The following is a 144,179-nucleotide window of genomic DNA, read 5'->3' as shown; positions in this document are numbered from 1 at the left end:
AGGCTACAACGTAAAGATCTCAGGGATTATTTCAAAGCGTGTACACAGAGTGAAAAATACACACGAAGAGGGATATTAACAAATTGGTGGATGTTTTTTTTATATGCGAAAATGGGGTGCACTTCCTCAAAAAAGGACCCTCAACACAAAGAGAAGACAGAGGAAGGGGTCACTGGCTCTAGGGAACATGACATTGAGGTTAAAGTTAAGAGGTAATAATAATACACTGCTCAAAAAAATAAAGGGAACACTTAAACAGCACAATGTAACTCCAAGTCAATCACACTTCTGTGAAATCAAACTGTCCACTTAGGAAGCAACACTGATTGACAATAAATATAACATGCTGTTGTGCAAATGGAATAGACAAAAGGTGGAAATTATAGGCAATAAGTAAGACACCCCCAAAAAAGGAATGGTTCTGCAGGTGGTGACCACAGACCACTTCTCAGTTCCTATGCTTCCTGGCTGATGTTTTGGTCACTTTTGAATGCTGGCGGTGCTCTCCCTCTAGTGGTAGCATGAGACGGAGTCTACAACCCACACAAGTGGCTCAGGTAGTGCAGCTCATCCAGGATGGCACATCAATGCGAGCTGTGGCAAGAAGGTTTGCTGTGTCTGTCAGCGTAGTGTCCAGAGCATGGAGGCGCTACCAGGAGACAGGCCAGTACATCAGGAGACGTGGAGGAGGCCGTAGGAGGGCAACAACCCAGCAGCAGGACCGCTACCTCCGCCTTTGTGCAAGGAGTAGCACTGCCAGAGCCCTGCAAAAAAAAAAAAGTGATAACAACACCCTACACAACTTTCCATTGGAGACCACAGTTCATTCCATGCGTCCACCCTTCCCACTCTTTCTTATACCTTTTAAATGGTTAAATCTGTAGATGTGACTTTATCACCTGTATAGTCTAAGTTCACGTGCACTCTCTCTCTCCAGTCACTCAATGGAGAGTGCAGGAGCAAACAAGAGCTTAAAACAAGTGAATGTTGACTGCTGTGAATTCTGTTATTAATGAGTCTTAATTCAAAGTCAAAAACCACATCAAACAGCTCCTATTCTACATAATTAGAAGTCAGGGGCAAAGTGTCTTGTGTGCTTTTTATTGAACCTTTATTTAACTAGGCAAGTCGATTAAGAACAAATTCTTATTTACAATGACGGCGTACCAAGACGCAAAAGGCCTCCTTTGGGGACGGGTGCTGTGAGGTACTCCCTTGGTGATATGCAGTGGCAGAGACAGCATTGCACTCTTTGAGAGAGGTAGTTAGCATACCAGGCCAAAGACCCCCAGAGACACCAATACTCCATAGCCGACCCACAAGAATGGAATGGTCTACCTTATCAAAAGCTTTGGCCAAGTCAATAAAAATAGCAACACAACATTGCTAAGAGTCAATGAAGGGCAGTGGTGACATCATTTAGGACATTTAAGGTTGCAGTGATTCATCCATAACCTGAGCGGAAACCAGATTGCGTACCAGAGAGAATACTATTGACAAGTTTTTCCAACACTTTGATAAACAGGGCAAGATAGAAATTGGCCTATAACAGTTAGGATCAGCTTGATCTCCCTTTTAAATAAAGGACGCTCCGTGGCTGCCTTTCAAGCACTGGGGACCTCCCCAGAGAGGTTTAAAAGGTGAGCAAAGATAGGGGCTGTAACCGTAAAGAAGAAAGGATCTAAATCATCTGACCCAGATGTTTTTAGGGTCAAATTTATGGAGTTCCTTTAGCACCTAAGACTCAGTGACCGCCTGCAGGGAGAAGCTGTGTAGCGGGGCATTGGAAAAAGTGTGAGGAGCATCAGGGTTAGTCGCATTAGAAGGGCTGGGAGACGAAGAACTGTTGGACGTGCAAGGAGGCGTGGCTGAGTCAAATAGGAATAATGACTTAAGGAAGTGGTGATTAAAGAGCTCAGCCATATGCTCCTTGTCAGTAACAACCACATCATCAACATTAAGGGACATGGGCAGCTGTGAGGAGGATGGTTTATTCTCCAGGTCTTTTACCGTTTTCCAGAATTTCTTGGGGTTAGACCCACAGAGAGAGAACCGCTCCTTAAAGTAACTAACTTTTGCCTTCTGAATAGCCTGAGTGCACTTATTTCTCATTTGCCTGAACGACATACAGTCAGCCTGAGCATTTGTGTGCTGAGCCTATGGTGTTCTTGAGGTGGAGTAACTCTGACAGATTACGGTTGAACCAGGGGCTAAACCTGTTTTTAATTATAATTTTCATTTTGTGAGCGTGCTTGTTAACAATACCACTGAAAACATAAAAAAAAATAAGGTCCAAGCATTTGACAGAGGCGATCAAGATGATTCTATACTAATTTACAGAGACCAGGTCATAAAGGAAGGCTTGCTCATTAAAGTTTTTCAGCAAGCGCCTATGACAAATCAGAACAGGTTGTTTAACTGAGCAGCCATTACGAATACAGACCATAAAACAGGTGGTTTAAGCATGTCCCAGTTTAGGTCAACTAGCAGGACAAATTCAGACTCAGTGTAAGGGGCCATGAGAGAGCTTAGGGCAGGTAGGGTACAGGCTGGTGCTGATGGTGGACGATGGTGGACGATACCACCAACAGTTAACAAAGAGCAATTTGAAAGCTTAGTGCTTAAAAACAGCAAATCAAATTGTTTGGGGACAGACTTGGTGGAGACAACCGAGTACCAAAGGTGTTCCTTGTTAAAGATTGCCACTCCACCACCTTTGGAAGATCTGTCATGCCATATGTCATCAGCTCTGTAGTGGGCTGCTTGATGAACCTCCTGTATCCAAAAAAGTGATATGCTACATTCATAAATTCAATAAATAAATAACCTTTATAAACGTGGAATAATGATAAGTTAGTTAATGTTCTATTTGTGCTGAATGAATAGAGTGAATCTCACAACCAATGTTATTTTTTATCTCTCATATTGCTGTCTGGAGAATGTTAATTTAAATGGTTGACACAGCACTCCTGCTACAAATGACATGATAACAGATTTTGCCAAACCTTAACATTCAATAAACATCATGTCAACATGAGCATATCTATTAGGTGTTCTGAAATGCCACAATATTAGGATACTTTGTTGTCAAGGCAAGTTTACAGGCACATTATTAAAATACTAAATACAATACTTATACACATTCCTTATTTACAATTATAGCTCATTCATCTTCATATAATGCAGTCGTCTTGGTTGGATGCAGTGGCGATTTTAGCATGTAAATCTTGGTGGGGCAAACTCCCCCCCAAAATTTGGGATGCGTGCTAGCAAAACCACCACACAACACAAAACACCAAACAATACGTTAATTGCACAAAAACGATGACAAACAGTGCCCACAAACTGTTAGGGCCTACATAAAGCTGTCCCAACAGCAGAGTCCCAACAGCAGTCCCAACGCCTTACCACTGCTACACCTGGCTATCAGCAGAGCCTTGTCTGGCAGCGAAACAGTTAATTCAGCCTCATTTACTGCCTTTAAAAAAAACATAGCTGACATGGCTGACTTACTTAAACAAATGTGGTTTCTACTGACAATTGAGATGTATAAACTATGGCATAAGGGGACGACTTGCGGATAAGATGCAATCCGTAATTTTGATTAAGACATTAATGAGCGAGCTAGGACAGACGTAGTAAATATAACTACTGTATTTGTTCAGCACTTTTGAAATGTACAGTGACAGAATTCAGAACATGGGCTGTTCTTACAATATTCTCCCTGTACACCAAGTTAGAACCGTTGGATAAATTAAGGGGGCATATAAGCAGACAAGGAAAGCGCTTACAAAAATCAATGATTACATTTCTCTAAAACAGGCTATAGACTACATGTGCACCATCAAGTCAGAACAGTAGGCTAAGGGATGAGGGAGGAACGGGACCAAATTATTAGGGTGAGGCACATGGGCTAACAGCTTACTAGACAACATACACTTAGCATTACTTTCTTGGCTACAGTATACATATCTCTCTGGCATATTACGTAATTTATGCAGCAGCATTCAATACATTTTTGGACTCACTTTGTTGTTCTGTGCTCACTTGAAGGAAGGTGGTGTGACAGTCCTTCTTGTGGGCTCTAGAAAGAGGCCCAAAATCCCGACTTGGAATTCCGAGTTGGATGACAGTTCAAAATTATTTTCTGTATTTTCACAGACGGAGCTTGTTCCCAGTTGTCTTGAACTCACTGTTGTCTGATATTTCCCATTTCCGAGTTTCCAGTTGTTTTGAACGCGGCAGAGGTCATGCTGGATTGACAGCATGGCCAATGATTCAAACTTGACCTGACGGCCAAGATCAGCTTGTAGGAGCCCGGCCCGCCTCAAGGAGTTGCGAGAACACGATGAGACAAGGACATCCCGGGCCGACCAAACCCTCCCTAACACGGAAGACACTGGACCATTTGTGCGCCGCCTCGTGGGTCTTCCGGTCACAGTCAGCTGTGACACAGCCTGGGATCAACCCCAAGGCTGCAGTGGAGCCTTAGCACTCATTGTTGAATTTGCTATTTCCAGCTTGCTGTGTAGTGTTTATGTCTAATGGCCGATGAGCACCGATACGTTTTATCTATAATTTCTCTTCATATGACAAAGATTGAAAAGGATTTGCCAGTAGATTGACAACTTGATTCATGATGATGACTGCTAGCTTGCTAGCTAAGATTTTGAATGCATGACGTTGACAGTCCAATCAAAGCTACTGTAGATATAACGTGATTTGACATCATTTTATCTGTGGCAAATGACATTGAGCCTTCTTGGATGGGCACTTCTAATGTAAGTCTATGGCAGAACCCAAGGGGCTTGAATTTGTAAGCATTTGTAAGAATTTGTAAGCATTTCACTGTGTATGTAAACTTCTGACCCACTGGGAATGTGATGAAATAAATAAAAGCTGAAATAAATCATTCTCTCTACTATTATTCTGACATTTCACATTCTTAAAATAAATTGGTAAACCTAACTGACAGGGAATTTTTACTATGATTAAATGGCCGGAATTGTGAAAAACTGAGTTTAAATGTATTTGGGTAAGGTGTATGTAAACTTTCGACTTCAACTATATGACCCACCTGCCCTGAATGACGCGTTGCCAATGGTTGGACGTTTTGATGTTTAGAAACGTATTATTTTATTTTACTTCTTTGCTTGTTTGTAAGAATTGCAAAGAAGGCTGCATTGGACATTGAGGGAGTTCTATTCAACCGAGCCGCAATTAAATATTTAAGCATTGAATCTCTAACTAAAGGCTTCAGCCATACAAAAGTTGTACTAAAATCCAAACTGGTTTTCCAGCAGATTAGTAAGAAAGGCTCACACGTGTTCAAAAATGGCCTTTTTCTCTTTATTCAACCTGTCACTTTCGGCTATTTAAAAATGAAATAATCTCCAGTATATCACTATTTAAAAAAAAATAAGCCATAGAAAGCTGGTTGCAACTTCAGTTTAACCCACCAGAAAAGACAGAACAAATATTGCAACAAATATTATGGTTAAACTCAAATATACTAATTAATTAAACAATAATTAAGAACGGAATAATATTTGTTAATGACATCATAAATAGGACTGGTGGAGTTATGTTACACTTGCAGCTAAGATAAATATATGGAACTGTCTGCTCTATCCTAAATTACAACCAACTGATAGCAGCATTACCACAAAAATGGTGGATGCTAGTGGAACCGGAGAAGGTAAGGAACTTGTCTGTCGGCCCTACATTAAAGACCTAAATTGGTTAAAGAAAATTGTGATGAATAAAAAAGTATACCAGTTTAATTTAAGGACCCAAAAATGGACAGCTGCGCCATAAGGTTGCAAAACATATAGTTGGGAAAACATTTTCGATGTGCCGATTCCATGGCACATGGTTTATGAACCCAAAACAACGGCAGATTAAAAATGTAGAGTTTTTCAATTAAAATTACTATACAAAATTCTTGCGATCAATAGAATGTTATGTATATGGGGGATACAACCATCCCAGCTCGACAGATTCTGCTGTGATGAGACAGAATCCTAAAATAGACTTGTTTTGGTACTGCCTTGGTTGCAGGTTCAGGAATGGCTGAATAATTGCATTATTTACCTGTAGCTAACTCTACGAATAGCACTGCTAAAGCCAGAGTCAATTGACCAATAATATAATAATACTCTTGGTAAAAATGAACATTTTCTGTAGGATTTTCTTCCTTCCCACCTCGTATCTTTAGTCAAAGTTCTAGGGCCACTTTTACATGCCCAGCTGCAGACTGGCAATGTTATTAAGGTCTAGTCTTCATAATCTACGCCTTGTGTGGAGATTCAAACTACTAACCATTTTCAGCCGTGTAGCCACAGCTCCACGTTTTCTGGTCTTAGAGTTTCAACCATTTGTAACGTTCAGCTCACGCTGCTGTCTGCTGCTGTCTGCTGGCCTGGTATGTTAATTCTTAGTGAGTCCTTTTAAGCACTCTGGTCGAAAAGGGCGATTCCATCACACTGACACGCTCTTCTGACCTCATTTGGGGCGTGGCTTAGTTAATGTGCAAATGACATGAAAACTAGGATCTCTTTAGAAAATTTAAATCACATTCATGTCTTAACAAAAATAGTTTCATCATTATTCATACTGTATTAACATCATATTGGAAGGAAACTTAACAGCCGAAGGGTATATTTGGTTCATACAGTATTTGGTTCATGCAGTTGTTAATAACTTCACAAAATGAAAAGCAATATGACATTATTATTCTTTAGATCCCCACTGACCATTTGTAACATTCCTATCTTATAAATATTCTTCCAAAGTTCACTCTTTGGATATTATAGTTTTTGGGTGGCAAAATGTCTGTAACAAAGACATTCCAATCTTGATACTAAAGAGCAAGAGAGGGTTCTCTGCTGCATAAGGTTTATGATTGGCGTGAGGTGTCATAAACCGGCCATGCCCCCCTCTCCTTTCATGTGGGAGAGAGGGGGGTCTGGCTATTTGTCAGCCATTTTCCAAGCTGATCTGAGGCCTTGGATCCTCTACCAGGAGAGTCATGACAGAAGTTTTTGAGGTATTGTTCGCCTGAGGCAGAATACCTCATGATAAGCTGTAGACCACACTATCCACCAAGAGAGTTTTCATCTATATTATTCGTAGTCGTCTATTTACCACCACAAACCAATGCTGACACAAAGACCGCACTCAACGAGCTGTGTAATGCCATAAGCAAACAAAAAAATGCTCATTCAGAAGTGGCGCTCCTCGTGGCAGTGGACTTTATTGCAGGCAAACTTAAACCTGTTTTACCTCATTTCTACCAGCTTGTCACATGTGCAACCAGAGGGAAAAAAACCTCTAGACCACAATTACTCCGCACACAGAGATGGAAACAAAGCTCTCCCTCGCCCTCCATTTGGCAAATGATCATAATTCCATCCTCCTGATTCCTGCTGACCCTTGGTTACCGGCTTCAGCAATAAGTGCATTGACGACGTCCTCCCCACAGTGACCATACGTACATTTCCCAACCAGAAGCCATGGATTACAGGCAACATCCGCACTGAGATAAAAGCTAGAGCTGGCAATTTCAAGGAGGGGGACACTAATCCGGACGCTTATGAGAAATCCCGCTATGCTTTCAGACGAACCACCAAACAGGAAAAGAGTTAACACAGGATAAAGATTTGAATTCTACTACTCTAACACTCGTCGGAGGTGGCAGGGCTTGAAAAATATTACTGATTACTAAGGAAAACCCAACCGCAAGCTGCCCAGTGACGTGAGCCTACCAGATGAGCTAAATGCCTTTTATGCTCTCTTCGACGCAAGCAACACTGAAGCATGCATGAGAGCACCAGCTGTTCCAGATGACTGTGTGATCATGCTCTCCATAGCCAATGTGAGCAAGACCTTTAAACAGATCAACATTACCAGGACGTGTACTCAAAGCATGCGCAGACCAACAGGCCAGTGTCTTCACTGACATTTTCAACCTGTCCCTGACCGAGTCTGTAATACCTAAATGTTTCAAACAGACAACGATAGTCCCTGTGCCCAAGAAAGTGAAGGTAACCTGCCTAAATGATTACCGCCCCGTAGCACTCACGTCGGTAGCCATGAAGTGCTTTGAAAACCCTAGACCCACTCCAATTCGCATACTGCCACGAGAGAGCCACAGATGACACAATCTCAATCGCACTCCATACTGCCCTGTCCCACCTGGAAAAAGGAACACCTATGTGAGAAGGCTGTTAATTGACAACAGCTCAGCATTCAACACCATAGTGCCTAAAAAGCTCATCACTAAGCTAAGGACCCTGGGACTAAACACCTCCCTCTGCAACTGGATCCTGGACCTCCTGACGGGCCAACCCCAGGTGGTAAGGGTTGGCAACAACACATCTGCCACGCTGATCCTCAACACTGGGTCCCCTCAGGGGTGCGTGCTTAGTCCCCTCCTGTACTCCCTGTTCACCAAGCACAACTCCAACACCATCATTAAGTTTGCTGACGACAAAACCGTGGTAGGCCTGATCACCGACAATGATGAGATAGCCTATATGGAGGAGGTCAGAGACCTGGCAGTGTGGTGTCAGGACAACAACCTCTCCCTCAATGTGAACAAGAGAAAGGAGCTGATCGTGGACTATAGGAAAAGGAGGGCCCAACTGGCCCCCATTAACATTGACGGCGCTGAAGTGGAGTGAGTCAAGAGTTTCAATTTCCTTGGTGTCCATATCTTCAACAAACTGTCATGTTCCAAACACACCAACACAGTTGTGAAGAGGGCACGACAGTACCTTTTCCCCCTCAGGAGACTGAAAAGATTTGTCATGGGTCCCCAGATCCTCAAAAAGTTATACAGCTGCACCATCAGCATCCTGACCGGTTGCATCGCAGCCTGGTATGGCAACTGCTCGACATCTGACCATATGGCGCTACAGAGGGTAGTGTGTACAGCCCAGTACATCACTGTGGCCAAGCTTCCTGACATCCAGGACCTATATACTAGGCGGTGTCAAAGGAAGGCCCAAAAAAGAGGCGACTCCGGGATGCTGGCCTTCTAGGCGGAGTTCTTTTGTCCAGTGTCTGTGTTCTTTTTGCCATCTTAATCATTTGTTTTTATTGGCCAGTCTGAGATAGGGCTTTTTCTTTGCAACTCTGCCTAGAACTCCAGCATCCCTATTAGACTATTCTTTAGTAAAGGTTGAATAGTCTATTGTTCAGCATGGTTGTCTAGCAATGATCAACAACCAAATTCACAGAGCTTGAAGAAATCTGGACAGAAAAATTGGCAAATGTTGCACAATCCAGGTATGGAAAGCTCTGAGAGACTCACAGCTGTAATCACTGCCAAAGGTGCTTCTACAAAATATTGACTCAGGGGTGAAAAGTTTTATAAATGAGAATTTGCTAAGATGCATAAAAGCATGTTTTCACTTTGTCATTGTGGGGTATTGTGTGTAGATGGGTGAGATAAAAAAATTGTAATCCATAACACAACACAGTATGTGGAATAAGTCAAGGGGTCTGAATACTTTCAGAAGGCACTGTAAGTGTTTGTTTCTTGGGCTTCAAGAATGTGACTGATCAAAGTGCCTCAGGCCTTGAAAAATACATAATTTAACTGATTGAAATTAAGGGGATATCAGTAAACAAATGCAGCGGTCAAGGCTACGATGGTGCTAGTGAAATGAGGTCTCCCGAGTGGAGCAGGGGTCTAAGGCACTGCATCGCAGTGCAAGAGACGTCACTTCAGACACCCTGGTTAGAATCCAGGCTGTATCACAACCGGCCGTGATTGGGAGTCCCATAGGGCGGCGCACAATTGGCCCAGCGCCGTCCGGGTTTGGCCGGTGTAGGCCGTCATTGTAAATAAGAATTTGTTCTTATCTGACTTGCCAAATTAAATATAGATTAAAAACATTTTTTAAATAAAATAATTTGTGGATCTTATTCAGGTGTTCAAAAGCGCATATCAGACCGAGAGTCTATGCTTCTTAGGTAGTTCTTTATTAGTTTTGGTTTAGAAAACAAACTCTCTGCAGAAGGGACAGTTACAGGGAAGCTTAAACAGCTTGATTGCCATAGCAACATCAGGGAAATTGGGCAGAAGGGAGTGGTGCTTCAAATAAGCAGTTCTACAGCTTTAACTGAGCTGCTCATTCTCCTTAATAGCTGGCCTCAACACGTTACGGGAAGAGATTAACTGCATAGGATGGTCTGGGGACAGGTCCTCTGGATACTGGACAGCCAATAAATTGGCAGATGCAAACAGATTATCATCTTTAGCGGACAACAGTTCTCAAGAGTAAAAAATAAATAAATGAAATTTCGTTCATACTGCTGAACCGGCGTTTGAGTTGTGTGATTGCAATATCAACAGTCCCTTATCTCTGGTAGGCTATATCTTGGCATGCATCATTCAATACTAAGTTAAATTGTGTGCAGTGCAATGGACATACACTACATGACCAAAATGATGTGGACACCTGCTTGTCGAACATCTCATTCCAAAATCATGGGCATTAATATGGAGCTGGTCCCCTCTTTGCTGCTATAACAGCCTCCACTCTTCTGGGAAGGCTTTCCACTAATGTTGGAACATTGCTGCGGGGACTTGCTTCCATTCAGCCACAAGAGCATTAGTGAGGTCGGGCACTGATGTTGGGTGATTAGGCCTGGCTCTCAGTCAGGCAGGTAACGTCCTCCTGGCATCCACCAAACTCATATTCCTCTGTCAGATTGCCAGATGGTGAATGCATGATTCATCACTCCAGAGAATGCGTTTCCACTGCTCCAGAGTCCAATGATGGTGATCTTTACACCACTCTAGCCGATGCTTGGCATTGCACATGGTGATCTTAGGCTTGTGTGCGGCTGCTCGGACATTGAAACCCATTTCATGAAGCTCCCAACGAACAGTTCTTGTGCTGATGTTGTTTGGAGAAGCAGTTTGGAACTCGGGAGTGAGTGTTGCAACCAAGGACAGACAATTTTTACGCACTATGTGCTTCAGCAATTGGAGTTCCTGTACTGTGAGCTTGTGTGGCCTACCGCTTCCCGCTGAGCTGTTGTTGCTCCTAGTCGTTTCCACTTAATAATAACAACACTTACAGTTTACCAGGGCAGCTCTAGCAGGGCAGAAATTTGTCAAACTGACTTGTTGGATAGGTGGTATCCTATGACGGAGCCATGTTGAAAGACACTAAACTCTTAAGCACAGACACATAAAGGTTTTTCTAAGAGAAAGAAAGAGAACAAGAGACAGACACAGAGAGATGCAGCAAGGAATACTTCAGGAGAATTGTTAGGTTATTTTATGTGTCATTTTTATTAAAAGTTTATAAATACCAGCTAAATAGCAGCTTAATACTGTATAGAGTGGTCCCTACTTTAAAAGTTCTGTCATACTGCGGCACACCTTGCATGCTGCCTCAGAATTCTGTGGCACATCATTTCATTCTCAGCCATTTTTTCTGTTAATGTTATTGCTAGTTTGACCACCAGAAACATCCTGGAATGAGTAGGTGTGTCCAAACATTTGACTGGTACTTGCTTAATTAATTAGATTAATATTATGGTGTTTCTATTCCATGGAAAACGCAAAACCCTCTGGGTAAATTCAGACCGTTTCACTCTCAGAGCATACACTGGACGTTCGGGCCGAGGCAGTCAAGAACCCAAGCTAACGTTGGCTAGCTTACTAGATACTTCCAGACACAAATGAGACCACTCTGACCATTTTACTAGCCCTAGCAGAGCTGGTTAGGCAGTTTTCGTGTTAACCAGAGCGTTGGTGACTGTAACTGTGCTGCGGGAAACAATTTAATGACGCTTTTTTTGCTGATGTTTACTGACACCGGCCATATTCAATGGGTGTTGAGCGCTCGTAAATTCATTATTCCGCGCTCTGGTTCACTCCGACGAGAGTGCTCTGAAATCGGAGTAGATAGCCAGAGCGAATTTACGAAAGCACCCTAATGTCCATTGAGAACTGTGGGGTTTTTATAAGGTTTTTTGACATGCTTAACTAACTTTAAGCTAGTAGGGCTTCTTATGCATTAAAGTTTGAATTGCTGACTCTTGTGAACCTGCATTTTCAATTGTTCTCACTTTTACCAGTGCTCAGGGCCTAACCATGAATATCAGCCTGAAAAGTGTGTGTGTTAAAAAGAGCGCTGTACTGTGTGAAATATGTGTGTGTATGCAACAAATGTATCAGTAGTGTGGGCGCTGTACTATGTGGCCGAGACTGTGCTAATCTTAGAGAGACACAGGAGGGGGGTGAATCAGGAGACTGCTGACCAGACAATAACAGATAAACTATACACACGAAAAACATATGTGAGGTTCTGAGTTATGTACTATAACCCAATACTATAACAAATGTGATTAGCAACTGTATTATATGTGATTGAATACTATAACAAACGTGATTGGATATTGACAACCTGTTGGCCTGGGCGCCTGGATGTCTGTGTGTGTGTGCTGGAAGTAACAGTTAGCTCAGATAAGAAGCTGGCAAGCTGTAGTTAGCCTTGAGCGAGAACAGTGGACAATGTATACAGGTGCAGATATCTCAGACAATGTTATAAAACTGTCTGACCCCAGTCTCTGGGGTGAAGGAGCGTAATCTACACAGCAACAGCGAAAGGACACCAGAAAGCGCAAAGAAGCTGCGACCAGCTTATGTGCCGACATCAACGATAGGCTGGGTGAGTCTAAACCACGCCCAGTCTCTACTCTGACAGGCCGGCTCAGAAGCGGGAACTATCTCTGTCACGAGTATAATATACTATCTTTTGTCAGAAACAAATCAGTTCCTTGTTCCACCCTGCGGGGTGGTGCAGTGAACCCGTATATACGAAAAATGTATTTGCCATTTATTAACTTTTGAATTAAACAATTATTTTAACCAAGTTCAGGTGTGGTATTGTTCCTATCTCAGTTGAACTTTCGCAACCCTAACAGAACGCACACCAACTATACCATTTAGCTAAGCTAAGAATTATGGGAATAATCAAGTCAATAAACGTTGGGTAGTTAGATAGCCTATAGTTAATATACTGTCAAGTTTGATGTTTAACCTCTGACGAGCACCTACCCCGGGTCCGGGAGCCCCCCCCCCCCCCCCCCCCCCCACACTGATTAGCATCGCTAGCATAGCGTCACAATTAAATAGTAGCATCTAAATATCATTAAATCACAAGTCCAAGACACCTAATGAAAGATACAGATCCTGTGAATAAAGCCACCATTTCAGATTTTTAAAAAGTTTTACAGGGAAGACAAAATATGTAAATCTATTAGCTAACCACGTTAGCAAAAGACACCACTTTTCTAACTCCATCAGTTTCTTACTCCATCAGGTGCTATCACCAATTCGGCTAAACTAAGATATTGATAGCCACTAACCAAGAAAAAACCTCACCAGATGACAGTCTGATAACATATTTATGGTATAGGATAGGTTTTGTTAGAAAAATGTGCATATTTCAGGTAGATATCAGAGTTTACAATTGCACCCACCGTCACAAATGGACTAGAATAAATACAATGAGCAACGTGTTTACCTAATTACTAATCATCAAACATTTCGTAAAAATACACAGCAAACACTAATCGAAAGACACAGATCCTGTGAATACAGACAATATTTCAGATTTTCTAAGTGTCTTACAGCGAAAACACAATAAATCGTTATATTAGCATACCACATATGCAAACGTTACCAGAGCATTGATTCTAGCCAAAGAGAGCGATAACGTAAACATCGCCAAAATATATTAATTTTTTCACTAACCTTCTCAGAATTCTTCAGATGACACTCCTGTAACATCACATTACAACATACATATACAGTTTGTTCGAAAATGTGCATATTTAGCCACCAAAATCATGGTTAGACAATGACAAAAGTTGCCCAGCTGGTCAGACAATGTCGTGCGCCATATTAGACAGTCATCTAGTCGTATACATAAATACTCATAAAGGTGACTAAAAAATATAGGGTGGACAGCGATTGATAGACAATTTAATTCTTAATACAATCGCTGATTTACATTTTTTAAATTATCCTTACTTTTCAATACAGTTTGCGCCAAGCAAAGCTACGTCTAATAAGATGGCGTCATAAGCATTAACATTTTTCGACAGAAACACGATTTATCATATTAAATTGTTCCTACTTTGAGCTGTTCTTCCATCAGAATCTTGGGCAAAGAATCCTTTCTTGGGTCTAATCGTCTTTTGGTCGAAAGCTGTCCTCTTGCCATGTGGAAATGCCAACTGCGTTCGGCATGAACTGGAAACCTTTCCGGCGCTTCAAAGTGTCTCAGAAATAAATGTCCCAAAATGCGCACTAAACGGATATAAATTGCTATAAAACGGTTTAAATTAACTACCTTATGATGTTTTTAACTCCTATAACGAGTAAAAACATGACCTGAGAAATATTACTGGCTACACTAATGCTTGGAAAAAGAACGGGTCGGTGTCCACCGTGCGTCCGACGCAGCTGGAAAGGAGTTCCTACCTACACGTTTTTTTGTTTTATAGTGGCTGTGATTGGGCAATCGATACCATTCAAAGCGTCATCACGTAAAGGCATCCAGGGGAAGACGTAAGCAGTGTCCGTATCCTTATAGCATTCACAGTGGCCTTTAAACTGACTCCAGATCAGGGGCCAAAATGTGTGAAATCTGACTCCATGTCAGGGAAATTGCTGTAGAATGAGTTCTGTTCCACTCAGAGACAAAATTCCAACGGCTATAGAAACTAGAGACAATAATAGTAATAATATGCATATTGTACGATAAAGAATTTAGTAGGAAGCCGTTTAATCTGTAATGCAATTATGCTAATGAGAAAACAGCACCCACTGTAGTCGCAAGAAGTTAACTATTAACGTTAGGTAGATAGCTAACATACTGGTACATACTGCTGTAATGATATGATATGTGGTTCGTAAGGACAGCGCAGCTAACAAATTGTCAGCCAACATAACGTGTAAGGTAACTTATTTGAAAAGTCATTACTTTATTACATTGAGTAGCAAGCTACCGCAAGGACGCGCTCTATCGACTCTTTTGAGGACGCTTTTGGTGCACTGTCGATAGCGCGCTGGACTTCGGGCAAGAAGATTGAGAATTCGAAACCTGCTACCTGCTTGTTTCATTTGAAGTCCTGCACAATTATCAGTTAATTGTTTGGTTTATATTGCCCATTCATTGTCAGTTAGAGACAGTAGTGGTCCAAGGTCAGTTTTGCTTTTCACCTCCTGATGATTATGATGACTGGCCGTGTTAGAATAAAAAAAACAAGGCTTAATCATGCTTTCTCTCTATCCATCTGTCTCTCGTCTGGAGGTATGTTTTCATGTAAGAAAGGAAGCCAGTCCCGTCATCGCCACCTCACCCGCTCTTAAGATAAGCTTCGAGCCAACTGGGGCCCAAGGGCTTGTTAGGAGACACTGCTAGAGACACTGTAATTGTGATGAACTGAGAGAATATTAGGGTAGCACTGTAATTCATTAATCATTTGCTGTCTGCCTCTGTTCTTACCTCTTTCCCTTTCTGTCTTCTACACCTCTCTCCCCACCTCGTCTTTCTTCCTCGTTTTATAATCCACACCATATGTGCATTGAAGTACAGCTTGAACTTGTATTTATAATATAGTATTACAATTATCATAATTATAATGCATGTATTATGTATTTATAACACCTGGATAATGAACTTCTTTCAATAAAGCTGTCACGTTCTGACCATAGTTCTTTTGTATTTTCTTTGTTTTAGTGTGGTCAGGGCGTGAGTTGGGTGGGTATGATCTATGTTTTCTGTTTTTATGTGGGGTTTCTCATTTGGCCTGATATGGTTCTCAATCAGAGGCAGGTGTTAGTCATTGTCTCTGATTGGGAACCATATTTAGGTAGCCTGTGTTCTATTGTGTTTTGTGGGTGGTTGTCTTCAGTCTTTGTGTGTCTGCACCAGATAGAACTGTTTCGGTTTTCACTTTTGTTGTTTTGTATTTTGAAGTGTTCTGTTTTTTGATTTTTATTAAATTAAGATGAACACTAACCACACTGCGCTTTGGTCCTCTCCTTCCACCGACGAAAGCCGTTACAAATGCATTTCACATTCTCCACTGGTTGAAATTAAGTATCTCATTGAAATACTATCCTGTGTCCTCAGATTAATGCAGATGAAGGGAGTTAGATTTGCATAGGTTTTTTTCTTTCTGTATACATGAATTACAAATCACCCTTTAAATAATGTTTCTAGTCTATTGCATAGTTACAATGTGTAATCATTGATGTCTCAGGAGCAGGAGTGGTAAACACTGTTGAATGTATGATTGTAATACATACATGCAGACACAGCATCATTCAAAGAATGGAGTTTGATACACCTGGTATTGGATATGACTGAAATAGAATGTCTCAGAGATTCATACCTGAACCACACCTTTATTTGCCAAGGAAGAGTACATGATCAGTGAATATATTCAATGTACAGGCTACAATGTGTGGATCTCATGCGTGGTAATAACTACAGTACATAGGACTTGCATCCCTGGCACAATAAAGTTATTGTATTCTACTCAATCCACAGGCTTCATTAATAATGCAATTCAGACTTGAAGTTGATACAACAAATATGATAGCTGAGGTTCATAGATTGGTCTGAAAATTAGATCAGAACCTAACGTTTTGGGGTCCATACACAGATCGGCTACATACTGTAGCTAGCTACACATCCATAGGCAAAGTTATTTTTATCCTCCACTCCACAAGAAGCAAGTAAATAGTTAGCTAACATTAGCTATGTTACTTCAGCTGCATTGCAGAGCAAAGCAAGCTTACACAATTGTACATTCAATTTGCAGTAAATGCTTTAGCTAGCTAGATTCTTCACATCCACTGTTTCCCAAGACGACAGCCTGGTTTGCTTTGTTTTCTCAGGAGTCCCTAAAACATTAAACAGCACGAATTACAATGTCATACTGTACTTATGTCATAACACCAGCTAGCTGGCTAATGTTAGATAGTCAGCTAACTTGCTAAATCGCGATTTTCGTAAATTAACTTTATGACAAAAAGATATGCACAATCGTTTGTCTCTACATTAACTAACATATTCCTCTCAATTGTAAATGTTTAGCTTGACTCGTTATGATGTTATAACTACTTACATCTGCTTCCCCCGTAATGTTTTGTCAGTCTTCTTCGTTGAAGAAAGTCACCAGGGACGGGTGGCTCACATCAAATTCGTCACTGGAACCGCTCAATATGATTGGTCATATAAAAACCTTGGGACCCAAATGCATAATGAGTGCTCTAACTCCCCCCTGTGGTGGTCTGGAGCAATGAAGCCGTGACGCTGGGTACCTCTAAGTCCCGCGGTGGAAGCAACTTTTAAAGGAGGAACCACTGTATATATACGGTAGCTATAGATAGTAACCTACAGTGCATAATGAAACAATCCCTAGTAAGCTAGTGTTGTGAGGAGGGACTGACTGTATTATTTGGCATTAACCTTTCACGAGTATCTACCCCGGGTCCGGGAGTACCCCCCACCCCCCCCCACACTGAGTAGCATCGCTAGCATAGCGTCACAATTAAATAGTAGCATCTAAATATCATTAAATCACAAGTCACCTAATGAAAGATACAGATCTTGTGAATAAAGCCACCATTTCAGATTTTTTAAATGTTTTACAGGGAAGACAAAATATGTAAATCTATTAGCTAACCACGTTAGCAAAAGACACCATTTTTCTTTGTCCACCATTTTCTCTCTCCACCAGTAGCTATCACCAATTCGGCCAAATAAAGATATTGATAGCCACTAACCAAGAAAAAACCTCATCAGATGACAGTCTGATAACATATTTATGGTATAGGGTAGGTTTTGTTAGAAAAATGTGCATATTTCAGGTATAAATCATAGTTTACAATTGCACCCACCATCACAACTCGACTAGAAAAAATACATAGAGCTACGTGTATTACCTAATTACTAATCATAAAACATTTCGTAAAAATACACAGCGTACACTAATTGAAAGGCACAGATCTTGTGAATACAGACAATATTTCAGATTTTCTAAGTGTCTTACAGCGAAAACACAATAAATCGTTATATTAGCATACCACATGTGCAAACATTACCAGAGCATTGATTCTAGCCAAAGAGAGGGATAACGTAAATATCGCCAAAATATATTAATTTTTTCACTAACCTTCTCAGAATTCTTCAGATGACACTCCTGTAACATCATATTACAACATACATATAGAGTTTGTTCGAAAATGTGCATATTTAGCCACCAAAATCATGGTTAGACAATGACAAAAGTAGCCCAGCTGGTCAGAAAATGTCGTGCGCCATATTAGACAGTGATCTAGTCTTATACATAAATACTCATAAACTTGACAAAAAAATATAGGGTGGACAGCGATTGATAGACAATTTAATTCTCAATACAAACGCCGAATTACATTTTTTTAAATTATCCTTACTTTTCAATACAGGTTGCGCCAAGCGAAGCTACACCTAACAAAATGGCGGAACGTGCGTTTAACATTTTTCTACAGAACAACGATTTATCATCTTAAATATTTCTTACTATGAGGTGATCTTCCATCAGAATCTTGGGCAATGTATCCTTTCTTGGGTCTAATCTTCTTTTGGTCGAAAGATGTCCTCTTGTCTGTCGAAATGCCCACTAACGTTCGTCCGGGACCCCGAAACGTGCCCGGCGCTTCAAAGTGCACAACAAAGCAATGCCTCAAAATCGCACTAAACGGATATAAATTGCTATAAAACGGTTCAAATTAACTACCTTATGATGCTGTTAACACCTATAACGAGTAAAAACATGACCGGAGAAATATTACTGGCTAAACTAAAGCTTGGAAGGAGGCGAGTCCAACGTCCTTCGTGCGCCAGGCGCAGGCAGCAAAGGGAAGCTACTTCCGGTATTTGCTGTTTTATACAGCCCCTGATAGCGCAATCGACTCCATTCAAAGCGTCATCACGTACTGACATCCAGGGGAAGACGTAAGAAGTGTCTGTTTCTCCATAGCATTTACACGGACCTTTAAACTGACTCCAGATCAGGGGCCAAGATGTCTGAAATCTGACTCCCTATCATGAAAAGTGCTGTAGATTGAGTTCTGTTTCACTCAGAGACAAAATTCCAACGGCTATAGAAACTAGAGAGTGTTTTCTATCCAATAACAATAATAATATGCATATTGTACGAGCAAGAATTGAGTACTAGGCAGTTTAATCTGTAGAGCAAATTATGCTAATGCGAAACAGCACCCCCTATAGTTGCAAGAAGTTAATAGACTGGTTTTACGCACCACAACTTTCTATCCAAGCTGGGACATGCAGATTCAGGAAGGCTATACAGGACAGTTGTATATACACTGCCCCAAAAAATAAAGGGAACACTAAAATACATCCTAGATCTGAATGAAAGAAATATTCTTATTAAATACTTTTTTCTTTACATAGTTGAATGTGCTGACAACAAAATCACACAAAAATTATCAATGGAAATCAAATTTATCAACCCATGGAGGTCTGGATTTGGAGTCACACTCAAAATGAAAGTGGAAAACAACACTACAGGCTGATCCAACTTTGATGTAATGTCCTTAAAACAAGTAAAAATGAGGCTCAGTAGTGTGTGTGGCCTCCACGTGCCTGTATGACCTCTCTACAACGCATGGGCATGCTCCTGATGAGGTGGCGGATGGTCTCCTGAGGGATCTCCTCCCAGACCTGGACTAAAGCATCCGCCAACTCCTGGACAGTCTGTGGTGCAACGTGGCGTTGGTGGATGGAGTGAGACATGATGTCCCATATGTGCTCAATTGGATTCAGGTCTGGGGAACGGACGGGCCAGTCCATAGCATCAATGCCTTCCTCTTGCAGGAACTGCTGACAAACTCCAGGCACATGAGGTCGAGCATTGTCTTGCATTAGGAGGAACCCAGGGCCAACGGCACCAGCATATGGACTCACAAGGGGTCTGAGGATCTCATCTCGGTACCTAATGGCAGTCAGGCTACCTCTGGCGAGCACATGGAGGGCTGTGCGGCCCCCCCCAAAGAAATGCCACCCCACACCATGACTGACCCACCGCCAAACCGGTCATGCTGGAGGATGTTGCAGGCAGCAGAACGTTCTCCACGGCGTCTCCAGACTCTGTCACGTCTGTCACATGTGCTCAGTGTGAACCTGCTTTCATCTGTGAAGAGCACAGGGCGCCAGTGGCGAATTTGCCAATCTTGGTATTCTCTGGCAAATGCCAAACGTCCTGCACGGTGTTGGGCTGTAAGCACAACCCCCACCTGTGGATGTCGGGCCCTCATACCACCTTCATGGAGTCTGTTTCTGACCGTTTGAGCAGACACATGCACATTTGTGGCCTGCCGGAGGTCATTTTGCAGGGCTCAGGCAGTGCTCCTCCTGCTCCTCCTTGCACAAAGGCGGAGGTACCGGTCCTGCTGCTGGGTTGTTGCCCTCCTACGGCCTCCTCCACGTCTCCTGATGTACTGGCCTGTCTCCTGGTAGCGCCTCCATGCTCTGGACACTACGCTGACAGACACAGCAAACCTTCTTGCCACAGCTTGCATTGATGTGCCATCCTGGATGAGCTGCACTACCTGAGCCACTTGTGTGGGTTGTAGACTCCGTCTCATGCTACCACTAGAGTGAAAGCACCGCCAGCATTCAAAAGTGCCCAAAACATCAGCCATGAAGCATAGGAACTGAGAAGTGATCTGTGGTCACCACCTGCAGAACCACTCCTTTATTGGGGGTGTCTTGCTAATTGCCTATAATTTCCACCTGTTGTCTATTCCATTTGCACAACAGCATGTGAAATATATTGTCAATCAGTGTTGCTTCCTAAGTGGACAGTTTGATTTCACAGAAGTGTGATTGACTTGGAGTTACATTGTGTTGTTTAAGTGTTCCCTTTATTTTTTTGAGCAGTGTATATAAAAAAAATGAATTGGTAGCTTATTAGTATGCTGTTGAATCGAACATTTATTTTACAATCTACATTGTTTGAATTCCTAACTTTAATTAGCCTACTGAACAATTAAAACTTCTTAGGGCTAGGGTCCTTTTTTCTCAATTTTCTCTTGACTGTAAACTGCCTGTTGCTCAGGCCCTGAAGCCAAGATATGCATATAATTGGTACCATTGGAAAGAAAACACTTTGACGTTTGTAGAAATGTTAAAATAATGTAGGAGACTATAACACAATAGATATGGTAGGAGAAAATCCAAAGAAAAACCAACCAGAATTTTCTTTTTGAGAGACCATGCTCTTACAATGGAAAGTATAAGGGCATTCTGAATTCTAGCTCCCAGGATGCAATTCCTATGGATTCCACAGGGTGTCAGCAGTCGATGTTCAAGGTTTCAGGCTTGTAACTTTCAAAACGAATAAGAATAAGGAGTTTTAGTACCGGGACACAGTCTTGGAAATTTGTGATTGGGCGAGCTAAAATCGGTTTCCTATTGAACATACTTTTTTCCGTAAGAAATATTATAGATTGATTACATTTTAGAGTATCTGAGGAGTCAATAGAAACGTATTTTGACTTTTAACTTCATTAGCATACTGGTTATTGTTCAGAATTTTGGATGACTGATGTGCCCAAAGTAAACTGCCTGTTGCTCAGGCCCAGAAGCTAGGATATGCATATACTTGGTAGCATTGGATAGAACACACTTCTAAAACTGTTAAAATAATGTCTGTGAGTATAACAGAACTGATATGGCAGGCAAAAACCTGAGGAAAATACATTCAGATGTTCTTTTTGAGGTCACAGGCCATTTCAACGCTAACCTATGGGAAATACAAATAGATAGGGCCCATATTGCAGTTCCTATGGCTTCCACTAGATTGTAGTTTTTCCAAGGTGTCTCTCATTAGAAATGTAATCTTGTTGGCGTGTAAATGAGGTGTGCACTCTTCGTTATTTATCTTCCCTATTGAACATACTATTCTCCATCTAAAATATTATTGTTTATTTAGATATTAGAATAACTGAGGATTCATTAGAAACATCATTTTACTTGTTTGGACAAACTTTACAGGTAACTTTTTGGATTTGTTCGTATGCATGTTGAACGAGTGGTTTACTGAATCAAGCGCCAACTAAACAGACATTTTTGGGATATAAAGAAGGACTTTATCGAACAAAACAACCATTCATTGTGTAGCTTGGAATTGCAAACAGAGGAAGATCTTCAAAGGTAAGTGATTTATTTAAATCGCTATTTGTGATTTTTTGATGCCTGTGCTGGTTGAAAAAGTATTTTGATGTAGGGCGCTGTCCTCAGATAATCGCATGGTATGCTTTTGCCGTGAAGCTTTTTTGAAATCTGACAACGCGGTTGGTTGGATTAATAAGAAGTTAAGCTTTTAAATGATGTATGACACTTGTATTTTCATGAATGTTTAATATTACGATTTTTATATTTTGAACAACTCTTTGCAATTTCACCGGATGTTGTCGTAGGTGTCCCGCTAGCGGTTCATGCGCTTTAACAAAGTTTAGCGGTAGATTTCGGATTCCTTTCTCTGCACGTTGAAAGAGTGGATCACTCAAATCGATGGCACCAACTTAACTAGCCTTTTGGGATATAAGAAAGGATTTTATCTAACAAAACGACACTACATGTTATAGCTGGGACCCTTTGGATGACAAATCAGAGGAAGATTTTCAAAAAGTAAGTGAATATTTAGTAGCTTATTGTGAATTTTTGAAACCTGTGCCAGTGGAAAAATATTTTGATATGGGGCGACGTCTTCAAACAATCGCATGGCTTTCGCTGTAATGGCTACTGTAAATCGGACAGTGCACTCAGATTAACAAGAATTTAAGCTTTCAACCGATATGAGACACTTGTATGTACCTAAATGTTTAATATCCATAATTTTAATGATTATTTATTTGAATTACGTGCCCTCCAGTTTCACCGGAAGTTGTCCCGCTAGCGGAACGCCTAGCCCTAATAATTACATTGCCGCCAACCAGCAGTCTACATGTCAGCATTGTGAGACCATGTATAGCTGCCTGAAATGTTAGGCTTAACATGAGAAAATGACAACCAAATAGGCCTACCAATGAACATGTATCCATTAGCTAAAGCAAAGCTATAGGCTACATGCCCTGACACCACAAAAAGTCTATCATCCATTCGATAGGCAGCCACATAGACATGGGTTAACAGCCTTGTTTAGGAGCAGAACGACAGATTTTTACCTCCTCAGCTCAACAGATTTTACCTCGTCAGCTCGGGGATTCGATCAGCAATCTTTCGGTTACTGGCCCAACGCTCTAACCACAAGGCTACCTACAAAAAGCCATTTACTTTCATATCACATCAAAACAATTTCACAAATGCAAAATATACACTTACTGTTTTAACTGGCTTTATCACAGTTTCAGCCGACAGTATTTTTCAGTTACAACACGTTTCTGTCAGCCTTCTTCCATTACACATAGACGTTCAGAGCATGCTAGATAGCTAATAAACACAGGTGGTCCCTCTGTATTCCGTTAACACGTGCAGTAACATGGAGATATGGCCATGTGGGAACACTAACCATAACCTTCAATTTAACCTTTTGGTTTTTGAAGATAATGTCCTTTTACTTCCAAAACCGTACCTCAAGCCATGCGTGTTAATGTTCAGACCGACCGCCAGGGCTTTTAACAAAACTCCCCCGTACAGAAGATGCCTTTCGTCCAATGCCACTTGTGTAATGTAATGGAACTGAGAGTAATCATCAAGAGCAACAATAAGTGTATATTTTTTATTTGAAAGATAAGGGGCATATGTTTCGGAAACCAGTTTGAAAGCGATGATTATAGATTTTTTTTCTTCCCTTTTTCTCCCCAATTTCGTGGTATCCAATTGGTAGTGTCTACTGTCTTGTCTCATCGCTGCAACTCCCGTACAGACTCGGGATAGGCGAAGGTCGAGAGCTATGCGCACTCCGAAACACAACCCAACCAAGCTGCACTGCTTCTTGACACAACGCACATCCAACCCGGAAGCTAGCGAATGTAACCGCTGAAAACCTTGCATATGGAGAAGGGTTTTGGAGAGCTACAAAACAAACCCCAGACATCCTTCTTGGGAAGAGCTCTCAAATTATGCAAATGACACTCTCCATTTCTAAAGACATTCTATCATAACTCAGGATAAGACCCAGATGCAGACAGCTAGAATCACAGATGTTTATTGACCCAAACATGGGGCACAAGACAGGTCAAGGGCAGGCAAAGGTCCGTAATCTAGGGCAGAGTCAATAAGGTACAGAACAGCAGGCAGGCTCGGGGTCAGGGCAGGCAGAAGTTCGTAATCGGGTCAGAGTCAGGCAAGTACAGAACGGCAGGCAGGCTCGCGACCAAGGCTGGCAGAATGGTCAGATCCAGGGAAACTAGGAAACAGAAACTTGAGAAAGCAGGAAGATGGGAAAGCACGCTGGTAAGACCTGACAAGACAAGATGAACTGGCAGACAAACAGAGAACACAGGTATAAAGACACAGGGGATAATGGGGAAGATAGGTGACACCTGGAGCGGGGTGGAGACAAGCACAAAGACAGGTGAAACCGATCAGGGTGTGACACATTCAGATGCATATTTATTGATTTAGTGGTATTCCATTTTGTTGTTTATTACTTATAACATTTTATTCGTCACATACTTCGTAAACTACAGGTCACTTACGGGCCCTTCTCAACAATGCAGAGAGAAAGAAAAGAGAAATAATAGAAAAGTGAAACACATAATAATAGATACACAATGAGTAATGATGACTTTACAAGGTGTACCGGTACCACGCCTATGTTTTACTTTTTTAAATTGAGCCTTTATTTAACTAGCTAAGTCAGTTAAGAACACATTCTTATTTACAATGACGGCCTAGGAACAGTGGGTTAACTGCCTTGTTCAGGGGCAGAATGACAGATTTTTACCTTGTCAGCTCAGAGATTTGATCTAGGAACCTTTTGGTTACTGGCCCAACGCTCTAACCACTAGGCTACCTGCCACACCAGGGGTACAAGTTAATTGAGGTAGATATGTACAGTGCATTTGGAAAGTATTCAGACCCCTTCCCTCTATCCACATTTTGTTACGTTACAGCCTTATTGTAAAATGGATTAAATTACTTTTTTTTCCCTCAACAATCTACACACAATACCCCATAATGACAAAGCAAAAACAGGTTTTTAGAAATTTTTGCAAAAAAAACTGAATAACCGTATTTATTCGGAACCTTTGCTATGAGACTCGAAATTGAGCTCAGGTGCATCCTGTTTCCATTGGTTATCCTTGATATGTTTCTACAGCTTGATTGGAGTTCACCTGTGTTAAATTCAATTGATTGGACATGATTTGGAAAGGCACACACCTGTGTATATAAGGTCCCACAGTTGACAATGTATGTCAGAGCAAAAACCAATCACGAGGTCGAAGTACAGAGCTCCAGAGTTCATCTGTGGAGATGGAAGAACCTTCCAGAAGGACAACCATCTCTGCAGGACTCCACCAATCAGGCCTTTATGGTACAGTGGCCAGACAGAAGCCACTCCTCATTAAAAGGCACATGACAGCCCCACTTGGAGTTTGCCAAAAGGCACCTAAAGGACTCTCAGAACATGAAAAACAAGATTATCTGGTCTGATGAAACTAAGATGAAACTCTTTGGCCTGAATGCCAAGTGTCACGTCTCGAGGAAACCTGGCACCATGCACGGTGGTGGCAGCATCATGTTGTGGGGATGTTTTTCAGTGGCAGGGACTGGGAGACTAGCCAGGATCGAGGGAAAGATGAACAGAGCGAAGGACAGAGAGACCCTTGAGGAAAACCTGCTCCAGAGTGCTCAGGACCCAAGAATGGGCCAAAGGTTCACCTTCCAACAGGGCAACAACCCTAATCATACCGTCAAGACAACACAGGAGTGGCTTCGGTACTCTGAAGTCTCTGAATGTCCTTGAGTGGCCCAGCCAGAGCCTGGACTTGAACCCGATTGAGCATCTCTGGAGAGACCTGAAAATAATATTAAAAAACAGTTTTTGCTTTTTAAAAAATTATTTAATCCATTTTAGAATAAGGCTGTAACGTAACAAAATTTGGAAAAAGTCAAGGGTCGGAATACTTTCCGAATGCACTGCACTTACAACTAGGAATAAAGTGACATATAGTAAACAGTAGTGGTAGCGAATGTGATGAGTCAAAAAAGTGAGTGCAAAGAGGGTCAATGCAGATTGTCTGGGTTGCTATGTGGTTGTCTAATTAACTAACTATTAATTAGTCTTATGGCTTGGGGTAGAAGCTGTTTAGGGTCCTGTTGGTCTCAGACTTGGTGCATTGGTACTGCTTACCGTGCGATATCGGAGAGAAGTCTATGACTTGGGTGGCTGGAGTCTGATAATTTCTAGGACCTTCCTCTGACGCCGCCTGGTATAGAGGCTCCAGTGATGTACTGGGAAGTCCGAACTACCCTCTGTAGTGCCTTGTGGTCAGATGCCAAGCAGTTGCCATAGCAAGCAGTGATGCAGCCAGTCAAGATGCTCTCAATAGTGCAGCTGTAGAACGTTTGGAGCATCTAAGGGCCCAAGCCAAATATTTTCAGCCTCCTGAGGGGGAAGATGCGTTGTTGTGCCCTTTTCACAACTCTGTTGGTGTGTTTTGACCGTGATAGATCTTTAGTGATATGGACACAAGTTTTCAAACCGCTCCACTACATCCCCGTCAATGTGAGTGGGGTCGTGCTTGGTAGGACCTCACCAGACATCACCGGCAACAACGTTGCCTATGGTCACAAACCCATCGTCGCTGGAGCAGACAGGACTGGCAAAAAGTGCTCTCACCGACAAGTCGCGGTTTTGTCTCACCAGGGGTGATGGTCGGATTCGCGTTTATGGTCGAAGGAATGAGCGTTACACCGAGGCCTGTACTCTGGAGCGGGATCGATTTGGAGGTGGAGGGTCCGTCATGGTCTGGGGCGGTGTGTCACAGCATCATCGGACTGAGCTTGTTGTCATTGCAGACAATCTCAACACTATGTGTTACAGGGAAGACATCCTCCTCCCTCATGTGGTACCCATCCTGCAGACTCACCCTGACATGACCCTCCAGCATGACAATGCCACCAGCCATACTGCTCGTTCTGTGCGTGATTTCCTTCACGACAGGAATATCAGTGTGCTGCTATGGCCATCGAAGAGCGAATATCTCAATCCCATTGAGTATGTCTGAGACCTGTTGGATTGGAGGGTGAGGGCTAGGGCCATTCCCCCCAGAAATGTCCGGGAACTTGTAGGTGCCTTTGTGGAAGAGTGGGGTAACATTTCACAGCAAGAACTGGCAAATCTGGTGCTGTCCATGAGGAGGAGATGCTCTGCAGTACTTAATGCAGCTGGTGGCCACACCAGATACTGACTGTTACTTTTGATTTTGACCCCCCCCCCGCCCACCCCCCTTTGTTCAGGGATACATTATTCCATTTCTGTTTGTCACATGTCTGTGGAACTTGTTCAGTTTATGTCTCAGTTGTTGAATGTTGTTATGTTCATACAATATTTACACATGTTAAATTTGCTGAAAATAAACGCAGTTGACAGTGAGAGGACTTTTTTTTTTTTTGCTGAGTTTATGACCTTTCCACCTCACACACTGCTCCTTTAGTTAATTTTTTATTTCCCTTTTTGGCACTGGAATAATAACACCATTTTAAAATAAAGATTGGGAGAAGAAAATAACATTAAATATCTTTTTAGTGAATGTTAATCACTTATTTTTGGGCATATGAAATTAATCTGCCCTCTGTTCTCACTTCCTCCATCCATCTCCTCTCTTTTCTCTCTTCTTCCTCTACGCTACGCCTTGGATGTCCTGGTGAGAGCAGAGCAGGGTGAAAAAAACAACACAGACACAGTATTACGCCACAGATAACCTTATCTGTGTTGACACCAAGCAGGTAATCATTGGATTAGAGGAAAATACACACACACTGCTGATGGCTCCCTCTAGTGTAATAAGTCTTAAACTGCAGCTACCCAAATGAGCCTTTGAAACTGTGGCCAAGTGTGGTGGCTTTTGGGGAAAAGGGTTTTGATTTAGATCCTAATTGTAATGTTCCTCCTGTGCCTCTCACTCCTCATTTACCCAGTCAATATTCTATATACAATTTAGCAGACACATTATACCAAGCGCTTTACATTAGTGCTTGTATACATTTTCGCATCTGTGGCGCCAGCGGAAATCTAATCCACTATCCTGACTGAAGAGTTGCAAGCGCTATGCTCTACCAATTTTAGCCACATCAGTGAGTAAGCCTCTCTGACTTAGACTAGATACAGGTCCCCTCAGTTCAAGTTCAATGCTGATGGGCTTTCTGGATTTTACTGTTTAGCAAGGGTTAAAGCCTTTAACACAGATATTTAATGGAAATATAACCAACCCCCTCTTGTCTTGTTCTTCCTGAGTCTCTCTATCTCTCTTTCTCGCTCCCCATGTCCTTCATCACTCACTCACTGTCTCCCTGTTCCTCTCTCATCCTTGTTTCCTTGTACTTTAAGTGTCATTAGGCTGTAAATCTGAAGGAATCTATGCTTAATCCAGTAAGACTGTAATGTAGTGTGTCAACTCTGTCTGAACAGGATTAAAGTGGGGGTGTTAATGTGTTTGTGTGTGCACCAAGGTGTGTGTCTGTGCGCAGCATGATTGGTGTGTCTACTTGAGTACCTGACTTTTTGTGTGTGGCTCTGTATCCCAAACACTGACTCAATGGCATACTTGTGAATTCTTGTAATCTAAATTCGGATTTCTTTGTTTGACATTACCGATATTTAAGGATTGTTCGGTCTTGGTCATTCCTCATTTGAGATAGAGATCTATTGTGGCTGGTGTGGATTATTGTGGACATCTCTTCTGGACTAACCACTTTTCTGAGACCAGGCAATGTCCAGGAAACAGAAGTAAGAAATCGGAATATTTAGATGTAGACATGGGAATATTGTAGGGTTAGAAAAGGGAATTGGACTCTATTTGTGTAGATATGAGTTAAATTAGTTTCCAAGCTTTAGAGGTCTTGTCATGATAATAGTCCAACATAATGCTTTTTATTTCTGAATGTTAAATGTGCATGGGACACTTTGTAACTGTAGGAGCGATACTTTCTTATTGTGATCAGCAGGACAGTCTGGATGTCATTGAAACTATGTCTATCTAAAGACTATTTGACGGCAGCGTCTGAAAGTCTGTGACTCAAACTTTAAGGTTAGCTTGTCTGGAGTATGTCTGGCATATCACTCTAAGTGACTATAATCTACTTAGAAAACAAACACATAAAAGGAATTCACAGTAAACAAAATTCTCACAATAACTTCTACATATGACTGAAAGTTGTTTGATGTGATCTGAACCTCTTTACCACTAATGAAATGTTCATTTAAAGCCTTAATCCTCTTTAGGGCTAATTTAGTTCTATACGTAATGCTATTCCAGTCTGGATGCCAGCCATTTTGTAAGGATAGCAATGCCTTCTTGACCTCAGTGGCCTTTTAATTCTTTATCATTACCACTGATTTACATCAGAACTGGCTGTTGCTGAAGGGTTTGTTCCAAACGTGATCCAAACCATTGGAATAGTCCCAGAATTGCAAACTCCACCCATCCTGCACACGATAAAGCTTAATATGAATCAAGTGCACCTCAAGTATACAATAATACATTTGAGAGCATTACACATGAAACAGTAATGTCTAACTGTTTCCTCTCCAGTCTACATCTGCATTTACACTGGCAGCCCAATTCTGATCTTTTTATTCACTAATTGTTTTTTTTTACCAATCAGATCAGCTTTTATGCCAATAATTTAAAAGATCAGAATTGTGCTGCCTGTGTAAACACAGCCTATGCGTTTATGTCAGCAATCTAGATCTCAAGAGTTTAATCCAAGGTAGTCAACACTACTCTCCTGCCAAAGGCTGCTGACTAATCCACTGGTTAGCTACTGAAGCTGACCTCTATAAACTTGACTACACATTGTTATACAATATATATAATTAACTGTTAGACTCTGAAAACGCACTAGCCTATACACAGAAACAAACAGTTGGAGATCAGCCATGCTCAACATTCCGGCTTGTTGTATGCAGCTGGTTGTGTGTGCTGTCTGTTTTGTGTGTGTTTTTTTGTGTGTATATATTTAAATTGACACCGTGTTGTTTGTGGGTGTAGGTTTCTAACTATGTGTTTTTCTCAAGCAGGTGGCAGGAGGCCCTCGTTGTATACCCCAAGACCCACAAACTGACACAGAAGAAGAAGAGGAAAGTGGACACACCCACATCCCAGGTAGACCCTGTCTTCCAACTCATCATAACACAACCACAGATACTGTAAACCCGCCTTCTTTTCCTCATTGTTCTGCCTCTATAGCTTTGTCAACAACATGGTGAGATGATGTCTAGTACACCATGTCCAATGCTGGGATGAATTCTATATACACAATACAACTTGTGTATATAGCTGAAACTACACACCGGATGTTGTGGGATGTAGACTCATCTTGACAGACTACTTGAGGTCTGAAAAGGTTGGAAAAACATTTGGAGTGAACTAAAGAGTTTGTTTATGACTGCATCAGTAGCAGAGTCAGGACTTTCCTGGCAGCAGGCTGGAGCCAATTGATTTCACCCTGCTTTATAAATGGTGCAGCCACAGATAGATGGGCTCTACTGATTGATTATTGTGTGTGTGTGTGTGTGTACTTGGTGAGGTTGCAGCTCTCAAGATTTGCACATCTCCCAATGGCATTCCGTCTTCCTAGAACGTCTGTCTGACGGCATCCTGTGCTCTAGTGTAATTAAGCTTTAGTCAGACTTGTGTGTGTGTATACAGTATGTGATTTACACTTGCTCGTGTGTGTGTGTGTGTGTGTGTGTGTGTGTGTGTGTGTGTGTGTGTGTGTGTGTGTGTGTGTGTGTGTGTGTGTGTGTGTGTGTGTGTGTGTGTCTGTCTATGTGGGGAGGGACTTTTAGCGTTGTTGGTCAGCCGGCTGTGTGTACAAGTGTGATTAAAGACCCAGTCAGATGGCCACATTAACAGAATTAGCTGCAGCGATCTGATCAGGATTAAAGGACACTCCCCTCCCAGGCTGATAGGATTGAGAGGGGGAGGAGCAGCCGTGTCCCAAACGGCACCCCATTCCCTATATAGTGAAATAATTTTGACCTGGGTCCATACGTTGCCATTTGGGACGCACACAGTCCATGGGACATTAAACTAGATGAGGGGGAGGAGCTAACTGGACTACATAGGGGATTAGGTGTGTGATTGGAAGAGACGAGGGATGTGGTCAAGGCAGATGGGAAACAGTTTACATTGGTGGTCCAGTGGTAGCAGTTGGAGTCTCCACAGATTTTATTGAAATGTACTTCTGCATCCTCATCATTCCTCGTCCTTTTCTCCCTCTTTTTTGTCTGTTTTTGAGTGGCTCACATTATCTCTCGCTCTGACTCAATCTCTGTCTGCCTTTCAATCTTTCTCTCTCCTTCTCTTACCTCTTTATTTCTTTCTCTCTCTCACTCTTCCTTCCAGGAACCCGGGCCAGCTAGGGTGGCTATGACCAGTGGAGTTGACCAGCCGGGCATCAGCAGGAGAAATACTGTTAGCATTAAAAGTAACAGCAGTGCTACTAGCGACAGTGCTGGAAGCGCTAATGGTAGCTACAGCAGTTGCCCTAGCTGTAGCATCAGCAAAAGCGCTAGCAGCAAAAGTAGCGACAGTGTCAGCGGTAGCACTAGCCGACGCGGCAGTGCTTGCAAAGCCATGGTGGAGAAGACTCCGACAGGCCGGTCCTGGCGGTGCCGGGAGGAACAACAGCAGAGGATAGGAAGCGGGAGAAGAACCCTCCCCAGCAGCCGCAGTTCTCCATCCATCAGCACCTCCTCCTCTCTCTGCTCTTTGTCTCCCTCCATGAGTGGCAGCGCTTCCCTCGACCAGCTCAGTCAAACCATCTCCAGAGACGGTAAGAGCAAACACATGGTCCATTGTTTGTTTTATTGGTGGCCCACTCTGATCATATAAATAATGACAAACTTTTATGGTTTTTGTGGCTTTAATGTGTGTTCATACTTTTTTATACGTTTTTCTATGCAATGGAGTGCTGTGAGTGTTTTTGTTTGTGCATCTGTTTTATGTGAGAGAGTTGTGTGTGAGGGGATTTTTGTTACTTTATGATATTGTGTTAACTTTATGTAAACTGTGCTATGTCACCTTTTTGTTAAGAGAGGATGTTCTTGGGACATGTTATACACAGGTATGTCAAAAAATCGACAGAGTTAACCAAAGTGGAAAGATTTATTACAGATAAGAGGCAATACATACAATTCATAAAACAGGTCACCACAATTTGAACAGACTAACTGTCTGGAACTACAGCTTAGAGGGCACACACAATGAATTAGCAGCAGGGCAAGAAATAACACCAAGTTTCCAAGACTCAAGCCTTGCATGTAAAACTCTTCTAGGAGAACATTATGTAGATTTCTATAAAGTATATTCACACTTGTTGTAAAATGGCACACTGGAGATTAAACACTCTGAAAGATAATAACACACTTTGTGATGATTGGAATACAAAAGCACACACGTGAATTCATAAGACTGCTACGCTATTGTCACGCCCTGGCCTTAGTATTCTTTGTTTTCTTTATTATTTTAGTTAGGTCAGGGTGTGACATGGGGAATGTTTGTGTTTTGTTGGTTTTGGGTGTTTTTTATGGTAAAGGGGTTGTTGTATAGTATATGGGTTTGTGTGGAGTACATGTGTCTAGTGTTGTCTATGTATGTTTAGTGGTCTAGGAGAGTCTATGGTTACCTGAATGAGTTCCCAATTAGAGACAGCTGATTTCGGTTGTCTCTGATTGGGAGCCTTATTTAGGGTAGCCATAGGCTCTCATTGGTTGTGGGTAATTGTCTATGTCAGAACGTTTGTAGCCTGTTGTATGTGCACGACGTTTATTAGCTTCACGTTCGTTTGTTGTTTTGTTAGTTTGTATTAAGTGTTTCGTGTTTATTTTTTGTCATCTTTAAAAAATAAAAGAAGATGGCTTATTTTCCTAAAGCTGCGTTTTGGTCCATCAATCCTCCACACGATCGTGACAGAATTACCCACCATCGGACCAAGCAGCGGAAAACAAAGCAACAGCAGCAATGTCAAGACTACTGGACGTGGGAGGAAATTCTAGACGGGAGAGGACCCTGGTCACAGCCAGGGGAATATCACTGCCCCAAGGCAGAGATGGAGGCAGCACGGCGACACGGGAGGAAGCCCAAGAGACAGCACAAATTTTTTTTTGGAGGGGGGCACTTGGAGCAGTCGGCGAAGTTGAGGGGTGAGTCTGAGTGGGTCGAGGAGTTATTGGACAGATTGGAGGAGAGTGAACGAAGGGGAGATTATGAGACATTCGAAGAGTTGTTGACGAAATTGGAGGAGAGTGAAGAGAGAGAGCTGTTGGTTTGGCAGAGTATGCAATGCATTCTCCCTGAGGAGCGTATTAGCCTGTCTAGGATCAGCGTGGCGCTAGCGGCACCCCCCCCCCCCCCCCCCCCCACTGAAAAACCAGTGCCGCGAAATTCAAAAAAAATATTTTTTTAAAATATTTAACTTTCACACATTAAAGTCCAATACAGCTAATGAAAGACACAGATCTTGTGAATCCAGTCAACATTTCCGATTTTTTAAATGTTTTACAGGGAAGACACAATATGTAAAGATGTACATCTATTACCTAAAAACACATTAGCATAATCCACCATCTTTTATTTGTCCACCAACACCAGTAGCCATCACCAATTCGGCTAAACTAAGATATTTATAGCCCCTAACCAACAAAAAACTCATTAGATGACAGTCTGATAACATATTTATGGTATGGGATAGGTTTTGTTAGAAAAAAGTGCATATTTCAGGTAGATGGCATAGTTTACAATTGCACCCACCATCACAAATGGACTAGAATAATTACAATGAGCAACGTGTTTACCTAACTACTAATCATCAAACATTTCGTAAAAATACACAGCATACACGAATCGAAAGACACAGATCCTGTGAATACAGACAATATTTCAGATTTTCTAAGTGTCTTACAGCGAAAACACAATAAATCGTTATATTAGCTTAGCACATAGCAATTAGCAGCCCAGCATTGATTCTAGCCAAAGTGAGCGATAAAAGTCAACATCGCCAAAAGATATTAATTTTTTCACTAACCTTCTCAGAATTCTTCCGATGACACTCCTGTAACATCACATTACAACATGCATATACAGTTTGATCGAAAATGTTTATATTTAGCCACCAAAATCATGGTTAGACAATGTGAAATGTAACTCAGCTGGTCAGAATTTGTCCTTGCGCCACTTAGACAGTGATCTACTCTTATACATAAATACTCATAAACGTGACTAAAAAATATAGGGTGGACAGGGATTGATAGACAATTTAATTCTTAATACAATTGCGTTATTACATTTTTTAATTTATCCTTACTTTTCAATACAGTTTGCGCCAAGCGAAGCTACGTCAAAAAACATGGCGTCCTAAGCCACTAAAATGTTTCGACAGAAACACGATTTATCATAATAAAAATGTCCTACCTTGAGCTGTTCTTCCATCAGTATCTTGGGCAAAGGATCCTTTCTTGGGAGAAATCGTCTTTTGGTGGAAAGCTGTCCTCTTGCCATGTGGAAATGTCAACTGCGTTCGGGATGAACTGAAAAGCGTGCCCAACTTTTCACATCGTTGCAAAAATAAATGTCCCAAAATCGCACTAAACGGATATAAATTGCTATAAAACGCTTTAAATTAACTACTTTATGATGTTTAACTCCTATAACGAGTGAAAAGATGACCGGAGAAATATAACAGGCTAAACTAACGCTTGGAACAGGAGAGGGTCGGTGTCTTCCACGCGCGTTACGCAGCAAGAAAAGACTTGCTAGCTAAAGGTTTTTTTCATTTGTAGGGCCTGTGAACGCGCAATCGACCCCGTTGGAATCGTCATCACGTAAAGGCATCCAGGGGAAGACGTAAGAAGTGTCCGTATAGTCATAGCAACGACAGTGCCCTTTTAACTGACTTCAGAAAAGTGGCCAACATTTCTCAAATCTGACTCCATGTCAGGGAAATTGCTGTAGAATGGGCTCTGTTCCACTTAGAGACAAAATTTCAACTCCTATAGAAACTATAGACTGTTTTCTATCCAATAATAATAATAATATGCATATTGTACGATCAAGGATTTTGTGGGAAGCCGTTTAAAAAATTAGCCAAATTAGCATAAATAGTCTAAACAGCGCCCCCATCCCCAACAGGTTAACTGTCCGATGCCACCTGTGTCAGTTCCTCGTACTCAGCCTGAAACTTGTGTTAAAGTTCCGGAACATTTGATGCCGGCTATACACACCAGGTCTCCAGTACACCTTCACAACCCGGTGTGTCCTGTTCCTACTTTTTGCACTCATCCTGAGATGCATGTCCCCAGCCCTGTACCACTAGTTCCGGCACCAAGCACTAGGTCTAAGGTGCGTCTCCAGAGCCCTTTACGCACTGTTCCTGCTCCCCGCACTAGCCCTGAGATGCGTGTCCCCAGCCCGGTACCACCAGTTCCGGCACCACGCACTAGGCCTAATGTGCGTCTCCAGGGTCCAGTATGCCCTGTTCCTTCTCCCCGCACTAGCCCTGAGATGCGTGTCCCCAGCCCGGTGCCACCAGTCCCGGCACCACGCACCAGGCCTACAGTGCGCCTCAGCCGGCAGGAGTCTGCCGTCTGCACAGCGATGACTGAACTGCCCGTCTCCCCAGCGCCATCTGAGCCATCCGTCTCCCCAGCGCCATCTGAGCCATCCGTCTCCCCAGCGCCATCTGAGCCATCCGTCTCCCCAGCGCCATCTGAGCCATCCGTCTGCAATGAGCCTGCAAAGCCGCCCGTCTGCCATGAGCCTGCAAAGCCGCCCGTCTGCCATGAGCCTACTGAGCCGTCCGCCAGACAGGAGCCGCTAGAGCCGCCAGCCAGACAGGAGCCGCTAGAGCCGTCCGTCAGACAGGAGCTGCCAGAGCCGCCAACCAGACAGGATCTGCCAGAGCCGCCAATCAGACAGGAGCAGCCAGATCCGTCAGCTAGCCATGAGCAGCCAGATCCGTCAGCTAGCCATGAGCAGCCAGATCCGTCAGCTAGCCATGAGCAGCCAGATCCGTCAGCTAGCCATGAGCAGCCAGATCCGTCAGCCAGCCATGAGCAGCCAGATCCGTCAGCCAGCCATGAGCAGCCAGATCCGTCAGCCAGCCATGAGCAGCCAGATCCGTCAGCCAGCCATGAGCAGCCAGATCCGTCAGCCAGCCATGAGCAGCCAGATCCGTCAGCCAGCCATGAGCAGCCAGATCCGTCAGCTAGCCATGAGCAGCCAGATCCGTCAGCTAGCCATGAGCAGCCAGATCCGTCAGCTAGCCTTGAGCAGCCAGATCCGTCAGCTAGCCATGAGCAGCCAGATCCGTCAGCTAGCCATGAGCAGCCAGATCCGTCAGCTAGCCATGAGCAGCCAGATCCGTCAGCTAGCCATGAGCAGCCAGATCCGTCAGCTAGCCATGAGCAGCCAGATCCGTCAGCCAGCCATCGGCCGTCCCTCAGTCCGGAGCTGCAGTCCCTCAGTCCGGAGCTGCCGTTCCTCAGTCCGGAGCTGCCGTTCCTCAGTCCGGAGCTGCCCCTTATCCTGGTGCTGCCCCTTATCCTGGGGCTGTCCCTTACCCTGGTACTGCCCCTTAGTTCGGAACTGCCCCTTACCCTGGTACTGCCCCTTACCCTGGTACTGCCCCTTACCCTGGTACTGCCCCTTAGTCCGGAGCTGCCCCTTAGTCCGGAACTGCCCCTTAATGCAATGGGGTTAATGTGGAGAGGGGTCATTTTGAGGAAGCTAAGGAGGTGGTTAGGGACTGTGGTGACGTGGGGACCACGACTAGAGCCGGAGCCGCCACCGTGGATGGAAGCCCACCCAGACCCTCCCCTAGACTGTGTAATGGTGCGCCCGGAGTTCGCACCTTAAGGGGGGGGTTATGTCACGCCCTGGCCTTAGTATTCTTTGTTTTCTTTATTATTTTAGTTAGGTCAGGGTGTGACATGGGGAATGTTTGTGTTTTGTTGGTTTTGGGTGTTTTTTATGGTAAAGGGGTTGTTGTATAGTATATGGGTTTGTGTGGAGTACATGTGTCTAGTGTTGTCTATGTATGTTTAGTGGTCTAGGAGAGTCTATGGTTACCTGAATGAGTTCCCAATTAGAGACAGCTGATTTCGGTTGTCTCTGATTGGGAGCCTTATTTAGGGTAGCCATAGGCTCTCATTGGTTGTGGGTAATTGTCTATGTCAGAACGTTTGTAGCCTGTTGTATGTGCACGACGTTTATTAGCTTCACGTTCGTTTGTTGTTTTGTTAGTTTGTATTAAGTGTTTCGTGTTTATTTTTTGTCATCTTTAAAAAATAAAAGAAGATGGCTTATTTTCCTAAAGCTGCGTTTTGGTCCATCAATCCTCCACACGATCGTGACAGCTATAACCAAAATAGGCCCTCAAAGGCAGCCAGCCCTGAAGGTCTCTGGAGAAGGGGTGACAAAATAAGACAAACATATAAACACATAACAAAGAACAATTTGACTAGTCCGCCTGCCAAGGCAGCCCCAACTCTTTTGCCTCAATACCAGCTCATTCGCTTCGACAAAGAAAAACTACATCTAACATATGTAAGGGACACGCCTTTATGCTGCCGACTCAAGAAAATGCTTCAAACTGTAATCAGTCAACCTACCAGGGTAGCTACAAACAGCACAGGAATGAACTCATCAATCAGTATTGATCACATCTTTACTAATGCTGCAGAAATGAGCTTGAAGGCAGTATCCAGATCCATCTGATGTAGTAATCACAATATAGTAGCCATATCTAGGAAAACCAAAGTTCCAAAGGCTGGGCCTAATATAGTGTATAATATAGTGTCATATAAAAAGTTTTGTAGTGATTCCTATGTTATTGATGTAAAGACTATATGTTGGTCAGTGGTGTGTAATGAGGAGAAAACAGACACTGCACTTGACACATTTATGAAATTGCTAATTTTAGTTGCTAACAAGCATGCACCCATTAAGAAAAATACTAAGCTTTGGAACACCTTAAATGAAATTCTGGTAAAAAAGGCAAACTCAGCTCCATCATTCATTGAATCAGATGGCTCATTAATCAGAAAACCAACTGATATTTCCAACTACTTTAATGATTTTTTTAAACGGCAAGATTAGCAAATTTAGGCATGCATGCCAGCAACAAATGCTGACATTACACATCCAAGTATATTTGACCAAATTATGAAAGACAAGCATTCTAATTTTAAATTCCATAAAGTTGTGGAAGAGGTGCATTTTGTTGTTGTTGTCTATCAACAATGACAAGCCACCAGGGTCTGACAACTTGGATGGAAAATTACTGAGGATAATAGCGAATGATATTGCGACTCCTATTTGTCATATTTTCAATTTAAGTCTCTAGAATGTGTGTGCCCCCGGGCTTGAAGGGATGCAAAAGTCATTCCGCTACCTAAGAATAGTAAAGCCCCCTTTTAGTGGCTCAAATAGACAACCAATCAGTCTGTTACTAACCCTTAGTAAACTTTTGGAAAAAATTGTGTTTGACCAGATACAATGCTATTTTACAGTACACAAATTGACAAACTTTCAGCATGCTTATAGAGAAGGACATTCTACAAGCACAGCACTTACACAAATTACTGATGTTTGGCTGAGAGAATTTGATGATAAAAAGATTGTGGGGGCTGTTTTGTTAGACTTCAGTGCGGCTTTTGTCATTATCGATCATAGTCTGCTGCTGGCAAAACTGATGTGTTATGACTTTATACACCCTGCTATATTCTGGATAAAGAGTTACCTGTCTAGCAGAACACAGAGGGGGTTCTTTAATGGGAGCCTCTCCAACATAATCCAGGTAGAATGAGGAATTCCCCAAGGCAGCTGTCTAGGCCCATTACTTTTTTCAGTCTTTACTAATGAATTTCCACTGGCTTTAAGGAAAACCAGAGTGTCTATGCAAGCAAATTTGGTGATACACAAAGCAACTCAAACAGTATTGAAATTGCATCAATGATGTCCATTTTTTTAATGCATGTCCTGTTTGGCATGTCTCTTGTTATGCGGGTCACAGCAACACTGACGGATGTGTTGACATGGTTTGAATGACCCTTCCTCCCATTTTGTTCCATGCTGGGTGAAGACCTGAACACCAGACAAAGATGACAGGGGAGACATAAATATCTGTGCCATAGATGATAGTGTAAACCTTGAATAATATTTGCTGACACCCTACATTAAAATTTTGGCACAAGTATAGTAACTTTTGAGCTATATAAACCACATCCCTCTGCAAACAAGCCTTCTCCGATGTTGGTTACAAGAGGGTACTTTTTAAACTAGGTTACTGTATCCCCTTAATAATCCCGCCTCCTAAATAAGTGTTTGACATGTGGGAGGGGACTAATAACTAAATGATCAAACTTTATCAATGTATAAGCAAGTCATTTTTCATACTTTGATCATCATACTTTGATCTGGTTTCATCCAAATATAATTTTTGATTTTGACTGTTCATGACCTATGTTAAAAATCTGCGTTGTGTTGGAATGGTGTGAGTGTGAATATAAAAATATTCATGCAAGTAGAGTGCTGATTGGCCATCTCTTCCTCCTCTAGACCGCCAATTGGCTCATCCTCCTGAGGAGTATTACATGATACTCTATGAGGAAATATCAAGCATTTTTGAAACGGTCGGGTTTTTTGTGTTTATACCCCTCTAATTTATGCTTTGGTCACATAGAAGTATAGAACGAGTCAACAACATTAATTGGGTATGAGTTAACCTGTTTGGCGTGCAAGCCCGACGTCGGTACACTTATGACAACAGCCAGATCAAAGTGCAGGGCGCGAAATTCAAAATATATATTTTTTAAATATTTAACCTGTCTAGGATGAGAGTGCCGCTAGCGGCACTCCCCCCCCCACCCCCACTGAAAAACCAGTGCCGCGAAATTCAAAAAAAATATTTTTTAAAAATATTTAACTTTCACACATTAAAGTCCAATACAGCTAATGAAAGACACAGATCTTGTGAATCCAGTCAACATGTCCGATTTTTAAAATGTTTTACAGGGAAGACACAATATGTAAAGATGTACATCTATTACCTAAAAACACATTAGCATAATCCACCATCTTTTATTTGTCCACCAACACCAGTAGCTATCACCAATTCGGCTAAACTAAGATATTTATAGCCCCTAACCAAGAAAAAAACTCATCAGATGACAGTCTGATAACATATTTATGGTATGGGATAGGTTTTGTTAGAAAAAAGTGCATATTTCAGGTAGATGGCATAGGTTACAATTGCACCCACCGTCACAAATGGAATAGAAAAACTACTTAGAGCAACGTGTTTACCTACTTACTAATCATCAAACATTTCGTAAAAATACACAGCATACACGAATCGAAAGACACAGATCCTGTGAATACAGACAATATTTCAGATTTTCTAAGTGTCTTACAGCGAAAACACAATAAATCGTTATATTAGCATAGCACATAGCACATAGCAGCCCAGCATTGATTCTAGCCAAAGTGAGCGATAAAAGTCAACATCGCCAAAATATATTAATTTTTTCACTAACCTTCTCAGAATTCTTCAGATGACACTCCTGTAACATCATATTACACAATCCATATAGAGTTTGATCGAAAATGTTTATATTTAGCCACCAAAATCATGGTTAGACAATGTGAAATGTAGCTCAGCTGGTCAGAAAATGTCCATGCGCCACTTAGACAGTGATCTACTCTTATACATAAATACTCATAAACGTGACTAAAAAATATAGGGTGGACAGGGATTGATAGACAATTTAATTCTTAATACAATCGCGGAATTACATTTTTTAAATTATCCTTACTTTTCAATACAGTTTGCGCCAAGCGAAGCTACGTCAAAAAGCATGGCGTCCTAAGCCACTAACATTTTTCGACAGAAACACGATTTATCATAATAAAAATGTCCTACTTTGAGCTGTTCTTCCATCAGTATCTTGGGCAAAGGATCCTTTCTTGGGTCCAATCGTCTTTTGGTGGAAAGCTGTCCTCTTGCCATGTGGAAATGCCAACTGCGTTCGGGATGAACTGGAAGCGTGCCCAGCAATTTACAGCGTTTCAGAAATAAATGTCCCAAAATCGCACTAAACGGATATAAATTGCTATAAAACGCTTTAAATTAACTACCTTATGATGTTTTTAACTCCCATAACGAGTAGAAACATGACCAGAGTAATATTACACCCTCCACTAATGCTTGGAACAAGTGCGGGTCGATGTCCTCCACGCGCATTACGCAGCAAGAAAAGACTTGCTAGCTACAGGTTTTTTTAATTTATAGTGCCTGTGAACGCGCAATCGACCCCATTCAAATCGTCATCACGTAAAGGCATCCAGGGGAAGACGTAAGCAGTGTCCGTATAGTCATAGCAATAACAGTGCCCTTTTAACTGACTCCAGAACAGTGGCCAAAATTTCTGAAATCTGACTCCATGTCAGGGAAATTGCTGTAGAATGGGCTCTGTTCCACTTAGAGACATAATTTCAACTCCTATAGAAACTATAGACTGTTTTCTATCCAATAATAATAATAATATGCATATTGTACGATCAAGAACTTTGTGGGAAGCCGTTTCAAAAATTACACGATTAGCATAAATAGTCACAACAGCGCCCCCATCCTCAACAGGTTAACTTTCACACATTAACAAGTCCAATACAGCATATGAAAGGTACACATCTTGTGAATCCAGCCAACATGTCCGATTTTTAAAATGTTTTACAGGGAAGACACAATATGTAAATCTATTAGCTAACCACGTTAGCAAAATACACCACTTTTTTTACTCCAACAGTTTTTTACTCCATCAGTAGCTATCCCAAATTCGACCAAATAAAGATATAAAAAGCCACTAACCAAGAAACAACTTCATCAGATGACAGTCTGATAACATATTTATTGTATAGCATATGTTTTGTTAGAAAAATTTGCATATTTCAGGTATAAATCATAGTTTACATTGCAGCTACATTCAGAAATTGCACCGAAAGCAGCCATAATATTTACAGACACCAACGTCAAATACCTAATTACTCATCATAAAACATTTCTGAAAAATACAGTGTACAGCAATTGAAAGACAGGCATCTTGTGATTCCAGACAATATTTCCGATTTATCAAGTGTTTTACAGCGAAAACACAATATAGCGTTATATTAGCTTAGCACAATAGCAAACATAACAACAGCATTGATTCAAGGCAAAAATAGCAATAACGTAGAAACCACCAAAATATATTAATTTTTCACTAACCTTCTCAGAATTCTTCAGATGACAGTCCTGTAACATCATATTACACAATGCATATAGAGTTTGTTCAAAAATGTGCATATTTAGCGGCACAAATTGTGCTTATACAATGAAAATAGTGTCCAAATACTCAAGCAATCTGTCCGGCGCCATCTTGGAAAGGCCCCTATTCTTATCGAAAACTATTCATAAACTTGACTAAAACAATACAGGTTGGACAGCAATTGAAAGACAAATTAGTTCTTAATGCAATCGCTGAATTACATTTTTAAAATTAACGTTACTGCGCAATGCAGGGTGCGATAAAGCAAGGCTACACTGCAAGTAATGGATTCTTATGCATTTTACTTTTTCCAACAGAACAATGAATTATCAGCATAAATAGTTCTTACTTTTTGATGAACTCCCATCAGAATCTTGGGAAAGGTGTCCTTTGTCCAAAATAATCGTTGCTAGGTTGGAGAACGTCGTCTTCAACGTTGCAATTAGCAGTAAACAATAGCCATGTGGGCCAGAGATACCCAACTTCCTATAACGTCACGAAAATAAATACCCGAAAATCGCAATATACTGACATAAACTGATATAATTCGGTTTAAAATAACAACATTACAATGTCTTTAACACCTATATCGAATAAAAACAGAGCCGGATATATCTAGGAGCTAAAACAGGACCTTCTAACATGACATGCCAAGACCCTCCCTGCGTCAGAGCGAAGAGTGGAAAGATGGGACACTTCGATTCCAAGCAATTTATAACCTTTGGGAACTACGTAGAAACTCCATTTCAAGTCTCCCTATTCGCTGACACCCAGGGGAAGGCGTATGCAGTGCATCTCAACCAATAGAGGACAGGCAAATTAATACACAGGTCTCAGAACAGCCAGCAAAATTCTGCATTCTGACATATACATAGGAAAATTGCTCTAAGTCCAGTTCTGTTTCACCCACAGATATAATTCAAACGGTTTTAGAAACTAGAGAGTGTTTTCTATCCAATAGTAATAATAATATGCATATTGTACGAGCAGGAATTGAGTACGAGGCCTTTTTGAAATGGGCACCTTTTATCTGGCTACTCAATACTGCCCCTGCAGCCCAAAGAGGTTAACAGAATATACACTTTAAAAAATAAGATTTTTACCAGGCAGTTATAGTGCCTTCCACATTTTGTTGTTGCAGCCTTAATTCCAAATGGATTAAATCAATTTTTTTTCTCACCCATCTACACACAATATCCCATAATGACACACATATTAATTTTCACAGTCTGCTGCCTCAGTTTGTATGATGGCAATTTGCATATACTCCAGAATGTTATGAAGAGTGATCAGATGAATTGCAAATAATTGCAAAGTCCCTCTTTGCCATGCAAATGAACTGAATCCCCCAAAAACATTTCCACTGCATTTCAGCCCTGCCACAAAAGGACCAGCTGACATCATGCCAGTGATTCTCTCGTTAACACAGGTGTGAGTGTTGACGAGGACACGGCTGGAGATCACTCTGTCATACTGATTGAGTTCGAATAACAGACTGGAAGCTTCAAAAGGAGGGTGGTGCTTGTAATCATTGTTCTTCCTCTGTCAAGCATGGTTACCTGCAAGGAAACATGTGCCGCCATCATTGCTTTACACAAAAAGGGGTTCACAGGCAAGGATATTGCTGCGAGTAAGATTGCACCTAAATCAACCATTTATCAGATCATCAAGAACTTCAAGGAGAGCAATTCAATTGTTGTGAAGAAGGCTTCAGGGCGCCCAAGAAAGTCCAGCAAGCGCCAGGACCATCTCCTAAAGTTGATTCAGCTGCGGAATCGGGCCACCACCAGTACAGAGCTTGCTCAGGAATGGCAGCAGGCAGGTGTGAGTGCATCTGCACGCACAGTGAGGCAAAGACTTTTGGAGGATGGACTGGTGTCAAGAATCGGAGGGTCTGTTGTCCGGACCTCTGGCAGTCTCTATGGGGGTGCCACGGGGTTCAATTCTTGGACCGACTCTCTTCTCTGTATACATCAATGATGTCGCTCTTGCTGCTGGTGAGTCTCTGATCCACCTCTACGCAGACGACACTATTCTGTATACTTCTGGCCCTTCTTTTGACACTGTGTTAACAACCTTCCAGGCGAGCTTCAATGCCATACAACTCTCCTTCCGTGGCCTCCAATTGCTCTTAAATACAAGTAAAACTAAATGCATGCTCTTCAACCGATCGCTGCCTGCACCTGCCCGCCTGTCCAACATTACTACTCTGGACGGCTCTGACTTAGAATATGTGGACAACTACAAATACCTAGGTGTCTGGTTAGACTGTAAACTCTCCTTCCAGACTCACATCAAGCATCTCCAATCCAAAGTTAAATCTAGAATCGGCTTCCTATTCCGCAACAAAGCATCCTTCACTCATGCTGCCAAACATACCCTTGTAAAACTGACCATCCTACCAATCCTCGACTTCGGTGATGTAATTTACAAAATAGCCTCCAAAACCCTACTCAATAAATTGGATGCAGTCTATCACAGTGCCATCCGTTTTGTCACCAAAGCCCCATATACTACCCACCACTGCGACCTGTACGCTCTCGTTGGCTGGCCCTCGCTTCACACCCGTCGCCAAACCCACTGGCTCCAGGTCATCTACGAGACCCTGCTAGGTAAAGTCCCCCCTTATCTCAGCTCGCTGGTCACCATAGCAACGCCCACCCGTAGCACGCGCTCCAGCAGGTATATCTCTCTGGTCACCCCCAAAACCAATTCTTCCTTTGGCCGCCTCTCCTTCCAGTTCTCTGCTGCCAATGACTGGAACGAACTACAGAAATCTCTGAAACTGGAAACACTTATCTCCCTCACTAGCTTTAAGCATCAGCTGTCAGAGCATCTCATAGATTACTGCACCTGTACATAGCCCATCTATAATTTAGCCCAAACAACTACCTCTTTATCTACTGTATTTATTTATTTTGCTCCTTTGCACCCCATTATTTCTATCTCTACTTTGCACCTTCTTCCACTGCAAACCAACCATTCCAGTGTTTATTTTTTACTTGCTATATTGTATTTACTTCGCCACCATGGCTTTTTAAAGTATTTTTATTTATATATATATTTTATTTGCCTTCACCTCCCTTATCTCACCTCACTTGCTCACATTGTATATAGACTTATTTTTCACTGTATTATTGACTGTATGTTTGTTTTACTCCATGTGTAACTATGTGTTGTTGTATGTGTCGAACTGCTTTGCTTTATCTTGGCCAGGTCGCAATTGTAAATGAGAACGTGTTCTCAATTTGCCTACCTGGTTAAATAAAGGTGAAATAAAACAATAAAAGAAAAAAGAAGGGCAGCAAAGAAGCCACTTCTCTCCAGGAAAAACATCAGGGACAGACTGATATTCTGCAAAAGGTACAGAGATTGGACTGCTGAGGACTGGGGTAAAGTCATTTTCTCTGATGAATCCCCTTTCCGATTGTTTGGGGCATCCGGAAAAAAGCTTGCCCGGAGAAGACAAGGTGAGCGCTACCATCAGTAGTTCTCTGTCATGCCAACAGTAAAGCATCCTGAGACCATTCATGTGTGAGGTTGCTTCTCAGCCAAGGGAGTGGGCTCACTCACAATTTTGCCTAAGAGCACAGCCATGAATAAAGAATGGTATCATCACATTCTCCGAGAGCAACTTCTCCCAACCACCCAGGAACAGTTTGGTGACGAACAATGCCTTTTCCAGCATGATGGAGCACCTTACCATAAGGCAAAAATAAGTGGCTCTGGGAACAAAACATCGATATTTTGGGTCCATGGCCAGGAAACTCCCCAGACCTTAATTCCATTGAGAATGTGTGATCAATCCTCAAGAGGTGGGTGGACAAACAAAAACCCACAAATTCTGACAAACTCCAAGCATTGATTATGCAAGGATGGGCTGCCATCAGTCAGGATGTGGCCCAGAAGTTAATTGACAGCATGCCAGGGCGGATTGCAGAGGTCTTGAAAAAGAAGGGTCAACACTTCAAATATTGACTCTTTGCATCAAGTTCATGTAATTGTCAATAAAAGCCTTTGACGCTTATGAAATGCTTGTAATTATACTTCAGTATTCCAAAGTAACATCTGACAAAAATATCTAAAGACACTGAAGCAGCAAACTTTGTGAAAATTAATATTTGTGTCATTCTCAAAACTTTTGGCCACTCTACTCTACTTATTGACTCAAAACATCTCAGCTTTTCATTTTTAATTAATTCATACAAATTTCTAAATAGATAATTCCACTTTAACATTATGGGGTATTGTGTGTAGGCCAGCAAAAAAAAAATTAGATATATATATACTGTGCCAGTCAAAAGTTGACACACCTACTCACTCAAGGGTTTTCTTTATTTTTACTATTTTCTACAGTGTAGAATATTTGTGAAGACATCAAAACTATGAAATAACACATGGAATCATGTAGTAACCAAAAAAGGGTTAAACAACTTTGTACACTCTTGGCATTCTCTCAACCAGCTTCATGAGGTATTCACCTGGAATGTATTTCAATTAACAGGTACAGTGGCTTGTAAAAGTTTTCACCCCCTTTGGATTTTTTTCTATTTTGTTGTCTTACAACCTGGAATTAAAATAGATTTTTTCTTCAATCATTTGATTTACACAATATGCCTACCACCTCAAATGCTAAATATTTTTTCCTGTGAAACAAACAAGAAATAAGACAAAAAAACGGAAAACTTGAGTGTGCATAAGTATTCACCCCCCCCCCCCCAAAGTCAATACTTTGTAGAGCCACCTTTTGCAGCAATTACAGCTATAAGTCTCTTGGGGTATGTCTCTATAAGTTTGGCACATCTAGCCACTTGGATTTTTGACTATTATTCAAGGCAAAACTGCTCCAGCTCCTTCAAGTTGGTTCTGCCGGTGTACAGCAATCTCTAAGTCATACCACAGATTCTCAATTGGATTGAGGTCTGGGCTTTGACTAGGCCATTCCAAGACATTTAAATGTTTCCCCTTAAACCACTCGAGTGTTGCTTTAGCAGTATGCTAGGGTCATTGTCCTGCTGGAAGGTGAACCTCCGTCCCAGTCTCAAATCTCTGGAAAACTGAAAGAGGTTTCCCTCAAGAATTTCCCTGTATTTAGCACCATCTATCATTCCTTCAGTTTTGGCCAGTTTCCCAGTCCCTGCCGATGGAAAAAAATCCCCACAGCATGATGCTGCCACCACCATGCTTCACTGTTGATGGTGTTTTCGGGGGGATGAGAGGTGTTTGGTTAGCGTTTTCCTTGATGGCCAGAAAGCCAGAGTACCTTCTTCCATATGTTTGGGGAGTCTCCCACATGCCTTTTGGCGAACGCCAAACGTGTTTTCTTATTTTTTTTTCTTTAAGCAATGGCAACTCTAAAGCCCAGCTCTGTGGAGTGTATGGCTTAGTGGTCCTACGGACAGATACTCCAATCTCCGCTGTAGAGCTTTGTAGCACCTTCAGGGTTATCTTTGGTCTCTTTGTTTCCTCTCTGATTAATGCCCTCCTTGCCTGGTCCTTGAGTTTTGCTGGGCGACCCTCTTTTGGCAGGTTTGTTGTGGTGCCATATTCTTTCAATTTTTTAATAATAATGGATCTAACGGTGGGATCCTTGGGACGTTTAAAGTTTCAGTTATTTTTCATAACCCAACCCTGATCTTTACTTCTCCACAACTTTGTCCCTGACTAGTTTGGGGAGCTTCTTGGTCTTCATGGTGCTGCTTGCTTGGTGGTGCCCATTGCTTAGTGATGTTGCAGACTGGGACCTTTCAGAACAGGTGTATATATACTGAGATCATGTGACAGATCATGTGACACTTAGATTGCACACAGTTGGACTTTATCTAATTATGTGACTTCTGAAGGTAATTGCTTGCACCAGATCTTATTTAGGAGCTTCATAGCAAAGAGGTGAATACATATGCACGCACCACTTTTCCGTTTTTTTTTTTTTTTTTAAATAAGTAATTATTTTCATTTCACTTCACCAATCTGGACGATTTTGTGTGTGTCCATTACATGAAATCCAAATAAAAATCCATGTAAATTACAGGTTGTAATGCAACAAAATAGGAAAAACTACAAAGGGGATGAATACTTTTGCAAGGCACTGTATGACTTGTTCATTTGTGGAATTTCTTTCCTTCTTAATGCGTTTGAGCCAATCAGTTGTGTTGTGACAAGGTAGGGGTGGTATACAGAAGATAGCCCTATTTGGTAAAATACCAAGTCCATATTATGACAAGAACAGCTCAAATAAGCAAAGCGAAACGACAGTCCATCATTACTTTAAGACATGAAGGTCAGTCAATACAGAACATTTCATGAATTTTGAATGTTTCTTCACGTGTAGTCACAAAAACAGGGCTATGATGAAACTGGTTCTCATGAGGACCGCCACAGGAAAGGAAGACGCAAAGTTACCTCTGCTGCAGAGGATAAGTTCATTAGAGTTAGCTGCACCTCAGATTGCAGCCCAAATAAATGCTTCACGGAGTTCAAGTAATACACACATCTCAAACATGAACTGTTCAGAGAAGACTGCATGAATCACGCCTTCATGGTCGAATTGCTGCAAAGAAAACACTACTAAAGGACACCAATAAGAAGAGGAGACTAGATTGGGCCAAGAGACATGAACAATGGACAGTAGAACGGTGGAAATCTGTCTTTTGGCAGATTTGGAGTCCAAATGAGTCCAAACCAGCATGACTACCACAGCATTCTAAAGCGATATGCCATCCCATCTGGTTTGCGCTTAGAGACTATCATTTGTGTAAGGGCTATTTGATGTGTAAATGCTATTTGACCAAGAAGGAGAGTGACGGAGTGCTGCATCAGATGACTGGCCTACACAATCACCCGACCTCAACCCAATTGCGATTGTTTGGGATGAGCTGTACCGCAGAGTAAAGGAAATGCTAACCAGTAAATTGTAGGTAGATTTGTGCATAAAGTGGGCCACCAACAGGAATGTGTGTGTGTGTGTGTGTGTGTGTGTGTGTGTGTGTGTGTGTGTGTGTGTGTATGTGTGTATGTGTGTGTGTGTATGTGTGTGTGTGTGTGTGTGTGTGTGTGTGTGTGTGTGTGTGTGTGTGTGAGTGTATAAAAGCTGGTTTCACTCAATCAGGAATAATCTGGCCCGAGCTGGGGCTTTGTGGCAACTCCAGTGCCTTCAGAAAGTATTCACACCCCTTGACTTTTTCCACATTTTGTTGTGTTACAGCCTTAATTTAAAATAGATTAAAATCATATTTTTTGTCATTGCTCCTTGTGGCAGGCCGGGCGCCTGCAAGCTAACTTTGGTTGTCAGTTGGATGGTGTTTCCTCCGACACATTGGTGCAGCTGGCTTTCGGGTTGAACAAGCAGTGTGTCAAGAAGCAGTGCGGCTTGGCGGGTCATGTTTCGGGGGATGCATGGCTCTTGACATTTGCCTCTCCCGAGTCTATTGTGGAGTTGCAGCGATGAGACAAGATCATAATTACCAATCGGATATCATGAAATTGGGAAGAAAAAGGAAGTAAAAATATAACAAACAATAATAAATAATATATATACAGTACCAGTCAAAAGTTTGGACAGATGGGTTTTTCTTTGTTTTTACAATGTTCTACATTGTAGAATAATAGTGAAGACATCAAACTATGAAATAACACATATGGAATCATGTAGTAACAAAAAAAATGTTATAAAATATATTTGAGATTCTTCAAAGTAGCCACCCTTTGCCTTGATGACAGCTTTGCACACTCTCTGCATTCTCTCAACCAGGTTCACTTGGAATGCTTTTCCAACAGTCTTGAAGGAGTTCCCACGTATGCTGAGCACTTTTTTGGCTATTCCCATTGACTTATCTGTAATGCAGATTAACCCTTTCCTTCCTCTTCTCCCGTTCCCTCTCCTTGGAAATCCCTCCCCAGATGCCCAACAATTCCTTCTATATTCTGGACCCAAGTCTCAGGCGGAGAGTGGTTGCTCCTCCCTAGAGAAGAACATACCAGCTACAGACTCCTGGCAGCCATCTTTGTCTCTGTCCAGTGTTTCTCCCAGGGACCCCCTGAGGTTTGTCTTCCTCCCCATCAACGGTCCCTTGGCCTCTCCCGTCTCTTCCTCCTCTTCTGGTTGCTCTTCCTCCTCCTCCCCTTGTCCTCAGGTCCTGATTGGCAGGTCCCCAATGGGCTCAAGATGCTCTGCCACCAGCACATCCTTCGGGTGGCTGAGGGGTGAGTCTACCAGGGGCATGGTGAAGGTGGACAAGGGCCGAGCAGAGGACCAGGGTGACGACCCCCGGGGTCCCAATGTGAGGAGACCAAAGTATGTGTGGTTGGCTGATGTGCACAGGACCAGACGGCTGGATGACAGGGAGATGATGGGGGCCTTCGGGACCCAGGCAGGGAGTCTGGTGCAGGGTAGAGCAGACAGCCCTGGCAGGGACCAGCTCAACAGGCTATTTGTCTTGGAACGCAGGTCAGACTTCTTCGTCACAGAGATGTTTGAGAGCATAAATTCTTCTCAAGTCAGAGCAGACTGACTGAGCAGAATTGATGCTCTCATGTCTCTTTTTGCCACATGAGCTGTGGTGTTCACCATCTCAAAACTTGTGCACTTCTGTTTTTATGTTCATACGTTCTAAACACAAATCATACTCCTTTGTTGTTTTCCCTGTACTTCTAGGTCTCTGGAGCCCCACCAACCATGTCACTCAGCACTGCTGGGACTGCCCGTTCCTGCCTGCTGGCCTCTTTCCAAACCATCCGCCAACCACAACATGGGGCTCCAGCCATCACCCCTACATTACCAAATCCATTCCTATCATCACAAGTCGTCTCTACCTATTATTTTGCCTCTGCATTCCTTATTATTACCATGCTGAAATTACATTACTAAACATGTAAACTGTACATTTTTTAAGTAGTCTGTTTGTGTACTTTTGCGTTATGTAAGTCGTTTAAGTTCAGCATTGATATGTGTTGTTCTCTTTGTGTATTTTAAGGGAATGTGTCTGGGTACTTTTGCATTTTGTAAGTCAATTGAGTTAAGCATTGATATGTGTACTCTGTGTGTGTTTGTTTGTTGGGATCAGGTCGCAGGTCATAGACCAGTTAGAGGGGGATCACGTTGACAACATGGACACCAGCTCTTCATCTGAGCTGACTTCCTCTTCCTCATCATTCTCCAACACCACAAGCCAGACCCGACACAGCAGACTGCAGATAAGCAAAAAACAGGTACAATGACCATTTTTGGAAAACGGATTATAGCGCAATAAACTACCAGTATATTGATCACATTCATTTAGCTTTCGACTACCAAGTACCTGAATTGTAAGATATGTGGAGATAGAAACTGCTGTTGAAACTGAAGAGACCAATCAAAACTGCATATTTTAGCCAATGGGTAAAATAATGTTAATTGTGTAGATACTCCTCTAAGAAAACCAATTTTGCAAACCTCTTGTCTCTATCATAATCTGTTCAAAAATTATTTGACTTTTTACACTTGTAGGATGGTCAAAACTAGGGTGAATAAATCAATGGCCAGAAAAGGTCAGAAAAAAAGTTGTTAAAAAATAGCATCGCGTCAGTTAGGCAGCCTTAATTCTCGCACAGCCTGACAGGTTTACCATTGAACTCGTCATCTTGCTTCTCAAATCCGGAGGACATAAAACAATATAGAGGTAAGATAGATATCTATTTTGAGATATGACAGGTAGCATTTTCATATTTTAGTATACACTTCTCATAATGCGAAGTTACTGCTCTTTTTCGAAGACGTCTCACAAAAAAAAGCGGATCTCTTTGAAACGTCAACGGAGCACTGAGCATTACCGCAAGCTTTTTATCTTCAAAGCCTTTTACATTTAATTCAGCTCGTGTCAAGCTAATTTGATATTTGCGGAAACAACTTGGATGGGGACGACCACAAAATGTTAAATCCTCAAAAGCATCAGCGAGAAAGCTGCACTGCTCTGTCAACAGAGCTCGGTGCTTATTATCAGATGTATTAGTTTACGAAATCTAACTTTTCGGATATTATGTTAATGATATGTTAGAGAAAGACCCCACTGAACGATTCAGAATATTTAGAATCATATTTAAGGAAGGGAAATCAAATAAAATCAAATTGTATTGGTCACATACACATATTCAGCAGATGTTATTGCTTGTGTTTCTAGCTCCAACAGTGCAGTAATATCTAACAATACACACAAATCTGAAAGTTAAATAATGGAATTAAGAACTATAATAATATTAGTATGTGCAATGTCAGAGTGGCATTGACTAAAATACAATAGAATAGAATACAGTGTATACATATGAAATTGGTAAAGCAGTATGTTCCACCTTCTCCACTGTGGTCCCATCAATGGGGATAGGGGCGTGCTCCCTCTGCTTTTTCCTGAAGTCCACGATCAGCTCCTTCGTTTTGTTGACGTTGAGAGAGAGGTTATTTACCTGGCACCACTCCGCCAGGGCCCTCACCTCCTCCCTGTAGGCTGTCTCGTCATTGTTGGTAATCAGGCCTACTATGGTTGTGTCGTCTGCAAACTTGATGATTGAGTTGGAGTTGTGTGTGGCCAGGCAGTCATGGGTGAACAGGGAGTACAGGAGGTGGCTGAGTATGCACCCTTGTGGGGCCCCTGTGTTTAGGATCAGTAAAGTGGAGGTGTTGTTTCCTACCTTCACCACATGGGGGCGGCCTGTCAGGAAGTCCAGGACCCAGTTGCACATAGCAGAGTTCAGACCAGGGCCCCGAGCTTGATGATGAGCTTGGAGGGTACCATGGTGTTGAAAGCTGAGCTGTAGTCAGTGAACAGCATTCTTACATACTGTAGATATATTCCTCTTGTCCAGGTGGGATAGGGCAGTGTACAGTGCAATGGTGATGGCATCGTCTGTGGATCTATTGGGGCGGTAAGAAAATTGAAGTGGGTCTAGGGTGTCAGGTAAGGTAGAGGTGATATGGTCCTTAACTACCCTCTCAAAGCACTTCTGATGACAGAAGTGAGTGCTACAAGCGATAGTCATTTAGTTCAGTTACCTTTGCTTTCTTGGGTACAGGAACAATGGTGGACACCTTGAAGCAAGTGGAGACAGCAGACTGGGATAGGGAGAGATTGAATGTCCGTAAATACTCCAGCCAGCTGGTCTGCGCATGCTCGGAGGCTAGGGATGCTGTCTGGGCCGACAGCCTTACGAGGGTTAACACGCTTAAATATCTTACTCGTGTCGGCCAGAGAAGGAGAGCCCATAGTCCTTGGGAGAGGGCCTCATCGATGGAACTGTGTTGTCCTCAAAGCGGGTGAAGAAGGTGTTTAACTTGTCTGAGAGAAAGACGTCGGTCTCGACGACGTGGCTGGTTTTCCCTTTGTAATCCTTGATTGTCTGTAGACCCTGCCACATACGTCTCGTGTCTGAGCCATTGAATTGCGACTACACTTTGTCTCTGTACTGATGTTTTGCCTGTTTAATTGCCTTACGGAGGGAAGAACCACACTGTTTGTGTTCAACCATATTCCCAGTCACCTTGCCATGGTTAAATGCAGTGGTTTGCGCTTTCAATTTAGCACGAATGCTGCCATCTATCCAAAGTTTCTGGTTTGGGTAGGTTTTAATAGTCACAGTAGGAACAACGTCCCCTATACACTTCCTAATGAACTCATCAATGTTATTATCCGAGGCTACCCGAAACACATCCCAGTCTGCGTGATCAAAACAATCTTGAAGCAAGGACTCTTATTGGTCAGACCAGCGTTGAATAGACCTTAGCACGGGTACTTCCTGTATGAGTTTCTGCCTATAGGAAGGGAGGAGATCTCATTTGCCGAAGGGAGGGTTTGGGTAGGGCCTTGTAGGCATCCTGGAAGAGAAAATTGCAGTGGTGGAGTGTTTTCCCAGCACGAGTACTATAGTCAATGTGTTGGTAGAACTTCGGTAGCGTGTTGGTAGAACTTTGTTACCGTCAAAGTTGCTTAGGAGCTAGAAGCAGAGCTGCCTGTCGGCGCCATCTTAAGACCAAATGTCATCACCAAAGTGAGTTTTCACACACCCTACATTAAGCAACTCCTGATTACACAATGGAAGATTGCTCGAAAAAAAGTATGTTTTTGATAAAATTAGACTTAAAATGTGCTCAACTGTAGTTCTCGCTTCTCTATCTGTGGTTGGAGCAGGCCCTGGAATCTGCTCTGAAGCGTTCGGCCCCGGATGTCTCCAGACCAACCATGCCCTGCTACCGCCGCTCCAAGTCCTTGGACCGGAGAGCAGCAGAGGCTACGGCCATCACAGCAACGGTAAATCTGTCCAGATGGGACCTCTACATTAAACTAGACCTGGGTGTGTCCAATACATAATGGGCCGGTTTCCCAGACAAAAAGATTATCAATTTAGCACGCCTTTTAGTCTAGGACTACATTTGATCTGTGTCTGGGAAACTGGCCTAATATTACAAATATAGGGTAAGCTTGATTTAACTAAACTGGTGTACATTATTCTAAACATTTTTAAATAAAAATGATAAATATTTCCCCTTCCCAGCCTGACCTCCTCAACTTCAAAAAGGGCTGGATGACCAGACTGACTGACAAAGGGCAGGTTAGTGTTTATAAACTTTGTATCTGTATGTGTTTGTGCATGTGAATTGCAATTCTTTAATTGTTGATTCGTTATCTATCTTGCAGTGGAAGAAGCACTGGTTCGTCCTGACTGACCAAACCCTGAGGTTCTACAGAGATGCTGTTGCTGAGGAGGTATGGATGGGCAGTTAGCTTTATTTTAATGGAGTGCCTACGGATCTGACTTTTTTGGGATCTTTAGTCCTCTGAATAAAAGATCTAGAGCTTCCTGAAGCTTCTGCCAGCACTTGTGTGGATCACGTTCTGCACATAAGTATACGCGTAGAGAACAGGCTACTCAGGCAAAGTTAGATCAACGTTAGACAAAGCTGAATCAATGTCTGCAAGATCACATAATGATCACAGTATTCTACATAACAGAACCAAATATAATAGCATAGTGTAACGTTACTGTAAGACAAAAACACCACAGCATGTTTCGCTCATGTGGCCAAAATACAACAGAGCGCTCCACTAGGCATAATGCACATGTAGGCTATGCTACAGTTTGTTAACAGCATCTGCTCAAACATTTACTCACTGTACATCATTCAAAACAACACTGTGTGACAACACTGTATAACTCAATGTCAAAATGCATATCCCCATGAAACTGATTGAGATCAAATGGTTGGTTACTATGGGTAAGACTTGAAGAATTAGGGACTGTATGTTATTTATAATGAGGGATACCTGGAGAAAATTGGACCTCTGAAATGAAAATGGATAGCCCTCCCTTACATTTTCATCTGGAAGAAAAGTGACCCTCCTCTATAAATAAATTACCCTCCACTATACACAAAATAATAGTTAAAACAAAGTGGATAGCAGAGAGCATGCCTAAGACAGACCAGAGCCTCAGACCTGAGCCTTACACCATGCGCAAACCGGACACGCGCGTGCACCATCGTGCACCAATAGATTTTGTTCCCCCGCACCAAACGCGATCACGAACACGCAGGATTAAATATCAAAACAAACTCTGATCAAATTATATTAATTTGGGGACAGGTCAAAAAGCATTAAACATTTATGGCAATTTAGCTAGCAGTTGCAGTTGCTAGCTAATTCGTCCTATTTAGCTAGCTTGCTGTTGCTAGCTAATTTGTGCTGGGATTTAAATGTTGAGTTGTTATTTTACTTGAAATGCACAAGATCCTCTACTCCGCCAATTAATCCACACATAAAACGGTCAACCGAACCGTCTCTAGTCCTCTCTCCTCCTTCCAGGCGTTTTCTTCTTTGGACTTTATATGACGATTGGCATCTAACTTTCATAATAAGGTGTATTACCATGACCGACCAACCTTAGTTCATCTATCAATCACCCACGTGGGTATAACCAATGAGTAGATGGCACGTGGGTATCTGCTTCCATAAACCAATGAGGAGATGGGAGAGGCAGGACTTACACCGCGTTCAGCGTCACAAATAGAACTGACTTCTATTTTAACGCTTGGCAACGCAGACACTCGCTGTAGTGGAGCGAGTCGAGAATTTCAAGTTCCTTGGTGTCCACATCACCAACAAACTGTCATGGTCCAAACACACGAAGACAGTTGTGAAGAGGGCACGACAACACCTTTTCCCCCTCAGGAGAATATTTGGCATGGGTCCCCAGATCCTCAGAAAGTTCTACAGCTGCACCATCGAGATTCTAAATCGACTAACAAACTATAGCTAACCACATGAGCATCAAACCAAAGACTGGCTGTTTAAATGAATTAGGCCTTCTCGAATTAGCCTACTTTTAGCACGTAGCCTAAGTTATTAAAGTTACTTGAATATGGCTTATTGTGAGGTCAATAACTCTGATAAAGCTTCATCATTGGCAACAAAACATATTGTTTTTATTCAAATCAATTATAGCGGTAGCAAGCTAATAAGATGTAGCTCCAGTCCTCCTTCGCATCTTCGTGCTCTCCCTTTCAAACTGAACAGGAAATCAGTAGCCTGCATGTACAAATAGGCCTAATGAATTTTTGGGACAAATCAAAAATAATTTTTTCACACAAAGGTTTACATCTGCAAGAGCAGGGCAGGCCAGGGCTCATGATTGGGATACCATTGCAGCCTAGTTTTACACCATCCCACCAGCCCCAAAAAATCGTGAAGGAAGTATATTTTCTTAGACCTATAACTGCCCTGTGCACTCCAAGCTCATTAATAAGCTAAGGACCCTGGGTTTAAACACTTCCCTCTGCAACTGGATCCTAGACTTCCTGATGGGCTGCCCCCAGGTGGTGAGAGTAGGCAAAAACACCTCTGCCACGCTGACCCTCAACACGGGAGCCCCTCAGGGGTGTGTGCTTGGTCCCCTCCTGTACTCCCTGTTCACCCACGACTGCATGGCCGAACACGACTCCAACACCATCATTACGTTTGCCGACGACACAACGGTGGTTGGCCTGATTTTCCGACGACTATGAGACAGCCTGCAGGGAGGAGGTCAGAGACCTGGCAGTGTGGTGCAGGGACAACAACCTCTCCCTCAATGTCAGCAAGACAAAGGAGCTGATCATGGACTACAGGAAACGGAGGACTGAGCACGCCCCCATTTGCATCCAAAGGGCTGTAGTGGGCGAGTCAAGAGCTTCAAGTTCCTCTGTGTCCACATCACTAAGGACCTATCATGGTCCAAACACACCAACACAGTCGTGAAGAGGGCATGTCTCCCCTCAGGAAGCTGAAAAAATTTGGCATTGGCCCTCAGATCCTCAAAAAGGTCTACAGCTGCACCATTGAGAGCATCTTTACTTGCTGCATCACCGCTTGGTATGACAGCTGCTTGGCCTCCCACCGCAAGATCCTACAGAGAGCAATGTGTATGGCCCACTGGGGCTTAGCTCCCTGTCATCCAGGACCTTTATAGCAGGCGGTGTCAGAGGAAGGCCCCAAAACTCGTCAGACTACAGCCCCCCAAGTTATAGACTGTTCTCCCTGCTGCCGCACGGCAAGCGGTACCGGAGTACCAAGACTGCGACCAAAAGGCTCCTGAACAGCTTCTACCCCCAAGCCATAAGACTGCTGAACAGTTAATCAAATATCTACCCGGACTATTTGCATTGACCCCCTTTGTTGTACTGGTTCAATGCACACTACCTGGACTCTACCCACACACTCACACATACTACACAGTAAAGTCTACACCTGTTGTATTCAGAGCATGTGACAAATACCATTCTAGTAGCCTAGGCCTACAGCCTACAGCACAGGTGTCAAACTCATTCCATGGAGGGCCGAGTGTCTGCGGGTTTTCGCTCCACCCTTGTACTTGATTGATGAATTAACATCACTAATTAGTTAGGAACTCCCCACACCTGGTTGTCTAGGGCTTTATTGAAAGGAAAGACCAAAAACCTGCAGACACAAGGCCCTCCGTGGAATGAGTTTGACACCCCTGGCCTACAGTATAGGCTATGTGTCACGCCCTGACCTTAGAGATTCTTATTTATTCTCTATGTTTGGTTAGGTCAGGGTGTGACTCGGGTGGGAGATTCTATGTTTTCTATTTCTTTGTTGTTTTTGCCATGTGTGGTTCCCAATCAGAGGCAGCTGTCTATCTGCTGTTTAGTTTTATTAAAAATCATGAACGCCTACCAAGCTGCACCTTGGTCTCCTTCTTCAACCCGCGAGAGTCGTTACACTATGGATCATTTGATTGAGACCACACTAAATAATGGCGCACTTAATATTGTGCGCCCAGCAAAGAATCAGGGATGAGGGGCAGCATCGGGCACACATCAATAAGCAACTAGTTCTTAAACACTAAGCAATATTGACATTTAATCTATTATAAAATACATGACCGTGTCTGAAATTGAAAAAGCATGACCCTCCCCCATTTTTCTCCGGGTCACAATTCCAGAATCTTCGGGAAGCTCCAGATCTTTAAGTCTGTGGTCTAACGATCCCGAAAACGTCAGATCCACTGCCACAGCCTTATTTTAAATGTTGTTTGAGAATACACTACACTTGTATTATTTTATGTGTGAGTGTGTGTGTGTGTCACAGCATCCTTTTAACTTCGACTGTCTTTCTCTATCATATTTAATTTCAGGCTGCTGATTTGGATGGCGAGATTAACCTGTCTACGTGTTATGACATCACAGACTACCCAGTTCAGAGGAACTACGGCTTCCAGATACACGTGAGTTGACATTTGTGACCGACCGCTTTGATTCGGTTTTATGTAGCAAAATTTGAAATTGTGTTTTTTTTGCATTGGATAAAAGTAGAGACAGAGCTACAAAATGGTATATCCAGACCATAAATTTTAGCACTATTATACAATAGATAGCAGTAATCACTGTCAGAGACACCTGGCTAACTTGATGGGTCATGTAATCATCTGGCGAAGTGGAGTCTTTTGTTTAGCTAGCTAGCTAAACAATGAGCCATAATCCCAATCCATAGAGTACTAGCAATACAAACTAATTGTCATAGCTAGCTAAAGTTAACCAAATAGGTTCAATGTTAGTGGTAGCTAGCTATCATTAGGCTATAACTAGCAATGCAAATGGATTGTTGAGATAATATTTTCTACACAGATCATACACGTAATGTTCGCTACCGAGCCAGTCATCTAACCTCAGCTAGAAAGCTAACAGTACGGTTTATCTTGGGGTCTTTTGTTTAGACATGTAGCTAGCTAAATAATGAACCATAATCCCAATCCATAGAGTACTAGCAATACAAACCGAGGGTCATAGCTAGCTAAAGTTAACCAAATAAGTTCAATGTTAGCTAGTTAGCGTGGTAACATTAGGCTATAACTAGCAATGTAAATGGCTTGCTGAGATAATATTACTACACAGCTCATACACGTAATGTTAGCTAGCGAGCCAACCATCTAACGTCAGATAGCTAGCTAACAGTACGCTTTAACTTGCAATGAAAACAACTTTCTGACAAAATTAAAAACGTACAATATCTGAAACTGTAGCTAGATTCTTACCCGTATGCATGGATGAACGCTTCATAGCAGACTGCAACCCCTTTCATTAAACACAACGTCCTGTGTAATTTCCGTTTTATTTGTACAGATTTCAAAACTCAGTAAACTTCTTCCGTGACAACAACACTGTTGATCGATGTTTCTTCCCCATCACTGTCATCAGAAGACTCTACAATGTCTTGTTCAATTAAAATGTTTTTACCTAAATCAGGGATATCCTGAGAGAGTCAGCATGGTACGATCGTCCTCCTGAAAGTAGTCCATCACAATTTTTTAACACTGACCGTTGTTGATAATGCCTTAGCATTAGCAACACATTTTCAGTTCTCCATAGCTAATGTTATATATTTTAAAAGAACTGCAGTAGGAAGGATTATCCACACATAAGAAGCAACTCATTTTATAGACAGAAGATGCTACATGGCAGAACAATCTGAAACTCATCTCAGCATGTCCAGCCCATTCATTATCTCAGCCAATCATGACTAACTCGAAGGTTCCTGTCCTTTTCTGTGGCTAAACCAACTAGGCTCGTAATTTAACAACTTTATTCATATTTACAGATGGCATACACATTTGCTATTAAGGCAAATGAAAGTTCAAATGTTCCAGAAGGCATTTCTGATGAAAAACGCATTTTGATAAAAATGTTTAAATAAACGTTCTGTGAAGTCGTGACTTACGCCATACGCCTAGTTACCTGAAACGAGTCACATTTGGAGTCTTTGATTGGTTATTCCTCAGTCAGTTGAGATGATTTGTTATAGCCCGACAGTTTACCTGTTCTATGTAGTAGGGCTGTCAAGGGGTGTGTGGGATGGTATTAAAAGTGAATAATAAAGGGTTCATTGGGGTGTGTCTTAGATCAGCACTTTTTTTGTCTTCTGTGAGTAGTGCATGTTCAGGGTCAAAATATTATATGAAATGAATTATTCAAGGGTAGGACAGGACAGGGTATGATAGTTAATGACAAAAAGCACACTGAAATCACAGTGATTGAGTCTTCCCCCCCTCCTCACCAAGACTGCAGAGGGAGCGTTCACCCTGTGTGCCATGACTTCTGGGATCCGGAGGAACTGGGTCCAGGCAGTGATGAAGAACGTGAGGCCCAAAGTGGCCCTGGTCGTCACAAGGTAAAGGAGTCTTCTCTGGTTGAGACAAATTATTTATGATTTATTTTCAATTACAAAACAAGACCGACAAGACAAAAAGACAACATCAACGCTCTAAACAGAACATTACACAATTTGCTTCAGTTTACAATAATGTGCAAACTGTAAGTTTATAAATCAAAGAGTAAAAATGAACAAATCTAAATGGCAACCAGCACTGAACACCTCAATCCCCTGATATGTGCTTATTATGATACACAAAGTCTGATGGCTCTTCTTTCCTGCTTTGTCTTATGTCTTCCATGCTACTCTTTAGGAAAAACCTGCGGCTGCTGAAACTGTCCACTCTCAGAGCCAGGTTGAATCCTTGGGCCTCGTGACCCTTGACCTTTAGCTGTATTTGGGTAACACTTTACTTGACACCCAGTGTCATAACACATTATAACACTGTCAAAACCATGTCATAATGTGATAACAGCTGATGAAACCTGTCATAATATGGTCATAACACTGTCATGACCCACATATTTACACATGTTGTGACATATATTGTGTTATTTTATGGGTGATTATGACACCTACATAAGAGTGTCAAAACCCAACATCTATTCCTCCCCAAACATTATTAAATCCTGGTTGTTGTTGTAGTTTTTATTGTTATTTTATTTATTTATGGCCAAGATAAAGCAAAGCAGTTTTACACATACAACAACACATGGAATAAACAAACATACAATCAATAATACAGTAGAAAAATCTATACACAGCATGTGCAAATGAGGTAGGATTAGAGAGGTAAGGCAATAAATAGGCCATGGTGGCAAAGTAATTACAATTAAACACTGGAATGGTAGGACGTGCAGAAGATGAATGTGCAAGTTGAGATACTGGGATGCAAAGGAGCAAGATAAATAAATACAGTATGGGGATGAGGTAGATTGGATGGGCTATTTACAGATGACTATGTACAGGTGCAGTGATCTGTGAGCTGCTCTGACAGCTGGTGCTTAAAGCTAGTGAGGGAGGTAAGAGTCTCCAGCTTCAGAGATTTTTGCAATTCGTTCCAGTCATTGGCAGCAGAGAACTGGAAGGAGAGGCGGCCAAAGGAAGAATTGGCTTTCTGGGTGACCAGTGAGATATACCTGCTGGACCGCGTGCTACAGGTGGGTGCTGCTATGGTGACCAGTGAGCTGAGATAAGGCGGGGAATTACCTAGCAGAGACTGGTAAATGACCTGGAGCCAGTGGGTTTGGCGACGAGTATGAAGCGAGGGCCAGCCAACGAGATCATACAGGTCACAGTTGTGGTTTGTATATGAGGCTTTGGTGACAAAACGGATGGCACTGTGATAGACTGCATCCAATTTGTTGAGTAGAGTGTTGGAGGCTAAGTCGAGGATCGGTAGAATGGTCAGTTTTACGAGGGTATGTTTGGCAGCATGAGTGAAGGATGCTTTGTTGCGAAATAGGAAGCCGATTCTAGATTTAATTTTGGATTGGAGATGTTTAATGTGAGTCTGGAAGGAGAGTTTACAGTCTAACCAGAGACCTAGGTATTTGTAGTTGTCCACATATTCTAAGTCAGAACCGTCCAGAGTAGTGATGCTGGACAGGCGGGTAGGTGCGGGCAGCGATCAATTGAAGAGCATGCATTTAGTTTTACTTGAATTTAAGAGCAGTTGGAACCCACTTAAGGAGAGTTGTATGGCATTGAAGCTCATCTGGAGGTTAGTTAACACAGTGTCCAACGAAGGGCCAGAGGTATACAGAATGGTGTCGTCTGCGTAGAGGTGGATCAAAGAATCACCAGCAGTGAGAGCGACATCATTAATGTATACAGAGACGAGAGTTGGCCCGAGAATTTAACCCTGTGGCACCCCCATAGAGACTGTCCGGACAACGGTCAGGACAGATGGTCCGGAAATCAGGCCCTCCGATTTGACATACTGAACTCTATTGGAGAAGTAGTTGGTGAACCAAGCAAGGCAATCATTTGAGAAACCAAGGCTATCGAGTCTGCCGATGAGGATGTGGTTATTGACAGAGTCGAAAGCCTTGGCCAGGTCGATGATATGGCTGCACAGTAATGTCTCTTATCGATGGCGGTTATGATATCGTTTAGGATCTTGAGCGTGGCTGAGGTGCACCCATGACCAGCTCTGAAACCAGATTGCATAGCGGAGAAGGTACGGTGAGATTCAAAATGGTCGGTAATCTGTTTGTTAACTTGGCTTTCAAAGACCTTAGAAAGGCAGGGAAGAATAGATATAGGTCTGTAGCGGTTTGGGTCTAGAGTGTCTCCCCCTTTGAAGAGGCAGCTTTTCCATCTATGGGAATCTCAGATGATACGAAAGACAGGTTGAACAGGCTAGTAATAGGGGTTGCAATAATTTCGACAGATAATTTTAGAAAGAGAGGGTCCAGATTGTCTTGCCCGGCTGATTTGTAGGGGTCCAGATTTTGCAGCTCTTTCAGAACATCAGCTATCTGGATTTGGGTGAAGGAGAAGTGGGGGAGGTTTGGGCGAGTTGCTGTGGGGAGCGCAGGGCTGTTGACCGGGGTTTGGGGTAGCCAGGTGGAAAGCATGGCCAGCCGTAGAAAAATGCTTATTGAAATTCTCAATTATTGTGGATGTATCGGTAGTGACAGTGTTTCCTAGCCTCAGTGCAGTGGGCAGCTGGGAGGAGATGCTCTTATTCTCCATGGACTTTACAGTGTCCCAGAACCTTTTTGAGTTTGTACTACAGGATGCAAATTTATGTTCGAAAAAGCTAGCCTTAGATTTCCTAACTGCCTGTGTATATTGGTTCCTAACTTCCCTGAAAAGTTGCATATCACGGGGGCTATTCGATGCTAATGCAGAATGCCACAGGATGTTTTTGTGCTGGTCAAGGGCAGACAGGTCTGGAGTGAACCATGGGCTATATCTATTCCCAGTTCTACATTTTTTAAATGGAGCATGCTTATTTAAAATGGTGAGAAAGGCACTTTCAAAGAATAACCAGCCATCTTCTACTGACGGGATGAGGCAAATGTCATTCCAGGATACCCCGGCCAGGTCAATTAGAAAGGCCTGTTCGCAGAAGTAGTGAATTCTTTACAGTCAATTCTTTCATCATATTTTAAATACAATTACACTGTCATGAAGCATTATGACCATCCTGTGTCAATTTACTTGGACTAAGAAAAGACACTTTATGACACTGTCAAGTATAATTATTACCAGTGAAATTACAATGATAATTTAATATGGTCTATTTAAAAAAATATACATACATCATAAATATACTGTTGACATGTAGGCTATGGTGTAATGTAAGGATTTGCCTTGTGTGGTGGTTTTGTGGGTTTTGACACTCTTATGTTGGTGTCATAACCAGCCATAAAATAACGCAATATATGTCACAACAGGTCTAAATATATGTGTCATGACAGTGTTATGACCATGTTATAACAGGTTATGTCAGCTGTTATGACATAGTTATGACTGTGTCATAACATGTTATGACGCTGGGTGTCAAGTAAAGTGTTACCTGTATTTCTGTATCTGTGTACAAACCCCAGACCTGGGTCAAATACATTATGTAAAATATGTAGAGTTTGATGTGCACTTGACTCAGTTTTTGAGTTTGCACTTTTGGACATTCCATTGTTTCCATTGTGCCTAGAAAACGAAATCAACCCAATGTTCAAGTATTTGAAAGTATTTTGGGTGGCAGATAGCTTAGCGGTTAAGAGCATTCGTTTGAATCCCCGAGCCGACTAGGTGAAAAATCTGTCTGTGCCGTTGAGCAAGGCAATTATCCAGACTAATTTACAGGAGAAATTGGAGTTAAGAGCATCTGCTAAATGACTAAAATGTAAATGTAAAGTAGTTCTGGCGTACCCTATGCAGATTGTAACAGTTGACTTGGTCCCTTTGTCGTGGCTATGTGATGAGAAAGCTTGCATAAACTGTTATGTTGTCATTTGACAACAGTTGACCATGCTTTTGCCTTCTCTTCTGTCCTCCAGTTCTCTTCCAGAGCAGAAGGAGCCACCAGCGCTAGCCCCTATGGAGACACGTTCTGCAGAGGAAGATGTGGATCCAGATCAGAGGAAGAACCATAGTGTCCGTGAGCGTCGACGGGAGGGACGCTACAAAACCTTTGACTGGGCTGATTTTAGCCGCCAACAGCACTACCAGGGAGTAGTGAAGGAGGCGGAGCCCAGTAGACAGCCGTGTCCTGTGGTAGGATCGGACACCGCTGACGGCGGCAGCCCATCACCAGTCTCCTCCTCCTCTGCCTCCTCTCTGGTTGCCTCTAACTCCTGCTCCTCCTCGTCCTCTTCTCAGTGCCTCAGGGACACTGTAGCTTCGCTAGAAAGGGGAGCAGGTCCAACCATGCTACCCCAGGCTCCATTCACGGCCACACCCCTAGAGGAAAGAAGTGTTGCTGGGACCAAAACACCCACAACATCCACAACACTAGTTCATGCTCAAAATAAGGTTTTTGAAAAAAGGACAATTTCTGAGATGGACAACAGCTCCACCTCTTCTACACCAGAGCTGCCCGTTGGTTGTGGCGATGATGATGTCACTGGCCACACCCCTAGTGATGTCCCTAGCGTTGCCCTTAGTGATGGCTTTGGCCACACTCCGAGCAACACCCCTTGTGATGGCACTGCCGGTGTACAGGTGAAGGTGGTGATAGAGCAGCAAGTGGCTTCCACACCGCTGAGAGGGGAGAGGTGGGTTCCCATCAATAACTCTGACGAAACCACAGAAGAGACGGAGCAGCAGTTCTATGAACAGCAGACTGAAGAGGTGAGCTAGAGTATGTGTGTGTAACGGTGTGTTAGGAGTATGATTTAAGTTACTGTGGCTTGTTTGTGAGTGTACGTATGTGTGTGTTTGAGGATGCATTTGTGTGTGTGTGCCCCCAGCTGGAGCAGACCCAGAGAGAGTTGTCCAGACTCCAGCAGGTGAACATCAGTCTGCAGCAACAGCTGCAGCAGGAGAGGGAATGCTCCAGGGAGAGCCGCCTAGTACAGGTCAGACTATACCTGTAGATGAATTGGGTCAAATACATAATTCAAATACTTTATAATACTTAAGGTACGCTTAGTTTAGCTTCCCCATAACAATGGAACCAAATCTCCCATCACTCTCTTTTAGAATGGCCTACCCACATCTTTCAACCCGTCCTCCTCCGCACAGGCGTGCGCGTGGCAGCGTCTTCAGAAGCTGAACCAGGACCTGCGGTTCGAGCTGGAGGCCCAGAGGAGGAGCCAGGAGGAGGCGCGTGAGGCTGAACTGCAGCGGAGGGCCGAGTTCATCGCCTTGCAGGCGCGGGCGTTAAGCGCAGGGGAGGCTGCATCCTTGGCACGCTCTGAGCTGCAGCAGGAGCGTCAGAGCGCTCAGAAGCAGCGGGAGGAGGTGGAGCACGACCACCGGCAAGAGTTGGAGTGTTTGCGCCAGCGACTACAAGAGGTGTCAGCCCAGATGAGAACAACAGAGGCGGCACAGGCTGAGAAGGAGGTGCGCCTGCAGAAGCACCTGGGCCTCCTGCAGGAGAGCCAGGACAGGGAACGCAGAAGCCTGGGGGCCAACCTGGCCCAGGCGGAACGCCGGACCCAGGACCTGCAGGAGCAGCTGCAAAAGGCTGAACAGCAAGCGGAGACATTGTGGAAGGGGCAGGGGCAGCCGTGGGCCAGAGAAGGAGAGGTGGAAGAGGCTCAGCAGCAGCTGCAGGAGGAGCTGGCCCGCACGCTGGCGGCTATAGGGAGGCTACAGGGGGAGGGGGAGCAGCTGGAGAGACGCTGCCAAGAGCTGCAGAACCAGCTGGCCGAGGCGGACGGGGAGGTGGTTCAGCTGCAGAGACGCCTACAGACGGAGGAAACTGACTTCTACAACCTGGAGCACTCCTACGAGAGTGTTTCAGAGGAGCTACAGCGGGCCCTGGGACAGGCGCAGGAGAGGGAGGCGGCAGCCAGCGATGCCAGGGAGGACTACAAGAGGCTGCTGGACAGGAAGGAGCGGGAGCTGAGTGAAGCCTTGGTTAAGATGGCCGCCCTTGGGAGCAGCCTGGAAGAGACGGAGCTGAAACTGAGTGAGGTGAAGGAAGCATGCACCTGTTGTTCCTCTCTTCCTCTCTTCAAAGTGACTGACAACAGACTGAATATCAAATCCAGCGGTCTGAATTCACGGGAAACCCAGACCATCCACCACTCCTACAATACAGACAGAGGACAGACAAACTGCAGCAGCGTCCCTGCCATAAGCCACTCCGGACCTGGCTCATGTTCTGTCGACCCGGCCTACCAGTACATCGTTACAGCTGGAGATGATCCAGACAGGTTCATGTCAGTGATCCAGGTACTGGAGACCAAGCTTTATGTGACCGAGGAGAAATTGAGAGACATCACCCAGAGGCTGGAGGAGCCACAAGGTCAGTGGTGCAGCAGTGCAGCCGCCAACCCCCACGTCCTCTCCCAGCTCACCCAGAGCCGGGCCGCTACCCAGCGGCTTAGCCTCTTTCTTCACAACCAGGCCAAGCAGAGCAGGCGCTTCGCCCTGGAAACGGAGGGCCGAACCAGGGTGCTGGGTGGGCAGTGTCAGGCGGCCCTGGCCAGTGTGCAGGCCTGCAGAGAGAGGATCCAAGCCTTGCTGAGGAGGAACCCTGGGGAAGGTAGCAACCCTGACCTAGAAGCCGAGCTCTGTGCCCTGGAGATGCAGCTGGTCACTGCTGCCGCCTGCCTCAGGCAAGGAGGAATAATTGCCGATGAGCAATGGCACGAGTGCCACCGAGCTCAGAGGGAGGAGGAAGACTTGATTGATGACAAGACACTATCAGAGGACAAGGTTGAGCAAATGGGCACAGACACGTATGCCACAATGTCATGCCCAGAAGGAGAGGAAGCTGGAATGGAAACATTGGGTAGAGCTTTAGCCCTGGAAGCGTCTACGCTAGAGAAGATGGCGTCGGCAATGCAGAGCCAAGATACCTTTTTTTGCCAGAATGAAGCCCTCCTTGGTGGAGACAAAGGTGACTCGGCACACATGTATGCCGACGTGCTTTTGAAAAGGATGGCCCTCGGAATGGATTGTGGGGGACCAGTAGGTGGCGACACTGAGTCGGAGGAGAGCGCCATTGGCAGGGTCTGTGCCAGAGCAGAGTTAGCTTACATCTCTCTAACCTTACAGCATCGCAACCAGGGAGAGCCGATACAAGAAGAACTGCACTCTGACAACCCGACCAGGGAGCAGCTGTGGCGGAGCTCTCAGCCAGAGGAACAGTGTGGCGGCGCTGGGGATAACAATCTGAGCTCTGGTCATGCCAGGGGTCTGGCTGATGTCAGTCCTCCAGAGCTGGCTCCTTATGAGGAACAGGTCCAGTTGAAATCCAGAGGCCTCACAGACAACCTGCTGGAGAGGATCCAATCAGTCTGGAGTGGGGACAAGGCAGAGAAACAACACGACTGGACCGAAAGTCTTGCAGTCCAGCTGAGGAAAAGGGCCAAGGTCTTGCACCAACTCTGTCAGGAGATCCCCAGCAGCAATGGCTCAAAGGGGGAGAGTAGTGCAGCGAAAGGTAGACGCTGGTTGGATGACCCGGACTCTGTTGGAACCCTGGACTTGACCCTGTACTGGCCGGAGGTGCTGGTCCAGTCCCAGGTGACCTACGTGGCATGCCGCCTGCAGCTGGATCACGAACAGGAACTGCAGCAGTGCAAGGGGGCATTCGACAGCCTAGTGGCGCTGTGTCAGGAGCAAGAGGCCATGCTCAGCAAGGACCGGCGCACTTTTAGCCACGCCCTGTTGCGACTGCAGGAGGACAGCCAGGCCCTCAAGGAGAAGCTGGAGCAGGTGGAGCAAGGGAGGGCTGCAGCAGAGAGCGAGACCCGGCGTAAGGTTGGTGTACTCCTAGCTGATATCGAGAGCATCGAGGATCGCCACGAGGAGCAGGTGCAGAAGCTGGAGGAGGAGTTCCAAGGGAAGATGCAGGAGCTCCAGAAGATCCACGAGGAGGAAATGATACGTCTGCACAGCCACCATGCTCAGTCTGCCTGTGTTGCAACAGATGCACAACACGAGTCCCGCTCATCACAGACCACCCCTAACACTCCTCCCGAAAAAGCCACCTTCTACCCAGACTTCACCTTGGATTCCACCCTGCCGGCAGAGAAATGTAATCTTGATGAAGCCTGCAAAATAGACATGGTGTCTATGGAAACAATGAAGAAGCGAATCCATGTGCTTGAGACGCAGGTAAACACCATGAAAGATGAGGCGGGGAGACGGAATCTGGAAGGGGATGAAGTTGCCATGAAGGAAGCTTATCAGAGAGACCTTGAAAACATCAAGGTACAACACAGCCCCACTCAAAAACCCAATACGTTTACACAAACACATTGACTTATGTACAGTGCCTTTGGAAAGTATTCAGACCCATGACTTTTTCCACATTGTGTTACATTACAGGATTATTCTAAAATGTATTAAATTGTTTTTCCCGCTCATCAATCTACACACAATACCCCATAACAACAAATCAAAATCTGTTTTTTAGAATTTTTGCTAATTGATTTAAAATTTTAACTGAAATATGACATTTACATAAGTATTCAGACCCTTTACTGAGTGCTTTGTTAAAGTACTTTGGCAGTGATTTCAGCATCGAGTCTTCTTGGGTATGACGCTACAAGCTTGGCACACCTGTATTTGGGGAGTTTCTTCCATTTTTCTTTGCAGATCCTCTCAAAATCTGTCAGGTTGGATGGGTAGCGTTACTGCACAGCTATTTTCATGTCTCTCCAGAGATGTTCAATCGGGTTCAAGTCCGGGCTCTTGTTGGGCCACTCAAGGACATTCAGAGATGTCATGTTCCTGACCTGTTGTCTGTTATTTTTGTATGTGTTTAGTTGGTCAGGGCGTGAGTTGGGGTGGGCATTCTATGTTTTGTGTTTCTATGTTTAGGCCATTGGTAATTAGCCTTATATGGTTCTCAATCAGAGACAGGTGTTTGTCGTTTCCTCTGATTGGGAACCATATAAAGGTAGGGTGTTCACACTGTTTGTTTGTGGGTGGTTGTCTTCCGTGTCTGTATTGTATGTTCGTACCACACGGGACTGTAGCGTTTTGTTTGTAGTCTATTCCTGTTCGTGAGTTCTTCGTGTTATACGTAAGTTCTCTATTTCAGGTCTGTCTTCGTTCGTTTTGTTATTTTGTAATTATTCCAAGTGTTGTTTCGTGTTCGTCTTCGTGGTTGAATAAATTCATTATGTTCTCAAAACCCGCTGCATTTTGGTCTGATCCCTACTCCTCCTCTTCGGACGAAGAGGAGGAGAACAAGCGTTACAAGAGACTTGTTCCGAAGCCACTTCTGCATTGTCTTTGCTGTGTGCTTAGGGTAGTTGTCCTGTTGGAAGGTGAACGTCAACCCCAGTCTGAGGTCCTGAGCACTATGGAGCAGGTTTTCATCAAGGATCTCTGTACTTTGCTCTGTTCAACTGTCCCTCAATCCTGACTAGTGTCCCAGTCCCTGCTGCTGAAAAACATCCCCACAGCATGATGCTGCCACCACAATGCTTCACCGTAGGGATGGTGCCAGCTTTCTTCCAGACGTGACACTTGGCATTCAGGCCAAAGGCTTCAATCTTGGTTTCATCAGACCAGAGAATCTTGTTTCTCATGGTCTGAGAGCCTTGATGTACCTTTGTCTTTTACTGAGAAGTGGCTTCCGTCTGGCCACTCTACCATAATGGCCTGATTGGTGGTATACTGCAGAGATGGTTGTCCTTCTGGAAGGTTCTCCCATCTCCACAGAGGAACTCTGACAGAGCTCCAGAGTGACAACCGGGTTCTTGGTCACCTCCTTGACCAAGGCCCTTCTCCCCCGATTGCTCAGCTCTAGAAAGAGTCTTGGTGGTTCCAACCCTCTTCTATTTAAGAATGATGGAGGCCACTGTGTTCTTGGGGACCTTCAATGCTGCAGACATTTTTTGATACCCTTCCCCAGATATGTCCTTCAACACAATCCTGTCTCAGAGCTCTATGGACAATTCCTTTGACCGCATGGCTTGGTTATTGCTCTGACATGCACTGTCAACTGTGGGACCTTATATAGACAGGTATGTGCCTTTCCAAATCATGTCCAATCAATTGAATTTACCACAGGTGGACTCTAATCAAGTTGTAGAAACATCTCAAGGATGATCTATAAAAACAGGATGCACCTGAGCTCAATTTCGATTCTCATAGCAAAGGGTCTGAAAACTTATGCAATCAAGGTATTTCGTTTTTTTATTTGTAATAAATTAGCAATAATTTCTACAAACCTGTTTTCCCTTTGTCATTTTGGGGTATTGTGTGTAGATGGCGGAGAAATGTTTTATACTTAATCACTTTTAGAATAAGGCTGTAATGTAACACAATCTGGAAAAAGTCAAGGGGTCTGAATACTTTCTGAAGGCACTGTAAATGCTAATGCTTTGATACACATCAGTACCAACATCATACCAAATACTCCATAAAAGTAGGCGTTAATATGGCTAGGGGTTCCGCTAGCGGAAGAGTGAGTGCGAAATTCATTTTTTTGTGCAATACACCAAATTAACTTCTTGAGGGCAGGGGGCAGCATTTTCACTTTCGGAAAAATAGCATGCCAAAATTCAACTGCTTACTACTCATCCCCAGAATATAAGATATGCATATTATTAGTATATTTGGATAGAAAACACTCTGAAGTTTCTAAAACTGTTTGAATAATGTCTGTGAGAATAACAGAACTTATGTAGCAGGCAAAACCCTGAGGACAAACCATTCAGAATTTGTATTTTTTTGATGTCACTGTCTTTTCATTTAGTTTTCTTAGAGACACCAGATTTCTAATGGACTTGCTTGCAGTTCCTACCGCTTCCACTGGATGTCACTGTCACGATCGTCTTCTTGAGAGAGAGAGGACCAAGGCGCAGCGCGTGAAAAATACATCTTCTTTAATGAAGGAAAAAACAAACACTTACAAAATGAACAAAACAAACGATCGTGAAGCTAAACAGAACTAAGTGCACACATGCAACATAGAACATAGACATAGACAATTACCCACAAACACCTAAAGCCTATGGCTGCCTTAAATATGGCTCCCAATCAGAGACAACAATAAACAGCTGTCTCTGATTGAGAACCAAATCAGGCAACCATAGACTTTCCTAAACACCTACACTGAACACAACCCCATACATACTAAAAACCCTTAAACAATACACACACCCTAAACTAGACAAAACACACAAAGACAACCCACCCCAACTCAATAAATAAAAGAAAAAAGGAAAAATAGGTCAGGAATGTGACAGTCACCAGTCCTTGGAAATCGGTTGAGGTTATTCCTTTGTGTAGTGAAGAAAGAAGTAGGGCTATCGTAAATGAGGGTCACATGAAGTACATTTTTTGAGATAGTCACGTTACGAAAAAAGTTGCCTCAGTTTGTTTTCTTTTTGTATTGAACACAGATCATCCCGTCTTCAAATTGATCGATTATTAACATTTAAAAATACATAACGTTGTATTACAAAAGTAGTTTGAAATGTTTTGGTAAGGTTTACATGTAACTTTTGATATATTTTGTAGTGACTTGGCGAAAGTTGGAAGCTGTGTTTTTCTGGATGAAACGGTCCAAATAAATTGACATTTTGGATATATATCGACGGAATTAATCGAACAAAAGGACCATTTGTGATGTTTATGGGACATATTGGAGTGCCAATGTAACAGTATAACTTTAAACCGTCCCCTCGCCCCGACACGGGCGCGAACCAGGGACCCTCTGCACACATCAACAACGGTCGCCCACGAAGCACAGTCGTTACCCATCGCTCCACAAAAGCCGCGGCCCTTGCAAAGCAAGGGGCAACCCTACTTAAAGTCTCAGAGCAAGTGACCTAACTGATTGAAATGCTACTAGCGCGTACCCGCTAACTAGCTAGCCATTTCACATCCGTTACACTCACCTCCCTTTCAACCTCCTCCTTTTCCGCAGCAACCAGTGATCCGGGTCAACAGCATCAATGTAACAGTATAACTTTAAACCGTCCCCTCGCCCCGACACGGGCGCGAACCAGGGACCCTCTGCACACATCAACAACGGTCGCCCACGAAGCACAGTCGTTACCCATCGCTCCACAAAAGCCGCGGCCCTTGCAAAGCAAGGGGCAACCCTACTTAAAGTCTCAGAGCAAGTGACCTAACTGATTGAAATGCTACTAGCGCGTACCCGCTAACTAGCTAGCCATTTCACATCCGTTACACCAACAAAAGAATTTCGTCAAAGGTAAGGCATGATTTATATTTTATTTCTGCGTTTTGTGTCGTGCTTGCAGTGTTGAATTATGCTACTCTCTTTGTTTACTGTTGTGCTATCATCAGATAATAGCATTTTGTGCTTTCGCCGAAAAGCCTTTTTGAAATCTGACATGTTAGCTGGAATCACAATGAGTGTAGCTTTAATTTGGTATCTTACATGTGTGAATTAATGAAAGTTTGATTTTTATATCATGTTATTTGAATATGACACGCTGTATTTCCCCTGGCTATTGGCCGGTGGGACGTTTGCATCCCACCTGCCCCAGAGAAGTTAAAGCTTAACTTCTTGTTATTCTAGCCACCGTGTTAGATTTCAAAAAGGCTTTACGTCGAAAGCAAACCATGCTATTATCAGAGGACAGCACCCCATCAAACAAACACATGACAATCATAATTCAACCCGCCAGGCGCGACACAAAACTCAGAAATAACGATATAATTCATGCCTTACCTTTGAAGATCTTCTTCTGTTGGCACTCCAATATGTCCCATAAACATCATAAATGGTATTTTTGTTTGATAAATTCCGTCGTTATATCTCCAAAATGTCCATTTATTTGGCGCGTTTGACTCAGAAAAAAGCCGGTTCCAACTCGCGCAACATGACTACAAAATATCTAATAAGTTACCTGTAATCTTGATCCAAACATTTCAAACAACATTCCTAATACAACTTTAGGTATTTTTTAACACAAATAATCGATCAAATTTATGACGGGATAAACTGTGTTCAATACAGAACGAAAACAATGTGGAGCAAGCGTTCAGGTCGCACGCCCCAACCACAACAGTACACTAAACTCGACCCTCGTTCTGAACAGCCATACATTACTCAAAGGAAAAACATCAACCAATTTCTAAAGACTGTTGACATCCAGTGGAAGTGATAGGAACTGCAAGCAAGTGCCTTAGAAATCTAGATCCACATAGAAAACCCATTTAAAACACTGTCACCTCAAAAACAAAAATCGTGGATGGTTTGCCCTCGGGGTTTCGCCTGCCAAATAAGTTGTGTTATACTCAGACATAATTTTAACAGTTTTAGAAACTTTAGAGTGTTGTCTATCCAAATATACCAATTATATGCATATCCTAGCTTCTGGGCCTGAGTAGCAGGCAGTTTACTTTGGGCACACTTTTCATCCGGACGTGAAAATACTGCCCCCTATCCCAAACAGGGTAAAAAGTATACACATATAAGTGTGAAATTCATACCCTGCAGGTTTCCTGTGAGCGTGGCTTCACTGCCATGGAGGAGGTGCACCAGAAGCTGGTGGGGGATCTGCAACGGCAGCACCAGAGGGAGGTGGCCTCCCTCCTGCAGGAGAGAGACTGCCTACTGGAGGAGGAGACAGCTGCCACTGTCGCAGGTAAAACATCTGGCCCATGTTCTGTAGCCAATCATGGTCAAAAGTTGCTGACTCAAATGAATAGAGCCAACATGATTCCTTAGAGTGGCATGTTTGTTCCACTTAGCATATTTCCATCTGAATGTTTCACAACGTTGTGTCCTGCTGAACATGCCCCTAGAAGTGGGATGGGGGGGAGGGGGGCATGTGGCAACATGTCTGTTCACTTCCTGTGTTTGTGGCCTGTGTGTAGCGATTGAGGCAATCAGGAATGCTCATCGGGAGGAGCTGGAGTGGGGTCAGAGTGGAGGGAGCTCTGACATCACGGACCTTCGCTCCCAGCATGAGTGAGTGACTATGTGAAAAAGAAATCTGGCTTGCCTACTACTTACTTAAACTGCATACTAGAACGTACTGTTTACTAAAAACAAATGCAGTAAGCAACAAATATCATCATACTAGGCTCATCCTACTGAGAATCCATCATCTAATGCACAATTGCGTTGATTCCCACCATTCATTAATTTTGGTACAGCGTGTCTCCTCAGCTGATTATCAGCTGTTGTCAAACACACGTTTCTAAAGACGATTCTCTTCCTTAATAGTGTACAGTGAAATCTACTAGATGAGAAGCTGAAATGAGTATGACATCCTGGCATTTAAAGCACTACATTTTCCAAATTTAATATACTATAAAACGTTCTTTTTTTGCATACCCAAAATGCCTACTATTTAGAACGCAATAATGGTTATTCGGACACTGCCACAGTGTATATGAGTGTGTGCAAAGCTGTCATCAAGGCAAAGGGTGAATAATTTGAAGAATCACAAATATAAATGTCACGCCCTGACCATAGAGAGCCTTGTTATTCTCTCTTTTGGTTAGGTTGAGGTGTGACTAGGGGGGTGTTCCTATCTAGGTTAATATTTTCTATGTTGGCCTGGTATGGTTGCCTAAATATGATCCCCAATCAGAGACAACGATAAACAGCTGCCTCTGATTGGGGATCATATTTAGGCAGCCATTTCCCCACTGGTTTTTGTGGGATCTTGTTTTTGTGTTGATTCCTGTGAGCTCTACAGAACGTCCCGTTTCGTGGCTCTTTATTGTTTTTGCGAGTTTCATTTAATAAACATGTGGAACTCTACGTACGCTGCGCCTTGGTCTGTTAATTCATTAGACGATCGTGACAATAAATTATATTTAGATTTGTTTAATATTTTTTTGGTTACTACATGATTCCATATGTGTTATTTAATAGTTTTGATGTCTTCACAATTATTCTACAATGTAGAAAATAGTAAAAAAAAGAAAAACCCTGGAATGAGTAGATGTGTCCAAACGTTTGACTGAGACTGTATATCTCTTTCTTATCTGGGTGTTTTTTGTATTCACGCACCTGGCTTTTTTAAAGTTTGTGTGTGCATGCATGCACTGTGTGTGTGTGAGTGTTACATGTATGTTTCAATGCAAAGTACATGCACCTTTGTATAACTGCCGACCTTCCCCTTTGCCCCATCGTCCAGAGTTGAGCGCCGGTCTCTGCACAGGGAGCTGGAGGTGTTGTCGGGCCAGTACTCCCAGAAGTGCCTGGAGTGCGCCCAGCAGAATCAGGCCCTGGAGGCCGAGAGACAGGCCCTGCTACAGTGCCAGAGGGAGAACCAGGTGCTCAGCATCCACAAGCAGGCAAGACACTACCAGACACCCATACAGTACACTGCATGTACTCACCCAGTGGGCCAGTTTAGATCAACGACCACCAGACCTGGGTTGCGTTTATTCGGCAGACCTGGTTTGAGTTCGAAAAAATCTGCCGTGAAGTGAGCTGGCAACAGGAGGCCCATTGGCCCCAGGGTTCCGGTCTCGAAGCACGCTTTCGACTGTACCTACAGGTCAGCTTTGGTGTTGCAGTTTAACTGAAGTCTGGCCCAAAAAGACAATTCTAATAGGGAAGTAAAATACAACAATTCCTAATCATCATCTTTGTGAACAGCTACAATTATTTGAGTAATTCAATGGACGTAGTAATTCAACTTGATAATTCGATTTTCATGCTTGTTTTACTGAGGACAGAGGGCGCTGTTTTCACTTTGGGGGAAAATCGTGCCTAATTTAAACGGCCTCGTACTCAATTCTTGCTCGTACAATATGCATATTATTATTACTATTGGATAGGAAACACTCTCTAGTTTCTAAAACCGTTTGAATTATATCTGTGAGTAAAACAGAACCCTTTTTGCAGCAAACTTCCTGACCAGGAAGTGGAAAATCTGAAATCGATGCTCTGTTCTAGGGCCTGCCTATAAATGTCCTTGATATTTATTAGTATACATGCACTTCATACGTCTTCCACTAGATGTCGACAGGCAGTGAGAGAAGAAATGGAGTGTTTAACTTGATCTGGGGTCGAATTAAAGCTCTCGGCATGACGTGTCACCAGTTTCCTGTTTTCTGGAGCGCGCGAGAAGGTACCTGGTATTGCCTTCTGAAAAGCTGTCGTTATAGACGACTAATAATTCCGGCTTTGATTTTATTTGATAAATGTGACAATATCATCGTAAAGTATGTTTTTTCAATTTAGTTTTATTAGATTATTGAAATTTATTCGGGACGTTAGGCGAGTTGCGTTGTGTGCCTTTGTTCAGGAAGGAGAGGTTCGCGCTACTTTGCTAGCTTTCCGTGCTAATTGACTGGAGAAGAGGACATTCTAAAACCAAACAACGATTGTTCTGGACAAAGGACCCCTTGTACAACATTCTGATGGAAGATCATCAAAAGTAGGACCCATTTTATGATGCTATTTCATATATCTGTCGAACATGTGAAATAGTAGTTTGCGCCCAGATTTTGGGCACTCTCTCGCTATAACTAAGCTGGATGTCGTAATGAAGTTATTTTTAGAATTCTAACACGGCGATTGCATTAACCTGTCTAGGATCAGCGTGGCGCTAGCGGCACACCCCCCCCCCCCCCACTGAAAAACCAGTGCCGCGAAATTCACAAAAAAATTTTTTTTTAAATATTTAACTTTCACACATTAAAGTCCAATACAGCTAATGAAAGACACAGATCTTGTGAATCCAGTCAACATTTCCGATTTTTAAAATGTTTTACAGGGAAGACACAATATGTAAAGATGTACATCTATTACCTAAAAACACATTAGCATAATCCACCATCTTTTATTTGTCCACCAACACCAGTAGCCATCACCAATTCAGCTAAACTAAGATATTTATAGCCCCTAACCAACAAAAAAACTCATTAGATGACAGTCTGATAACATATTTATGGTATGGGATAGGTTTTGTTAGAAAAAAGTGCATATTTCAGGTAGATGGCATAGTTTACAATTGCACCCACCATCACAAATGGACTAGAATAATTACAATGAGCAACGTGTTTACCTAACTACTAATCATCAAACATTTCGTAAAAATACACAGCATACACGAATCGAAAGACACAGATCCTGTGAATACAGACAATATTTCAGATTTTCTAAGTGTCTTACAGCGAAAACACAATAAATCGTTATATTAGCTTAGCACATAGCAATTAGCAGCCCAGCATTGATTCTAGCCAAAGTGAGCGATAAAAGTCAACATCGCCAAAATATATTAATTTTTTCACTAACCTTCTCAGAATTCTTCCGATGACACTCCTGTAACATCACATTACAACATGCATATACAGTTTGATCGAAAATGTTTATATTTAGCCACCAAAATCATGGTTAGACAATGTGAAATGTAGACAAGCTGGTAAAGAAAAAGTCCTTGCGCCACTTAGACAGTGATCTACTCTTATACATAAATACTCATAAACGTGACTAAAAAATATAGGGTGGACAGGGATTGATAGACAATTTAATTCTTAATACAATTGCGTTATTACATTTTTTAATTTATCCTTACTTTTCAATACAGTTTGCGCCAAGCGAAGCTACGTCAAAAAACATGGCGTCCTAAGCCACTAAAATGTTTCGACAGAAACACGATTTATCATAATAAAAATGTCCTACCTTGAGCTGTTCTTCCATCAGTATCTTGGGCAAAGGATCCTTTCTTGGGAGAAATCGTCTTTTGGTGGAAAGCTGTCCTCTTGCCATGTGGAAATGTCAACTGCGTTCGGGATGAACTGAAAAGCGTGCCCAACTTTTCACATCGTTGCAAAAATAAATGTCCCAAAATCGCACTAAACGGATATAAATTGCTATAAAACGCTTTAAATTAACTACCTTATGATGTTTTTAACTCCTATAACGAGTGAAAAGATGACCGGAGAAATATAACAGGCTAAACTAACGCTTGGAACAGGTGCGCGCCGGTGTCCTCTAGGCTCATGACGCAGCTCCCAAAGAATGACTAGCTTCAGGGTTTTTTCATTTGTAGGGCCTGTGAACGCGCAATCGACCCCGTTGGAATCGTCATCACGTAAAGGCATCCAGGGGAAGACGTAAGAAGTGTCCGTATAGTCATAGCAACGACAGTGCCCTTTTAACTGACTTCAGAAGAGTGGCCAACATTTCTCAAATCTGACTCCATGTCAGGGAAATTGCTGTAGAATGGGCTCTGTTCCACTTAGAGACAAAATTTCAACTCCTATAGAAACTATAGACTGTTTTCTATCCAATAATAATAATAATATGCATATTGTACGATCAAGGATTTTGTGGGAAGCCGTTTAAAAAATTAGCCAAATTAGCATAAATAGTCTAAACAGCGCCCCCATCCCCAACAGGTTAAGAACTAGTGTATCTATCATTTCCTATACAACATGTATTTTCTAGTAACGTTTATGAATAGTTATTTGGTCAGAATAGTTGTGTCATAAAAATATCCGCACATTCTGGGAAAAATATGCTACGTTAGCACAATGTATAACCACTGATTTCAGCTCTAAATATGCACATTTTCGAACAAAACATAAGTGTATGTATAACCTGATGTTATAGGACTGTCATCTGATGAAGGTTTATGAAGGTTAGTGAAAATTTATATCTTTTGCTGGTTTATTCGCTATCGCTAACGTGCCTATTGCTATCGCTAACGTGCCTTGATGAATGAATGCGGTAGTGTGGTAGGCTATTGTAGTAAGCTAATATAATGCTATATTGTGTTTTCGCTGTAAAACACTTAAAAAATCGGAAATATTGGCTGGATTCACAAGATGTTTGTCTTTAATTTGCTGTACACCATCGATTTTTCTGAAATGTTTTATGATGAGTATTTAGGTATTTGACGTTGGTGTCTGTAATTACTCTGGCTGCTTCGGTGCTATTTCTGACGGTAGCTGTGATGGTAGCTGCAATGTAAAACTGATTTATACCTCAAATATGCACATTTTTCGAACAAAACATAGATTTATTGTATAACATGTTATAAGACTGTCATCTGATGAAGTTGTTTCTTGGTTAGTTTGGTTGGTTCTTGGTTAGTTAGGTTGGCTTTGTGCATGCTACCTGTGCTGCGAAAAATGTCTGTCCTTTTTTGTATTTGGTGGTGAGCTAACATAAATATACGTGGTGTTTTCGCTGTAAAACATTTAAAAAATCGGACATGTTGACTGGATTCACAAGATGTGTATCTTTCATTTGCTGTATTGGACTTGTTAATGTGTGAAAGTTAAATATTTCTCAAAAATATTTTTTGAATTTCGCGCTCTGCCTTTTCAGTGGAATGTGGGAACATTCCACGTTCCACTAGCGGAACCCCGGTGCCAGACAGGTTAAAAGTGGAACATCCTGAAGTTGATGGGTTTATTGTTCCTCTCACCACCCTCTGGAAGTCACTCTTTGAGTTTGGTCAGCAACACGTGACAACGGAAGACCCTCTGAGTGAGTTGGTAGGGGCGATTGAGTGGTTTCGGGTTTTACTGATTCCCACTGGCCTCAAAGAGAAAAATAACTATCTGCCCTACCTTCCAGCTAGCCAACTAGCAAAGGACACAGTTAGCTAGCCATATATAGCTAGCTAATGGCTTCACCGAGAAGAAGAAAGACTACAACCTTCAAATCAATGGTCGATGTGTGTCGCACTTGCGGTGGAAACTATCCTAATAAGACTTACAAACACAATCTCTTTATTGCCAAAAAGTCAGACCGATACAACAGAGAGGCAAGTGGGGGAAGGTGCTGTGGGAGATGATTCATTGGTAGATTAAAGGGGAACAGCACATTTCTGAGATTTGTCAAAGTACCTAAACCTCTGACTCAGTGCTGGACTGGCTGTCACAGTGCACAGCTCTCTCGCTCTATTAGAGCTAAGTAGAGCTACATCCCAGCTGCGCCCCTCCGCCTCACTGCAGCACTACTATGCTCTAGATATAACTCTGTGGAATAACACAGATCTATGAAAAAATATACATACTATCACAGTGAACATGTTTTTTTTTCGGGTAACGCCAATCGATTGTGAGATATGGCATATACAGTGACTTCGGAAACTATTCAGACCCCTTGACTTATTCAACGTTTTGTTACAGCTTTATTCTTTTTTTTAAACTCAGCAATCTACACACAATACCCCATAATAACAAACCGAAAACAGGTTTTCAAATTTTTTGCAAATATATTAGAAATAAAAAACAGAAATACCTTATTTACATACATTTTCAGACCCTTTGCTATGAAACTCGAAATTGTGCTCAGGTGCATCCTGTTTTCGTTGATCATCCTTGAGCTGTTTCTACAACTAGATTGGAGTCCACCTGTTGTAAATTCAAGTGATTGGACATTATTTGGAAAGGCAATATGACCTGTCTATAGCTCTGGACTGGGTACTGTCGCCGGAAGCTCTGGACTGTGGAAGTGCACTGGAGGCCTGATGCGTGGTGCCGGAACTGGTAGTACCAGGCTGAGGACACGCACCTCAGGACGAGTGCGGGGAAGAGGCACAGGCCGTACTGGACTGTGGAAGCGCACTGGAGGCCTGATGCGTGGTGCCGGAACTGGTGGTACCGGGCTGATGACACGCATCTCAGGGCGAGTGCGGAGAGGAGGCACAGGACGCACTGGGCTGTGCAGACGCACCATAGACACAGTACGCAGAGCCGGCGCAGGATATCCTGGTCCAAGGAGGTATACTGGAGACCAGGAGCGCTGAGCCGGCACCATCCGTCCTGGCTGGATGCCCATTCTAGCCCGGCAAATGCGAGGAGAATTGAGCGCACCGGGCTATGAATGCGAACTGGAGACACCGTGCGCATCTCTGCATAACACAGTGCCTGACCAGTTACATGCTCCCCACGGTAAGCATAAGGAGTTGGCTCAGGTCTCCAACCTTTCTCAACCAATCTTCTCGTGTGCCCAAAAATGTTTCTTGGGGCTGCCTCTCGCTAACCGTGTCCCCTCGTATCGTCGCCGTTCCTCCTGCGCCATCTCCACCTGCTTCCATGGCAAGGTCTTGTCCCCTGCCATTACCTCCTCCCAGGTCCAGGATGTCCTCCACTCATCTTTCTCCCGAGCCCAGGATGTCCGCTCCTCATTAACACGCTGCTTGGTCCTTTTGTGGTGGGTGCTTCTGTCACGTTCGTCGTATGAATCGGACCAAGGCGCAGCGTGGTATGCGTACATTCTTTAATATAATTAGAATGAACACTGAACAAACTAACCAAAATAACAAAACGACACATGAAGCTATACAAAACAAGTGCTGACACATAGACAAGAACCCACGAACACAAAAGGGAAAATGGCTACCTAAATATTATCCCCAATCAGAGACAACGATAAACAGCTGCCTCTGATTGGGAACCATATCAGGCCACCATAGACATACAAATACCTAGACCTACAAAACCCCTAGACATACAAAAACTAGCATACCCACCCTCGTCACACCCTGACCTAACCAAAATATAAAGAACACAGAGATATCTAAGGTCAGAGCGTGACAACAATGCAGTTTAAAAAATAAGATTAGGAATTAAAAGTAACAAATCATTAAAGAGCTGCAGTAAAATAACAATTGCGAGGCTATATACAGAGGGTACCGGTACAGAGTCAATGTGTGGAAGCACCAGTTAGTCGAGGTAATTGAGGTAATATTTACATGTAGGTAGAGTTATTAAAGTGGCTATGCATAGATATTAACAGAGAGTACTGTAGCAGCAGTGTAAAAGAGGGGGGACAATGCAAATAGTCTGGGTAGCCATTTGATTAGATGTTCAGGAGTCGTATGGCTTGGGGTAGAATCTTTTTAGGAGCCTCTTGGTCCTAGACTTGGCGCTCCAGTACCACTTGTCATGCGGTAGCAGAGAGAACAGTCTATGACTAGGGTGGCTGGAGCCTTTGACAATTTTTAGGGCCTTCCTCTGACACCGCCTGGTATAGAGGTCTTGGATGGCAGGAAGCTTGGCCCCACTGATGTACTGGGCCGTACACACTACCCTCTGTAGTGTCTTATGGTCGGAGGCCGAGCAGTAGCCATACCAGACAGTGATGCAACAAGTCAGGATGCTGTCGATGGTGCAGCTGTAGAACCTTTTGAGGATCTGTTGACCCATGCCAAATATTTTCATTCTCTTGAGGGGGAATAGGTTCTGTCGTGCCCTCTTCACGACTGTCTTGGTGTGCTTGGACCATGTTAGTTTGTCGGACACCAAGGAACTTGAAGCTCTCAACGTGCTCCTCTACAGCCCCATCGATGAGAATGGGGGTGTGCTCGGTCCTCCTTTTCCTGTAGTCCACAATCATCTCCTTTGTCTTGATCATGTTGAGGGAGAGGTTGTTGTCCTGGCACCACACGGCCAGGTTTCAGCCTACAGGGAGAAGGTCAGTCTTGTTGTTGATCAGGCTTACCACTGTTGTGTCATCGGCAAACTTAATGATGGTGTTGGAGTCATGCCTGGCCGTAAAGTCATGAGTGAACAGGGAGTACAGGAGGGGACAGAGCACGCACCCCTGAGGGGCCCCCGTGTTGAGGATCAATGTTGCGGATGTGTTGTTACCTACCCTTACCACCTGGGGGGCGGCCTGTCAGGAAATCCAGGATCCAGTTAGAGAGGGAGGTGTTTAGTCCCAGCGTCCTTAGCTTAGTGATGAGCTTTGAGAGCACTATGGTGTTGAACGCTGAGCTGTCAATGAATAGCATTCTCACATAGGTGTTCCTTTTGTCCAGGTGGGAAAGGGCAGTGTGGAGTGCGATTGAGATTGCATCATCTGTGGATCTGTTGGGGCTGTATGCGAATTGGAGTGGGTCTAGGGTAACCGGGAGGATGCTGTTGATGTGAGCCATGACCAGCATTTCAAAGCACTTCATGGCTACCGACGTGAGTGCCATGTGGCTGTAATCATTTAGGCAGGTTACCTTCGCTTCCTTGGGCACAGGGTCTATGGTGGTCTGCATGAAACAAGTAGATATTACAGACTCAGTCAGGTAGAGGTTAAAAATGTCAGTGAAGACACTTGACTGTTGGTCAGAGCATGCTTTGAGTACACAACCTGGTAATCCATATTTTATGAAGTGCACCAGTCCCTCCTGCAGCAAAGCACCCCCACAATATGATGCTGTCACCCCCGTGTTTCAGTGTTTCTTTAGACCAGAGGACATTTCTCCAAAAAGTACGATCTTTGTCTCCATGTGCAGTTGCAAACCAGTCTGGCTTTTTTATGGCGGTTTTGGAGCAGGGACTTCTTCCTTGTTGATAGGCCATTCAGGTTATGTCGATATAGGACTCGTTTGACTGTGGATATAGATACTTTTGTACCTGTTTCTTCCAGCATCTTCACAAGGTCCTTTGCTGTTGTTTTGGAATTGATTTGCACTTTTCGCACAAAAGTACGTTCATCTCTAGGAGACAGAACTCGTCTCCTTCCTGAGCGGTATGACGGCTGCGTGGTCCCATGGTGTTTATACTTGCGTACTATTGTTTGTACAGATGAACGTAGTACCTTCAGGCGTTTAGAAATTGCTCCCAAAGATGAACCAGATTTGTGGAGGTCTACAATTTTTTTCTGAGGTCTTGGCTGATTTCTTTAGATTTTCCCATTAATGTTATGCAAAGAGGCACTGAGTTTGAAGGTAGGCCTTGAAAGACATCCACAGGTACACCTCCAACTGACTCAAATGATGTCAATTAGCCTATCAGAAGCTTCTAAAGCCATGACATAATTTTCTGGAATTTTCCAAGCTGTTTAAGGCACAGTCAACTTAGTGTATGTAAACTTCTGACCCACTGGAATTGTGATACAGTGAATTATAAGTGAAATAATCTGTCTGTAAACAATTGTTGGACAAATGACTTGTGTCATGCACAAAGTAGATTTATTACAGACTCAGTCAGGGAGAGGTTGAAAATGTCAGTGAAGACCCTTGACAGTTGGTCAGAGCATGCTTTAAGTACAAATCCTGGTAATCCATCTGGCCCAGCGGCTTTGTGAATGTTGACCTGTTTAAAGGTTTTTATCACATTGGCTACCGAGAGCGTTATCACAGTCATCCAGAACAGCTGGTGCTCTCATGCATGATTCAGTGTTGCTTGCCTCAAAGCGAGAATAATAGGCGTTTAGCACGTCTGGTAGGCTCGCGTTACTGGGCAGCTCACGTTTGAGTTTCCCTATGTTTTTTTTGGGCCGGGTATGGTTCTCAATCAGGGACAGCTGTCTATCGTTGTCTCTGATTGGTAATCATACTTAGGCAGCATGTTTTGCCACCTTAGGTTGTGGGATGTTGTTTTTTGTTAGCTCTGCGTAGCCTACTGAAGGTGACGTTTGTTGTTCTTTTGTTGTTTTGTTTGTGTTCAGATTTAATAAAGAATCATGAACACGTACCACGCTGCACCTTGGTCTCATCCTTCCGACAAGCATTACACTGAGTCTACAGATATCTCTTAGGGCAAGGTTATATGCATCTGCAGATAAAACAGAATACAAGCTTTTGTGAAGAGTAATTTTACCTAACACTAGTATTTGAAACCAACCAGTGCGAGGGTTGTCTATCATTTACAGTCTTGTATCATTTTCACATTTGTGATATCATATACAGTGCTTTCAGAAAATATTCACACCCCTTGACTTTTCCCACATTTTGTTGTTACAGCCTGAATTTAAAATTGATTAAATTGAGATTGTTGGTCACACAATACCCCATATTGTCAAAGATTAATTATGTTTTTCGAAATGTTTACAAATGAATTAAAAGTTAAAAGTTGAAATGTCTTTTGTCAATAAGTATCAACTCCTTTGTTATAGAAAGCCTAAATAAGTTCACGAGTAAAAATGTGCTTAACAAGTTACATAATAAGCCAAGGCAGAAAACTCAACAGCTTAACAACAGCAAGGAGAGAGCGGTGACTTACTCATGCGATTTAAATGCTGGGGCCCATCAAAACAGCAACGCAACATTGGTCATATTACCGGTATGATAGCCAGGAGAGAAGCACCTTGGAGGGAATGTAGTTTCCAGTACAGGCTGGTGGAAAGCTGGGAGGGTGGCAAGTGCTACACCATGCCTTGGGAGAGTAAAAAAAGAGTAAATACAAGTAGGCAATATTGCACTATTGTCCAATGTGTTCACAGTCAGTTGAAATAACATTAAATGGAGACAGGCTATAACACAGGTTGTGTTACAGCCTGATTTAAAATAGATTACATTGAGATTTTGTGTCACTGGCCTACACACAATGCCCCACAATGTCAGTGGAATTCGCTACACTCGCATTAACATCTGCTAACCATGTGTATGTGACCAATACATTTTGATTTGATTTTATGTATAAAAAAACATAGCTTGTATTAAAAATTAAAAGCTGAAATGAGTATTCAACCCAATTGTTATAGCAAGCCTGAATAAGTTCAGGAGAAAAATCTGCTTAACAAGTCACATAATACGTTGCATTGACTCACTATGTGTGCAATAATAGTGTTAACATGATTTTTGAATGACTACCTCATCTCTGTACTCCACACATACAATTATCTGTAAGGTCCCTCAGTCGAACAGTGCATTTCAAACACAGATTCAACCACAAAGACCAGGAAGGTTTTCCAATGCCTCGCAAAGAAGGTTGATGGGTATATAAAAAAAGCAGACATTGAATATCCCTTTGAGCATGGTAAAGATATGAATTACACTTTGGATGGTGTATCAATACACCCAGTCACTACAAAGATACATGCGTCCTTCCTAACTCAGTTGCTGGAGAGGAAGAAAACCGCTCAGGGATTTCACCATGAGGACCAATGTTGACTTTAAAACAGTTACAGAGTTTAATGGCTGTGATAGGAGAAAACTGAAGATGGATCAACAACATTTTAGTTACTCCACAATACTAACCTAATTGACAGAGTGAAAAGAAGGAAGCTTGTACAGAATAAACATTTTCCAAAACATGCATCCAGTTTGCAACAAGGCACTAAAGTATAACTGCTAAAAATGTGGCAAAGAAATTAACTTTGTCCTGAATACAAAGTGTTATGCTTGGGGCAAATCCAACAACACATCACTTAGTACCACTCTTCATATTTTCAAGCATGGTGGTAGCTGCATTATGTTATGGGTATGCTTGTCATTGGCAAGGACTTGGGAGGTTGTTTTAGGGGTAAAGATAAACAGAATGGAGCTAAGCACAGGCAAAATCTTAGAGGAAAACCTGGTTCAGTCTGCTTTCCAACAGACACTGGGAGACAAATTCACATTTCAGCACGACAATAACCTAAACACAAGGCCAAATATACACTGGAGTTGGTTAACAAGACAAAATTGAATGTTCCTGATTGGCCTAGTTGCAGTTTTGACTTAAATAAGCTTTATCATCTATGGCAAGAATTGAACATGTCTGTCTAGCGATGATCAACAACCACCAACTTGACAGAGCTAGAAGAATCTAAAAAAGAATAATGTGTAAATATTGTACAATGCAGGTGTGCAAAGCTATTAGAGACTTTCCCCGAAAAACTCACAGCTGTAATCACTGCCAAAGGTAATTCTAACATGTATTTACTCAGGGGGTTGAATACTTATCTAATCAAGAGTGTTTTATTTTTCATAATTCTTTTACAAATGTTATAATTCTTCTTCCACTTTGACAGAGTATTTTGTGTAGCTCGTTGACCAAAAAATGACAAATAAAATGTGGAAAAAGTCAAGGGCTGTGAATACTTTGTGAGAGCACTTAGCACAAAGTATTTAAAAACACACCAGGTCTGTCTCGCACTTGATTTTATGAACAGACATTAATCTACTGGTTTGGATTCCAAATGTGGGGAAGAGGAGGCATCCCAGCTCCCTCGCTGCCAACCCCCCTGACAGCCGAGGACCCTGAGAGGTCTCTGGAGATGAGTCCCCCGGACCCAGAGCACTGTCCGGAGCCCTCCAAAGTCCCCCTGCAAGTCTAGCGGCATGCCTCTTTCACGGAGGTTTACACACAGGGACGGTAATACATTGAAATATGATGACGAAGAAGTAGTGGAATAGGTGGTTTTACTTAACAGTGGCAGAAGAAGCCCATGTAGGTCTCCGTTACAATGCCTGCCCACTTGCTCTTCAGCCTAGCCATAATGGCCCCCAGCACAGTGTACATTAAAACCCCCACCTAATGTAGATATGTGGTAGGGGATCCATAATAAATACAAATACAAATGTGCCCTGTCCCCTCTGGCCAGAGGAAACAACCATTAAATCATGTATTTCACTATATAAGCCCATTTATTTGTGAGAGGACAAATTGTGAATGTGAACAAATTTGGTTTATAGCCAAGTGTCGGCTGGCTAGGTTACCTAGACCTTTCATCCCAAATTATTGACTGAAATGAATCTATCAACATAGTGATGACAGACTGAATAACTTGTTAATTACAAGTGCATACTAAACGATGCAACCCTGCATAAAGCAAGATCAGCCCTATTTTTTATATTGTCCAACTGCAGTTGTCTCTGTGTGTCACGACTTCCGCCGAGGTCGGCCCTTCTCCTTGTTCGGGTGGTGTTCGGCGGTCGACGTCGCCGGCCTTCTAGTCACCATCGATCTATTTTTCAGTTTCGTTTTGTTTTGTCTGTATTGTACACACCTGGTATCAATTCCTTCCATCATGTTCCCTATTTAACCACTCTGTCTTTCATTGATGTTTGTCCGTGATTGTTTGTACGTTAGGTGTTGATGTCGATACGTGTTCGTATTTGTTTCTTTCCATTGTATGGAATTGTGCACATATTTTGAGTAAAGACTCTGTGGTTTTCGCTCAGACCTGCTTCCTGCGTTTGACTCCAAACATTCTCCTCACACAACCCTGACACTGTGTCTCTATTCATCCCCCCGAAGGTCTAAAGATTTTTAAAACTATGTGACCTGATTAGAAAAACTCAGCCCACTGTGATTGTTTGATGTTTGGAAAACTGTCCCATAGACATGTTGTCAGGTTTTGGCCAGGACTGTTCTGGTTTTTGTCACGATGTCCCTATTGCACCTTTTTTGAACCTTTTGTTTTTTCCTTGCTCTTTTATTGTTTGCACCTGTGTGTCGTTCCCTTGTTAGTATTTAAACCCTGTGTGTTCCTCAGTTCTTTGCTCAGTGTTTGTATGTTAGCACCCAGCCCCAGCCCAAGCCTTTTTGTGTGAAACATATAGTTCTCTTATTGGATTTTCCAGAGGTTCTCTGGTTTAGTTCTTGTGTATTTTTTGAGTAGTCTTTTGAGGTTTGTTTTTCCCTGCTGTTTTTACCACTTTGTGGAGTTTCTTTGTATTTTGGAGGATATCCATTTTGTGCCTCTTGGCTTTATTTTGGACGTGGTGGATTTATATTCTTTGCCTGAAGATCTTGTCCTTTTATTAAATCATCATCTCTAGTACTGCTGAGTCTGCCTCATCTTCTGGGTTCTGCCAACTATTAGTGACTGTTTCTCTCACCGGGTCCTGACACATGTATGTCCTTTCACTATTATAACAGGAGTTCAGCTATCCAGAATTAATAATTGTTCCACTGCACCAGGGTACAGAGAGGGATGAAAACAGAGACACCTTCACTCTACATCGTCACTATACAGACCTTCATATTTCACAGTCATTCCATGTTTGCTTCCTGTAAAATATATATATATATATATATATATATATATATATATATATATATATATATATATATTTTTTTTTTTTTTTTAACATGCTCTCTGTTTTCTTTACATGAGTAATTGTTGCATTAGATAATACCAATTGTATAATGGACTCAATCACAATGATATTTTAGGTTGACTTGAAATATTATTTAGGTTGACTTGAAATATTATACTTGATGTCTGCATTTTGAAAACTGCTGGTTACAGACAGGTGTAGTGTTTGAGGAGTTCCCTTGTGTGTGTTGTTGCATGTGCTGTAAGCCCACAGGCAGTTTTTTTTCCCTGCTTGGCAGAGATTTTAGAAAAGGTACAATTGTGAACCCATGACCCGTGTTATTCCACAAAGTTATATCTAGCACATAGTAGCGCTGCAGTGAGGGGGGAGGGGGGCATAACACTGTGACCTAGCTCTACCTCGCTCTCCCTGTGTGAGAGAGCAATGCACTGTGACAGACAGTCCAACATTGAGTCAGAGAGGTTTAGGTACTTTTAGAAATTTCCCGAAAATTGGCATTGTTCCCCTTTAAGGACTTTATTCAATCAGATGAGCTCATACCGACATCCGCATAGCGGTCGTTTTGGCCTTGTCAGAGGTGGAACTGTGTTAGAGCTGTCAAATTCACAAGTGGCTACTCGCATTATACCCACAGTAAAGCAGACATTGCCATTCGCTGCGTGGAGTCGCATTAAGAGAAATCCCATGGAGCCTTGTTTACAAGTTTGAACACTGGAATGTCAGATGTAATCTACACCTCGATTAGGATGATGGAAATCCTAATAATTTAGTTTAACTTTCAGGCCATGTTTGATGTAATAGTCCACCAGAACTTCTGCAGATTTGTCAGAAAGTGTCTGGTAACGAGGTTAGCCATCTTCTAATGCTGTCTCCAGTTAATTATTTACCTCAGTGATTGACACACAGAAAACCCTGGGAGGAGATGTCGCTAAACTGAAAATCACATTTGTCTAAAGTATTAAATAAAAAAAGAAAATGTGCACAGAATCTGAAAGATACAGTATTCACTCTGAGTTAGGCAAAACGGCATTTGAATATCATGCTCCACACTCATTGAATGAATTGCAGAGAGAACTCCCATTAGATGTTTTGGTGCTTGTAATACAGTTTAAATGCGCATTACATGAACATTTTATTATAAATTGTGATTGCTTTTTGCAATGTGTGTTTTTCTTATAGAAGTTTATTTATTTTAATCTTTTTAATCTCCATCTTGTACTTTTTATATGTTATAATTTTGTTTGGTTTTAAATTCGTATTAATTGCTGTGTTGTTTTTATTGTTGTATCACAGGGCACAACTGTAAAATATACTCTGTCTCAGCTTGTTTCCTCTGTTTAAATAAAGGATAATACATTTTTTTAAATTATGATCTCGAGGGAAATTATTGAGATTTTTTTTTATTTTCATGTAGTAGAACACCAAAGTGTTCTTAGACTCAACATGGATGGTTGGCAAAAGGGAAGCTTCTTTGATGTTGGTGTCTGACACTCATCCCCCTCTCCTCAGGAGCTGACTCAGAGGCTGACCGAGGAGATCTCTTGCAAGCACTCCCTTCTCAGCGAGGAACCGGCCACTGCCTTACAGGGAAAAGACCTCTATGAACTGAAGGTACTCACATTATAGCAGAATTCATACTACCATAAATCCATAAAAAATTATATGGACGGCACTCCAAAGGGTACATTTCATTATTATTATTATTAAACCTCCATTGACAAATTATCTTAACACTCATGTCTATTTTTTAACCTCCATTTGTTGTGTTGTGCTGCAGGTGATCCTACGGGTCAGGGACACAGAGCTGCAGTGCCTCAAACAGGAGACCAACTCTCTGAAGGAGGAACTGAAAGCTGTTCACAGGGTACATGCATGCACCTCCTAGCATTTAGAAAACACTCAGAGAAAACAACCATTTACCACAGACACTTCATCACTTTCCTCATTGTATAACACTTGTGCTGCAGTGCATCAATATAGAAGTCTGTGCAGAACTGATTTATTCATTCCGCTCTTGCAGCTTTTCATACTGCACTGCCCACACACCCTGGCTTTCTGTCTGACTTCCACCCGCTACCAGAAAAACTGGTCCTGAATCCACCCGCAGTCCCACAATGTTACTTTAGCATATGTGCCAAGAGTGGGGCTACTAAAATGTTTTGCCATGAGGTGGGGGGCCCCTCAACTAAATCTCGCTTAGGGCCCCCTAAAGGCTAGAGCCAGCCCTGGATGCAAATATGGGTGTTCAATATATATCTCTAAGCGATATAGTAAATTATAGCCTAATCATATTTAAGAAGTACATGTCTTTGGAAAGATAACTGCCTCGTGCTTCTCTGCTCATGCAAAGGCTATAGCCAATTCTACTTAATTGAGACCTCACGCGCACCTGATCTCACTTGTATGGCTACTGAACTAGCACTTTCTCTTGAGCTACGTTTTGCATATAGGATATTACCTAACTTTTAGGAGGACGATTTGCAGGCGGACACAGATAAATGGGTAATCAATATTTATTGAAAATGAAAAGGCTATAAACCATGGTAGCATATGCGTGTGTTGCGCCTTTTCAATGATCCAATCTTTTGATTGTACCTCGACTCATGTTGGTTGAGCGCCCTCCACTTCTTTCCATTAACAACATTAATTGACAGACACTGTAGTAAACTACAGTCAAATCATATGTGGTTTCCTTTGAAAGATAACTTCCATAGGCAACCTACTCTATTTCATTGAGACCACACATATACTAGGCCTGGGCACTTGATCTCGCACGCCCAAATAGTAGAGGAGAGGTAAATGCCGACCACCCCCCAATGATCTGCCCTCTACATCAATGCCCTCTAGCATATGCTTTTACATTTTTTCAATGGAAAATAAACAATGCCCATGTCCGAATACCCATAAGAGCGTACTAAATAGTAGTTTTATAGTATGTGAAATTTCGAAAATAGTACTCCGAATGCATAATCTAATGCGTGATTGCGTTGACTCCCACCATTCGTTCATTTTGGTACAGCCCATCAATTTATCTGATTAGCAGGTGTTGTCAAACAGCTGAGTTGGAAAAGCTGAGTGAATTATTCTAGATCAAACGCTGAAATGAGTATGCAGTTTAAGTATGTAGTAGGCTAGCATGGGTATTCAGATACGGCCAATGTGTTTCAATGAGGGATGGGATTTGAAATATTTTCCATATTCATATAGTATCATACATCTTTGTCGGACATCCAGATATTTGAAATAGGAGCTACATGTAATTATTTTTGCATTGTAATTTCAGAAAATGTCTTCAATATATCTAAAGTAGTAGTGAAATGACAGTGTTTCACAATAGTTTCCCCCTGGAAATGTTCAATTGGGCCCACACAAAATTGCATTCTAATGGTTCAGCCTACTTATTGGTCAACAAAAAGAAGGCTCCTGTTGTCGCATTGACTGGGCCTCAGCCGCACACTAACGATTTGTCTGTGGCACAATCAGTTAGCTCACGGAGCCACTCAAATTGACTGGAGCCACTCTAGGTGGTGGACCATAGAAAGCTATCTGCGTTAGTTTTTGAGATGATCGATCTTGTCCAGAGAGGAGCTGGTTTTTATATATTATATATTTATATTCTTCTGAATACATTTCCGTTTGTTGGCAGTATCAAAAAAATTAAGTTTTCTTCTAAACACTTTTATGTTTGCTAGCTGGACAGGCAAACGCCGCTGGGTACTAATCTGTAAACCAATCAAAACTTGTGTCTTATCCATGGTACTATCTCTGCTGATCATGTCTGCCAATCACATTATCCGCATCTAAGGTAGTAGACAGCTGGTGAGTTCTGTCCGACGAGCTGCTATCAGGTAAAGTCATTTTTATTTATCTGTAATCTAACTAGTTATAGAAATGTGATATCATCAATGCAAGCTGTAAAAAGAGTCCCAACTTAGAATGCAGCAACCTTGGTAATGTAGCTAGCTTGCTAGTTAGCCAGTTACAACAAGTAGATATGTTGCTAGCTAGCAGGAGCAGATAGCTTTATCACTAGCTAGCATGGTATTCTGTGACAAGGAGCGTTTTAGCTATCAGTTTATTCTAGGGCTGTCCCCGACAAAAAAGTATCTTGGTCGACCGAGAGTAGTCTGTTCTTTCGACCAATCGATTGGTCAAAATGTTAAACTGTGTATTTTTTCATATACACAGTATATACCCCTTTGCCCTCAGAACAGCCTCAATTTGTCGGAGCAAGGTGTCGAAAGCATCCCACTGGGATGCTGGCCCACTCCAATACTTCCCACAATTGTAAAGTTGGCTGGATGTCCTTTGAGTGTTGGACCATTCTTGATACACACAGGAAACTGTTGATTGTGAAAAACCCAGTAGCGCTGCAATTCAAGACACAAACCGGTGCGCCTGGCACCTACTACCATACCCCTTTGAAATGCACTTAAATATTTTGTCTTTCCCATTCACCCTCTGAATGGCACACATACGTAATCCATGCCTCAATTGTCTCAAGGCTTAAAAATCTTTTTTTGAATTTTCGCCTAAAATAACATACCCAAATCTAACTGCCTGTAACTCAGGCCCTGAAGCAAGGATATGCATATTCTTGGTACCATTTGAAAGGAAACACTTTGAAGTTTGTGGAAATGTGAAAGGAATGTAGGAGAATATAACACAGTAGATCTGGTAAAAGATAATACAAAGAAGAAAACAACCGTTCTTTTGTATGTTTTTGTACCATCATCTTTGAAATGCCAGAAAAAGGCCATAATGTATTATTCCAGCCCAGCTGCAAATTAAATTTTGGCCACTAGATGGCAGCAGTGTATGTACAACGTTTTAGACTGATCCAATGAACCATTGCATTTCTGTTCAAACTGTATCAAGACAGCCCAAATGTGCCTAATTTGTTTATTAATAACTTTTCATGTTCAAAACTGTGCACTCTCCTCAAACAATAGCACGGTATTCTTTCACTGTAATATAAATTGGACAGTGCAGTTAGATTAACAAGAATTTAACCTGTCTAGGATCAGCGTGCCGCTAGCGGCACACCCCCCCCCCCCCCCCCACTGAAAAACCAGTGCCGCGAAATTCAAAAAAAATATTTTTTTTAAATATTTAACTTTCACACATTAAAGTCCAATACAGCTAATGAAAGACACAGATCTTGTGAATCCAGTCAACATGTCCGATTTTTAAAATGTTTTACAGGGAAGACACAATATGTAAAGATGTACATCTATTAGCTAAAAACACATTAGCATAATCCACCATCTTTTATTTGTCCACCAACACCAGTAGCCATCACCAATTCGGCTAAACTAAGATATTTATAGCCCCTAACCAACAAAAAAACTCATCAGATGACAGTCTGATAACATATTTATGGTATGGGATAGGTTTTGTTAGAAAAAAGTGCATATTTCAGGTAGATGGCATAGGTTACAATTGCACCCACCGTCACAAATGGACTAGAAAAACTACATTGAGCAACGTGTTTACCTACTTACTAATCATCAAACATTTCGTAAAAATACACAGCATACACGAATCGAAAGACACAGATCCTGTGAATACAGACAATATTTCAGATTTTCTAAGTGTCTTACAGCGAAAACACAATAAATCGTTATATTAGCATAGCACATAGCACATAGCAGCCCAGCATTGATTCTAGCCAAAGTGAGCGATAACGTCAACATCGCCAAAAATATATTAATTTTTTCACTAACCTTCTCAGAATTCTTCAGATGACACTCCTGTAACATCATATTACACAATCCATATAGAGTTTGATCGAAAATGTTTATATTTAGCCACCAAAATCATGGTTAGACAATGTGAAATGTAGCTCAGCTGGTCAGAAAATGTCCTTGCGCCACTTAGACAGTGATCTACTCTTATACATAAATACTCATAAACGTGACTAAAAAATATAGGGTGGACAGGGATTGATAGACAATTTAATTCTTAATACAATTGCGGAATTACATTTTTTAATTTATCCTTACTTTTCAATACAGTTTGCGCCAAGCGAAGCTACGTCAAAAAACATGGCGTCCTAAGCCACTAAAATGTTTCGACAGAAACATGATTTATCATAATAAAAATGTCCTACTTTGAGCTGTTCTTCCATCAGTATCTTGGGCAAAGGATCCTTTCTTGGGAGTAATCGTCTTTTGGTGGAAAGCTGTCCTCTTGCCATGTGGAAATGCCAACTGCGTTCGGGATGAACTGAAAGCGTGCCCAGCTATTCACAGCGTTAAAGAAATAAATGTCCCAAAATCGCACTAAACGGATATAAATTGCTATAAAACGCTTTAAATTAACTACCTTATGATGTTTTTAACTCCCATAACGAGTAGAAACATGACCCGAGTAATATTACCTCCTTCACTAATGCTTGGAACAGGTGCGGGCCGGTGTCCTCTAGGCGCATGACGCAGCTCCAAAAGAATGACTAGCCTCAGGGTTTTTTCATTTGTAGTGCCTGTGAACGCGCAATCGACCCCATTGAAATCGTCATCACGTAAAGGCATCCAGGGGAAGACGTAAGCAGTGTCTGTATAGTCATAGCAATAACAGTGCCCTTTTAACTGACTTCAGAACAGTGGCCAACATTTCTGAAATCTGACTCCATGTCAGGGAAATTGCTGTAGAATGGGCTCTGTTCCACTTAGAGACAAAATTTCAACTCCTATAGAAACTATAGACTGTTTTCTATCCAATAATAATAATAATATGCATATTGTACGATCAAGGATTTTGTGGGAAGCCGTTTCAAAAATTACCCAATTAGCATAAATAGTCTCAACAGCGCCCCCATCCTCAACAGGTTAAGCTTTCTGCCAATATCAGATATGTCTATGTCCTGGGAAATGTTATTATTACTTACAACCTCATGCTAATCGCATTAGCCTACGTTAGCTCAACCGTCCCGTGGAAGAGACACCGATCCCGAAGCCTGTCTCCTCCCCTTCATCTACACTGATTGAAGTGGATTTAAAACTTCTTATGGCTGCAAGGCAAAGTGTTGAGTAGCCAGTGAAATCCTGCCCATTTCAAACGGCCTCCTACTCAAATCTTGCTCGTACAATATGAATATTATTATTCTTTTTGGATAGGCAACACTTTCTAGTTTCTAAAACAGTTGGAATTATTTCTCTGAGTGAAACAGAAGTCCTTCTGCAGCACTTTTCCTGACCAGGAAGTGAAATGTCAGAAATCGAAGCTCTTTTCAACTTGATGCCTATACATGGTCTTGACACTTAGGAGTCTACTTACAATCTATACGCCTTCCTATTGGTGTAAAGAGGATGCCAGAGAATAAATTTTTGTGCTCATCTTGTTCTGTGGTGGAAAAAAACCTATTTCTTTGACGTGACCGTCCACTTCCGGTACTCTGAAGGAAGTGGGATTGACTTCTGTTTTGCCTTCGTAACGAACGGCTAACATCTCCGGCTCGAATTTTTTTTTTATACATGTGACCATATCATCGTAATGTATGTTTTTTCAATATAGTTTAATCAGATTATTGAAACTTTATTCGGGAGTTTTGCCGTGTTCCGTCCTCTGACTGTGTTTACGTTGGAGAAATTTATGCCACTCGGCTAGTGCCAATGCTAATTGAAGAGGGAAATTTGCCATTCTGAATTGAAACAACGACTCATCTGGACAGAGGATACCTTCTTCAACATTCTGATGAAAGATCAACAAAAGTAAGACCCATTTTATGATGTTATTTCATATATCTGTCGTGCATGTGAACTGGCCGTGGGCGCCCAATTGTGTCTGTCTATTGTAGCTACGCTAATATAGCGATACATTTTGTTTTCGCTGTAAAACATTTAATAAATCTGAAATATTGTTTGGAATCACAAGATGCCTGTCTTTCAATTGCTGCAGAATATGTATTTTTCAGAAATGTTTTATGACGAGTAATTAGCTATTTGACGTTGGTGTCTGTAAATATTATGGCTGCTTTCGGTGCAATTTCGGATTGTAGCTGAAATGTAAACTATGGTTTATACATGAAATATGCAAAAAAATTTGAACAAAACATATGCTATACAATAAATATGTTATCAGACTGCCATCTGATGAATTTGTTTCTTGGTTAGTGGCTATTTATATCTTTATTTGGTCGAATTTGTGATAGCACCTGATGGAGTAAGAAACTGATGGAGTTAGAAAAGTTGTGTCTTTTGCTAACGTGGTTAGCTAATAGATTTACATATTTTGTCTTCCCTGTAAAACATTTTAAAAATCGGACATGTTGGCTTGATTCACAAGATGTGCACCTTTCATCTGGTGTCTTGGACTTGTTAAATATTTAAAAAAAATAGATTTTGAATTTCGCGCCCTGCACTTTGAGCTGGATGTTGTCATAAGTGTACCGGTGTCGGGCTGCCCCCGTAAAAGGTTAACAAGTGACCATAGCTTTCATTTGGATTCACCTGGACAGTCTATGTCTTTGAAAGAGCAGGTGTTCTAAATGTTTTATATACTCAGTGTATGTAACGGGGAATTGATAGAATCTAACAATCAAATGGCAAACAATTCATACAATGAAGTTATGAAACCATGAATGGTCAATTGTTTGGTCGATCAACAGCCTATCGACCAAACAATTGACCAGTCGACTAAATGGGGTCAGCCCTAGTTTATTCCAAGTAATAATTCAAGACTACAAAAACCTTTAAAATCATAAACTACATTCCTTAGCCGTGATGAATTATTTTATTAATTCTTGTCTCTCACTTTTGTCTCTATTCAGCTCTCCAGTGTCCCACTCCCAGAGATCAACCAAGTGCTATTCACCAAGCCTGGGCTGATTTACTCACCTGTGAGGAGAACCATCCTACTGCAGTTTGAACTAGCCCTGCCCTCACTACTTAGACATTGGGACCACATATGCATTTGCCTGTTGTATTTCCTTTGTGAATTTTGTTTTACACAGTCGAGTGCCTTTTGGGTTGAAGAACACCAACTCATTTTAAAGACTAAATTCAATGTAGAATCAGTTTAACAGGTGACTATTGCTACTATTGTAACATGCAGCGGAGAGAATTATATTGTCTCCGTCAGGAGCCCAGGCTTTTGCCATAGGTGTTAGAGTCCCCGTCTTTGGACCACACAAGCTTTAAATTGCATTCTGTTAAGGCACTTTTCTCTCTTTACATCGGTCAGCTACATTGGTGACCAGGGTGGGATCCTTTCGATATGCCTATGGGGCCTGGGCACACAAATACTCCTAGAGAAAAGGGGGAATAGTGAAGCATGCGTTGATGACAGTTCTCCAATCTCCATCAGAGGCCCAGACTTTTGGCATATTTAATAAAGCTTTAATTTCTGTTCTGCAACATTGTGTCCTTCACGGCACTTAATATACATTGATTGGTAGGTTACACTATATTTAGATACTTCAAATACTGCCCCAGACACCTTTGCTATTGGTCTCCGTACTCAATAAATGGGGACACACTATTTGTGACTGTGTTCTTTGTTCAAATGTACAGTGCCTTCAGAAAGTATTTACACCCCTTGACTTTTTCCAAAGTTTGTTGTTTTACAGCCTTAATTTAAAATTGATTAAATTGTGATTTCTGTCACTGGCTTATACACAAATACATCTACAATGTCAAAGTAGAATTACGTCATTAGAAATGTTTACAAACTAATAAAAAATGAAAAGCTGAAATGTCTTGAGTCAATAAGTATTCCAAACTTTTGTTATGGCAAGCCTAAATAAGTTCAGGAGTAGAGATGTGCTTAACAAGTCACATAATAAGTTGCATAGACTCACTCTGTGTGCAATAATTTTGTTTAACATGAGTTTTCAAACTGATGATTTTGTAATTAAAATGTTTGTTGTCTTGCAGATTAATTGGAAATGGTCATTTTCTGCTTTGTACACCTAGGCCTACCTATTAAAAACATATTTGTCGCACTATTCACACACACTCAGAATTCCCTGCTTCATCTTCAGTAGCCTACCTCTCCTCTTCTAGATGGGCATGTGAGACAAGTGTGAATTCGGAAAGTATTCAGACCCCTTGAACTTTTCCACATTTTGTTACGTTACAGCCTTATTCAAAAAAGGATAAAAACATAATCATTCTCATCAATCTACACTCAATACCCCATAATGACAAAGCAAAAAGATGCTTTTAGAAATTTTTGCAAATGTATATATAAAAAAAATGGAAATATGACATTTACATAAGTATTCAGACCCTTTACACAGTAATGTACTTTGTCGAAGCACCTTTGGCAGTGATTACAGCCTCAAGTTTTCTTGGGTATGACCCTTCAATCTTGGCACAGCTGTATTTAGGGAGTTTCGCCCAGTCTTCTCTGCAGATTTTCTCAAGCTCTGTCAGGTTGGATGGGGAGCGTTGCTGCACGGCTACAGTGTCTTCAGAAAGTATTAAGACCCATTGAGTTTTTTCACATTTTGTTACGTTACAGCCTTATTCTAGAATTAGTTATTCTAGAAATAGTTTCCCCCCTTATCAATCTACACACAATACCCCATAATGACAAAGCAAAAGCAGGTTTATAGAAATTGTTGCTAATTTATTAAAAATACAGTACCAGTCAAAAGTTTGGACACACCTACTCATTCAAAGGTTTTTCTTTATTTTTACTATTTTCTACATTGTAGAATACTAGTGAAGACATCAAAACTATGAAATAACACATTTCAGTTGAATGGATTCAGTTGTACAACTGACTAGGTATCCCCCATTCCCCCTTTCCTTCACTCTGCGATACAACTCATCCCAAACCATCTCAATTGGGTTGAGGTCGGGTGATTGTGTAGGCCAGGTCATCTGATGCAGCATTCCATCAATCTCCTTCTTGGTCAAAAAGCCCTTACACAGCCTGGAAGTATGTTGGGTCATTGTCCTGTTGAAAATGAAATAATAGGTGGGATGGCATATCCCTGCAGAATGCTGTGGTGTGCCTAGAATTCTAAATAAATATTGAATCCAGCAAAGCACCCCCACACCATCACATCTCCTCCTCCATGCATCACTGTGGGAACCATACATGCAGAGGTCATCCATTCACCTGCACTGCGTCTCACAAAGGCATGGCGGTTGGAACCAAAACATTTGGACTCATTAGACCAAAGGACAGATTTCCACCGGTCTACTGTCCATTGCTCGTGTTTCTTGGTCCAAGCAAGTCTCTTCTTCTTATTGGTGTGGCTTGTTATTAGTAGTGGTTTGTTTTGCAGCATTTCGACCATGAAGGCAGCCTCCTCTCAACAATTGATTTTGAGACGTGTCTGTTACTTGAACTCTGTGAAGCATTTATTTGGGCTGCAATTTTTGAGGTTGGTAGCTCTACTGAACTTATCCTTTGCAGCAGAGGTAACTCTGGGTCTTCCTTTCCTGTGGCGGTCCTCATGAGAGCCAGTTTCATCATTGCGCTTGATGGTTTTCGTGACTGCACTTGAAGCAACTTTAAAAGTTCTTGAAATTTTCCAGATTGACTGACCTTAATGTCTTAAAATAATGATGGACTGTAATTTCTCTTTGCTTATTTGAACTATTCTTTCCATAATATGATTATCTTCTGTATACCACCATTACCTTGTCACAACACAAATTGGCTCAAACACCATAAGAAGGAAATAAATTCCACAAGGCAGACATGTTAATTGAAATGCATTCCAAGTTACTACCTCATGAGGCTGGTTGAGAAAATGCCAAGAGTGTGCAAAGCTGTCAAGGCAAAGAGTGGTTACTTCAAAGAATCTCAAATATAACATATATTTTGATTTGTTTAACAGTTTTTTAGTTACTACATGATTCCATATTTGTTATTACATAGTTGTGATGTCTTCACTATTATTCTACAATGTAGAAAATAGTACAAATAAAGAACAACCCTGGAATGAATAGATGTGTACAAACTTTTGACTGGTTCTGTAAAAAATGGTGGGGAGTTTCTCCCGTTCCTCTCGGCAGATCCTCTCAAGCTCTGTCAAGTTGGATCGGGAGCGTTGCTGCACAGATATTTTCAGGTCTCTCCATAGATGTTCGATCGGGTTCAAGTCCGTGCTCTGGGTAGCCACTCAAAGACATTCAGAGACTTGTGCCGAAGACACTCCTGCATTGTTTTGGCTAGAACATTCCGTGATTCTTCCGATGGCATTGAGGAGTACACCACATCAGTCACTGGCTTTATCAATAAGCGCATCGACAACGTCGTCCCCACAGTGACTGTACGTACATACCCCAAACAGAAGCCATGGATTACAGGCAACATTTGCACTGAGCTAAAGGGTAGAGCTGCCACTTTCAAGGTGCGGGACTCTAATCCGGAAGCTTATAAGAAATCCCGCTATGCCCTCCGACGAACCATCAAACAGGCAAAGCGTCAATACAGGGCTAAGATTGAATTGTACTACACCGGCTCCGATGCTCGTCTTATGTGGCAGGGCTTGCAAACTTTTACAGACTACAAAGGGAAGCACAGCCGCGAGCTGCCCAGTGACACGAGCCTACCAGACAAGCTAAATCACTTCTCGAGGCAAGCAACACTGAGGCATGCATGAGAGCATCAACTACTCCGGACGACTGTGTGATCACGCTCTCCGTAGCCGACGTGAGTAATACCTTTAAACAGGTCAACATTCACAAGGCTGCGGGGCTAGACGGATTACCAGGATGTGTGCTCCAGGCATGTGCAGAGGGACTGGTGCACTTCACAAAATAGATGGCCTCATGAGGCGGGAAAATTATTTTGATATGTTGTAGCAACATCTCAAGACATAAGTCAGGAAGTTAAAGCTTGGTCGCAAATGGGTCTTCCAAATGATATTAGCTAACTAGCTAACATTATCTAGCTAATGACTTGCCTAGTTAAATAATGGTTAAAACATTTTTTTTAAATGAGACCTCTGTCACAGACCTGTATTCATGATTCATGAACATACTTGCTACTAGCAAACAAGCAAATGCACTGTACAATGCTTCTCATGTCGCTCATTATTTAACATAAAATTGGAACATTCATGCTAAAGCTAGCATTAGAAGCTAGGCTCTCTGTTATCTAACCCTCTACTAGCCTAAGCCTAGCCCTAGTTGACATGAAAATATGAAAGTGAAAATCTTAACAGACTTACCAAACAAATGGTCCTCCTTGGAATAGAGATTAGTGCAGTTAAATCCTGAAAAGCCATGTTTGCCCTTGCTATCAAAACTGTATCCCATACCCGAAGAACAAACACTGGAAAGTGGTGCGATCATAAAAATAGATCTGATATAAAAACTATCAGCCTGTAGGCAAGGAGGAGACTGGAACATCTTTCCCACGGAATGCAATGACCATATACATTCTAGCTCTTCTCTACACAGGATTGTGACGTCAAAACTAGCTGCGGGTATATTTTTTTTAATTCTCATAACTTTTTCAGTGTGGGATTTTAAAGTAATTGGTTCAAGGGACATACGTCTGGTTAAAAAGAAGCAAATATTCATACATGATTGTGTCACAAAAAATATTGACCACTAAGATTGCCATACTTCCATTGACTATAATGTGGTATCCTGTTTCCTGGAAACAATTGCTTCTTAACCACCACATTTTCGGTCCTCCTGCAGAAGATTTGCTGGTACTGCATGTCTCCTGGAAGACATGGTTGTGGTGTTAGCATTTTACACTTTTTGTGGAAGGGACAGATGGCAACACACCTTTGTTGGTAAATGTATCAACCGACTGGGACCGGCTAGAGTATTGTTTAGGGACAATGAGGGGACATTGGGAGCTGCTTTGAGAGGAAAGATCAGTCAACAAAGTGAATGGGCTAGGGGGCTAAAGAAGGTGTGAAAAGTCTTTGGAAGACAGTTCTTACACCGTATGAATTGGTTTGTATGGGAGATTGAGGAGTCATGGCACCTCAATCGCTCTCATACACAACAATACATTTACTGTCTAAGAAACAACCCAGCACAATCAAAACTCACTATCTCACCTCAAAGTACTATCTGTAAACCTCCCCTAGCCCATTGACAGATCATTCTTGTCAATAGTAGCCCTTTGCAGGGGAATTTTGTATTGTGTCTTGAGAATCTGCAGAGAGAAGAATGAGGTGGTTATATCATTACTGTTGTAGTCTTGATGTTATATCTTTCAGTGTCCCTTGTGGATTTCTGTCTCACAATCTTGTTACGCTCCATAACTGCAAGGTGTGTCCACTCCCTTAAGCTTGTGCACCCAAAATGACACTCGACTGAGAGTCAGACTCGGCCAACGTCATGTGGTCCAAATCTTTGCCGCCTTCGGCAGTATTACTTATGGCTAGGATGTGGGGATGGAGTTCGGGCCGATTCCGGTTTGAGTTATCTTGCCCAAATGTATTACTTTGGGCTTGGTCCGATTCCGGTGAGAGTTATCTGGCCCAAATGTATATATTACTTGGGGCTCGGGCCGATTCCGGTGTGAGTTATCTGGCCCAAATGTATTACTTGGGGCTCGGGACGATTTCGGTGAGAGTTATCTAGCCCAAATGTATTTCTTGGGGCTCAGGCCGATTGGGGCTACTCTCTGGCAGATGACTACACGGGCTGCTTTAGATAATTAACATTTCATTATATATTGTTCCATATTTTCTCATTGTTTCTGTGATCAGAAAATACAATTAACATTTAAATAAATATCTTTAAGAGTCCTGTGTAGTATTTTAGCATTTTGATACTTTGTGCAAGGCAATTGATAAGCATTAAAAACTTTGTGGATGGAGCCTCTCGAGTGGCGCAGCGGTCTAAGACATTGCATCGCAGTGCAAACTGCATTGCTACAGATGCTGGTTCGAGACCTGTGCCATCCACAACTGGGAGACCCATGAGGCAATGCACAATTGGCCCAGCGTCGTCCGATTTAGGGGAGGGTTTGGCCAGCCGGGTTGTCCTTGTCCCATCACGCTGTAGCGACTCTCGTGGCAGGCCAGTCGCATGACATGGTGTTTCCTCCGACACAAAAACGTTTTTATGTGGATGGGAATAATTTGTATATATAAAATGTATAATACTAGTATTTAAAATTACTAAATCGGATAATTTTGTATACATTTATTTAAATTTGGCTAGGCTTGTTTTTCCCGTGTTATTTCACAAAGCCTGTTTTGTATACATTTGATGTGTTGTGACTGTTTTGCGCGTTATACACTTTGCCTTGTTGGCTGGAGTTTTTTTGGACGCAGCTGCGTCTGTCTGTATATCTCTCCTGCCAAAATAAAGTGTGCGCCTCTTCACAATTCTCTGCTCTCCTGCACCTGACTTCAGCACAAGTACGCACACGCCTGACAGTAACAGTGCCTGTCTTAAATGGAGTAGCCTAGCTAGCCAGCTATAGCTAGATAGGCAAAATGTGGTCCCAACTCCCCTGTTTGGTTGCTCGTTGTAGCCTACTCCTTCTCATTTCTTTTAGCTTTTAATTCCATGATTTCATTCCACCTTGCATTGCATTAGTGAACTCTCTCTACACTTGTTACACATTGAGCCTCTTTGCTACACACATGAAGGCTCCCAGTCTTTGTTATGGGGCACAGTACATGTCACAAAAACTACAAAACTACATTGAAAAGTATACGTTTTATTAAATCATTAACTTCAAATGTCATGGTATGTACTTGTATATAACAATGTCACATGGATATTTTAATGTAATTCATAAAAAATACTTTTCAGTGTTAAAATAGGACTACAATTTTATTTTGCGCAAAAATTTATATTCATTCTATTTGTATATTCAAATAACAGTGCACATCTCTAGTTTCAAGTAGTCTAAACTAAATTATTGGCTCCCCGTTCCATAGGGGTTCTGAAACCATGTGTATCCACTCGAATTCACCAGATTTTTTTGTCAATAGATCGTCAAAGGAAATCTGGCAAAACTTCAATCTTCCCAATATGTGTATGCAGGACAAGGCGTATGCCAAAGACAAGCTCAAAGCCCTGTATGCTGAGCTGAGCTTCAGCCGGTCCAAGGTCCAATGTGACATTCCCAAACTGCGAGAGGAGCTCCAGACTGCAACAGGGTCTCCCAGGGATGAGGGCAGGGGCGGCGATGGCTCCGATGCTGCTCAGGCATACGGTAAGACATGCACACACAAACACCCCCACCCCACACAGTGCAACCTCTTCACACTCACATGTGCACACCTGCATGCACACTTATGCATAATCCTACTGGCATGTATAGTGACTTCGGACTTCTCTCTATGCATACACTGTAGACATAGTGAAGTTAACAAGCAACCCTGATTTCCTGAAGAAGGAGAGGTCGACACTCACCAGGCAAATCAGAGGGGTCAGGTCAAAGGTGAGAGGTCAGGGGTGAGGTACAGTGCCTTGCAACATTATTTATCCCCCTGGGCATGTTTCCTATTTTGATGCATTACAACCTGTAATTCAGGTTTTTAATTTGGATTTCATGTAATGGACATACTGAAAATAGTCCAAATTGGTGAAATTAAAAAAATGACTTGTTTCAAAAAATTCTCAAAAATAAAAAACTGAAAAGTGGTGCGTGCATATGTATTCACCCCCTTTGCTATGAAGCTCCTAAATAAGATCGGGTGCAAACAATTACCTTCAGAAGTCACACAATTAGTTAAATAAAGTCCACCTGTGTGCTATCTAAGTGTCACATGATCTCAGTATATATACACCTGTTCTGAAAAGCCCCCGAGTCTGCAACACCACTAAGCAAGGGGCACCACCAAGCAAGCGGCACCATGAAGACCAAGGAGCTCTCCAAACTGGTCAGGGACAAAGTTGTGAAGAAGTACAGATCAGGGTTGGGTTCTAAAATAATATCTGAAACTTTTAACATCCCACGGCGCACCATTAAATCCATTATTAAAAAATGGAAAGAATATGGCACCACAACAAACCTGCCAAGGGAGGGCCGCCCACAAAAACTCATAGACCAGGCAAGGAGGGCACAAATCAGAGAGGCAACAAAGAGACCAAAGATAACCCTGAAGAAGCTGCAAAGCTCCACAGCGGAGATTGGAGTATCTGTCCATAGGACCACTTTAAGCCGTACACTCCACAGAGCTGGACTTTATGGAAGAGTGGCCAGATAAAAGCCATTGATTAACCTCTAACGAGCCTCTACCCCGGATCCGGGAGCACCCCCCCCCCCCCCCCCCCCCCCCACACTGATTAGCATCGCTAGCATAGCGTTGCAATTAAATAGTAGCATCTAAATATCATTAACCTGTTGGGGATGGGGGCGCTGTTTAGACTATTTATGCTAATGTGGCTAATTTTTTAAACGGCTTCCCACAAAATCCTTGATCGTACAATATGCATATTATTATTATTATTGGATAGAAAACAGTCTATAGTTTCTATAGGAGTTGAAATTTTGTCTCTAAGTGGAACAGAGCCCATTCTACAGCAATTTCCCTGACATGGAGTCAGATTTGAGAAACGTTGGCCACTTTTCTGAAGTCATTTAAACGGGCACTGTCGTTGCTATGACTATACGGACACTTCTTACGTCTTCCCCTGGATGCCTTTACGTGATGACGATTCCAACGGGCTCGATTGCTCGTTCACAGGCACTACAAATGAAAAAAACCTTTAGCTAGCAAGTCTTTTCTTGCTGCGTAACGCGCGTGGAAGACACCGACCCTCTCCTGTTCCAAGCATTAGTTTAGCCTGTTATATTTCTCCGGTCATCTTTTCACTCGTTATAGGAGTTACAAACATCACAAAGTAGTTAATTTAAAGCGTTTTATAGCAATTTATATCCGTTTAGTGCGATTTTGGGACATTTATTTTTGCAACGATGTGAAAAGTTGGGAACGCTTTTCAGTTCATCCCGAACGTAGTTGACATTTCCACATGGCAAGAGGACAGCTTTCCACCAAAAGACGATTTCTCCCAAGAAAGGATCATTTGCCCAAGATACTGATGGAAGAACAGCTCAAGGTAGGACATTTTTATTATGATAAATCGTGTTTCTGTCGAAACATTTTAGTGGCTTAGGACGCCATGTTTTTTGACGTAGCTTCGCTTGGCGCAAACTGTATTGAAAAGTAAGGATAAATTAAAAAATGTAATAACGCAATTGTATTAAGAATTAAATTGTCTATCAATCCCTGTCCACCCTATATTTTTTAGTCACGTTTATGAGTATTTATGTATAAGAGTAGATCACTGTCTAAGTGGCGCAAGGACGTTTTCTTTACCAGCTTGTCTACATTTCACATTGTCTAACCATGATTTTGGTGGCTAAATATAAACATTTTCGATCAAACTGTATATGCATGTTGTAATGTGATGTTACAGGAGTGTCATCGGAAGAATTCTGAGAAGGTTAGTGAAAAAATTAATATCTTTTGGCGATGTTGACTTTTATCGCTCACTTTGGCTAGAATCAATGCTGGGCTGCTATGTGCTATGTGCTACGCTAATATAACGATTTATTGTGTTTTCGCTGTAAGACACTTAGAAAATCTGAAATATTGTCTGTATTCACAGGATCTGTGTCTTTCGATTCGTGTATGCTGTGTATTTTTACGAAATGTTTGATGATTAGTAGTTAGGTAAACACGTTGCTCATTGTAATTATTCTAGTCCATTTGTGATGGTGGGTGCAATTGTAAACTATGCCATATACCTGAAATATGCACTTTTTTCTAACAAAACCTATCCCATACCATAAATATGTTATCAGACTGTCATCTAATGAGTTTTTTTGTTGGTTAGGGGCTATAAATATCTTAGTTTAGCCGAATTGGTGATGGCTACTGGTGTTGGTGGACAAATAAAAGATGGTGGAATATGCTAATGTGTTTTTAGGTAATAGATGTACATCTTTACATATTGTGTCTTCCCTGTAAAACATTTTAAAAATCGGAAATGTTGACTGGATTCATAAGATCTGTGTCTTTCATTAGCTGTATTGGACTTTAATGTGTGAAAGTTAAATATTTTAAAAAAATATTTTTTTTGAATTTCGCGGCACTGGTTTTTCAGTGGGGGGGGGGGGGGGTGTGCCGCTAGCGCCACGCTGATCCTAGACAGGTTAAATCACAAGTCCAAGACACCTAATGAAAGATACAGATCCTGTGAATAAAGCCACCATTTCAGATTTTTAAAATGTTTTACAGGGAAGACAAAATATGTAAATCTATTAGCTAACCACGTTAGCAAAAGACACCACTTTTCTAACTCCATCGGTTTCTTACTCCATCAGGTGCTATCACCAATTCGGCTAAACTAAGATATTGATAGCCACTAACCAAGAAAAAAACTCATCAGATGACAGTCTGATAACATATTTATGGTATAGGATAGGTTTTGTTAGAAAAATGTGCATATTTCAGGTAGATTTCATAGTTTACAATTGCACCCACCGTCACAAATGGACTAGAATAAATAAATAGAGCAACGTGTATTACCTAATTACTAATCATCAAACATTTCGTAAAAATACACAGCATACACTAATCGAAAGACACAGATCCTGTGAATACAGACAATATTTCAGATTTTCTAAGTGTCTTACAGCGAAAACACAATAAATCGTTATATTAGCATACCACATGTTCAAACATTACCAGAGCATAGATTCTAGCCAAAGAGAGCGATAACGTCAACATTGCCAAAATATATTAATTTTTTCACTAACCTTCTCAGAATTCTTCCGATGACACTCCTGTAACATCATATTACACAATCCATATAGAGTTTGATCGAAAATGTGCATATTTAGCGGCACAAATCGTGCTTACACAATGGAAATACTGTCCAACTACTCAAGCAATCTGCCCGGCAGCATCATGATAATACAACTATTTTTATCGAAAACTATTCATAAACTTGACAAAAAAAATACAGGTTGGCCATGAAATGAAAGATGCATTAGGTATTAATGCAACCGCTAAGTTAGATTTTTAAAATTAACGTTACTAGACATACAGTGTGCGTTACAGACAGACTAGTGCCGCAATAACGGCGTCACTATTTACCGTTATTGAGTTTACATTTTTCCACATAAAAATGGAATAACATCATAAATAGCTCTTACTTTTCGACGAGCTTCCATCGGAATCTTGGCCAAGTGGTACTTTTGTCCAAAAGAATCGTTGCTTGGTTGTAAAACGTTGCATTCAACTTCTGATATAGCAGCTAACTATAGCTAACAATTGCTAACATTAGCTAACGTGTCCAAATCCTCATTACGCAATACTGAGGAAATTCCGAAAAATAACAATATACTCGCATAATCTGATATAACTCTGTTTCAAATAGCTTCGTTATGATGTTTCTAACACCTATATCTGTTATGCTGGTGAATGAGGACCCAAAAGCGACGTAATAGAAACAGAGTCTTTATTCCAGTCTTAGACAAAAACGATACTCCTGATATATCTAAGGTAAAAACAAAACAGGAAAACTGAAATCCTCTCGTCAGTAGAGATGAACGACTGGAGACGCGACCACTAGACACCTGCTCACATGCAGCATCTGATGAAGGCAAAAACACGACAGGGCGGAACAAGGACACAGAACAGCAAACATCAAACAAGAATCCGACAAGGACTGAAGCGGAAAACAGAGGAAGAAATAGGAACTCTAATGAGGGCAAAAATAGGGGACAGGTGTGAAAGAGTAAATGAGGTCGTTAGGAGAATGAGAAACAGCTGGGAGCAGGAACGGAACGATAGAGAGAGAGCGGGAGAGGGAGAAAGGGAGGAGGAGAGAGAAGGATAGAAAGAGGGAAAGAACCTAATAAGACCAGCAGAGGGAAGCACAGGGACAAGACATGATGATCAAAAACATGACAGTACCCCCCCACTCACCGAGCGCCTCCTGGCGCACTCGAGGAGGAACCCTGGCGGCAACGAAGGAAATCATCAATCAACGAACGGTCCAGCACATCCCGAGATGGAACCCAACTCCTCTCCTCAGGACCGTAACCCTCCCAATCCACTAAATACTGGTGACCACGTCCCCGAGAACGCATGTCCATGATCTTCCGTACCTTGTAAATAGGTGCGCCCTCGACAAGGACGGGAGGGGGGGAGGGAAGACGAACGGGAGCGCGAAGAAAAGGCTTGACACAAGAGACATGGAAGACAGGGTGGACGCGACGAAGATGTCGCGGAAGAAGCAGTCGCACAGCGACAGGATTGACGACCTGAGAGACACGGAACGGACCAATGAACCGCAGAGTCAACTTGCGAGAAGCTGTCGTAAGGGGAAGGTTACGAGTGGAAAGCCACACTCTCTGACCGCGACAATACCTAGGACTCTTAATCCTACGTTTATTGGCGGCTCTCACAGTCTGCGCCCTGTAACGGCAAAGTGCAGACCTGACCCTCCTCCAAGTGCGCTCACAACGTTGGACAAAAGCCTGAGCGGAGGGAACGCTGGACTCGGCGAGCTGGGACGAGAACAGAGGAGGCTGGTAACCAAGACTACTCTGAAACGGAGATAGCCCGGTAGCAGACGAAGGAAGCGAGTTGTGAGCGTACTCAGCCCAGGGGAGCTGTTCTGCCCAAGACGCAGGGTTTCGAAACGAAAGGCTGCGTAAAATGCGACCAATCGACTGATTGGCCCTTTCTGCTTGACCGTTAGACTGGGGATGAAATCCGGAAGAGAGACTGACGGAAGCACCAATCAAACGACAGAACTCCCTCCAAAACTGTGACGTGAATTGCGGACCTCTGTCTGAAACGGCGTCTAACGGGAGGCCATGAATTCTGAACACATTCTCAATGATGATTTGTGCCGTCTCCTTAGCGGACGGAAGCTTAGCGAGGGGAATGAAATGTGCCGCCTTAGAGAACCTATCGATAACCGTAAGAATCACAGTCTTCCCCGCAGACGAAGGCAGACCGGTAATAAAGTCTAAGGCGATGTGAGACCATGGTCGAGAAGGAATGGGAAGCGGTCTGAGACGACCGGCAGGAGGAGAGTTACCTGACTTAGTCTGCGCGCAGTCCGAACAAGCAGCCACGAAACGGCGCGTGTCCCGCTCCTGAGTAGGCCACCAAAACCGCTGGCGAATAGAAGCAAGCGTACCCCGAACGCCGGGGTGGCCAGCTAACTTGGCAGAATGAGCCCACTGAAGAACAGCCAGACGAGTAGAGACAGGAACAAACAGAAGGTTACTAGGACAAGCGCGCGGCGACGCAGTGTGAGTGAGTGCTTGCTTTACCTGTCTCTCAATTCCCCAGACAGTCAACCCGACAACACGCCCTTCAGGAAGAATCCCCTCGGGGTCGGTAGAAACCACAGAAGAACTAAAGAGACGGGATAAGGCATCAGGCTTGGTGTTCTTATTTCCCGGGCGATAGGAAATCACGAACTCGAAACGAGCGAAAAACAACGCCCAACGAGCTTGACGTGCATTAAGTCGTTTGGCAGAACGGATGTACTCAAGGTTCTTATGGTCAGTCCAAACGACAAAAGGAACGGTCGCCCCCTCCAACCACTGTCGCCATTCGCCTATGGCTAAGCGGATAGCGAGCAGTTCGCGGTTACCCACATCATAGTTGCGTTCCGATGGCGACAGGCGATGAGAAAAGTAAGCGCAAGGATGAACCTTATCGTCAGACTGGAAGCGCTGGGACAGAATGGCTCCCACGCCCACCTCTGAAGCGTCAACCTCGACAATGAATTGTTTAGTGACGTCAGGAGTAACAAGGATAGGGGCGGATGTAAAACGCTTCTTGAGGAGATCAAAAGCTCCCTGGGCGGAACCGGACCACTTAAAGCAAGTCTTGACAGAAGTCAGAGCTGTGAGAGGGGCAGCCACTTGACCGAAATTACGAATGAAACGCCGATAGAAATTAGCGAAACCGAGAAAGCGCTGCAACTCGACACGTGACTTAGGAACAGGCCAATCGCTGACAGCCTGGACCTTAGCGGGATCCATCTGAATGCCTTCAGCGGAAATAACAGAACCGAGAAAAGTGACAGAGGAGACATGAAAGGCGCACTTCTCAGCCTTCACGTAGAGACAATTCTCTAAAAGGCGCTGGAGTACACGTCGAACGTGCTGAACATGAATCTCGAGTGACGGTGAAAAAATCAGGATATCGTCAAGGTAAACGAAAACAAAGATGTTCAGCATGTCTCTCAGTACATCATTAACTAATGCCTGAAAGACAGCTGGAGCATTAGAGAGACCGAACGGCAGAACCCGGTATTCAAAATGCCCTAACGGAGTGTTAAACGCCGTTTTCCACTCGTCCCCCTCTCTGATGCGTACGAGATGGTAAGCGTTACGAAGGTCCAACTTAGTAAAGAACCTGGCTCCCTGCAGCATCTCGAAGGCTGACGACATAAGGGGAAGCGGATAACGATTCTTAACCGTTATGTCATTCAGCCCTCGATAATCCACGCAGGGGCGCAGAGTACCGTCCTTCTTCTTAACAAAGAAAAACCCCGCTCCGGCGGGAGAGGAAGAAGGCACCACGGTACCGGCGTCGAGAGAAACAGACAGATAATCCTCGAGAGCCTTACGTTCGGGAGCCGACAGAGAGAATAGTCTACCCCGAGGGGGAGTGGTCCCCGGAAGGAGATCAATACAACAATCATACGACCGGTGAGGAGGAAGAGAGCTGGCTCTGGACCGACTGAAGACCGTGCGTAGATCATGATATTCCTCCGGCACTCCTGTCAAATCACCAGGTTCCTCCTGAGTAGAGGGGACAGAAGAAACAGGAGGGATAGCAGACATTAAACACTTCACATGACAAGAAACGTTCCAGGATAGGATAGAATTACTAGACCAATTAATAGAAGGATTATGACATACTAGCCAGGGATGACCCAAAACAACAGATGTAAAAGGTGAACGAAAAATCAAAAAGGAAATGGTCTCACTGTGGTTACCAGATACTGTGAGGGTTAACCTGTCTAGGATCAGCGTGGCGCTAGCGGCACACCCCCCCCCCCCCCACTGAAAAACCAGTGCCGCGAAATTCAAAAAAAATTTTTTTTTAAAATATTTAACTTTCACACATTAAAGTCCAATACAGCTAATGAAAGACACAGATCTTGTGAATCCAGTCAACATTTCCGATTTTTAAAATGTTTTACAGGGAAGACACAATATGTAAAGATGTACATCTATTACCTAAAAACACATTAGCATAATCCACCATCTTTTATTTGTCCACCAACACCAGTAGCCATCACCAATTCGGCTAAACTAAGATATTTATAGCCCCTAACCAACAAAAAAACTCATTAGATGACAGTCTGATAACATATTTATGGTATGGGATAGGTTTTGTTAGAAAAAAGTGCATATTTCAGGTATATGGCATAGTTTACAATTGCACCCACCATCACAAATGGACTAGAATAATTACAATGAGCAACGTGTTTACCTAACTACTAATCATCAAACATTTCGTAAAAATACACAGCATACACGAATCGAAAGACACAGATCCTGTGAATACAGACAATATTTCAGATTTTCTAAGTGTCTTACAGCGAAAACACAATAAATCGTTATATTAGCTTAGCACATAGCAATTAGCAGCCCAGCATTGATTCTAGCCAAAGTGAGCGATAAAAGTCAACATCGCCAAAAGATATTAATTTTTTCACTAACCTTCTCAGAATTCTTCCGATGACACTCCTGTAACATCACATTACAACATGCATATACAGTTTGATCGAAAATGTTTATATTTAGCCCCCAAAATCATGGTTAGACAATGTGAAATGTAGCTCAGTTGGTCAGAAAATGTCCTTGCGCCACTTAGACAGTGATCTACTCTTATACATAAATACTCATAAACGTGACTAAAAAATACAGGGTGGACAGGGATTGATAGACAATTTAATTCTTAATACAATTGCGTTATTACATTTTTTAATTTATCCTTACTTTTCAATACAGTTTGCGCCAAGCGAAGCTACGTCAAAAAACATGGCGTCCTAAGCCACTAAAATGTTTCGACAGAAACACGATTTATCATAATAAAAATGTCCTACCTTGAGCTGTTCTTCCATCAGTATCTTGGGCAAAGGATCCTTTCTTGGGAGAAATCGTCTTTTGGTGGAAAGCTGTCCTCTTGCCATGTGGAAATGTCAACTGAGTTCGGGATGAACTGAAAAGCATGCCCAACTTTTCACATCGTTGCAAAAATAAATGTCCCAAAATCGCACTAAACGGATATAAATTGCTATAAAACGCTTTAAATTAACTACCTTATGATGTTTTTAACTCCTATAACGAGTGAAAAGATGACCGGAGAAATATAACAGGCTAAACTAACGCTTGGAACAGGAGCGGGTCGGTGTCCAGCACGCGCGTTACGCAGCTCCAAAAGAATGACTAGCTTCAGGGTTTTTTCATTTGTAGGGCCTGTGAACGAGCAATCGAGCCCGTTGGAATCGTCATCACGTAAAGGCATCCAGGGGAAGACGTAAGAAGTGTCCGTATAGTCATAGCAACGACAGTGCCCCTTTAAATGACTTCAGAAGAGTGGCCAACATTTCTCAAATCTGACTCCATGTCAGGGAAATTGCTGTAGAATGGGCTCTGTTCCACTTAGAGACAAAATTTCAACTCCTATAGAAACTATAGACTGTTTTCTATCCAATAATAATAATAATATGCATATTGTACGATCAAGGATTTTGTGGGAAGCCGTTTAAAAAATTAGCCAAATTAGCATAAGTAGTCTAAACAGCGCCCCCATCCCCAACAGGTTAAAGGTAGTGTCTCACATCTGATACTGGGGAGAGGACTACCATCTAAGGCGAACATGGGCGTGGCCTTCCCTAACTGTCTGAGAGGAATGTCATGTTTCCGAGCCCATGCTTCGTCCATAAAACAACCCTCAGCCCCAGAGTCTATCAAGGCACTGCAGGAAGCAGCCGAACCGGTCCAGCGTAGATGGACCGACAAGGTAGTACAGGATCTTGATGGAGAGATCTGAGTAGTAGCGCTCACCAGTAGCCCTCCGCTTACTGATGAGCCCTGGCCCTTTACTGGACATGACATGACAAAATGTCCAGCAGAACCGCAATAGAGGCAAAGGCGGTTGGTGATTCTCCGTTCCCTCTCCTTAGTCGAGACGCGAATACCTCCCAGCTGCATGGGCTCAGTCTCTGAGCCGATGGGAGGAGATGGTTGAGAAGCGGAGAGGGGAAACACCGTTAACGCGAGCTCTCTTCCACAAGCTCGGTGACGAAGATCTACCCGTCGTTCTATGCGGATGGCGAGTGCAATCAAAGAGTCCACGCTGGAGGGAACCTCCCGGGAGAGAATCTCATCCTTAACCTCAGCGTGGAGTCCCTCCAGAAAACGAGCGAGCAACGCCGGCTCGTTCCAGTCACTGGATGCAGCAAGAGTGCGAAACTCTATAGAGTAATCCGTTATGGATCGATCACCTTGACATAGGGAAGCCAGGGCCCTGGAAGCCTCCTTCCCAAAAACTGAACGATCAAAAACCTGTATCATCTCCTCCTTAAAGTTCTGATAAACGTTAGAACACTCAGCCCTTGCCTCCCAGATAGCTGTGCCCCACTCCCGAGCCCGACCAGTAAGGAGTGATATGACGTAAGCGATCCGAGCTCTCTCTCCTGAGTATGTGTTGGGCTGGAGAGAGAACACAATATCACACTGGGTGAGAAAGGAGCGACACTCAGTGGGCTGCCCAGAGTAACATGGTGGGTTATTAACCCTAGGTTCCGGAGACTCGGAAGACCAGGAAGTAGCTGGTGGCACGAGACGAAGACTCTGAAACTGTCCTGAGAGATCGGAGACATGAGCGGCCAGGGTCTCAACGGCATGACGAGCAGCAGACAATTCCTGCTCGTGTCTGCCGAGCATTTCTCCCTGGATCTCGACGGCAGTGTTGCGAGAATCCGTAGTCGCTGGGTCCATTCTTGGTCGGATTCTTCTGTTATGCTGGTGAATGAGGACCCAAAAGCGACGTAATAGAAACAGAGTCTTTATTCCAGTCTTAAACAAACAATGATTCTCAATCCTCTCGTCAGTAGAGAGGAACGACTGGAGACGCGACCACAGACTGCAGGTCGCTTCAGGAAGGCACAGGCCGTAGCTGACATAGACACCTGCTCACACGCAGCATCTGAAGAAGGCAAAAACATGACAGGGCGGAACAAGGACACGGAACAGCAAACATCAAACAAGAATCCGACAAGGACAGAAGCGGAAAACAGAGGGAGAAATAGGGACTCAAATCAGAGGGCAAAATAGGGGACAGGTGTGAAAGAGTAAATGAGGTCGTTAGGAGAATGAGAAACAGCTGGGAGCAGGAACGGAACGATAGAGAGAGAGAGCGGGAGAGGGAGAGAGGGAGGAGGAGAGAGAGGGATAGAAAGAGGGAAAGAACCTAATAAGACCAGCAGAGGGAAGCACAGGGACAAGACATGATGATCAAAGACAAAACATGACAATATCAAATTAAATTGCAGACTGATATATCTAAAGTTCATTACTGAGCGTTCGAAAATGGCATCCCGCGGTCTCTTTCTGCGTAAAGTTCAACGTCGAAAAGAAGGCGTACCTCACTCCTTGGTGTTTTATAACCTCTGAGAGCTACGTAGGAAGCCCATTCCACTTCTCATTGGTTACTGACATCCAGGGGAAGGCGGGTGCAGTTCGTGTCGTTCCATAGGATATACACACCCCTTTAAACTGAACTGAGATCAGAGCTTCGCTCTCAGACCTTCGCTCTCAGACCTTCGCAAAACCTGTCATGGATTTCGCTGTAGAAAGAGTTCTGTTCCACTCAGAGACATAATTCAAACGGCTATAGAAACTAGATAGTGTTTTCTATCCAATAATAACAATAATATGCATATTGTACGATCAAGAATTGAGTAGGAAGCCGTTTCATCTGTAGAGACAATTATGCTAATTTGAAACAGCACCCCCTATAGTCGCAAGAAGTTAACTTCTATAGGATAGGGGGCAGCAAATTCACTATTGGATAAATAGCGTGCCCAATTTCAACTTCCTTCTACTCATCCCCAGAATATAAGATATGCATATTATTTGGATAGAAAACACTCTGAAGTTTCTAAAACTGTTTGAATCATGTCATGTAAGTATAACAGAACTTATGTAGCAGGCAAAACCCCGAGGACTAACCATTCATTTTTTAATTTTTTTTTTAAAGTCACTGTCTGTTCAATGAGATTTCATTGGAATACTGGATTTCTAATCACCCTGTTTTCAGTTCCTACCGCTTCCTCTGGATGTCACCACTCTTTGGAAATAGGTTGAGGTTATTCCTTTGTGCAATGAAGATGTGAGGCCACCTGGAAACAGTGTAATGTCATGTGTACTGTTTGAGAGTTGCGCAAGACTAGAAAAGTAGCGTTAGTTTGTTGATTTCCTGTATTGAAAACAGATAGACCCGTCTTCAATTTGATCGATTGTTAACATTTACAAATACCTTAAGTTGTATTAAAAAAGTAGTTTGAAATGTTTTGGCAAAGTTTAGAGGTAATTTTTGAGATATTTTGTAATGACTTTGCGCAAATTGGAAGCTGTTTTTTTGTGGATCAACCGCGCAAAATAAATGGACAATTTGGATATATATGGACAGAATTAATCGAACAAAAGGACCATTTGTGATGTTTATGGGACATATTGGAGTGCCAACAAAAGAATCTCGTCAAAGGTAAGGCATGATTTATATTTTATTTCTGCGTTTTGTGTCGTGCCTGCAGTGTTGAAATATGCTACACTCTCTTTGTTTACTGTTGTGCTATCATCAGATAATAGCATCTTATGCTTTCGCCGAAAATCCTTTTTGAAATCTGACAAGGTGGCTGGATTCACAACGAGTGTAGCTTTAATTTGGTATCTTACATGTGTGATATAATGAAAGTTTGATTTTATATCATTTTTTAAAATTTGGCTCTACATTTTCCCTGGCTATTGGCCAAGTGGGACGGTAGCGTCCCACATATCCTAGGGAAGTTAAAGAAAAAAATAAGCGAACAAATTTGGTGTTCGCCAAAAGGCACGAGGGAGACTCCCCAAACATATGGAAGAAGGTACTCTGGTCAGATGAGACTAAAATTGAGCTTTTTGGCCATCAAGAAAAATGCTATGTCTAGCGCAAACCAAACACCTCTCATCACCCCGAGAACACCATCCCCACAGTGAAGCATGGTGGTGGCAGCATCATGCTGTGGGAATGTTTTTCATCAGCAGGGACTAGGAAACTGGTCAGAATTGAAGGAATGATGGATGGCGCTAAATACAGGGACATTCTTGAGGGAAACCTGTTTCAGTCTTCCAGAGATTTGAGACTGGGACGAAGGTTCACCTTCCAGCAGGACAATGACCCCTAAGCATACTGATAAAGCAACACTTGAGTGGTTTAAGGGGAAACATTTAAATGTCTTGGATTGGCCTAGTCAAAGCCCAGACCTCAATCCAATTGAGAATCTGTGGTATGACTTAAAGATTGCTGTGTTCCAGTGGAACCCATCCAACTTGAGGGAGCTGGAGCAGTTTTGCCTTAAAGAATGGGCAGAAAATCCCAGTGGCTAGATGTGCCAAGCTTATAGAGACATACCCTAAGAGACTTGCAGCTGTAAATGCTGCAAAAGGTGACTTTACAAAGTATTGACTTTGAGGGGATGAATAGTTATGCACGCTCAAGTTTTCCTTTTTTTTTGTCTTATTTCTTGTTTGTTTCACTATACACAATATTTTGTATCTTCAAAGTGGTAGGCATGTTGTGTAAATCAAATAATACAAACCCCCCAAAAATGAATTTTAATTCCAGGTTGTAAGGCAACAAAATAGGAAAAATGCCAAGGGGGTGAATACTTTCACAAGCCACTGTAACTTTAACTCAATCCCAATTTGATAATACTCTGCAATAACTAAAAACAAAACACTGATCTTGTGCCTCATTTCTTCCAATTTTATCCATCTGTGTCGTCTCTTTGTCTGTCAGAGTCTGAAAGAGGGTCTCTCTGTCCAAGAGAGAATGAAGCTGTTTGAGCCCATGGACTAGAAGAAGATCTGATCAATTTTTTTTGCCTCATTCTTTAGTGTGTGTGTGTATATGTGTTTGTGTGGTGTTTGCCAATCGTGTGCAACAGTGCTAGTCTGAGTACAAGTCTCTTTAGCTAACATTCCACTCCTTGCCACTTCTTGCCATTGCCAATCTTCATCTTTGGCAAATTACATAGAGTACAGGGAGTGGATTAGCTAAAGATACTGGTACCCAGACTACTGCAATGCTTGCCTGTGATCTGTAGAGTGTAACATTGGGAGATTTTTAGAGCATTGATGTGGTGAGGTTGCAAGTATTGTGATTAACTATTTATGTATGTATTATTACACAGACCAAAATATTGCGCAAGTGTGCTAACTAATAAAATGCTCTTACAGGGCTCAATGCACAATGTGTTTCTCTCCTCCTAGTCTACTTCACCACAGCCGGACAGTGATGTGAACTGATTAAATTAGGGCAAAACAAAATTCCCTATGTAAGAACACACTCAAATCTAAATACTGGTCATGTAAAAATGCATGGCTATGATTTTTTCAATGTATTATAATACACTTGTCCTGTATTTTAGTGTTCCATATTATTAATAAAATGTTTTTTATTTGAATGTCAAAGTGTGTCTAAATAAATGTAATGTCGGAACCATTTTTCTGTTTCCATCCTCTTTCTCCCAGTGAACATGGTAACACCTGACCACAAGGTTTCCCTCTCACAGCAGTCAGAGTATTCATTGGCATTCTCTCACTCACTCTCCTTATGGCGTTTGTTTTTCTCAATACGATGGGAGGCCTCGCATCCCTTCCCCACAATTGATTTGGGATCCACTATTAAACTATAGTTCTGTAAACTACCTGAAAACATGCAACGGTGGTGTCGTTTAGTGGTAGGATCGTCCCATTGGAAGATTGTATAGGCATAGATTATTAATAATCTATTTTACAGTGTTGTGGAGGGTAGCCTAAACATAATTTACTCACCTTCATTTTAAGTGAGCGTTTATCCACCTTTTACAGAAAAATGTATTGAACATATAGGGAGCATAGCTTTTTTCACTGCAACCTGGGATCAGCTATTTTTTTCCACTACCCCACTGTTTCTACAGCATCTAGCTGGCAGAGTGGATCTGAAATGTCCTTTGTTTAAACTTTACAGCGACGCTATGGAAATTGAAACGTAAACTGTCCCATCATATGAATTTGGCACATTTTGATTCACCATGGGTGATGTTGGTTCATCCTGATTCTCAGACGTATGCAGAGAAGAGGAAATTGGTCCCGGTGAGGAAGTGTGTCATTCACAGCACTTATGGTTTTAATAACTGCAGCAATTATGACTTTCATTGTGTAAACAATTCCAGAGTGCTCATATTCTTGAAGAATGTACACTATGCTCACTGTTTTGAGACCACAATAATGTGCCGCTAATAACTTTATTAAAAATACTTTTTTTCTTTACTGGAATATATTTGATTTTACCTTTATTTCAACAGTGACACAACGGACCGGTGTCTTTCATAAGGCAGCCCTGCATTTTACAATTTCACACATTTGACAAAATACCAGAGAATACAAAAATACACACTTAAAACATTCACATTCCTCAACAAAGATGTCCTCAACCATATTTTGAACTGCCCGAGAGTCATCAATGTAACTAGTTGCAAGGAACTTGTTATTCCATACATGAGGTGCAAAGGCAGTTTTTTCTAAGTCTGGAGCAACAGATATAACAGTACATCATATAACATTATTACGCCGCTACATATCCACAATGCAAAATGTATAATACCACCATACAACAATATTACAATGTACATGTGTGCGTCTGTACCGTTGTGTGTGTCTCTTCAGTCTCCGCTGTTTCATAAGGTGTATTTGATAATTTAAAAAAAATCTGGTTCTACTGCTTGCATCAGTTACTTGATGTGGAATAGAGTTACATGTAGTACTGTGTGACTCCCATAGTCTATTATGTATTTGGGGATTGTGAAGAGAACTATGGTGGCATTTCTTGTGGGGTATACATAGGTGTCTGAGCTTGTCAACAGTTCTTACAAAAACAAGTAGTGATGAAGTCAATTTCTCCTCAACTTTGAGCCATGAGAGATTGACATGCTTATCATTAATGTTAGCTCCCCGTGTACTTTTAAGGGCCAGCCGTGCTGACCTGTTCTGAGCCAATTGTAATTTTCCTAAGTCCCTCTTTGTGGCACCTGACCACACAACTGAACAGTAGTCCAGGTGCGACAAAACTAGGCCCTGTAGTACCTTCCTTGCTGATAGTGTTGTTAAGAAGGCAGAGCAGGGCTTTATTATGGACAGATTATTCCCTATCTTAGCTACTGTTGTATCAATATGGTTTGACAATGACAGTTTACAATCCAGGAGTACTCCAAGCAGTTTAGTCACCTCAACTTGCTCAATTTTCACATTATTCATTACAAGATTTAGTTAAGGTTTAGGGTTTAGAGAATGATTTGTCACAAATACAGTGCTTTTAGTTTTGAAATATTTCGGGCTAACTTATTCCTTGCCATCCATGGCTTTACTCAAAGCTAGTGGCATGTCGTTAGTAAAGATTGAAAAAAAAGGGGCCTAGACAGCTGCCCTGTGGAATTCCTGATTGTACCTGGATTATGTTGGAGGCTTCAATTAAAGCTTCAATTAAAGAACACCCTCTGTGTTTGAATTTGAATTTGAATTTGGCGCTCTACATTTTCCCTGGGTCCCGCAAGCGTCCCGCCTATCCCAGTGAGGATTTAAACAGCTTGGAAAATTCCAGAAAATGATGTCATGGCTTTAGAAGCTTCTGATGGGCTAATTGACATAATTTGAGTCAATTGTAGTTGTACCTGTGTATGCATTTCAAGGCCTACCTTCAAACTCAGTGCCTCTTTGCTTGACATCATGGGATTTTTTTTTTAAATCAGCCAAGACTTCAGAAAAAAAATTGTAGACCTCCACAAGTCTGGTTCATCCTTGGGAGCAATTTCCAAATGCCTGAAGGTACCACGTTCATCATTGCAAACAATAGTACACAAGTATAAACACCATGGGACCACGCAGCCGTCATACCGCTCAAGAGGAGATGCGTTCTGTCTCCTAGAGATGAATGTACTTTGGTGCGAAAAGTGCAAATCAATCCCAGAACAACAGAAAAGGACCCTGTGAAGATGCTGGAGGAAACAGGTACAAAAGTATCTATATCCACAGTAAATCGAGTCCTATATATCGACAGAACCTGAAAGGCCGCTCAGCAAGGAAGAAACCACTGCTCAAAAACCACCATAAAAAAGCCAGACTATGGTTTGCAACTGCACATGGGGACAAAGATTGTACTTTTTGGAGAAATGTCCTCTGGTCTGATGAAACAAAAATAGAACTGTTTGCCCATAATGACCATCGTTATGTTTGGAGGAAAAAGGGGGACGCTTGCAAGCCGAAGAACACCATCCCAACAGTGAAGGACGGGGGTGGCAGCATCATGTTGTGGGGTGCTTTGCTGCAGGAGAGACTGGTGCACTTCACAAAATAAATGGCATGAGGAAGGGAGATTATGTGGATATATTGAAGCAACATCTCAAGACATCAGTCAGGAAGTTAAAGCTTGGTCGCAAATGGGTCTTCCAAATGGACAATGACCCCATGCATATTTCCAAAGTTGTGGAAAAATGGCTTAAGGACAACAAAGTCAAGTTATTGGAGTGGCCATCACAAAGCCCTGACCTCAATCCCATAGAAAATTTGTGGGCAGAACTGAAAAAGCATGTGTGAGCAAGGAGGTATACAAACCTGACTCAGTTACACCAGCTCTGTCAGGAGCAATGTGCCAAAAGTCACCCAACTTATTGTGGGAAGCTTGTGGAAGGCTACCCAAAACATTTGACCCAAGTTAAACAATTTAAAAGCAATGCTACCAAATACTAATTGAGTGTATGTAAACTTTTGGCCCACTGGGAATGTGATGAAAGAAATAAAAGCTGAAATAAATCACTCTACTATTATTCTGACATTTCACATTCTTAAAATAAAGTGGTGATCCTAACTGACCTAAGACAGGGAATGTTTACTAGGATAAAGTGTCAGGAATTGTGAAAAACTGAGTTTAAATGTATTTGGCTAAGGTGTATGTAAACTTCCGACTTCAACTTTTCCATTAATAAGAAGGGGCTAGAAGCATCTTATATGGTGAGCTACCGAGTGGCTAGGACAGGCAAGCCCCATACTATTGTGGAGGACTTAATTCTTCCTGCTGCCGCGAATATGGCTGGGACAATGCTGGGGGAAAGGCCAAAAAACAATTACTGCTTGCATGATGGCGAGTTGCATGACCACTTGCATGATGACGAGTTTCTCGCACGACTGGCCTATCTGGGTGATGTTTTTTCTCGCCTGAATGATCTGAATCTAGGATTACAGGGATACTCCGCAACTTTATTCAATGTGCGGGACTAAATTGAGGCTATGATTATAAGAAGTTGGAGCTTTTTTCTGTCTGCATTAACAAACACAACACACGTCTTTCCATTATTGCATGATTTTTTTGTGTGCAAATGAACTCAAGTTTACGGACAATGTCAAATGTGATATAGCACTATACCTGAGCTTGGTGCGCAATTACGCAGGTACTTTCTAAATACAGCCGACACAAACAACTGGATTTGTTATCCCTTTAATGCCCTGCCTCCAGTCCACTTACCGATGTCTGAACAGGAGTGCCTCATCGAAATTGCAACAAGCGGTTCTCTGAAATATTTATTTAATCAGAAGCCACTGCCAGGTTTCTGGATAGGGAAGACATTAACCTGTAGCCATTAACCTGTAGCCAAACCTCAGAGTTTCTTGCCTTGGCAAATCTCACTGTTAAGACACTGATGCCCTTTGCAACCACGTACTGTATCTATGTGAGAGTGGATTCTTGTCCCTCACTAGCATGAAAACTAAATAAAAATTATTGAAGACTGAGACTCTCTCCAATACAACCCAACATTGCAGAGTAATGTGCATCCTTTCAAGCACAACCTTCTCATTGACCTGTGGAGAGTTATTCACAATTTTTTGAGGAACAAAGAATGTTTTATATGTAAGATGGCTAAATAAAGAGCAAAATTATTTGTGGCTTGGTCCTATAAGAGCTCTTTGTCACTTCCCACGAGCCAGGTTGTGACAAAAACTCCACACCCCCTACCAAAACCTGCGGGCTCTCCTTCACTGCAGCCGAGGTGAGTAAAACATTTAAACGTGTTAACCCTCGCAAGGCTGCAGGCCCAGACGGCATTCCAGCCGCGTCCTCAGAGCATGCGCAGACCAGCTGGCTGGTGTGTTTACGGACTTATTCAATCAATCCTTATCCCAGTCTGCTGTTCCCACATGCTTCAAGAGGGCCACCATTGTTCCTGTTCCCAAGAAAGCTAAGGTAACTGAGCTAAACGACTACCGCCCCGTAGCACTCACTTCCGTCATCATGAAGTGCTTTGAGAGACTAGTCAAGGACCATATCACCTCCACCCTACCGGACACCCTAGACCCACTCCAATTTGCTTACCGACCCAATAGGTCCACAGACGACGCAATCGCAACCACACTGCACACTGCCCTAACCCATCTGGACAAGAGGAATACCCATGTGAGAATGCTGTTCATCGATTACAGCTCAGCATTTAACACCATAGTACCCTCCAAACTCGTCATCAAGCTCGAGACCCTGGGTCTCGACCCCGCCCTGTGCAACTGGGTCCTGGACTTCCTGACGGGCCGCCCCCAGGTGGTGAGGGTAGGTAACAACATCTCCACCCCGCTGATCCTCAACACTGGGGCCCCACAAGGGTGCGTTCTGAGCCCTCTCCTGTACTCCCTGTTCACCCACGACTGCGTGGCCATGCACGCCTCCAACTCAATCATCAAGTTTGCGGATGACACTACAGTGGTAGGCTTGATTACCAACAACGACGAGACGGCCTACAGGGAGGAGGTGAGGGCCCTCGGAGTGTGGTGTCAGGAAAATAACCTCACACTCAACGTCAACAAAACAAAGGAGATGATTGTGGACTTCAGGAAACAGCAGAGGGAGCACCCCCCTATCCACATCGACGGGTCAGTAGTGGAGAAGGTGGAAAGTTTTAAGTTCCTCGGTGTACACATCACGGACAAACTGAATTGGTCCACCCACACAGACAGCGTCGTGAAGAAGGCGCAGCAGCGCCTCTTCAAACTCAGGAGGCTGAAGAAATTCGGCTTGTCACCAAAAGCACTCACAAACTTCTACAGATGCACAATCGAGAGCATCCTGTCGGGCTGTATCACCGCCTGGTACGGCAACTGCTCCGCCCACAACCGTAAGGCTCTCCAGAGGGTAGTGAGGTCTGCAGAACGCACCCTCCAGGACACCTACACCACCCGATGTCACAGGAAGGCCATAAAGATCATCAAGGACAACAACCACCCAAGCCACTGCCTGTTCACCCCGCTATCATCCAGAAGGCGAGGTCAGTACAGGTGCATCAAAGCAGGGACCGAGAGACTGAAAAACAGCTTCTATCTCAAGGCCATCAGACTGTTAAACAGCCACCACTAACATTTAGCGGCCGCTGCCAACATACTGACTCAACTCCAGCCACTTTAAAAATGGGAATTGATGGAAATTATGTAAAAATGTACTACTAGCCACTTTAAACAATGCCACTTAATATAATGTTTACATACCCTACATTACCCATCTCATATGTATATACTGTACTCTATATCATCTACTGCATCTTGCCATCTTTATGTAATACATGTACCACTAGCCACTTTAAACTATGCCACTTTATGTTTGCATACCCTACAGTACTCATCTCATATGTATATACCGTACTCTATACCATCTACTGCATCTTGCCTATGCCGTTCTGTACCACCACTCATTCATATATCTTTATGTACATATTCTTTCTCCCTTTACACTTGTGTGTGTATAAGGTAGTAGTTGTGGAATTGTTAGGTTAGATTACTTGTTGGTTATTACTGCATTGTCGGAACTAGAAGCACAAGCATTTCGCTACACTCGCATTAACATCTGCTAACCATGTGTATGTGACTAATAAAATTTGATTTGATTTGATTTGATTCATTCTTATGTTTAATAAATGTAAGTGTGTGTGTGGCAGGCTTACAATGATGGCAAAAAAAATACATTTGAGAGTGTGTTGACCCTGGTGCTAGAGGAGGTACGCAGCTGGAGGTTGAGTGTTTGAAGGAGTACGGGACTATAAAACGTTTGGGAACCATTGCTGTAGAGCATCTTCTGTTTCCAGAAGGTGTCAAAGTTATCTATAAAAGTGATTCTAACTGAGCTACAGTAACATTTTCGCCAGATGTGTAATGCAGATAGTCTGCTGAATCTTTCACATTCGTAGCCCAACGATGGTACCGGACATGAAATGATTGGCTGATTTTTGGAATCTTTCAGTGCTAGAATCAGTTCTTTAAAATCAGTTTTTAGAAGTTCCGAGCTAGCCCTCCTGATGTCGTTTGACCCCACATGGACTACGACAGAGTCAGCTCCCGGTCATGCACAGCATGCACAGTACTTCCGTTTTTTCCCAAATGACATTTTCTAGGTTTTGTTTTTCCAGGTTTTGGATTTCTATATTTCTTTATGGTTTACCCCATTTTTTCACACTTTTTAATAGAAATGCAACCAAATTGGATTTTCTGTATTCACAACAATGCTTAAATCAAATCAGGGGATGACTTTTGAGTTCGAGGAAAAATCGAAGAAACTTGGATTTTGGTCTGTAGTTGCCCTTTTATTATTGTTGCCCTGCACTGTTATTTGGTTAGCATGTTTTCTGTAGTGCAGTAAGCGCAAGTGATTCAGCCACCAATGGAATGGGTGGAGTAAAAGGCCAGCAACACGCTATATTATCCAGAGCCCCATGAAATGACACCATGTATACATTCTACAGACCCTACTGAGTATTCCCTACAATAATTTTACTGCTGCACACAGAATAGTTCTTGCTCTAAGCCAATATGTATTCTGTATACAGTGATTCGCTTTGGGAGCATTTACTCACCTTGAATTGGACAAAAAAAAATCTTAAATGAGTCGGACGGGAAGGATGTACTCCAAAAACCCGAACAGGCCCTCATCCCAGTCCTTCGCTGGAGAAATGAACTGGAGATATCGTGGAAAGAGTTTGGGGTGCCTTGTCAGGCGACGAGTGGCTAATCTGCCTTTGCCATCCGTACTGTTAGCTAACGTTCAATCGCTGGAAAATAAATAGGACGAACTGAAAGCACGTATATCCTAAATTAAAAACTGTAATATCTTATGTTTCACCGAGTCGTGGCTGAACAACAACATTAATAACATGCAGCTGGCAGGTTAAACACTGTATCGGCAGGATAGAACAGCAGCCTCTGGTAAGACACGGGGCGGGGGCCTATGTATATTTGTAAACAACAGCTGGTGCACAATATCTAAGGAAGGCTCGAGGTTTTGCTCGCCTGAGGTAGAGTATCTCATGATAAGCTGTAGACCACACTATCTACTGAGAGAGTTTTCATCCATATTTTTCGTAGCTGTCTATGTACCATCACAGACCGATGCTGGCACTAAAACCACACTCAATGAGCTGTATAACGCCATAAGCAAACAGGAAAACACTTGTCCAGAGGCGGCGCTCCTAGTGGCCAGGGACTTTAATGTAGGGAATCTTTATTCAGTTTTACCTAATTTCTATCAGCATGTTAAATGTTTCTTGCTGTATTGTTGTCCCCAGGCTATTGCACACACAGCACATATAAGCATGGGATATCAACCATTCAAAGTTTGCCTTTGTAAGGACAGATGCTTGGAGACGAGAAGCAAGTACAGGGAGTGAACAATTAATTAATAAACAGACATGAAAAAGGACATGACAGCGTCTGGTTAATGCTGACACGGGGAACAAACTGAGGAACAGACAGACATAAAGGGGGCAATCAACATAGTGAAGGAGTCCAGGTGAGTCCAATATTGCGCTGATGTGTGTAATGATCAAATCAAATTTTATTTTTCACATACACATGGTTAGCAGATGTTAATGATGGTGACAGGTGTGCGTAATGATGGGCCTTTGAGCACCAGAGAGGGGGACCGGGAGCAGGCATGACAGTCGTCCCCCCTCCAGGGGCGAGCCTGACGGGCCAGCCAAGGCAGGGGGAAGCCCAACGAGAGCCGACTGAAGAGTGGAAGCCTGACGAGCCGGCGGAGGCGTGGGAGCCTGGCGTGGGAGTCATGACGTGGAATGGGAGCCTGTTGAGCCGGCTGAGGCATGATGTGGGATGGGAGCCTGATGAGCCAACTGAGGCGTGGGAGCCTGACGAACCGGCTGAGGCGTGGGAGCCTGGCGAACCGGCTGAGGCATGATGTGGGGTGGGAGCCTGCTGAGCCAACCGAGGCAAGGAAACTTCTTGAGCCAGCTAAGGCATGGAAAAACTGATGAGCCAGCTGAGGCACCCCCGTATCCTTTGGCAGCGGCCCTGGACCCGACGTCACCAACCAAGACAAAAAACTAAACTGTCTGATGCTTCAAATTGTGGTGTCAGCATTCTGTGAGGAGCGAGTACAGGGAGTGAAAATCTAATTAATAAACAGACATGAAACAAGACAGGACAGCGTCTGGACATGAAAAACATAACATTAACTTCTTGACGCACGGATCCCTTTAGCGGGATTATTTTCATCAACAACCGTTGAATTGCAGAGCACACAATTCCCCAAAAATTGCAAAAAATATTTATAGTGTGTGTGTATGTGCAAAAAGGGTTTTCATGTGTGTTTGTGTGGGGTGTGTGTGCGTGTGTGCGTGTTTGAAGAAGTGTGTGTTTGTAGAGGTGCTTCCCCAGGAGCATATCACTTTCAACAGTATGGAACTGAGGGGGATATCTACTTAGCTTCCTCTCTCAAAAGGAAGAGGAAGAAGAAGAGTCTAGATTCTTGTTATTCTACCCTCTGGTTATTTCATGCACAGGCACTGGTGGGATGGGGCCACCGGAGAGGTAAGAGTGGCCATATAAGTCATGGGCCCAGGTCAATGAGGTCAGAGTTCCTCAAAACTGTAGGATTCGTAACTTGCTTTTAGTATTCAGTTACAAAGATGCAATTCCGCAATGAAATAACAATAACACGACAGCTGACCTCTGTTCATGTCAGATATATCACTAACATGGCACATGCAGGAGTATGCCAGAAAACCATGGCTAGCTAGTTTGTTGCCCGGCTAACCTATATTTCAGCAAGTGTAGTGACTGTTTAAATTCAGCTCCAGTAACAATCAGATATTATATACAATATTATGATTGGCAATGACAACTGTTATATGATACACATGTAATTACAGTGTAAATACTAATAACAGATACAAGTTTTTGGCTTAATCTTTGTTTACCAAGTAGGCTACTGGTAAGGCCATAACAGAAATAAGCAAGCAAGGCTTGGATTGGTCAATAAGATAGGGTGCTGCGTCTTTAATAGCACCTTATTCCCTATCTTGTGCCCTGTTTTTGATCAAAGCCCATAGGCTTCCATTTGGGATGCATCCAGGGTGCTGCATTCACAGACATACCATGTTGTTTTTGCCTTCTCAGCGGGAGAGAGAAGTTTACAGTGACATAAATATACATGATAAATATCTGTAATGAACATCTCCTTGTTTTTCTTTGCTCTTTAAAAGTGCAAGCTCACATGACTGTGTTCATTACACTCCACAGGGCCACAGGGGCTTTAAGAGGAGGAGGAGAAGGAGAAGGGGGACGAGGAATAGAAAGAGAGGGGAGGAGAAGGTGGGGAAGGTGGATGATGGGAAGAGGAGGGGTATGAGAAGCAGAACGAGAAGGAGGGGTTGAGGAGGAGAGGGAGGAGGAGGGGGGGGAGAAGAGGAGGATGGGTGTCGGGTTTTTAACAAGGTGCTGTGTTCCTTCTTAGAAAAAGAAGGGAGTGGGAAGAAGAGTGGCGGAGAGATTAAGTGTTCAGCTGAGAATTTGAGATGCATAATTTATTAGGGACAAAGTAATTAAACAGCTGAGAGAAGCCCAGAGGACAGAAGCAGTCTGGATCAGGTAAAGGAGACGGAGGAGGGGGAACACTGGTCGCATCCCAAATGCCATCCTTTTCTGTATATAGTGCACTACTTTTGACCAGAGCCCATAGACACATAATTAAGAATGAGTTAGGTAGAGCTAGTTGAATATCACGGCCCAGCCACATGGCATCAAGAGTAGAGAGTATCCAGATATATCGTCTGTTTAAGATCTAATACACTGGAGGCCAATTGCCAAGACCCAGTACTAGTGGTAGCTGGTAATACTAATGTAGCACATGGGGATGTGTGAGCTTTTCGCGTGGTGCATAATGGTAAGATGCTCCAGGAGGGCGTTCACATGTGCTAGCAAAGGCAGAGTGTTATGTTCATTATATAGCTCAGTTTGTTGTATGGGTCTGTTGACTCACTGTATTGTTATCCAGAAGGGCCACCGGACTTTGGCTAAATGTTGTTGTTATGCTAGCTGAGGAATGTGAGCATGTTAGAGTGATGGCAAATAACGAACAAAGTCTTGTTCTTCCAACACAACATTGGCGACTAGGATGGCCTCATCCCCACCATATCTCTGCCTCCTCTGTACCAATTTCTGCCTCACCCAGGAGGAGCTCTCATTCCCTGGGAGCAATGGGAAGGCTAGTTTGAAACGTACCTTCTAGCCATAGGACTGTATACTGTTGCCGGCACCAGGAAACGTGCTATGCTCCTACACTGCCTCGGGAGAAGAGGGGCACCGCATTTTCAGCACTTTGTGACCTGCGGCCTCATACGAAGAAATAATAGCAGCTCTTAACGGATTTTAAAAAAATCTGAAAACGATCTGCTGAGACGGCTTCTGTTCAAACGACATCAGAGAGTTCATGAGTCAGCTAGCTGGTGAGTCAGCTAGCCAGTTTGTAGCTGATTTGTATGCTCTAGCACAGCAATATAATTGTGGAGCAATACAAGACGAACTGATAAGAGATCAGCTGATTGAAAAACCTCCAAACCCTGGGTACAGAAAAAGACTGTTACTTGAAGATGCTAATTTAAAACTTGCTAATTCACTCACATTTGTTCTACGAATTGAATCAGCCATTTAATTTGCTGCTAAAAATAGCTGAAACACAAGCTCACCCCACAACAAGTGCCAGCATTAGGAAGCAGTCAGTACAACAGCTACATGCTAGCTATGATGTTTGTGACAGACTCGATACAACTAGCACGGCCCCACCAAGGGCGCCAGCAGAGGCGCTGTGGAAATTGTGGATTTACCATCACGCTACAAGGGCTCCAGATTGCCCAGCTAAGGGCCAGACATGCAGATGCTTTCAAAAGTTGAACCATTTTGCAAAGTGGTGCCACTCCACATCCGCTGACGCATCAGCTCAACCACTTGCCTACGACAGCCACAAGGCAGTGATCCATACAGTGGGGCCCCACTTCAGTGAACTTTAATATGTGCCATCTCTATCCGGAAGAGAGCTGCATTCCCGTTGTCATTGACACCGGTGCCAAGGTGTCTATGCTAAATTCAACAACATACAACCAGTACTTCCAGCACTTACTGCTACGGCCTCCATCCACCACGCTCTGTAGCTATGGTCAGAGCAAGATAGATTTTGTCGGCCTCCTCCACCTCCCAATATGTTATGGTTCCAAGTCCTTGGACTCCTTCCCATTTCACGTCACATGCCAGAGTGCAAACATCATGGGCCTGGACCGTTTTGTCAGTCTTGAAATCTCTCTAAAGGATAACAGTGGGGCAAAGATACTTAAGGTGTCCTCCCCGTGTCATCATCAGTATCCAGAGCTGTTCAGTGGATTGGGATGACTGACTGCATTCACACGCAAACCGCTTTTAGAACCCAAGGTTCCCCCTGTAATTCCACCGCTGCATTGTATACCCCTGGCCCTCCGCAAAGACATAGAGTAGGATCTCCAACGACTCCTGGCTGAGGATCTAATCAAACCCATCAATGCCTCTCCCTGGGTGTCAAACCTGGTGATCCTTCAGAAGAAATCAGGGGGCATCAGAACCTGCGTTGACATGCGTGCAGCCAACAGTTCAGTGGTGCCTCACAAACATCCACCAACCACAAAGGAGGAACATCTTCCAACACTCTTCTGCAAGCTCGACCTTCGACAGAACTACATGCAGGTTCCTCTTCATTCGGAGAGCAGGAACTTAACAGCCTTCATCACTCACACTGGACTGTATCGCTATAAACGCATGGCTTTTGGCCTGAGCTCAGCACCTAGTTGCTTTCAGAAGATCTAGACCACCTTCCTCGCCGGCTGCCCTGGTGTTGTGGTCTACTTGGATGACATTGTGGTGCATTGGCCAGACGTTGCCACTGACGATGAGCACCTACGGTTGGTGTTCACCAGCCTCAACGTCCATCTCACACTGAACATTGACAGGTGTGAGTTCTCAGCATCAGCTATAGACTTTGGGGTTCCAGGTGTCATTCACTGGCATCTCTCACTGCAGTTGAAAGTGCAAGCCATCCTCGAACATCAGCTTCACAGTTGGCATCGTTCCTAGGTATGACCGCCTACTACATGCGATTTCCACAAGAATACTCCTTCATTACGTCACCGGTTCTTAACCTGTCTAGGATGAGGGTGCCGCTAGCGGCACTCCCCCCCCACCCCCACTGAAAAGGCAGAGCCGCGAAATTCAAAAAAAAAATATTTTTAAAATATTTAACTTTCACACATTAATGTTGAGGATGGGGGCGCTGTTGAGACTATTTATGCTAATCGTGTAATTTTTGAAACGGCTTCCCACAAAATCCTTGATCGTACAATATGCATATTATTATTATTATTGGATAGAAAACAGTCTATAGTTTCTATAGGAGTTGAAATTTTGTCTCTAAGTGGAACAGAGCCCATTCTACAGCAATTTCCCTGACATGGAGTCAGATTTCAGAAATTTTGGCCACTGTTCTGGAGTCAGTTAAAAGGGCACTGTTATTGCTATGACTATACGGACACTGCTTACGTCTTCCCCTGGATGCCTTTACGTGATGACGATTTCAATGGGGTCGATTGCGCGTTCACAGGCCCTATAAATAAAAAAACCCTGTAGGTAGGAGCTCCTTTGCAGCTGCGTAATGCGCGTGGAGGACATCAACCTGCTATTTTTCCAAGCGTTAGTTTAGCCTGTTATATTTTTCCGGTCATGTTTTTACTCGTTATAGGAGTTAAAAACATCATAAGGTAGTTAATTTAACCTGTCTAGGATCAGCGTGGCGCTAGCGGCACACCCCCCCCCCCCCACTGAAAAACCAGTGCTGCGAAATTCAAAAAAAATATTTTTTTTAAATATTTAACTTTCACACATTAAAGTCCAATACAGCTAATGAAAGACACAGATCTTGTGAATCCAGTCAACATTTCCGATTTTTAAAATGTTTTACAGGGAAGACACAATATGTAAAGATGTACATCTATTACCTAAAAACACATTAGCATAATCCACCATCTTTTATTTGTCCACCAACACCAGTAGCCATCACCAATTCGGCTAAACTAAGATATTTATAGCCCCTAACCAACAAAAAAACTCATTAGATGACAGTCTGATAACATATTTATGGTATGGGATAGGTTTTGTTAGAAAAAAGTGCATATTTCAGGTAGATGGCATAGTTTACAATTGCACCCACCATCACAAATGGACTAGAATAATTACAATGAGCAACGTGTTTACCTAACTACTAATCATCAAACATTTCGTAAAAATACACAGCATACACGAATCGAAAGACACAGATCCTGTGAATACAGACAATATTTCAGATTTTCTAAGTGTCTTACAGCGAAAACACAATAAATCGTTATATTAGCTTAGCACATAGCAATTAGCAGCCCAGCATTGATTCTAGCCAAAGTGAGCGATAAAAGTCAACATCGCCAAAAGATATTAATTTTTTCACTAACCTTCTCAGAATTCTTCCGATGACACTCCTGTAACATCACATTACAACATGCATATACAGTTTGATCGAAAATGTTTATATTTAGCCCCCAAAATCATGGTTAGACAATGTGAAATGTAGCTCAGTTGGTCAGAAAATGTCCTTGCGCCACTTAGACAGTGATCTACTCTTATACATAAATACTCATAAACGTGACTAAAAAATACAGGGTGGACAGGGATTGATAGACAATTTAATTCTTAATACAATTGCGTTATTACATTTTTTAATTTATCCTTACTTTTCAATACAGTTTGCGCCAAGCGAAGCTACGTCAAAAAACATGGCGTCCTAAGCCACTAAAATGTTTCGACAGAAACACGATTTATCATAATAAAAATGTCCTACCTTGAGCTGTTCTTCCATCAGTATCTTGGGCAAAGGATCCTTTCTTGGGAGAAATCGTCTTTTGGTGGAAAGCTGTCCTCTTGCCATGTGGAAATGTCAACTGCGTTCGGGATGAACTGAAAAGCGTGCCCAACTTTTCACATCGTTGCAAAAATAAATGTCCCAAAATCGCACTAAACGGATATAAATTGCTATAAAACGCTTTAAATTAACTACCTTATGATGTTTTTAACTCCTATAACGAGTGAAAAGATGACCGGAGAAATATAACAGGCTAAACTAACGCTTGGAACAAGTGCGCGCCGGTGTCCTCTTGGCTCATGACGCAGCTCCCAAAGAATGACTAGCTTCAGGGTTTTTTCATTTGTAGGGCCTGTGAACGCGCAATCGACCCCGTTGGAATCGTCATCACGTAAAGGCATCCAGGGGAAGACGTAAGAAGTGTCCGTATAGTCATAGCAACGACAGTGCCCTTTTAAATGACTTCAGAACAGTGGCCAACATTTCTCAAATCTGACTCCATGTCAGGGAAATTGCTGTAGAATGGGCTCTGTTCCACTTAGAGACAAAATTTCAACTCCTATAGAAACTATAGACTGTTTTCTATCCAATAATAATAATAATATGCATATTGTACGATCAAGGATTTTGTGGGAAGCCGTTTCAAAAATTACACGATTAGCATAAATAGTGACAACAGCGCCCCCAGCCTCAACAGGTTAAGCAGTATGCTCCTTAGAACTGGACTCCGGCCTGTCAGGTAGTGATCGAAGAACTGAAACGCCCCCTCATCACGTCCCCGACCTTGGCTCACTTCCACTTGAACTGCCCAACCTACGATTATGGGGGCAGTCCTGTCTCAGGTGCATGATGGCTCGGAAAAGCCTATAGCTTTCGCCTCTCATGCAAAAGTAGGCTCTTGCTTGCAACTGGGCTTATGAGTGGTGGCTTCACTACCTTCATGGTCGCTCCTTCACCCTCAGAACAGAGGACAGAGAACAGAGCACCTTTTGGGGGGGGGGGGGGGGGGTACTGTCACGCCCTGACCATAGAGAGCTGCTTATTCTCTGTTGGTTGGGGCGTGATAGTGTCTAGGGTGGGTCATCTATGTGAATTGTATTTCTATGGTGGCCTGATATGGTTCCCAATCAGAGGCAGCTGTTTATCGTTGTCTCTGATTGGGGATCATATTTAGGTAGCCATTTTCCCCATTGTGTGTTGTGGGATCTTGTCTACAGATAGTTGCCTGTGTGCACACCAGTACCTTCATGTTTTGTTTGTTCTTGTGCTTTATTGTTTTGTTTGGTGAGTTTCAATTTATTAAAATATGTGGAACTCTACGCACGCTGCGCCTTGGTCCAATCATTACGACGATCATGACAGGTTGCAAAGGGTCCTAAACTTTATGGTAAATTTAAAGGAATTTTCCCAGAAATTTTCCATGGAGGTTAAGCCCTGGAATTTTGCCAATTTTGATTAAATTCCTAAAAAGAGTTAGCTTATAACAGTGAACCTTTTTTGTGGGATACACATAAGGCAATTCTAGGTCTTGTGGTATATTTTGGTTAAACTTTCCCCAATTCAATGGAATTGCAACCCTATGCATGCACAGTGCATTATTCCATCACATGTGCAATGCACTTTTCCATCACATGTACAGCTGATTCTCAAGATCTTGTACACTAATGAGATGCTATTGAGCCCACACTACTACACTGTCTGAGCCAACGACTACATGCTTTCTGGTAAGTTATGATTACAATACTGGGTGTGGTGAATATATTTTATACGACATACATTATTTTTTGTTAACTAGTAAATAGTAGCCTACAGCAAAGTGTGTGTAAATCATTTCTAACTTGTTAACAATTTCTGCTAGTTAGTTTTTGCTACCATGTGGGTTTTAGCTTGCTTGAGCCTGCTCTGTTTCCATACATGTTTCATTTTAAAACATTTACCGTACAAAGGAGTTGTTTAATCTAACTGCTTAACTATTTTCTGTACATGGAAATGAATTTGTTTATATTTAATTTTTTCCCCCTAATCTTTACAGGAAAATGCCATGGGCTATATCTGATGTGTGGAGACATTTCACTGCAGCTAATGTAGAAGGAAAAGCCGTGTACATTTGCAAATACTGTGCCAAATCATATGTCAAGAATGCAACAAAGATGCAGAATCATCTGGCCAAGTGCATAAAGTTCCCTCAGCGCTCACAATAAGCAAACTCTAACAAAAGTCCCTCTACTTCTATTCGAGGTGAAAATTATGAATCAGCCACCTTATTGGTAGCAACAGCTCGTGGTCCTCCTGGAATCAGATGGGTTTTTTTACTCAATGGAGGAACGTAGTCAGAGAAATGCTGATGAATGTCTTGCTTGAGCTGTGTATGCAACTGGTTCACCTCTGATGCTCACAGGCAATGTGTATTGGAAGAGATTTCTGAAAGTTCTCCACCCAGCATACACCTCTCCAACCAGACATGTGCTATCTACTCATTTGCTGGATGCAGAGTTCAACAGAGTTCAAATGAAGGTCGAGCAAATCATAGAGAAAGCAGGCTGTACTGTAATCGTCTTTGATGGGAGGTCAAATGTTCGTGGGCAAGGAATAATTAACTACATCATCTCAACCCCTCAACCAGTATTCTACAAGAGCACAGTTACAAGGGACAACAGACACACCGGTCTCTACATTGCAGATGAGCTGAAGGCAGTCATCAATGACCTTGGACCACAGAAGGTATTTGCACTGGTGACAGACAATGTTGCGAAATGAAGGATGCTTGGTCTAAAGTGGAGGAGTCCTACCCTCACATCACACCCATTGTCTGTGCTGCTCATGCATTGAATCCGTTCCTCAAGGACATTGTGGAACTGAAAACAATGGATACACTCTACAAGAGAGCCAAGGAAATGGTTAGGTATGTGAAGGGTCATCAAGTTATAGCAGCAATCTCCCTCACCAAGCAAAGTGAGAAGAATAAGAGCACCACATTGAAGCTGCCCAGCAACAACCGTTGGGGTGGTGTTGTCATCATGTCTCCTGGAGGGGAAGGAGTCTCTCCAAGAAATGGCCACATCACAGTCTGCTGATATGGACAGCACCATCAAGAGGATCCTCCTGCATGATGAATTTTGCGAGAGTGGTAAGCAGTCTGAAACTCCTGAAATCTATAGCAGTAGCCATTGCACGGATTGAGGGAGACAATGCCATCCTGTCTGATGTTCAGACTCTGCTTGTGTACAAATCCGTACTGCCCTGCCCACTTCACTGTTGCTCCAAGCGGAGGAAACTGCAGTTCTGAAATACCTCAAAAAGCGTGAAGACTTCTGCCTGAAGCCCATACCCGCCGCAGCGTACATGTTGGACCTCAAGTATGCTGGCAAGAGCATCCTGTCTGGTGCAGAGATCAACAAGGCCTATGGTGTCATCACTACCATGTCTTGCCACCTTGGCCTGGATGAGGGCAAGGTTCTTGGCAGTCTGGCGAAGTACACTTCCAAGCAAGGGCTTTGGGATGGAAATGCAATATGGCAGTCGTGCCAACATATCTCATCAGCCACCTGGTGGAAGGGACTTTGTGGATATGAGGCTCTTTCCCCTGTTGCCTCAATCATCCTCAAAATCCCACCAACATCAGCTGCTTCAGAGCGCAACTGGTCCTTGTTTGGGAACACACACACCAAAGCACGCAACAGGCTGACCGATACAAGGGTTGAAAAATAGGTGGCTATCCGGGAGAATTTTAGGCTTTTTGAGCCTGACAACAAGCCATTCTCAACAAGGTTGGAAAGTGACAGTGAAGATGAGGCCTCAGAGTCTGATGTTCATGAGGTGGACATTGAGGAGGTCCAGGGAGAAGACATGGAAGCCTGAGAGGAAGACAACCAAAGCTTTAGTTTCTAGACTATCATTTTACAGATTTTGGGAGATGCAATGGATCATTCAATATTCCCTTTCTTTTGTTGTTCAGTGAAATTATCCCATGTGGTGAGTCAACTCATTTAATTAAAGTTCAATTTGTAAATATTTATTTTATTTTATTTCTATTGGAAGGATTTAATCATTTGCAATTATGTCTACTTATGATAAGGTAAAATGTTTATGTTTCTGTCTCCATATGATATGGTAAATATATCCAATGCAAAAAACATCTACATTTAAAATGATATTAATACTATTTTGCATATATTTCCGTTAATTCCCATATACTCCCATATATTCCCGTTAATTTCCATGGAAAGTTTCCACCTCTGAATATTCCCCAAAATGTGCCACCCTACTCATGAATATTGTCTCATAGTTTTGCTTGGAGCATTTAGAAGAGTTTTCCTTTTGGTGGATTATCCCACTCCGTTTAAAATACAATATTTTGGATGGCTATTTCTACGACCTACTTTACCTTCTGGAGTTTTTGGTTTTGTGGACTTCGTTTGGATCCTTTTTCTGAACCAATCAACTGAACTGGTAAGATCTATCCTTATTTACATTTTTGCCCATTTGGATTTATTGTACTTCTTACCTCGACTAGGAACTAAAACGGGAAATGACTTTTTTTATCAAATTAGGTTTTCATTTGTGTTTTAGTTTTTGGTTTGATTTTGTTCGCCATCTGTAAAATACACATGTCCTTTCATACGTTCCCTCCTTTATTCCTTTATTCTTTGCTGTGTTGGGTTTAGTGTTTACAGACTGTTATAGAACTGGCGCCCAACGTGGTCAAGGTGTACATTTTGAAGGTGTGTTTTCTAGGTTTTCAATGGCTGGTAAACCTAAAAATGAGACAGCGTGCGGTGGCTAGGGCTGTGGCGGTCATGACATTTTGTCAGTTGGGCATTGTCAAGCAAATAACTGCCGGTCTCATGGTAATTGAATGTTAACCTCGTTGGGCTAGGGGGCAGTATTTTGACGTCTGGATGACAAGCATGCCCAAAGTAAACTGCCTGTTACTCAGGCCCAGAAGCTAGGATATGCATATAATTGGTAGATTTGGATAGAAAACACTAACGTTTCTAAAACTGTTAAAATAATGTCTGTGAGTATAACAGAACTGATATGGCAGTTTAAACCTGAGGACAAACCTTCCAGAAAAAAAACGTTATCAGCCCACCACTGATTCCATTGGCTGTCATGTTTAATATGAAGGGGAAACCTCCCAGATTGCAGTTCCTAGGGCTTCCACTAGATGTCAACAGTCCTTAGAAAGAGTTTCAGGCTTGTTTTTGGAAAAATGAGCTGGAATTTGTAGTGTTTCTAAGTGGCTCCCATTTTGGCTGAAGTGTTTTCACACGCGTGGATGAGAGCGCGTACTTTGTTGTAAAGACAATAACGATTCTCCGTCTTAAATTTGATAGTTTATTTACATATTTTGGTACCTGGGGTTTGATTATAAACGTTGTTTGACTTGTTTGGAGAAGTCTTTTGGTAACGTTTGGAATTCATTTTTTATGCATTTTGAAGGAGGGGAAACAGGTGGATTATTGAATGAAGCGTGCCAGCTAAACTGAGTTTTTGGGGATATAAAGAAGGACTTTATCGAACAAAAGGACCATTGTGATGTCACTGGGACCTTTTGGAGTGCCAACAGAAGAAGATCTTCAAAGGTAAGGCATTTATTTTAGCGCTATTTCTGACTTTCGTGGCGCACCTGCCTGGTTGGAAAATGTTTTTAATGCTTTTGTGTGCGGGGCGCTGTCCTCCGATAATCACATGGTGTGCTTTCGCCGTAAAGCCTTTTTTAAATCTGACACAGCGGCTGGATTAACAAGAAGTTAAGCTTTTTCTAATGTATGACACTTGTATTTTCATGAATGTTAAATATGGCTATTTCTGTAATTTGAATTTCGCGCTCTGCAATTTCACTGGATCTTGTCGAGGTGGGTCACTAGCACCACGTCTAGCCCAAAGAGGTTTTAATGAACATAAACACGTTTAGCATCTCCTGGCTTCCACGTATAGGCTACAAGCCACTGATGCAGACCTTTGGAACATTGTAAAAAGTTGAATAATTTAAATTTACTATAGCCTACACCATAACAATAAATCCATTATTTATTTTAGACAGGTCTAAAGAAACATGATACGAAGACAATGGAGTCTATTTCAGAATTTTAGAATAGCATACTCAGAGTTATGTCATCCCTGCCATATTGCTGTGGGCTACACTAGTTCATTGAGCAGATAAGATTTGCTTAGAATTCCGTGGCATTATTTTTTATTATTTTATAGTATGTAGTAAACAATTGAACTTAACTGAATAAAATAGAAAGGATATTTTCTCCAAACAATTTCCAAGGAAGTACGCACATGTGGCTATTCTCTGTTAAGCACCTAACAAATAAACAGGTCCTCCTACATGCTTAAGTTAGTGGTATTTAAGCAACTTTAGTTGTGAAACAAATGTTCGGCTATATGTTTTGATTTTTAATACATTCTAAGCTGCATGATGCGACTCTAATGATGATTTGAAAAAGGTTGCGTGAAAGGCATGAGATCTGATTTGTTTCTTGTGCAGGCTGCACACACTTCATCAGTCACTCATTCATAATTTGACAATATTTGATAATATTCTCACCAGGCATCAAAATTCCTGGCAGCATCCCCCTTGTGTGGCCGTAATGCCCCCTAAAAAATCCATGCCTTTTGTGGCCGTTGTGCCCTTGGACTGAATATAATAATTATAATTCCCTTATCTCGGCTGCCGTGCTCCGAAGCACCTGTTACTCACATGTCTGTCTCAGATCTCAATTCTTATTAGCAAATGCCAGTCACAAGATCGGTTCCTTCTCACAGGCATCTCAGCTAAGACATAGGCTACAAGTGAAGACAGACACATCGGGGTGCAATCGCGCAAGTCTTTTTTATCGAATTCTAAGGCGCATATTAAAGATGTTAGAAGAACTGTCCACATTTTACCTACTTTTCATCAGCAAACAAGATGAGTAGGCCTAATGTTCAGCAAAAGCACTAGCCCATGTCAATCTACTATCAATCTACTACTATACTACATAGTACAAAAGTTGACCTATTCTGTTGGTGAACTTGTCCTTCTGTGCAAGAAAATAAATAATCCAAATATACTCTGGGACAGTTGTGGGATGTGATAGATCCCAATTTAATGTAAAAAAAAAACCATTATTAAAGCAATATGGCTGATGCAACAGATCATAACTTTAATCTTCAAATGTTGATAAACTAATAGACCATTTCTTCACATTATAAGCTCAGCAATGTGCACACGGCAGTATACTATAAGTGAAAATGTTCCAAAATGCAATCAATTAGTGGGAGAACACTATTATCAAAACTGAAGGTAAATGCCATTATGCGTTTAATGCTTCAATATAAAAGGTGTATTTTTATGCTGAAAATTATCGTCCCTGAACATTAACCTCTAACGCCTACCAAACCCGGATCCGGGAGCACCCCCATCACAAAAGCTGACTAGCATAGCCTAGCCTAAAGCCACAGGGATATCATATAATAAAATGTTCATGAAATCACAAGTCCAAGACACCAAATGAAAGATACACATCTTGTGAATAAAGCCATAATTTCTGATTTTTAAAATGTTTTACAGGGAAGACACTATGTAAATCTATTAGCTAACCACGTTAGCAAAAGACAACACTTTTCTTACTCCACCATTTTTTTACTCCATCAGTAGCTATCACAAATTCGGCCAAATAAAGATATAAATAGCCACTAACCAAGAAACAACCTCATCAGATGACAGTCTGATAGCATAGGTTTTGTTAGAGAAATGTGCATATTTCAGGTATAAATCAGAGTTTACTATTGCAGCCCCCATCACAACTCTCACTAAAACGACTAGAATAACTACAGAGACCATCGTGTATTAACTAATTACTCATCATAAAACATTTCTTAAAAATACACAGCGTGCAGCAGATGAAAGACACAGATCTTGTGAATCAAGAAAATATTTCAGATTTTCTAAGTGTTTTACAGCGAAAACACAATATAGCGTTATATTAGCTTAGCACAATAGCAAACATTACAACAGCATTGATTCAAGCCAAACATAGCAATAACGTATAAACCACCAAAATATATTAATTTTTTCACTAACCTTCTCAGAATTCTTCAGATGACAGTCCTGTAACATCATATTACACAATTCATATAGAGTTTGTTCGAAAATGTGCATATTTAGCGGCACAAATCGTGCTTATACATTGAGAAAAGTGTCCAAAATCTCAAGCAATCTGTCCGGCGCCATCTTGGAACGGCACCTATTTTTATTGAAAACTATTCATAAATTTGACAAAAAAAATACAGGTTGGACAGCAATTGAAAGACAAATTAGTTCTTAATGCAATCGCTGAATTACATTTTTAAAATTATCGTTACTGCGCAATACAGGCTGCGATAACGCAAGGCTACACTGCAAGAAATGGCGTCTCATGCATTTTACTTTTTTCAACAGAACAATGAATTAACAGCATAAAGACTGCTTACTATTAGCTGAGCTTCCATCAGAATCTTGGGCAAGGTGTCCTTTCTTCAAAACAATCGTCTTTCGGCTGAAAGATGTCCTCTTGTCCTGTCGAATTAGCCGCTAACGTTAGCCACCCACTGGAGAGGAGTCCAACTCGTGAACGCGCGTCACATTGAAATCCAGGAAAATCGCAATAAACTGCTATAAACTGCTATAAGTCGGTTTAAATTAACTACCTTATGATGTCTTTAACACCTATAACGAATAAAAACATGACCGGAGATATAGAACTACTAAAACGA

General features: G+C 42.4%; 1 protein-coding gene across 1 annotated transcript; it reads left to right on the top strand.

The window, feature by feature from the left end:
* The first annotated feature begins 51,221 nt into the window (after positions 1-51,221).
* LOC129867201 (centrosome-associated protein CEP250-like) lies at positions 51,222-120,634 on the top strand. The gene is made up of 17 exons (XM_055940442.1): positions 51,222-51,798; positions 54,744-54,863; positions 55,108-55,164; positions 55,251-55,319; positions 59,245-59,334; positions 61,165-61,274; positions 65,267-66,059; positions 66,179-66,286; positions 66,411-69,599; positions 74,821-74,968; positions 75,201-75,294; positions 76,475-76,634; positions 91,508-91,627; positions 91,794-91,880; positions 105,949-106,120; positions 106,263-106,348; positions 119,970-120,634. The coding sequence occupies exons 1-17, from the start codon at positions 51,697-51,699 to the stop codon at positions 120,027-120,029; spliced, it is 5,565 nt and encodes a 1,854-aa protein (XP_055796417.1). The 5' UTR covers positions 51,222-51,696; the 3' UTR covers positions 120,030-120,634.
* The last annotated feature ends 23,545 nt before the right edge of the window (positions 120,635-144,179 follow it).

The sequence above is a fragment of the Salvelinus fontinalis genome, chromosome 2 (genome assembly GCF_029448725.1).
Source record: "Salvelinus fontinalis isolate EN_2023a chromosome 2, ASM2944872v1, whole genome shotgun sequence".
In the NCBI taxonomy this organism is placed as follows: domain Eukaryota; kingdom Metazoa; phylum Chordata; class Actinopteri; order Salmoniformes; family Salmonidae; genus Salvelinus; species Salvelinus fontinalis.
Note: the sequence above shows the minus strand (reverse complement) of the source record. Positions and strands in the feature narration are given on the sequence as shown.

Bases quoted from the DNA above. Each gene is read 5' to 3' on its own strand.
- LOC129867201 (XM_055940442.1), top strand. From the start codon at position 51,697: ATGGACACCAGCTCTTCATCTGAGCTGACTTCCTCTTCCTCATCATTC. The intron at 55,320-59,244 runs GTATGGATGGGC...ATTTAATTTCAG, and splicing joins GAGATGCTGTTGCTGAGGAG to GCTGCTGATTTGGATGGCGA. The intron at 106,349-119,969 runs GTGAGAGGTCAG...TTTGTCTGTCAG, and splicing joins TCAGAGGGGTCAGGTCAAAG to AGTCTGAAAGAGGGTCTCTC.